Source organism: Sorex araneus, chromosome X (assembly GCF_027595985.1).
Source record: "Sorex araneus isolate mSorAra2 chromosome X, mSorAra2.pri, whole genome shotgun sequence".
Taxonomy (NCBI): domain Eukaryota; kingdom Metazoa; phylum Chordata; class Mammalia; order Eulipotyphla; family Soricidae; genus Sorex; species Sorex araneus.
Window position 1 is genome coordinate 327193734 of NC_073313.1, and position 142652 is coordinate 327336385.

The following is a 142652-nucleotide window of genomic DNA, read 5'->3' on the forward strand; positions in this document are numbered from 1 at the left end:
GTATAGTGAATAAAAGAACCCAAAATTCACTCATTCACCTAAAATCACTAGTTGGAATGATGCAGTACAGTTTCCTACAGTTATGTCTACCACCAACCTTATAAAGGAATTTTAACTACACCAGAAACAACTGAAGTCATCATCTCCTGAGGATGACATAAAAGATTTGAGATTAAAGATAGTACACAAACAAATCAGTGACGTTTCTTTTTAATTCGGAAGTGAATTTCACTTATGAATCTCATGTATCTCCCCCTTTTCACTTGAGATACTTTATTTTTTAATTTTTTTTAATTCTTTAATTAGTTGAGTCACCATGAGGGTACAGATACAGATTTACACATTTTCGAGCTTGTTTTTCCCTCATACAATGTTCGCAAACACATTCCTCCACCAGTGCCCATTCTCCACCACCAATATCCACCACCAACAGCATCCTTCCCACCCTCCAATCTCCTCCCCACTCCACCCTGCCTCTGTGAGGATATTCCCTTTTGATCTCTCTCTCCAATAGGGTGTTGTGGTTTGCAATAAGGTATTGAGTGGCCATTGTATTCAGTTCACTTGAGACACTTTAAATTTGGTTTTATCAGATTAAATGAAAAGAATTTTGGTTAGTTCATCTGAATGTTCTAAACTAAACAAGATCCTTTTATTTTTTTACTCAGATCCTAAGAGTTTTAATAAAACCATCTTATTTTTTACTAACACATGCATTCTTCAAAAGTGGGAAAAGAAGGAGCAGGCTGAAGGTGGAGCACATGAGAGAGAGTCTGGCCTCTTCTATGACAATGAGACCCAAAGACCACACCTGCCTTTCTAAGTTAGACAAGGCTCTGAGTTTTAACTCAGAACTTTAAGAATTCTACCATGAGGACTTGGGCTGATGGCTCAAAGGGTTGGAGCACATGCCCTGGGTTCAGTTGCTGGTACTGCATGGCCCCCTGAGCACTGCCAAGAGAGAGCTCTGATCTCTCCAGGCCTCGGTCACCTAGAAAAATTCATGCCTCTAGGAATTCAGGGTAGGACCCAGACAGATATTTCTTAGCCCTGATGCTGTGGTCATGACAATGCTGTACTAGGGATGTGGACTTAGAGACAGTAGCCCAGGTTTGCTGTTTGTTTTTAACCTTTTAAACACTTAGATTATTTATACAAATCCAGATGTTGTACATCTAGATTGCACATTCCAGCAGGGCATTCACGGCTCGAAGTTGAGTTGATGCTTCACCTTTGTCCAGCACTCAGCACAAAGTCATGGAGTTAATGGAATACTATGCAGCTGTTAGGAGAGATGAAGTCATAAAATTTGCTTATAAATGGATAGATAGGGAGAGTATCATGCTAAGTGAAATGAGTCAGAAAGAGAGGGACAGACATAGAAGGACTGCACTCATTTGTGGAGTATAGAATAACATAACATGAGACTGATACCCAAGGACAGTAGATACAAGGGCCAGGAAGATTTCTCCATAGTTGGAAGCCTACCTCATGAGCAGAGGGGAGAAGAAAACTGGAGTAGAGAAGGGATCACCAAGAAAATGATGGCTGGAGGAATCAGTCAGAATGGGAAATGTGTACTGAAAGTAGATAATGGACCAAACATGATGACCCCTCATTATCTGTATTGCAAACCATAATGCCCAAAAGTAGAGAGATAGTATGGGTAATATTGTTGGCCATGAAGGCAGTGGAAGGGTGGGGAAGGGGGGCATGCTGGGGATATTGGTGGTGGGGAATGTGCACTGTGGAGGGATGGGTGTTTGATCATTGTATGATCGTAACCCAAACACAGAAGCTTGTAACTATCTCACAGTGATTCAATAAAATTAAAAAGAAATTAAACAAAAACAAAAATAAAGTCAGTGAAGTTGTTAAATCTGTGAGCCAAGAGAGGAAAGTTCATAGCAGTTCTCAGCTCCTGAGTTCTCTCTCACAACCTAATGGCCACTAACTAGCTGTCTGAAGAATGTTTTTAAGGCCAGAGAGATAATTCAACAAGTGGGAGCGTATACAGATAATAAGAGGAGGGCCCAGTTCTGATCCTCAGCACTGCCAGCACTGTCTGCAGTCCCGAGCAGGAATAGCCCTGGTGCCTTCCTTTCAGATGTTGGTAGCTAAAATGTATTTTCTTTTAACGCACTCAGAAACCTGCAATAGGACCTTCACCCATCCATATTTATCAGTTCTCCACTCCCTCATCCAAATCAGGGTAGCTTAACAATCTGCCTTCCTGATCCCTCCCAGGAAGGAGGCACTGACTCAGACAAGCATCATTGTGCTGCTGGGGAATGACCTTTTAACATAGCAAAACTCAGTGTCTTACCGGACCTCTGGCCAAGGGCCATTTTGTCTCCTGGTCACCTTGACGGCCAGTTATCCTGGGCTTAATGCTCATAGCAGTAAAATAATAATAGCTAATGTTTATTGAGTGCTTACAATGTAACTGGCTGAAGTCCCAGCTCCTTGATTTACTAAGTGTGTGACCTTGGCTCACTGACAACTCCTGTTAGCCTCTGCTTCCTGATCTGAAAGCTTAGGGTAATAATTCCTTTCTCATAGGACTAAAGTAAGCCTTGCTTAAGTGTTAATGCAGGTAAAGTACCAAGCATTACCTACTATTCTCAAAATGTTCTTTTTCACCACTTATAGCCAGTTCAGATAGTAACTATTCCATAAGCCTTTCCCAGTTGCCCCTCCATACCCTCTCTTCTCCCCAGAACATGATGCTAGCCCTTATTTCTGCCCTCATGGCTCTGTGCCACATTTACATGCTCACATACCAATGACTCATAGTTGTCCATACCTTATTTATCAGTGGGTTTCTGAAGCCAGTCACTGTCACTGTCATCCCGTTGCTCATCGATTTGCTCGAGCAGGCACCAGTAATGTCTCCATTGTGAGACTTGTTGTTACTGTTTTTGGCATGGGTGGCTCGCCAGGCTCTGCCATGTGGGCGAGATACTCTTGGTAGCTTGCCGGGCTCTCTGAGAGGGGCGGAGGAATTAAACCCGGGTTGGCTGAGTGCAAGGCAAATGCCCTACCCACTGTGCTGTTGTTCTGAAGCCAGTATCACTGCCAAATACATAGCAGGAACACAACAAATCTAACTGGACTGATGAACACACTCTTTAGTCTCTCAAGAGCAGTACACAGCCACACCTTTGGTTTTACTGTCTCATTGCACATGAAGGATTTTCATCAGGCGAAACTGATGTGTTTGTAAAGCTGCTCCTCAAATGAAACCACCAATTGCTCAAGTTGTAAGTAGCAAATCCTCACAACTGTGTCAGGTCAGCCCATAAGAAACCAGCGTGGAGTGCCTGCTAACGGGTGCGGTGCAGCTGGTTTGGAAGCTGACCAAACAGACAGTAAATATGATGGTTGCCAGGTAAACACAAAACCAGCTCCTCTTCCCTCAGCCCCAGGACACTCCAGTCAAAGCATCAGGGATACCCACAAGTTGTTACTTGTCAGTTTCTGTCAAGAGTCAACTCTCTTCCAAATGCACAAATGAAGGGTAAAAGCTTAGTAACAACAGGTTTTATAAGAAACTACACAAGATACACGAAAAAGAAATATATTTCTAAAGTGGGTGTAAGACAAGGGCCTATGTTAAAAGATTCATTGGGGGCAGAGGAGAGACTATTTCTTTGGAAATGAGTACAGAGAATCCTAGACATGTATAGAGGTGTTGAGCTATGCCCCTGAAATGCTATAGTAGTGTAAACTAATGACAAGCCAAAGAAATAAGGTGGGAGAAAGGTCCTCTTCCTAGACCACATTCTTTTCTCCAGACAGAAACTGGATAGACCTAAAACAAAAAAAATTTACTCAAAGTACCCACCCAACTGAATACATAAAGGCACCCTGGGGACAGTCTGGTGCTGTTGGAGCTGGATGTAAGATGTAAATCTTTGGAGAATGGCACAAAATGCCTTTAGAATCTATAAAGAGAGCAAGAAAAAATTCTATATAAAGAGATCAGCATGTCTGGTTGGGGTGGTATGAGTAATGGAATGAAAGATTTAAAATGCAATTTTCATTCCCCTGGGCCAATTGAAATTCAGCTCCAGCCATGATGGTCTCCCATAAGACAGGATTTCAAAAAGAAAAATCTCTTATACCCCTATGCCCTTTTCATGATTTATTTCTTTCTGCTGGTTTTGGGGCTATACTTGGTAGTATTCAAAACTTACACTTGGTCTGTGCTCTGAGATTACTCTGGGTGGTGCCCAGCAGACCATGCGGGGTGCCAGGGATTGAACCTGAATTGGCCACATGCCAGACAAATACCTTCCCTGCTCTACTATCTCTTCATCTACTTTGAACATTTCTTTTTTAGATAACCTTGTGGATAACACTGCCAAAATAAATTGACAAGCAGAGGACTAGTTTTGAACAAATAGCAATAAAAACTTTGAGGGGGACTGGAAAGAGATATCTAGTTCAAATAACTTGCAGGGGATCAAAGTTTGATCCTAGGCATGACATGGTCCCCCACTGGGAGTGACTTCTGAGCACAGAGCCAACAGTGGACCCTGAACACCACCAGATGTGACTCCCTAGTCAAAATTAAATAAAATACAAAGCTTGGGGAACTGCTTAAGTGAAAAGCACTATAGAATGGGGTCAGGGATGTGGTCGAGTGGAAAATCATATTCCTTACCTGTATTAGACTCTGGGTTCAATTCCCCGCCCTATTGTGGCTCCTGAGCACCACCAAGTCAGGCCTTGACACCCCCCACCCGTACTCCACCCAACACAATAACAAAGTTACATAAAATATGTTATGTTTTCAGCTGAAGAGTCTGGTAGCAGTGTCAATGACAAACATTGTGTATATTGAGGGTCTATTGCTCGCCCAATGGTTTGTGGTGGATCAATCTCAGCTCTGCCATTTGAAGTCACTCTGCCTTACATCCACTAAGTATCTTTCAGGGGATCTTATTGAAAGGTATCCTCATGGTCTCTAGAAAAACTTTGAGATTGTGTGGGGAGGGAACAGTGCAAGCCCAAGGCCACCCTTACAAGTCTCATCACTCATGGTGGTTCTGTGAGCTTAGAAAAAAACCTGTTGGTAATGGAAGAGTGAGTGGATCAGGGTATATCTGATAGCTGTGATCATCCAAGGGTCCTGTCTTGAGCCTTCTGCCTCAATCTGATTTCCTAGTCTGAGAAGTACAGGGGAGGAACAGAGTGGAATTCCTCTCAATGTGCCTAGTCTTCTCTCTCTTCCCTCAAGACATCTGCCTACTGGTTGAACTCTGCAAAAAGAAAACATCTGACCCCATCAGAAAATGGGGCGATGAGGTGAACAGAAACTTTCTCAAAGAAGAAATCTGAATGGCCAACAGGCACATGAAAAAATGCTCTTTATCACTAATTATTAGGGAGATGCAGATCAAAACAGCAATGAGATATCACCTCACACCACAGTGACTGGCCCACATCCAAAAGAACAAAAGCAACCGGTGTTGGCATGGATGTGGGAAGAAAGGGACTCTCTTTCACTGTTGGTGGGAATACCAACTGGACCAGGCCTTTTGGAAAACAGTATGGATGCTTCTCAAAAAATTAGAAATTGAGCTCCTGGGGCTGGATCAATAGCACAGCGGGTAGGGCGTTTGCCTTGCACATGGCCGACCCAGGTTTGATTCCCAGCATCCCTGAACACTGCCAGGATTAATTCCTGTGTACAGAGCCAGGAATAACCCCTGTGCATCATCAGGTGTGACCCAAAAAGCAAAAAAAAAAAAAAAATGAGCTCCCATTTGACCCAGCCATACCACTTCTGAGAATATGTCCCAGAAAGGCAAAAAAGCATAGTAGAAATGACATCTGCACTTGTATGTTCATTGCAGCACTGTTTACAATAGCCAGAATCTGGAAAAAACCCGAGTGCCCAAGAACAGATGACTGGTTAAAGAAACTTTGATACATCTACACAACAGAATACAATGCAGCTGTTCGAAGAGATGAAGTCATGAAATTTGTATATAAGTGGATCAACATGGAAAGTATCATTTTAAGTGAAATGAGTCAGAAAGACAGGGGCAGACATAGAAAGATTGCACTCATGTGTGGAATATAAAGTAACAGAATGGAAGACTAACACCCAAGAATAGTAGAGATAAGTGCCAGGAGGATTGCTCCACTGATTGGAAGCCGGCCTCACACCTCAAAGGCAACTCAGATAGAGAAGGGACCACCAAGTAAAAGGTGCTTGGAGGACCCTCTCAGGATGGGAGATGCGTGCTGATAATAGACTATAGACTGAACATGATGGCCAGTCAATGCCTCTATTGAGAACCACAACACCCAAGAGGAAAGAGAGAGTGAAAGGGAATGCCCTGCCACAGAGGTGGGGCGGGGTGGAGGGATTGGGGTCGGGGTGGTTGGTGGCATATTGGGATCATTGGTGGTGGAGAATGGGCACTGTGGAGGGATAGATACTTGATCATTGTATGACTGAAATGTAACCACGAAAGTTTCTAAGTCTGTAACTGTACCTCACAGTGATCCATTAAAAAAATAATAATTAAAAGAAACCCACAAAACAGCGTCCTATTTCAGCTTCTGCTGTTAATTCCACGGCCCCAGAATATCTTCCTTTTCTGCCTGGGAAAAGATGCCCTCTGAAAAGCTCCCTGGAGGGGAAAGTTTGCATTCATTGGTGCGTTCTTTCTCTGCTCTTGGGCTGTCTCTGTTTACTGCACAAATAAGAGACATTGTTTAGCTTGGGGATTGTTTGTTTGTTTGTATATTTAGGCCACACCTGGTGAAATTCAGGGATTATTCCTGGTTCTGCACTCAGGAACTACTTCTGGTGGTGCTTGGGGAAACACGATGCCAGGGATTGAACCCGGGTCAGCCACATGCAAGGCAAATGTCCTACCCACTGTACTATTACTCCAGCCCCATTTGGGGATTTTTTTTAATTACTTTTTTTATACTAATGCTAATCATGTATGATGTATTGATGATTGATGATTGTTATTAGCATTTGTATATTTTTCACTTCGTTTAAAATAAAGGACTGGAATATGTTGCAGCCTATTAGGAAGTGACTTTTTAATAAGAGTAGAGGGACAGGGCAATGCACTGTTTAGGACCAAGGCACTACCAGGGAAAGGTGGAGACTCCCCCTGCTGGCTGGTTTTGCTCCTTCAGCCCTCTCTCTGATGAAGGCCATTCTCAAGTCTGGCCAGAGGAGAGTTACCATGTTCCCCAGCTTTGAAAGACACTCTGGCTTTCAAAACCAATGCTTAGTGGTCCTGGTAGATTAACCATGTTTAAAATACAGCCATATTGTGATTCAATAAAAAAAGAAATTTTAAGTTTAAAAAAAAAATACAGCCCTTCACATCAAGCACCTCTGTTTCACTAGGTCTTGTACAAATTCAGAGTCTTCATTTGTGAGTCTTTTTATAAGACCTTTATTTGTGAGACTCTTCATTCGGGGTCTTCATCTGTGGGACCTTTATTGAGGCCTAAGTCAGGCCCTTTGCTAGAAGTGGGGATATTGAAGCAAATGAGGCCACTGTATACCTTTGAGACTGCCGCATTAGCAGAGCTTCCCTCTTTCAGATAGTAAAGTCCCAGTGAGCCCAGGTTGGGAAGTCCCCAACTAAAGATATTTTTCAGACAAAGGCTCTGCCAGGAAGCTTTTGCCTCCTCAGGATTTTCTGGAAATGTGAACATTGAAGCAAGAGCAAAGTTCACTAACACTGAGTTACTTCTCTAGGCTGAGGCAGGCTTCCTGCTGCAGGTGGAACAGAAAGCGAAGGCTACCAGAGGCTCCAGCCTGGGTCGGCTTTTCTCATCTCAGAGGGCTCCTTAGCCCTGAACTAATAAAGACTCAGAGCAGGGCGTTCATAGTGCAGGACTTTGAGACTAGATACAGTAACAGCACTTGGAAGCTTGATAGAAGGGTAAATTCTCAGGATAAATTCAAGATAACTCTGGGGATGGGTCCAGCAGTCTGGACATTAGCAAACCTTCCAGGGGGTTCTGAAGCACTCCAGTCAGAGGATCTCTGGCTCCAGAGAGAGGGGCTCCTACTTGATAGCCTGACTTTAGGAGAGTTGGCACCTTCTATTCATATCAGCCTCAAAAGCTGGCACACGCAAGGCAACCGCTGCTTACCCTTCCCCACAGCAAAGGAGAACTACCAGGCTCCCGGATGAAATATCTGCCAGAACAATCCTGTCAGGTACTTCCCTCAGCCTCCCACATGACCTGAGAGAAAAAATAAGGCCAGGATAGGAAACCCACCGGGTTCCTCAGACTCACCCACTTTGGTTTCTCTCAGGTGTGGATTTGGTTCCTCTCATGTGGGTCTACCTCTCCCAGGCCTGACAGGAGTACTTTGGACCTCCAAACCCGGTAACTTGTCCCTGGGAGGGGTTGCTGCATTCTGCTTTCTCCATGGAGCATACTGGGCCTGCCTGCCACTTACTGAGGATGAACATGAAGAGCCCAGCAATGAGAAGATCACCACAGAATCTGGTTTTTCTTTTCAGTCACTCTCTGGCACTGAAGAATTCTGGTTCTTCACAGAGAGATAGGAAATCACTAGAAAGACCTGAAGTGGTCAGGGTGAAAAGCACTTCTCTCAGCTTGGTCACCAGTGTCCAAGTGTCTTTTCATCAGAGTGGCAGTCTCTTCTTGACAAGCTGGAATTGCTTCCTTTTTGGCCTTCCCCTGAGGTGGATATTTTAGGAAGGCAGGGAAAGGAGGAGGAAATCCAAGCATCATCACTAATATGAGTATCTTTGAGACTATCCTCAGAAGATAGTTTTCTCTCCAAGGCAAAAAAAAAAAAAGGTGGGGCTGGAGTAATAGTACAGCGGGTAGGGCGTTTGACTTGCACGCAACTGACCTGGTTAGATTCCTAGTATCCCATATGGTCTCCTGAGCACCTCCAGGAGTAATTTCTGAGTGCATGAGCCAGGAGTAACCCCTGTGCACTGCTGGATGTGACCCACAAACCAAAAAAAATAGGTGTCTCCTACCCCCTCCTTTTCTGAGCCCCATCCACACAGGGCCTTCAATAGCTCTCTGCTGGGTAGGGCCTTAGACCCAGGTTCAATACTCTTATTTCAAAACCATCCCATTGGCTCTTCCATCCTGTAGCCAGTGGGTGGGGGTGTGGACATGTCACACAACAGACAGAGGATCATCTTCAGTGGAGGCTTCCTTTTCAGAGCAATCTTTTGTCCAATGCCAGAGCGACCAGCATTATGTAGCCGGGAAAGCATCGTGGTGGAGGGACAGCACCTCACACAGGTGCGCGAGTACCCACACCCCAAGGCCCTCTGCTGAGGTGAGCTCTGAGCAGGCCCGTTCAGCCAGGGTGTTGCTGCTGCTGCACGGCTGAAGGGGGGAAGAAGGAAAGGGTCCTGCAGCTGACATGGAGGGGGCTTCGCCTCGCCCATTCTACACCTGCACAACCACGCACTCAAACTTTTTTCAGTTTGGTTTCTGAGTAGCCTCACCTCACCCTGCTCCTCCTCCCAGAAAGGGAAACATTCTTTAAGGTTTTTAGCCTTGGGATACTGGCTCGGTAGAAAGCTGGTGTTTCTACGAGATTCTCTTTTCCTGGCCCGAAAGGAAGTTTTATTTTTTGGAGGATATGTAGATTATTCTGGATTTGGTGGTGTTTGCAGAAGGCCTGGAGGTTAAACTGAAGGAAGATTAGTGGATTAGCCAAGGATCAGGAACCCCACTGTGCTCTCTGGTCAGGGACTCGAGGTTGGGGAACATGGGTGTGTGATGTGTCTCAGAAGTCTGGGGGTGCCCCGTTCACACAGAGATGGTAAAGTGCTTAAAGGAAAACAGCCTGCAGTTGAACCAGATTCTACCACTTGCTGGCCATGGGACATTGCAATAATTACTTTCCCTTATGTTCCTCACTTTCCTTTCCTATAAAGTGGAGATTATTTATGTTTGTCACAAGTATTTGTGTTAGGGACTTGGGAGACAGAAGCAAGATGCTTCTGTTCTGGAGTTTTACTCTATGTGGGGTACACAGGTAGAAAACACTCTCATCATGTACTACATACAGCAAAGTAGTGAGGACAAGTGTGCCAGGAAGAAAATGCAGCAGGAAAGGGACAAGGAGCTGTGGGGGGATCAGAAATCAGGTGATTAGAATAGGCCTCATTGAGAAAATAGTATCTGGGCAAAGACCTTATAAGAGACGAGGGATAATCATGTCTGATCTGGGGGGAAAAATCAAATTCACAGGAGAAAACGGGAAGCATTCTCCACAGCATTGGCCTTATTCTTTGAAGACTTGACTCCACAGTGGTAAAAGAAACAAAAGCAGAAATAAAAAAATGGAACCACATCAAACTAACAAGCTTCTGCATTGTAAAGGTAACCTGGTTTGCTTTGTTCGCTTCTGGGGGGTAGCCTAGCAAGCAATGTTGGAGGGGGCAGGGCTACTCCCAATAGTTCTCACCAATGAGGTGAGGGGTTCAATGTGCTCGGGCCACACCCTATCAGTACTGGAGTTGAGGAGGGGGGCCTCCAGGGTTGCATCTAATGCTGGTCAACACTGCTCAGGGGATCAGCATTTAATCTCTGGTCCTTGGTGCTGATGTCCCTCACCACTTTGCTATTGAAAGAAACTACCAATAAAATGAGAGGAATCCTGAAGATGAGGGATGGAAAAAATCCAGGATTTATAGTTGAGAAAGTATGAGAAGTTGGCACTGCCATGGTGGTCTAAAGACAGCAGCAGCGTGAAGCTTTTCTTAAAACTGATTGTGGTCCCAGAACAAAATAAGTTGTGTCTCTTTTGCAGGAGTAAAAAACTGCTTGGAACTCTAAATGACATCTTTCTCCAAGGATAGTTTAATAATAAAGGTCCGAAGCAGAAGGATAAACCAATAAACCAATAACCTAAGAGTAAAATCAGGTTTTTGTCTGTCCTATGTGGTATGATCTTATTAAAAATCCACTTACTGGGGCCAGAGCAATAGTATAGTGAACAGGGCACTTGCCTTGCCTTGCACATGTCCAACTTGTGTTCAATCCCTGGCACCCCATGTTGTCCCACTGAGCGCTGCCAGGAGTGATCCCTAAGCACAGAGCTAGGTGTGGTCCCCCAAAATAAATAAATAAAAATCCACTTAAATAAATGCTGAGTGTTTTCTGTGCTGTCACTGCTCAAGACACTTGAAGTTTTGTTTTTTTTTTTAAAAAAAAAGAAAAAGATGAGCAAAACAGGACTCAAAAATCCTTGCCCTCATACACTTGATTAGAGTGGGAAGAAATGGGAAGGTCAATCAGCACCTTCTTTTCAATTGTTATGTTCATTTTAATAAATAGTGTGATGGAGAGAAACAAAAGAAGGAAAGCAGAAAGAACAGAAGGTGAGCGTGGGATAGTATGCTAGTATCAGGAGTGTGAGCAGGGAAGGACAAGGATGGCTGAGCAGTTAGTGCCATCAAATTTAAGTGGATGGATAAAGAGGACACACTTGCAGGGGTCTGGAAGAGAGAGAGAAAGAGAGCACAAGGTTAAGGTCAGACCTTAGCACCACATTATCCCTGAGCACCTTCTGAACACAGAGTAGGGAGTACATCCCGAACACTGCTGGTGAGGCCTCAGACTCCCCCCAAAAATGAATTTCTATGGGCTTTGGAAATAGCTCAATGGCTGAGCACAAGCTTTGCATGAGGGTGACCCTGATTTGATCCGCAGCATCACCTCTGGCTCCCCCAGCATTACAGGGAGTGAACCCCCTGGCGCAGGGGTAGCCTTCTAGCACCTCTGGGTGTGACCCAAAAATGAGAACAAGCAAAAGAATTTAAGGGAGGAACAGTCCTGATAGAGAACCATACCTATGATGTTTAGGAGCTAGCAAAGATGTCTGTTTTCCATATTTTATTGCTGTTACTGTTTCCATTCAAAGGCAGCATCAACATCTACAAAATAAGGATATTTCACATGAAAATCATTGATACAAACCCAGAGAAAAAGCCAACAACACAGTAGATCTGTGGTGACAAAATTGCGGGGAGGAGGCAGGGAGACCTTGGAGAGTGTTGCGGGTTACTTACACTCTAATTGTGTGGATGGTGAAGCTGAACTGCAAGTATCAAAAATAACATGAAAACTGTTGTAAACCATATTACTAAATAAAATGTATTTTTAACTATTTAAAAACTGCATCTAACCTCTCTCAGAAGAGTCACATGGTTGTAATTCTATGAGGCGTTCCTGAAAGATATTACAGAGAACGAGGCTATCCAGGCAGGTGACTAATTTATCTATGCAATCTTCAGTAATTTATACATGCCACAGAGGTAGAACTTATGAGCACTGAAATCAGACACTCTCAATATAAATTATGGTTCTATAGTTGCCAAAAGTCTGACTTTGGCCAAGTTCTTCAATCTCTTTAAATCTATTTCCTCGTCTTGAAAATAATAAGAAAGTCAATGTGAAGATTAAGAGATTCAATGCGAAGATTACAAGAGATTATTCAGACACAGTGCTCTAAATAACTCTCAACAAGTCCTTAATACTTAACAAATATTCAGTGTTAGTATTTTTATTATGAGATTTTTAGAAATTTGTATTATAAAAGAATTCCAAACTCACAAGTTGTAAAAATAGCACAAAGGATAAATTACAGAATTGTTACATGATCAGTATCTGTCTTTAGTATTTAGTATTCTGTCTCTAAAAATTCACTTTTTTTTCTGAAATGTTTAACAATCAGCAACAGGGTTGGAGAGACAGTATAGGTGGTAAGATGCTTGCTTTGGATGTAGCCCACCAAAGTTTGATCCTCAGCACCCCAGATGGTGTCCTGCACACTGCCAGGAGTGATCCCTAAATGCAGAGCCAGGAGTAAGCCCTGAACACAGAGGGATGTGCTCCTCCGTGTCAAAAATGAAGAAGAATCAATTACAGACATGTGGTCCCTTTTTCTTTAAATAGTTCAGTATGTATTTTCTAAAAAACAAGAACATTTTCTTACCTAATGATAGTACAATGGCCAAAATCAAGAACTTGGCAATAAAATTGAAACAATAGTATTTCTAAGGAGAGTTTGATACAGAATTTGCCAGTGGCCCAAGTAAAGTCTTTTTTTCTGGTCCAGGATCTGATTTGGAATCATATGATATGTTTAGTTGTCATTATTTTTTTAGTCTTTTAAAATTCAAAACAGTTCTTCAGTCTCTCATGATCCTATTTTTTTTAAGAGTACAGGCTAATTTGTTCACTGCTTTTCAGTCTTTTCCTCATAATTAGATTTAGGTGCTTCCTCATGATTAGATTTAAGCCATACATTTTTGGTCAGTAATATTCTAGAGGCCATGACGAGGCTTTCTCATTGCTATACATCAAGAGGCACCTGGTGCCTGTTTGACCTTTTTTTTTCTTCTTTTTCCTTTTTGACCATTAATGTTCATACTGAGTTTTAAATTTGTGAATGTTTTAAAATGTTTTAAATGTTTTAAAAAATGGTAAATGTTCAATTTCTCCATCATAAAATTGCTAATTTTACCTTTTTGCTAAGTATATTATGGACAGTTTAAGATTGCATAAAATACTGTTTTTCACATACTTTTGCCCATTAATTTTAACTTCAATGTCTAATCTTTCCTGAAGCAATTATTACTGTGGTGGTAGTCAAATGTAAGTTTCTAATGCCATTATTCCTTCTGTATTTCCTCATTAGTTACCATTACATATCAAAGCATATTGAGTCTCCCAAAGGAATAGAACCTCTATGGAACTAGGAGTTTTGTCATTAAAGTGAAGGGCCATGATCAATGAAAAAACATAACAAATCCAGGAACTATTGAATGAGCACTAGTGATTCCATATCATTGATGATGTGATTTTGACCAGAATGAATGTAGCAACCATCACCACCCACAACATTCCTAACTGATGAATTGAGATAAAGAAATCTGATGCAAGCATATACATTTTTCAAAATTATTCTAAAAACCCTGCCTCCTCAGGTTAGTACATTTTGGGGGTTTTGTTTGCTTATTTTGAAGACTTGCCTGATGATGCCCAGGGCTTATTCCTGGATCTGTGCTCAGGGATCACTCCTAGTGGTGCTTGGGGGACTATATGTGGTACGGGGAATGGAATTGGGGTCAGCCATATGTAAAATAAGTGCCCAATCCCTTGTACTTTCTCTCTGGTCACAAGACCTAGTACATTCTTTATCACATCAAAGTAGGAGGCAGCTTTTCTGAGCTGTCCCAAAGCCCAGGCATAAATGAGAAATCAAAGATGCATGTACTTGGAGAAGAGGAAGCCTGCTTAGAGGAATGTTGGATGGTTTGAGTTTTGCAGAGCACTTATCAGATTAGGCCCGGAGGGAGAGGAGAAAGCGGGGAGAAGACAGGTTATGGAAGCCGTGGTAAGAATCTGAAGGAAGAGAGATCAAGAGTCCAAGATGTTGTCCAAACTAGATGATAGCCACTTTGGGGTTTAGTCTCGGAGCTGAAATAACTTGGGTTCTTCATATTAGAAGAACTTGGGACAGTACTATCAATATTCCTCAGCCTACAAAGCAACAGGAAACCTCCTTGGGCCTAAAACAAAAGAAAGCCACGTGCCACACTCTAGTCAGGCAGGGTTACATCCGAGCCCACCAGAACGTGCAGGACCTGCTGCCCTAGTTGTACCATTAGGGTCTAAAAGCTAATATTGCCTGGTATCCACCATAGGAAGAAAAAAAGTTTAAGGTACTGGTGTATTTGGCTGAATTTTCCTTTGAGAAAAACTGAATTTTCCTTTGAGAATCTCATTGTCCTTTTCACTCTCTGACAACTCTCTCACCTTCTTACTAAACAGCAGAATAAGGTCTTGGGTTGTGGTGCTTAAGTAATTTACTGATGACTTTTGAAAGGTTCATTTTAATTCAAAATTGTGATGGCCTGAAATAAATGAATTTCTGAAAATAGAGGTTATAAACTTTCCATATATACATTTGTTAGAGGAAACAGACACGTAGATTGGCAATCGTACAACATCATCAGTGGCACGGTGGTTTTGTTTTGCTGCTATCGGTTTTTATTTTCTCTTTCAGGACATTAAGTTATAATTTCAAGGAGTTATGTTCTCATATGAGAACAGAAAAGCAAGTATTTGAGAATGCCAAAGAGAGGGAAATAATGATCAGTGGAGGTGGAGCGGAGAATTAATGGTAAAATCAGAAATCTCAGAAAAGTTTTGGAAATGAAGTTATTATGTGGTCTCTTTGAAAACAGAATGAAGGGAAAAGCAAAGGATGGCTAATGAGGCAGACAAAACTAGGATGTAGAAAGAAGAGCAGGGAGCCTAGTAAATTAGCTGTTGCAGGGTGGGGGTGGGAGGGGTGGGCAGGGTGTCCAAAGTTCTTTGAGAAAACGGAAAAGGATTTGGAGCAGCTGCTAGAAGAATCCAAAAGAAAGTCAAGATGAATAAAAAGGCTGACGACAAAGCAGTACATGAATCTGAAAAACAAACACGCCTAATAATGCATTAGGTACAGATTCATCAGGGCCAGAAAAATCTTGACAGGACTCTGTTTATTAGGACACATTTTGGAACATTTATTTGAATATCTAAATCTTACAGATATCTTTGGCAGACTAATGAATGGCTGGGATAACTATTGGTGCACAGTTTTCAGTACTTAAAAAGAAATGAAGTTTTCCACTCACACAGAAAGGTCCTAACACCTTAATTTCCCACTTGGAGGCCTGTTTTTTTAGTCTCAGAACCTTGACTTTTTACAAAACAAGGAATGCACATATGCAGGTACATGCACGTGCACACATGCGCACGGGCACACAGACACAGACACACACACAGCACACACACACTCACACTCATCTAGCTATATCATAATCAATCTACATTTCCTCATCTGTCTGTACAGTCCTCTAAGTCACTCCCTGACACACTGACTCCTGGTAAGACCACCACATTACTGCAAGCAAAGCAAACTTTTTACCAATGCCCCTGACAGCAGCAGCTGCTTTTTGTTGGAAAAATGCATTTACATCAACCATGGAGAACATTTACTCCCACTCCACACCCTCCCATCCCACATGGTGACCAATTATGATGGAAAGGCCAGTTTCTTTCCTCCAGGGCTTTTGTATAAAGACTGAGAAAATCATTTTCTGGGGAAATGAAGGGTGAAAGACCTGGCAGGCAAGGAGATAATGCTCAAGAGAGGGGTAGGATAAGGTTGGCATGGAGAGAGATGTAAGGGACTGATGCCAGAAGCAAGGCGCTGAATGTTGACAGCACTCCTTCCAGGCCTCAGAGGGCTTATTCGTGGCTCTGACTGTCAACAAATGACAGCCTACGCTGAGCAACGGGAACCACCCTCCCCTGCTCTTGGGGAAAAGACAGAGTAGTGTAGACTACAAAAGTCCAGGTCAAACAGAAGTCTCTAAGCTTCCCAAAGGGAAACTCCTAAGAACAGAATGGTTTGAAGGAGGTTTGAGATGCAGAGCCAGGTTTTGACAGAAAGCTAACCAGCAATATGAGAAGGAAGAAAAGCGTTCATCTGCAGATAACTTTGCACAGAAGGCTGAATTGATAAAAAGACTCAAATGTACTCTACAACTGTGGTATTTGAAGTGTTTCCTTACTTGGGGGCTGGTGTTAGATTGCTGATGTGTACCATAAACAGGTGTCATTATAGAGTGTAATACTTATAATACATATAATACTTATATAGTATAATATGGACTGGAGCGATAGCACAGCAGGTAGGGCATTTGCCTTGCTCGCAGCCAACCCAGGTCCGATTCCTCCGTCCCTCTCAGATAGCCCGGCAAGCTACCGAGAGTATCCCGCCCACATGGCAGAGTCTGGCAAGCTACCTGTGGCATATTCAACATGCCAAAAACGGTAACAATAAGTCTCACAATGGAGACGTTACTGGTGCCCACTCAAACAAATCGATGAACAACAGGATGACAGTGCTACAATGTAATATATTGCAATACAATACATTTTATAAATTATCTGTTCACAGTGAGGGTTTCTTTGCAAAAAGTGGCGACTGAAGAGTGATTCTGGGGTGGGGGAGGAGAAGAAATTATAAGAGTTAGTGATTTAGACTTGGGGGCCAAGTTGTATGCTAGATGCTGCAAATGAGTTTTATAAATTCACCAAAGGTAAAAAGGAAGTGAAGGGTAGTAGGGAATTATGGGAAAATAGTAGAAAGGAAATGGAGTTTAGGGGCTGGAGCGTTAGCACAGCGGGTAGGGCATTTGCCTTGCACGCGGCCAACCTGGGTTTAATTTCCAGCATCCCATATGGTCCCCTGAGCACTGCCAGGAGTGATTCCTGAGTGTGGAGCCAGGAGGAACTCCTGAGCATCACTGGGTGTGACCCAAAAATCAAAAAAAAAAATAGAAAAAGAAAAGAAATAGAGTTGAATTAATAGATGAGGGCTATCTTTTTTAGGTAAATAAACTAAAACGCTGACCAGTAGTGTGTATATAGCACCACTAAAGGGATGTGGTGCTCTATCTGTCTCCTGCCTGCGTTCAGTAGTCTCATGCCGCTTCCCCCACCCCCGGGGAGGTCGATGGTGATGGGCAGGCGAAGGAAGGAATGAGGGTTAGGCTGGTTGGTGTCAGTTGCAGTTTATTCCATTCCCATCACCATTCTCTCCCTCCTCTGGATCCCTTTTCCCTGATCCCCTCATCCTCTCTTGGATCCTGCTCCTTCATACTTCTCCTTACTGCCTCTGCCTCCTGCTTCTTCTTCATTCTCCTTCTGGATCCCCCCCAGCCCACTCTTACAGCCTTAGTTAAATCCCAAAGCATGAGGGTTAAGGTCTTACACATAGGTGTAGTCACAATCACCAGAGGTAAAGACAGATTCTTATCCAACAGGACGACCCACCCAAGAGCCAAATACCATGAGTGTTTCTCCTCTCCTTGTCCAACAAATAGATAAATATTAATAATATTAATCATTTTGTATGGACACAGTAAGATACATTAAGCTTATAGGATTGCTCTCCTGGGCCCATCTTGCTATAGATCTCAGACTACAGTGCTCAGGCCAGATTAGTCTTTCCTAACTCTAGCAGGGTCCTAATCTCGTCATGGACAAATGACAGCATTTGTCCATGACCATGCTCTTAACTTATAGTTAAGTATTATGGCGCTTTGCGTGGCCCATTTTGATGCTAGGGTAGTTCACAGCTTGCCCTGGGTCCTTTCAGTCCCTCATCAGGACCCTGCTTTTGGGGTGCTAGGAACTAAGGGCAACTGAGGCTTAAGTCGGGAAAGCAGATGCCCGGGAGTGAATATTATTTCAGAGTTAATTAACTCCCACGTTACAAAGCATAATATTAACTGTCTTCCTGTGTACATACAAAAAGGACATTGCTTTAAAGTAAACTATACAAAAGACATAAGGAGGAGAGTAAGGCAATATTTAACTTACAATACAAGTTCAGTGTCCTAGAAGGATCTGACCTTACAACTTAACAGAGGGGAATAAGGTGATAGACCAGTTGGGGAAGAGAGCACAGAGAAGTTACAGATAAGCACAGAGGAATGGGAGTGACTCGGGAGGACTGTGATGGGTATAACCCAATAAACCTAAGCTCCCTGTGGCAAGGGAGAAAGGACAAACCAACGTTATCCTACACAGTAGGTGATAGAATATCTTGTTTTTGTGGTTTATTTATCATTTGTTTGTGAACCATCCCCAGCCCACACTTTGAATCTATAGTTGAAATAGAAAAAAGCCCCTGAGGGCTAGTAGGGCTCAGTAAGGGGAAGGTTTGGGATAAGGATAAACAGGGAGAAAAAAAAGAAAGAGTGTGAGAGAGTCCAACAGGAAAGAAACTGCTTTGAGAATGTCCTCCCAGCTGCTCTGCAGCTCAAGTTGGTCTGGATGTGAGAGTCACTTTCTAGAGGCAGTGTCTCAGCTCAGAATGTTTACTAGGGTGCCTTGGAAGAAAAAAAGTTCACTGAGTTATGGAATCATAAATTGTTAGGAATTTTATTCATTTTTGAAACCTCTGCAGAAGGGAGATAGCAGGACTAGTATTTGCTAGTGGAAGTCAGTGCATGGTCTTAAAGAAGAAAAACCCTTAAAAGGTGAAAAAGAAGAATTTTTTTATATTTTTTAATAGAAGTTCAAGTATTCGTTTCCTGGTAATTAATGGTAGTGATGGATGGTGTTCTTTTATAATTATTATATTACTTTCCATGACTGTGTCATAGAAAAGTGCCTTGTGAGTATTCGAGATGCCTCTAGCCACAAACCTACTTACTAAGCCTTTAACACAAGTCTTTCTGTCCATTCATTTGTAACAGGTTTACATTTGACATGGATAAATCCCTGTAGAAAAGCCATTTGACAACGATTGTGTTTTAATCCCTTTATAATTAATTACAAGAGAGTAATCTGTACCCCATGTGTATCAATGCACAGACAAATTTACTTGAATTTGAGACCTTTATCACTCACCAATAGTCAGCTAACAAAGGTTTTTTGCTTAGTTCAATAGGTTCTCATTTTAGCTTCCTTATCAGTAAAGAGCAGGACATTTACAAAGTGACATTGAATAAACAAAATATTTCAGATCCAAGTGATTTGTTTAATAGGCTCTATTAAGTAAAATCTGGTTTGCTTCTTCAGGGGAAAAATGCTTCTAGAGTTTTGTTTGCTTCAATGTTAAATGCAATCATTTCTGAATTACCCAAAATGTTTGCAATTGGCATGTTTTAATTTCTGACCATAAAAATTATTTTAAAAATAATTAGAGGGTCAGCAGCAGAAAAAAAAAAACAAGCTACTTCAGTCTTTATTCTCTTTATCCTCTCCCTCCCATTGCTGAGTCCTTCCAAAGAAGAATCGTGAATCCCTCCAACATGAATGATGAAACTAGTGTCATTTTTGGTGACTAGATCTGCCCAGCTGGACAGATGACAGTTGTTGGTATTCCAAGGAGATGCTAAGCCATTGTAAGAGCTTGGGGCACTTGTGAAAATAAAAATGAATTGCCTTGTGAGTGTTCCAGATGCCTCTAGCCACAACCCTACTTACTAAGTTACCATAGAAGACAGAGTGTAGAAGCATCCATCACATATGCACCAGTCAGTGTCCAAGAAAAAAAGCAGTAGGTCGGTAAGTCAGATTTAATACAGATAACCAGTTACTTCCGATTGGAACAGCTGAATAGCCCAGCAGAGGCTAGGAGACAACCCTGGGTTAACAACATCCCCTCCCGGGGCTGGAGCGATAGCACAGCGGGTGGGGTGTTTTTCTTGCACGTGGCCGACCCGGGTTCGATCCCCAGCATCCCCCGAGCACCGCCAGGAGTGATTCCTGAGTGCATGAATCAGGAGTAACCCCTGTGTATCGCCGGGTGTGACTCAAAAAGCAAACAAAACAAACATCCCCTCCCCTACAAAATTGTTGCTAGAGTCTGAAACCTGAGCTTCCTGGTAAGACGTGGCTCCAGAGAGAGGAGCCTCTTATGGGAGTTGGGCCAGCTGTCATAGGAGGAGGGAGCCCAGCAACTGCTGGATTGGCCTCTTGAAACAGATTGAGGGGCAAGGGAGAGCTATCCAGGCTTCTTCTCCCCTCTAACTTCTCACTGTTGCCTATGAACTGATGCTACCAGAGCCTGGGAAATAGGCAAGGGACAATGGAGGCACCATGTCTCTTTCTAGCCTAGCCCACTCACTGTCATTTTCCACTTGAAATGCATAGCATCTATCTAACTCACCACCAGCCTTTATGCCAGTCTCCAAACTTCTGGTTAAAACTCCTCTGTGGCATCTTAGTTCTGATCAGACCCTGCCACCACCCTCCCCTCACTTCTCCTGATTGTCAGTCCCAATTCCATGTTCCTGTCAAATTAAGTTTTCTTATAGGTTTATTTTCTTATGAAAAATTTCAAAACTACAAAAAGTGATAAAAATGAATATGAAAACCCATGTACTAACCATCAGAACTTGGACCAGAGAATACAGAACATAAGGTGCTGGGGCTGGAATGATAGCACAGCGGGTAGGGCGTTTGCCTTGCACGTGGCCGACCCGGGTTTGATTCCCAGCATCCCATATGGTCCCCTGAGCATCTCCACGAGTGATTCCGGAGTGCAGAGCCAGGAGTAACCCCTGTGCATTGCCGGTGTCACTCAAAAAGGAAAAAAAAAGAACATAAGGTGCTTGCTTTGCACATGGCTGACCTTGGTTATATCCTCAGCAGGAGGTATAATTAGCCCACAAAGAGTGATCCCTGAGCTCAGAGCCAAGAGTAAACCCTTAGGACACTGGGCATCACTCCTCAACACCCCCAAATAGAAATTTTTGCACAGGTGAACCCCTTTCCATAAGCTTGTCTTGAATACACAATTTTCTTGGATCCACAGCCAATGAAAATGATAGTCCTCAATTTGGTGGTTAGCATTCTCAGGCATGTCTTCATGCTCACAGTCACATGTAAAACAGAGTCATAAGGTTTTCAGATGAAACATATATATGTCATCTTGTATGTACTCTTTGATGACTTATTTTTTCACCGAATATAATATTTAAAAGAGAAATGCTATATATGTAGCTCTATGTAGTTCATTCTTTTTTATCTTTTCTGTACTATTTGACTGTTACCATACTCTGTCCATTCTCTTGGATGATGATATAAATGACTTTCAAATTTTTGTCATAACAACAAATATTGCCATCAACATTTCTATTTTTATTTCATTTGCTCATCCAATTCAAATCAACCTTTGTTTTATTCAATTATGAATAGACAAATACTTATGTCTATCCATATTCTGCTTATATTTGTTATCTGATAGTGCTGTTTCAGATCTTCAATGGGATGCAGAAATAAGCAATGGTAGCAGTCAGTTCCTTTTTATCTCTGGTTTTAAAAATATCACATTGTATGCAAATTTAATGTTTGTAGCAGGTTTTGCAGATGTCCTAGTTTCATGTTCTTCTTCCTCAAAGAGGAGGTCCTACATTCTCATTCCTTTCTCAATTTCCGGGGTTGACCAGACCTCAGTAATTTAACTCACACTGACCACAATTACAGAAGCCAACCAGCTACTGTATAACTGTTATGACTAGGATAACTGCCAGGTGGACGGGATTACTGGTGTTTTCTAGTTACCATGGTTGGTGGTGGTCAAGCCATTTTGAGCCATCAAATTGTCATTAGAAAATAACTTAGCATGGGGGAAGAGTGAGCAGAAATGTCTATAAGTTGTGATCATCTGATGCTCCATTCTTTCCTAGACCAATGAAGCAGTGCCTGCTGGAGGGTTCTTACTCATGGACACAGGTAAGACTATGCTTCTCTCGCTGTTCTTTATGTGTCCTTTGCTGGCCACCCCCTTTCTGAGTGACACATCCTGCTATATGTTTGTACTTTCAAGACCTTTCTGACACTTCTGAAGAGCAATCTAGTGTGTTGATTTTAAATTGGATATTCATAAGGCAATTTTGTTTCACCTTTATTTTAAGAAATGAGATTACGGAAAATGTTCTTGCAGTTCCAGTTCCAGGAAATAATAGGACAAGTCCTCTTAGGTGCATAAATAGAAATGTTGCCATGCTAGTGGTAACATTTAAACACATAGAGACATAAATATGCCTCAACAAGGAATGGGTTAAATTGATAATTTCATAATTTCATTCAATAAAACGCAACAAAGCTATAAAGAGACCAAAATATGTTTAACATATACTTACATAAATATAGGTGCCCAACATATTTCCAAAAACATATCATAAAATAGTGTGGTGAGTGGGCCTTCAGCATATAGCTTGCAGTCAAACATTCACATAAACAGGTTGAGAAAGTCATTTTACAAGAACCGGAGGACTGGGACATTTTTACAAGACAGGATGGTTTGCCAACAGGAACAGATAGATCAGCCTTCTGGTTATCTACTGTTATCTCCCCTAGTTGCCATGGGTGCCATTAGTTACTTCTAGCTTTACCTTAAGGCCATGATGCAAGTAGATTGAAGCCTAAGCATACATAAGCGGTGTGGAGTTACAATAGAGTAGCTTTTGCTCACCTCTCTCTGTATGTGTGTGTGTGTGTGTGTGTTTGTCTCCCCTTTCCCTATCACTCTCACACCCTCTCCTCGTGAACCCCATTATCCGGTTCTGCGGGTCGGGACAAAATAGTATTTGAAATATTATATAACACTTAAGGACCTATACCTTTACAACATTCCCCCCAACACATACAGCAAGAAGAGCTGTGTGCTTATCAAGCTGCGGACATTGGTTATCATTGGGGAGGGCAATTATGCAGTTGGCATAGGCAACATTTTCTCTTTCTTTTAACAAAAACAAACAAATGGAAAAGGACAAAGATGGTGATAAACTTCTACATCTCTTTTTAATAGTGAAAAGAGTCATTCCCACTGACTTCACTGTTTCCTTGTCTTAGTATTAGGTTAGATGAACATACCTTAATGTGGAAGGCAATACAGACTGGCTACTATGGATGCATTTGAGACACATGTGCTCACTGATTTAGTAAATATTTGAACATCATATTGCAGAGTACTGTTGGGAAAATAAGAGCATGTTAGTAAAATTACAAAAGCTCCTAGGGGCTGGTAACCACCAACCCCTAATTTTTCTGACACTTGGATTTTACAGGTTCTCTTTTATACCTGAGTATAACATAGGATTCATTCCCACCTTACTCCACTCATGAACACCTTTGAAAACAAAAGGACAAGGAATACCCTGACACCCTGGAATAGACAATTCAATTAGAACCTGTGCTTAGGAGTTGTGAGAAGGGCACAGGGTCAGAGATTCACTGTCCTCCTCAGAGCATGACTTGTCTATCTCAAACTCCACAAGGTCAACCGGAAAAGGGATCAAATCTATTTCCCATAGGATACAACGCCTATGAGATAACTGAAAGATCACCAGCTAATATTTGCTGTTACTTATCATGTCCCAAGCCCTGCGTTCAAAATTTCATTCTCTGTATCACACCTAGACTTCTCAAGAGCTAGCGACTATTACTGGTCTAGAGACTATTTTAGCTTCTTTCTTCTAAAATAGAAGAATGAATTATAAATCATTTATAAAAGTGCCTGTACCTGTTACCAGGCTGCAAATTCCTAAAAGAAAGGAGTATCTTATTCATATAGGTTCATATCAAGTGGTTAAATAATAAAGTAGCACTGCACTGTCATCCCATTGTTCATCGAGTGGGCACCAGTAACATCTCCATTGTGAGACTTGTTATTACTGTTTTTGGCATACTGAATATGTCAAATATTGGCATATTGAATACAAGTAGCTTGCCAGGCTCTGTTGTAAGAGCAGGATACTCTCGGTAGTTTGCCAGACTCTCCAAAAGGGATGGAAGAATCAAACCCAGGTCAGCCACATGCAAGGCAAGCACCCTACCCACTGTGCTATCTCTCCAGTCCCAAATAATAAGGTAGTAACAAAAATAAAATAAGTGGTTGGTTGTCCTAAAACCAGCTTTTGGCACTTTTGGCACAGCTTTTTCTCAGCTTTTTTTGCACTTTGCCATCATCTGTGAAACTTTGAATAGCCAATGCCCCAATGTGGAGATCTTGATACATTCAATGACTTCAGTGACTCCTAGCTTATTAGCTGGATTTTTGATCATACAATATTTCCACTCACTTTTATAGCTATTATATGACTAGAAGTTCCACCATGTATATTTATTATCACTTTACTTCTAAACTGATTTTTCTTATGTAATGCTCCTCTCAAATATTAAAGTACTCTAGGGAATACAACTAAATGGATTTTTAAACCCACGCTTTCAACATTTTTACATCAGAAAGAATAAAAGTAATCATTGGGATCACAGTGAAAATTTCTCTGGCAGTGTTCAAAGAGTTGGGAAAGAATCCATTAAGTGTATGACTATCTGTAATAGTCAAAAAGAACTTACAGTAATATTTTATAAAAACAATATTTCAAATTACTTTATTTTTATTGTCAGTTAACTTTATCAATGTTATGACAAGAATGTAAGTGGTAAAAACATATACACACTTATAAAAGGTGTCTATATTTAGGGCTGTTATAAACATACTAAATTGCTATATCCTCAATTGTATCAATTCAATTACTCATTCACCTAACAAATTTTAGAAGAGCACTGTACTAGGTACTAGAGATGCTGAGATAAAATTATAGTTTTTTTCCTTTAATGCTACAGTGAAGGAAACTAGACATTACAGTGGATACGAGAAAAGCAATATTGAAAGTACACAGAGAGCACCACAAAGGGTTAAAAAAAGCGAAAACTTGGATGTGAATCAGAAATGCAGTACAATGGTGTATTAGTTCAAGAAAGAAAGAAAGAAAGAAAGAAAGAAAGAAAGAAAGAAAGAAAGAAAGAAAGAAAGAAAGAAAGAAAGAAAGAAGGAAAGAAGGAAGAAGGAAGGAAGGAAGGAAGGAAGGAAGGAAGGAAGGAAGGAAGGAAGGAAGGAAGGAAGGAAGGAAGGAAGGAAGGAAGGAGGGAAGGAGGGAGGGAGGGAGGGAAGGAGGGAAGGAGGGAAGGAGGGAAGGAGGGAAGGAAGGAAGGAAGGAAGGAAGGAAGGAAGGAAGGAAGGAAGGAAGGAAGGAAGGAAGGAAGGAAGGAAGGAAGAGAAAAAGGAGAGAGCAAGGAAGAGAGGGAGGAATACATGGAGAAAATAGAAAGAGAGAAATAGAAAAATGTAGCAGCTCTAGAGCTAAATCAGCTTCAAATCAGCTTCAAAGATAAATCAATAAAAAATAGAAAAATTGGGAAGTTGAAAAAAAGATTTCAGTGAAGCCTTTAAGGAGTAATATCTTTTTTTTTTTTTTTTTTTTTTTTTTGCTTTTTGGGTCACACCCAGTGATGCACAGGGTTATTCCTGGTTCTACACTTCTACACTCAGGAATTACTCTTGGCGGTGCTCAGGGGACAATATGGGATGCTGGGATTCAAACCCGGGTCAGCTGAGTGCAAGGCAAACGCCCTACCTGCTGTGCAGGAGTAAATTTTGAATTATATCTTTTGGAAAAATAAGAGGCATATCTGCCAAAGTTCTTAGTCATACGGAGCAGAAATGAACATTGGATAATTAAGTAGATTGTTTTTTAAAATGCTATTAAACTTAGTTAGGTATCTCACAGAATTTCCTGGGTGACTAAAGAACCAGGTTCAAAGTCTACACAAGACAGAAACTTCTCCCAAATTTTTGCAAGAGACTGGTCCGGTAAGGATGCTTCTAAGGCTAGTTTTGTTGGTGTTATTGGCTCTTGACATTAAAGAGATACCAATCCTGCTGCATCAGCAATTCAACCTTGTTTCAACTGTCACCATCTCTATCTAAAGGTTATTTATGGTTCTTCCTTCTCCATGGCATTAGCTTCTAACTCAAAGTCTAGAGAGGTATATCATTCATCAGAGTCTAGGTTATATGCTACAACAAGCTTCAAAGAAAGCTAACAAAGTAAGCATGTGCCAAATTTTATTACCCCTGGCTGCAAAATAAACCACCCACAACCACAGTGACTTAAAATGTTAGCCATTATTATTATGTCTCAATACTCTACTGGTTGAATGGGCTCAACTGGCAATCCTTCATCTGTACACGGTATGTGTTGGGTTTCAAATCTTCAGACTCATTTGCCTGTAATGTGAGTGGCTCACTCACATGGTTGGCTATTGGCTGGGTCTCAGTTAGAATAGCCACTGCTCCCACATAGACCCTCTCCCTTAGATTGGATTTGCCACATGGTGCTCTCAAGGGAGCAGTGCACTTTCCATAGGGTCTCTTTTCCAGGAAGGAACCAAACTCTTCTCTCCAAGAACTGTTTTCCAAGCGAGAAAGTGAGAAGCTTCTAATCTCTTCATGCTCAGTCCAAAAAGTTAGACAGCACCACTTCCACCCAACCGATTGCTCAAATCAAGCTGCAGGCAAGTATGCACTCATAATGAGGAGATAAATTCCATTTCAAAATGCAAAGAGCAGGATGTGGAGATGGCTCAATGATGAAATCACAAGTGTGAGGCTGTATGCTTCACCCCCAGTACTGCACATATGTACTGAGTAACATCCTGACAACTTTACTTTGTGTAGTCCCCAGCGCTGCAAGCGATTTCTGGCCACATGGCAACTGGGTGTGTACGAATACCTCGACTCAGAAAAGGTGTTACCCCCAACTAACAGGTGTGAGCACTGCAACCAAGCTCATGTGCTACTCCCAGATATTGAAACAATTGGGACAGACACCACCTCAACAGTGGAAAGGAAAGGAAGGAAAAATGTCAAGAGTAGCAACAAATCTGCATCTGTCTTGAGTTCCCCAAACTGGCAATTTCAGCTTTTATACTGGAAATGCACCTAGACTCATAAATTGGACGTTTTTCCAAACATAGAAAAGAAGCTCAGAGGCTGCTGAAATCTCTCTCTCTCTCTCTCTCTCTCTCTCTCACACACACACATACACACACACACACACACACACACACACACACACACACACACAGGATAATTGTTTACTGTAAGAAGCCGGGAAGCTACTAATAAGAATGTGCTAAAGAACAGTAATAAAAAGTCACAAAGAACTTCAGCTAATGTTTTCAACTAAATAGTCTCATCATCATCATCATCATCATCCTGTTGATCGTTGAATTTCTCGAGCGGTCTCAGTAGTGTCTTCGTTCATCCTAGCCCTAAGATTTTAGAAGCCTCTCTTTACTCATCCTTTCTAATGGTGCTGCATTGGAGGCTCTTTCAGGGTCAGGGGAATGGGGGAATGAGACCCATTATTGTTACTGGTTTTGGCATATGAATACGCCATGGGGAATTTGTGAGGCTCTCCCATGGGGGCAGGAAACTCTCAGTAGCTTGCCAGGTTCTCCCAGGGGGTGAACTAGCTTCCAGGAGCTTGGTTTTGTAGTCTATGGATCTTGGCCATTGGTGGGATTACATGGCGCCGGGAGCAATTTCTGGGTGTGACCCCCTAGCTACTAGAAAATGGAAAATCTGGGTGGGAGAGGCCTAGTCCCGATCCTAGCAGGCTTGGAGGTCTCAGCCCTGGATCCCACACACCTGGGTTCCTCTGCTGGTTCCTTTATGCTTGAGGCTCATCTGAATGTGTGGAGAGGGGCCTTGAGCATGGCTGTGGCTAGGCTCCGAAGGTCTTCGGCCGCGGGAGCTCTGCTCGGGGCTGGGAGAGAAACTGAAGCTCACCCCCTCCAAGGGGCCCTGGGAAAGACAGCCAGGCGGGGGCAAGAGACTGCAAATAGTCTACTACTTTTGATAATGTAATTCCTATTGTTCTCTTCTTAACACTGCATTAGAACTACTCCTTGTTGAGCAGTGTTGTACTTCTACTGAATTTGTGCATATTAGAGGGTTTAAACTAATTACAATTGATTTGGAAGTTGCAGTTCTTGCTTGTTTTCTCCCTTCTGTGTCTTTAAAACCTTTTACAAGCTCTGTTTTTACAAGATCTGCTCTAGAGTCAGAAATGTATTTGACAATGAGTATTTAGAGAATGTTACGATTTTGAAATGTAAGAGAAAGCCAGACCTCATCTGTAAATCTTTGAACTATTTATTGTGAAAATACAAAATAGAAACAAGTAGAAATAAGTATACTATAAACACAGAGATATCTAGTACTTGGATTCAACTAATTAATTTCTAGCATTTGCCATATTTGCTTTATCTGTATGTACATGGGTCATTTTTTATGAATGTTCCATTTTAAAATAAATTATATTCATCCTAAATATTTCATGTATCTTCAGAAAGTAACTATATTTGCATACATAGCCATACTTTTATTAATATACTTTTAAAAAGTAAACAATAATTCCTTACAAGTATTTGATGTTAATCTGTGTTCAGATTTCTTCAATTATCCTAAAATATTTTTTAGGTAAGACTAATTCAAATAAGGCTCCTGTCAAGAGCTCTGTATTATGTTTGACTGTTATTTCTTTCAAATCATTTTAAATCTAAAATATTCTTTTCAAGGAGACAATCATCTGACTCATAGAATAATCCATGGAGACTGGAGCTGTGTGATTGTTCCTTTGTGGTCCTGCCTAACCGGTTCCTCCAGTATTTCCTGTAACCTAGGAAGGCAAGTTTAAAGGCTTATTTAGATTCAAGTTTAATATATTTGGCAAGAATAGCATATATTACTGTGATGTTTGTATTGAGTCTGTGACCTGTGTGTGCCTATGTGTCTTTCCATTTGGTAACGCAGAGGAGCAAAACAATATATACCAGATCAGAAGAAGCAAAATAGTCTAAGGGTCACCATGAGAGTAGAGGCATGGAGGATTCATCTTGCTTGTGAGTCCTGAGTTTCAGGCTCACTCCTGCCTTTAATAAAAGGAAGCCGGTGAGTTTGGCTGGGAAATGGGGATGGGTCTTTCTCTCCTCAAGGAGAACATTTGTGGCCTAGCTTCTGCAAGGTCTTCCCGACCTTATTCTCGAATGGATACAGTCTCTCCTTATTTGCTAGTAGGGAAAGCTGTTCTGCAGATGGACCTCTAGCTGTAGGAACTGAGTTTCTAATATGCTTACTGTTGCCAGTGCAGCAGTTTTATCTCTGTCAGCTCCAACACTCCATGAGAGACCCCAAAATGGTAGAAGGGAGCTCTACACTGATAATATCCAGAAATTTGGCGAGGCAGCAAGGCTCCTGGTATGAGTTTTAGATTTGGGGTAACATCAGCAACACTTGAAGCATGCAGGGTAGGGAGGTGCCCAGTGGACACACTTGGCCCAAGAAGTAGAGCATTGACTGGCAACTTTGAATGGTCCGGAGCTACTGACCTTTGGGCTTGGGTCAGTCACTGTGGAAGAAGCTATTCTTTGCATTGCAGGATGGTCAGTGATATTGCTGATTTCTTCCCTTAGATCAGCTGCACCCTTCTTCCAGTTGTGACAACCGAAAGTCTTTTGTGCCTTGCTCAATTCCCAGGGAAATAAAATTATTAATCTGGTGAACATGTCAGCTGGGTGGTAACAGGGTTTTCTCTTAAGAGACTAAAACCAAGCTTTATGTCAAATCTTACATATATCTGTCCTGAGCAGCCTGAGGTAGAGGCACCATCTAGATTCTTACAGCTGAGAAGAGTTCTCAGCAAGCTTCTCCACTCTTGCTAATTTCAGACCAGAGTCTGTCCCACTTTCTATATATTTTCTTTCTCTAGCCACATGCCAAGCTGCCTTTTTCTGACAGCTGAGAGCAGCCGCCAAAACGCTGGCAGAGAGCTCTAATGCAGCCTGGAAGGTTGAGGGCCATTCCTGAAAGAACATCACCCCAGGCAGGAAGCAGCTTCTGCCACAATGCTTGATATGGCATTTTTTTGGAGGGTTGGGAATGTGGGGGGAGGAGGCGGCAAGAAGTTTCCACTGGTTATGCTCATGGAACTATTGCCATGAGGACAGACATATAAAAGGAATAGTGACAAGAATTACAGGACCCTGGCTTTGGAGTTGGGAGTTTATGTTAAAAAAAAAAAAAGCAAAGAGAGGCTGAAGTGATAGCACAATGGGTAGGGCGTTTGCCTTGCATGTGGCTGACCCAGGTTCGATTCCCAGCATCCCATATGGTCCCGAGCACCGCCAGGAGTAATTCCTGAGTGCGGAGCCAGAAATAATCCCTGTGCATCGCCGGGTGTGACCCCCCCCCCCCCCCCGCCAAAAATAAAGGCTAAGGAAACGGAGGTCATAGGTGCCTGAGAAATAACAATGGATCATCCTTAAACCCTTTAAGTAATGTATCAGATCTTAGCCTCCAAAGAAGCCTGAGATCTAACTGAGGAGCCTGGACCAGTCAAACCTAACTCAAACAGAAGAATTGAAAGCAGCCTGTTGAACAACCTAATGAGGAAGGTCTGTTGTGTCGGAGTGGGGCCTGGGGCACTGGGCATGGAGGGGCCTCCAGAGTTCCCTTCCAGTAGAACCAACTGGATACAATGGGGTAGACTCAGTCCAAAATGACTCATTTCTTGTTTATTCCAGCACATCTGCCTCTTTTTTGCTACTTTCACTGTCAGTCTTATGCAGTTCAGCATTATTCCTTCTCTCTTCCACAGAATAAGAAATTCCAAAGTTTCAAGTATATTTTAAGTATGCGGGTCTTGTCTCCTAAACCATAAATTCTTATTTATGGACAAGAGCCAAGATCTGATTCTTTGGTTTTGTCCTGTTTTTTAGTTTTTGGACCACACCGAAGTGCTCAGAGTTTACCCCTGTCCCTGTGATCAGAGATCACTCCTGGTGGTGCTTGGTACCATATGTGGCGCTGGGGATTGAAACCAGGTCAGCCACATGCAAGACAAGAGCCTTGTCTGGCATGCTACTTCTCCAGCTGCAAAAGCCTGTTTCTTAATATTCCCTAAGCACAATGCTGAATATATAAATATATTCAGTTAATTTCTAAGTAATTTTGAAAGATAAAAAAATTGGAATAAAGGGTCACTTGTCTTGCAAGTTAGGTCCTAGGCATCACATAGGGTTCTCTGAGCCCCACCAGGAACGAATTATCCTTGAGTTCAGAGCCAGAAATAAACCCTGAGCACAGCCAGGTGTGACCCCAAACCAAACAAACAAAATTTTAAAACGTATAGGATAACAATAAAGCCACTGAAGAGCAAAGTCTTAAGAAAGCCTGTAACAAATGTTTAAAGACAATTTTTTTTCTGGATATGCTTATTTCACTGATTCAAGAAAATGTCACTTATTCAACAGATATTTGCTGCCATCACGTACATACACATTAGGCAATAGTTTTGTTTGTTTCTGGGCCACACCTGGCAGTGCTCAAGACTCACTCCTGGCTCTACATTAAGGGATAAGGGATAACTTCTTCCCCTGACCAGGCCCAAGGGACCATACACAGCGTTGGGGATAGAACGCTGATGAGTTGAATGCAGTGCCCAATCCACTATACTATCGTTCCAGCTCCAGGCAATGTTCTTAAATCTGGGAATCTTAAAGTGAATAAGACCAAAAAAAATCTCTACCCTCATGTATATGTGAGTTGTATGAGATTTTGTTCCATGTCCTGGGCTCTTATCACTACACAGAGCTGAAATCAAATCAAAGTCTTTTACAGGGCTAATATACTAGTTCCTAGCTTCTGAAACTGTGGATTGCAACCACATGGGGATCATGTTCCTGAATGTGGGGGTCATGGAGATTTTGTTTTAGGATAAATTTATGATTTGCTATCAGTAAATGTGTGATTTGTATACCATGAGTTATATAATAACCCCTCCGGTGTTTGTGATTCCAGGTACTATACGTTTTTACCTGCCACACAGCAGCCATGTGTGTGTGTGAGCACCCAACTGAAAGATGTATGAGGGACTAGGGTGGAGTTCAACAGTAAGGCATTTGCCTAACATGTATGAACCCTGTGTTTGATATCCAGCACTGCCAAAAAAATCTATTTTTCTATTTTTGGTTTGGGGGGACCATATCTGACCATGCTTGGGCCTTATTCCTCACTGTGCTCAGGGATCACTCTTGGCAGGGTTTGGGACACCATATGAGATGCCAAGGACTGAATCCCAGTTGGGCACATGCAAGGCAAGTGCCTTACCTCTCTACTATCTCTCTGACCCCTTAATTAATTTTGTTTTTAAGGAGAGGGGCAGGAAGATCTCACAGGAAGGGATAAGGTTACGTGCCTTGCATGCAACTAGCCCTGGTTCAATCCCAAGCACCAAGCACCCAGTTTAATCCTGAGCACCAGATATGGTCCCTGAACACTGCCAGGAAAGACACCCCCACTCCCGCAGCACATAGCTCAAAGTAGCTCCTGAGCACCACCTGTATGACCCCCAAACCAAAAAACATACATAAATGTAAAATAATAACAAACAAACAAATAAACAAAAAAATAAAAACACCCCTCAATCAATTGAGAAAAAAAAAGAAGTGCAAGTACCACACCACAACCTCTGCCCCAGTGAGCTTGTACGTGAGCATCATAGCAAGGCTCAAGGCTCAAAGAGCACTGTATAACCAAAATATGCATGAGCACCACCACCAAATGGTGTAATCCCCAGCAAACACTGCACTAAAGGAACAAAACACTCTATGAACACCACAGCTTCTTAGTGAGTGTGTGAGCACCACAACCTGGAGAGCATCCCAGCTAAATGTTCAAGGACCATGGCCAGGAATGTGTACTACCCCACTCATTACAACAGCAGTGAAGGGGAAGGGTAAATAAAGACAAATATACCCTTACATATAGAATGTTTAAAGTATCTATTGGTTTATAAAATACCATGACACTAAATTGTAATATTATTTATACAATACTCTTCAGACGCTAGTCCAAGAAAGACCAGTGGGAATGATTTAGAAATAAAATCTCTGTTGTTTTCACACTTTTACCAGGTGTGAAATGTTGAAGTCCCCAACAAATCAGCAATAAAAATACCAGCAACAAAAAAGAAAGTTTAATAGCATTCCTGTTAAAAAAAACAAGTTTTGTCTTAAACCTTTATCAATATGGTTAAAACTATTTATATCGAACCTGAATGTTTATCTCCAGTACATGTTATATTATGGCCACAGCCAAAAGGACATACAGAAGACATTTTGGTCCTAAATAGTTTTGGTTTCTGAAGTACTTTGGTGAAAAACAGCAAATTGTAACAAACAAGGCATATAGATTTTTTTAAAGTGTTTGCTCCTCAGAAGAAACAGTGATCAAAATTCAGAGGGAACCTACTGAATGGGAAAAATTACTTACCCGATTCCCATCAGATAAGGGGTTAATATCCGGGATATACAAGACATTAGTAGAACTGTAAAATTGAAAACCTCTAACCCCATCAAAAAATGGGGAGAAGAAAAGAATAGTAACTTTCTCAAAAAAGAAATACAAGTGGACAAAAGGCACATGAAAAAATACATCACTAAACATCAGGGAGATGCAAATCAAAACAGCAATGAGATATCATCTTACACCACAGAGACTGGCACACATCTAAAAGAACAACCAGTGCTGGCACGGATGTAGGGAGAAAGGGACTCTCTTTCATTGTTGATGGGAATGCTGACTGGTCCAGCCTTTTTGGAAAACATTATGGGCATCCTCAAAAAACTAAAAGTTGGGGCTGGAGCAATAGCACAGCGGGTAGGGCGTTTGCCTTGCACGCGGCCGACCCGGGTTCGATCCCCAGCATCCCATATGGTCCCCTGAGCACCGCCAGGAGTAACTCCTGAGTGCAAAGCCAGGAGTAACCTGTGCATTGCCGGGTGAGACCCAAAAAGCAAAAAAAAAAAAAACTTAAAAGTTGAGCTTCCATATGACCCAGCAATCACACTCCTGGGAATATATCCTGAGGGTGCAAAAAAGCATAGTAGAAATGACATCTGCACCTGTATGTTCATTGCAGCATTGTTCACAATAGCCAGAATCTGGAAGCAACCTGAGTGCTGAGAACAGACACCTGGTTAAAGAAACTATGGTACATCTATAGAGTGGAATACTATGCAGCAGTTAGGAAAGATGAAGTGCTAAAATTTGCTCATAAGTGAATGGACATGGAGAGTATCATGCTAAGTGAAATAAGCAAGAAAGAGAGGCATAGAATGACTGTACTCATTTGTGGCATATAAAGTAACATAATATGATACTAACAACCAAAGACAGTCTAGAGACAAGGGCCAGGAAAATTGCCCCACGGTTGGAAGCCTGCCTCATGAGCTAGGGGAGAAAGCATCTGGGATAGAGAAGGGATCACTAAGTCAATGATGGTTGGAAGGATCACTCAGGATAGGAGGTGTGTGCTGAAAGTAGATAAAAGATCAAACATGATAGCTTCTCAGTATCTGTATTGCAAACCATAATGCCCAAAAATAGAGGAGAGTATGGGGGAAATTGTCTGCCACAAAGGCAGGAGTGGGATGCAGTGGGGGTGGCTAGAGAGATACTGGGGACACTGGTGATAGAAAATATACGTTAGTGGAGGGATAGTATTTGATCATTGTATGACTGAAACCCAATCATGAAATCTTTGTAACTATCTCACAGTGATTCAATAACAAAAAAGAAATTTAGAAGTTTTTAAAAAAGCATTTATTTGAGCAATACATGCAATAAAATTGGCTCAATACATAGAATATTAGCATGTCTCCTGGACAGGGATGCCAAGCAACTTTGTGAAATGTTACACATTAAAAAAACAAACAAACAGTTATTCTGAGGCACACGAAACTTGGTTCCTAGCAACAAGTTTTCTATAAACCAATCAGGTAACTGAAGGCATGGTTGTCATTTAAACTCTGCACAAGATTGACTTTATCTGTAAAGTTGGAGGGATGGTGATGGGGAAGAAACAGTTTAAAAAAATTGGGGGGGGGGCGTGGGGTAGAGGGGCTCATACCCAGCTGTACTCAGGGCTTACTTTTATTTATTTATTTATTTATTTATTTATTTATTTGCTTTTTGGGTCACACCTGCAATGCACAGGGGTTACTCCTGGTTCTGCACTCAGGAATTACCCCTGGCGGTGCTCAGGGGACCATATGGGATGCTGGGATTAGAACCCGGGATGGCTGTGTGCAAGGCAAATGCCCTACCCACTGTGCTATTGCTCCAGAGAGTACTCCTTGTAGTACTTGGAGGACAATTTATTGTGCCTGGGAGCAAACCTGGGTTGACTGTGAGCAAAGCAAACACCTTGAGTTCTATTTTAAACTAAATTATTTTTAAGGTTGTTGAAACTTTTTCAATATATTTTAAATAACTTAAATCCTATATATAGAATATTTGAAATCATAGTGAATCTTGTTCTATTTATTTATTTATTTATTTTTGCTTTTTGTGTCACATCCAGTGATGCACAGGGGTTACTCCTGGCTCATGCACTCAGGAATTACTCCTGGAAGAGCTTGGGGGACCATATGGGATGCTGGGAATCGAACCCGAGTCGGCTGCATGCAAGGCAAATGCCCTACTCGCTTTTGTGCTATTGCTCCAGCCCCCTTGTTCTATTTATTTATCATGCTCATTATGAGAAGGAAATATGTGAGAAGAAAATAATTCAAATTTGAAGAAAGTGAGGATAACATATTAAATAATTAAAGGAGGCAAATAGTCCTTTCCTATGGAAAACAAAAATGGGACTACTATATTACTATTCTGTTGAGTTAGAAAATCAAATGACACAGAGGGAAAGAGTATGAATCCTAATACTAATTTTATAACAAACTTAAAAATCTTGAACAAACCCCAAAATTTACAATCACATATTCTTCCACAAAATGTCTTGACTCTAAGGGGTTTTTATGAGAGTCAGAAACAATAATATACTTAGAAGCATTTTGAAAAGTTGTACAAATCAAAGAATGATACTAAATTAGTGTAATACATCAGGAACAATCTCTAGGATGCTGTTCACAATTCACAATTTTAAACTATCTTTCCCTGGAAAAATAATTTTTAATCTTGAAAAAATTGAATGCAGAAAGTGTCATAGAATTCATAATAAATGCAACTTACCATTTAAATAAATAGGGTTTAATCAAAATCGCAAATTGTATACTATATATATACTATTTAAAAATTTCCAGTTACCTCTCAGTAAAGCTAGAAATTAAAAAGAAAACAATTCACACAACTTGTTAAATTTGCTTTAGACTTTCTTACAAATATAAAATATTGCAATTAGGTAAAACACTCTTGGAGTGTTTACTGATCTAGTCCATACCAGCCCTCATGATTTTTTTTTTTTTTTGCTTTTTGGGTCACACCTGGCAATGCACAGGAGTTCCTCCTGGCTCTGCACTCAGTAATTACCCCTGGTGGTGCTCAGGGGACCACATGGGATGCTGGGAATCGAACCCGGGTCGGCTGCGTGCAAGGCAAACGCCTACCCGCTGTGCTATTGCTCCAGCCCCCATGATTTTTGACTATATCAGTCTAGTTCATAAGTACCAACAGAACATTGATATCCTTTGACTCAGTAGTAATTATATACTAAGAAATAATTCTTAATTAGATAAAGCCACATGCACAAAATGTTCATCGAAAATTACTTGTAATAGAAAAATACACATTTTTTGAGAAATAGATTAATTATGGCATGTTCACTTCACTTAATAATATGTAAATGATAAAAATTAAGGTTTTATTAAATGTTCATTGATAAGAGAATACTGATAACAATATTAGGTGGGATAAAAATTTCATAGTCTATTCGAATTAGATGACAACTTTGCACAAAAAATTGCACAGGAGAAAAGTATTAGAAAAAGCATCAAATGATAACTGTTCATTTATTTTTTTTTCCTTGACACCAAATCTTAGATAATATAAACATGGTTATAATCTTTCAGATAAATATTAAAATACTATCACTGGAACCGAATAAACTTTAATAAGTATCTATTTTGATACAATTCATTGTCTTAGAAACATTCAGAGATAAAGACTTGCCTTTTGTAGTATAATTTTATAAGCATTGAATGCTGAGTCCAGAATTATTTGTACGATTTTAGCAATTAACAACTTGGGTTGATCGCACTCGTAAGACAATTCATGGCAAAAAGCTACTCGATTTTTGTATACAAAGTTCATTGTTGATTTGTAAATTATCCTCAAGTGAACGGAATTAACTTCTATATTTATCTGATAAAAACCAGTTTATAATCATGTTATGTATATAATCAAGATTGATCTTTTTAGAAATCAGAGGGTTTTAAAATAATGTTTTGATGTTTAAATTCATTATTTCAGTTCCAACAATCTCTTGGTTAGGGTCTGCCTTAATATTTTGTCATATATTCTATTTCTTGTGATGCTTCTATTTAGAAGAACTATCAAATTAAAGTATGCGTTTGTTTAAAATAAATGCATTTCCAATTTATTTGCATGCACACAGTATCTTTATTTCCTTCCTAGTCAACAAAAGCTTAGGGTACCATATGTGTATATATCTCTCTCTATATCTCTCTCATATATATCATTTATATCACACACATTCAAGCTTGCGCTGGAGCTAAACCAGCAGGGGGCGAAATACAATAGGAATAAATTTGACAGGCACAAATAGATTTTTCTCGCTCTAGTGATTGAGAAATAACAACAACCAAAAAAGAGCATCATAAAGCAATTGGCACTCTAGTTTCAAGTGATGCAGTCTTCGTACATCTTAGAGCGATTGAGTTTTAAAAAGTCGAATGCAGGTTTATTTTAGCTCTCCAAGTCAATTTGTCTGGAACATTGCAGAGGCGGGATAAACCGTGATGAACTGCTTTTGTCCTTATCTTTCCCCTGATTTGTGTAATTTCCCCACTCAAAGGGGTGGACACTTCTTGTGGCTGAGTGGGTGTTTTCCATCCTAGTTTCTCTGTATAGCTACTAAGCTTTGCTGTTTTGGAACTATTTTAAATTATTCATGTTACCGGAGCAGGTTTGAGAGATGTGAACAGAAAGAGCACCGGTGGGGTTCATCATTTGCAGGGCAAGATTCATTATCCCCAGGATGACAATAATCCTTCCAGCTCTGTCGTCTGATTTTCATAGTGGCTGGTGTGATATTCATGATAGGGGAGAGAGGGGAGAGTTATTAAAACGCACCTAATCAACTGCTCAGGATTTGATAAATCAATTATGAGAAATGCAGCAGTTCATTTGATTTCTTTAGTTTCGTCAAGTCTTCTTCCCACAATATCTACGAAGAACGCCCACCGTCTCCATTCGATAGTAAAACCCTCAATTATTGTTCTATTTATTTATTTATCTGGTGTTCTGGAAGACGATTTGTTAGTTCGGCGGCTGATTTCTCTCTTGCTTCCCACCTTAAGTTCGATTTCTAACGCTATCTTTGTTACTGCTGGAACATAAACTCTCGTGAGCTCAAATTAAAATGAGGAAGAGACTTAGACTGGGAACAGGAAAAGTCGTTCGTTGGGGCGAAAAGGACAAGCGCTCGCCAGTAGGTGTTTTGGTCGAAGCAGCTGAGGTCTGTATTTCAGCCTCCCCAATTTTATTTGGACAGCTAGAGAGTCTGCAGTTGGAAGTCCCCGTTAGGAGGACGACCAGCACCTGTCCCCTCGCCGGGAGCGCCAGGACGTCGTCCTCCTTCCCCCTCCCTCTCAACCCAATGACAGGCGAGGAAGTGAAAGAAAAGGGCAACTTGCCCTCACCCAACATGGCGACCGGCGCTCCGCGCGACGGCGCTTGCGCAAGGGTAAGTGTTCGGTGGCACCAATTCCCCAAGAGTGTCCTCCCCCAGCCTCCAGCACCCACCAGCGCCTGGCCCCGACCTAGCCACCTGCGCCCGGAAGTGACGTTCGGCGGCAGCGGTTCTCCCGCTGCATGATGGGAAAGTGTGTGGAGTGGGCGGGGGGTCTCCGCGGAGGAGGAGGTGGAGGCGGCGGCGGCGGCGGCGGCGGAAGAGGGCGGAGGGTAGTGGGATGGGGGTCCCGCGGCAACGCTGAAACTCCGGGTGGGCATCCATGGCGCTGCGTGGCTGACACGGCTGTGAGCCGCCTGCCTTCCGCTCCCGCCTGCTTCGCGTCGGAATAGCCGGTCCTTCCCCGGGGAGCCAGTTCCTCCCCGGGCCCCTGAGCCATGCCCATCGCGGCCGCCCCGCACGAGCCAGGTAAGCGCCACCGCTGCGCTCCCCCTGTCGCGCCCGGGGACCGGGCTGCGGGCGGCCGGTGCGGACCGCCGCTTCGGCACTCGCCGGCCCGGGGCACCTGCCTGCCGCGGAGCTGGCGATCGCGGGCACGGAGCCGCCCGTCCGGGCCTGCGGGCTCCGGGCTCGGGCTCTGCCCTCTTCCGCGGCGGTGCGGGGACGCCGGCGGCGCCCGAAGCGCGCGGCCCCCTCCTCGCCATCCCGGGAAGCGGCGGCGGCGGCGGCGGGAGCCGTCCCCACCTCCCCGGCCGCGGGAGGCTCGCCCTGCCCGCGCCTCCGCGCCGGCCGCTCCCTCCGGGTCGCTGTTGAGAAGTTTGGGGCTGGACTGGGGCTTCCTCTTTCTCCCTCCCCGTCCCTCGTGACAGGTGTAAACACCGCCCGCCTGGGCCCAGGTCACAGGCCGGCCGAGCGGAACGGACCGCTTTCGTGGGGCGCCGGAGCCAGCCGGGCTGGGATCCTCCCGCAGGCAGGGGAGACGGCCCCAGCGCTCCTGCAGCTGCTCCCGGGAGCACCTTTCTCTGCGCCCTTCTTGTCTCCAGAACTTCATCTTCCTTTGCTCCCCGAGCTCGCCTTCCGAAAAGTTGCACCTGCGTTCTTCTAAGCGCCCCGTTGCGGCAGGTGCGACGTGTGGCTTGGGCAGGGTGCAGGGTGTGGGGTGAGAGGTGCGAGGGTACTGGTCCCGGCCCACAAGGGGACGGAGGGGCCAGGCTTCCCGCTTTTGGTCAACGCCAGTTCTAGCGTAGTTTCCCACCGAATCTTCTGCTGCAGCCGAGTCAAGGACGGACACTTCTCGAATGTAGATATTTTACATGGGATTGTCGGCGGGGACCAAATGAAACAGAAGCTGGGGGTCCGTTTCCGAGTTCTCTCGCTGCAGAAGAAAAGTCAAATGTACTTTACAACTCTTCCTTATCTCCCCTTTGCCTGGTTACATTCCTGGACTCCGCGGGTTTTTTTTTTTTTTTTTTGAGGGGTTGTGGAGGGGAGAATAGTTGGATACTTGACGTTCCTTATATTTCATTGTTACTTGCAGTCAACCTTTTACACTTGGAGGAAATATCAGCCTAAGTGGAGAAAATTAATGTTTCACCGCTGTTACCTGGATATCATTTGCACAACTCTTTTGCATTTTATATGCTTTGTGGGTTTAAGTATTTTTATAGTAGTAATTTTTAATCCTTCCTATAATTAGTGTTAAAACAAAAGTTTGGTGACCTCTTAAGTTTTTTCCTTGAAGATATATGGAATAAAGAACAAATTCTGTTTGAAACATCTAACTCGGTAAATGGTATCTACTAGATGTGTAAATTTGTTATATTGGATATCAGGGCATTAGGTATATTTAAGTTCTTTTTAAAAATAGACTAGAATTTCATGGGCCAGCTTGTTTGCTGCCCAGTGTGATGGAGATGCTGTTCTTGTCCAGGGTGAGTGGAGGTCAGGCGTGTTTACTGCTGATTAGAAATGATTTGTCTTCTCTAATCTCAGGATGTTCACCAGGAAACCCAACAAGCCCGCTGAGGGTGATGGTGTTATCTCACCCAGTCGGTTAACTTTATAAGAACCAAAACTCCAAGAAAGTACATGAACACTGGTATTCTGGACAAGGGAGTGGCTGTACTTAGACCCGCTCTCTGTTCTGCCCTTGTGGTCTTGTCAGAATCCAGACATGGATTGTGCTATGTTACCTTGTGGGCTCCTGGGTATGAAACATTCAGGACTTTCGTCCCTTTTGAAGACAGACCATAGATTCTATTTAGATTCTGATATATTTGAATTGGGAAGCCAAAAATGCTTTGAGGCTGAATGGATGGTTTGAAGGCCCAGAATGCAAGTTTTGCAGGAGGTAGGTTTGAGTTTGATCCCCAGGGCCATATGGTACGCCACACACTGCCGCAAGCAACTTCTGAGCTCAGAGGAAAGGTGCTGGGTGTTGGGTGTTGCTCAGAAATAACAAAAAGCCTTTGACTTATGTCTGTTATCTATCTTCAAATAAATTATATCTATCTGTACATATTCATAAACCTCATCACTATATATTTTGGCAATAAGTTCCTACAATGCTTTTTTTACTCTCAACTCAATTTACAAAACATGTATCATTTCAAGTATTTAAAAATGGGACATAATTAGACATTAAGGTCTTATCCTTAAAGTTTAGAATACAGCTATTTTAAAAGTTTGGTTTTTTTAAAATGTTAGGGTGCACGAAACCAAGAATAACTACATGAGTTAATTTTTAATTCTCAGAAGACCCCTTTAGTTTTCTTCATGAGCCTCTTTCCCCAATATTTCTGGTAACATGCTTATCATACTGGATTCCTGAAACTTATATAAACTGCTTAATGAATTGAGAACAAAATCTTGACTCATATAAATTGTGCTATCCTGAAAAATATGTCTTGTTCCTTAGAAATCATATACTTACACAAAATTTGTTCTTGTTCCATTGAAATCATTTATTTATACAAAATGTAAATCTAAAATAATTTTGCAGCCCTGGTTTTCTGTGTCCTGGGTAATTATGATCTTTAATCAGTAATGTGGTTCTATTATCATTCCAATATATATTTGCCTCCCTACCTTCTGCTCTACTCATTGAAGTTGACCAAATTAATTTAAGTTATTTTAACCAAAAGTTTTGCTGAAAACATAATAATCAAGTCCTGCTTATATTGTCTTGTTCTAGTAAATAAAAGGAAATATGTTAAGATGCAAATATTAATTATTATCATGAAAAATGAACAGTTATGACCCAGTATAAATTATTAAGAAGCTAATCACTAAAGATTTTGCATTCAGTGTTGTCAAACTCCATTTCCTGGGAGATGTTATTCCTAATTAGTGTCATTTTTCTAAAATGAGAATTTTATTAAATAAGTGAACGAGAAAAAAAAAATAAAAAAAAAAATAAAAATAGACTAGAATTCATGTAAAACAAAACATTTAAGTTTTGGTGTCTTCTGAATTTTTTTTCCTTACAGACTATCATCCTGTATAGAAATAAAGATAATATGTTCATAAAAGCATTGATAAATTTTGCAAAATCTAATTGTTTATATTCTTATTATTTAGGTGAATTCTTTTCAAATAATTTGCTCAGCTTATAGTTACTTTAAAAGTTGTTAAGTAATGAAATTTGTGTATCAGTTTTTTTTGGTATGAAATCTAAAGTTCTGTCTACAACAGTTGAAGTCTGAGTAAAGAACCCCTTTCTCACATCCCTATCTTAGGTATTTGTACATAGTTACAAAGTAAATTTTTAAAACTCACATTCAAATTTAATGTTACCTAAAATTTGTTGGGTGAAAAGTAGACTTTTTACCCACTATAGCTAGCACTTTAAATTCTTCTTTAAGTATCCTGGTGAACCTTTCCAGTCTGAACCTCCCAAGTTTTGATAGCTATACATCATTTTGCTAATCTTTCCTCACAGTATCTATAGATATATAGTAATTTAGCAATTTTATATGATCCTAACACTGTGTACATTAGTCTATACATCAATATATGATGTTTTTCTAAATGACCTCTATATAGAATGCCAACTTTTTGTTCCTTATAATTCTATAAGATTGTAGGTGGTAATAATCTTATTTTAAAGACAGTATATGAGTCATAGAGGCGTTAGCCACTTGTCTAAGGTCAAGTAACTGGTGATAGAGCCAAGATAAAATGTTTCATTTATATAGTTTTAAAACATGTCAAACTTTGTAATGTATTTTCTGGGAGTTGTGGAATATACATTCAAGTATGAAAACTCATTGGGAAGTCTCAGTACCAAGTTAGAATAATGAAAGTCTTAAATAAATCTGAAGTAGATTAGGTAGATTTAAGATTTGACACAACTCAGTGGTGAATATTTTATCATTCATTACTCTTTTCCCCTAAACTGTATTTTAAGATTGAAATCTTAGTTAAAAGTTAAAGTGTTTGTTTGAAGGACCATATAAAGTATCATGCTATCTTTCAGCAATATATATTTATATGTTATATATATTTTGGGGGCCTCCCAAGTGATGCTTAGGAGGTCCGAGGCCCCCACTGGTGATTCTTGGCCAACTGGTCCAAGAATCAGGTTCAGTGCAAGAACTTGGCCCCAAGGATGCTGTGGTGCTCAAGCCTTGTGGACCCAAGGATACCCGGGACACCCAGGCAGTGCTGGGGGCCTTCAGGGCTACACCAGTGATCCTTGGGGAACTGTGTGGCCCCAGGAATCATAACTAGTTTGGGTGCATACCTAGCATGCTCTACTTATTTCCCAGTCCCTCAGCTTTATACACATACATATATATGCATATGTACACACATATTTAATTATAATATATAAATTGATAAATTTATACATATATAAAAGTGTATATTTAAGTATATGTGGAAGAGGCGGACTAGAGCAATAGCACAACGGGTAGGGCGTTTGCCTTGCATACGACTGACGAGGGTTCAATTCCTCCATTCCTCTTGGAGAGCCCGGCAAGCTACAGAGAGTATCCCGCCCGCACGGCAGAGCCTGGCAAGCTACCCATGGCGTATTCAATATGCCAAAAACAGTAACAACAAGTCTCACAATGGAGACATTACTAGTGCCCACTCGATAAACAAATCAATAAACAATGGTGCTACAGTGCTACAATGGAGGGGGCATACCCAGTAATGCTTAGGGGCTATTCCTGTCGTGCTCAGGTTATGACCCCTGGTAGTGCTCTGGGGACCATATGTGGTGCTAGAAATTTGAACCAAGGTGTGCAAGATGCAAGGCAAGCACCTTAACCCCTCTACTATTTCTCCATCCCAGTATTGTATGTTTTAAAAGAGGGCAGGGAGGGAGCTGGTATTATTTTATGTTGACCTCCTTTTAAAATACAGGGAGGATTTGGACATACAGCTTAGTGATAGAGCACATGCGTTGTGTCTTCTTGAGACTTTGAAGCTCTGGATTCTGTGTCTAACATCTAGTGCACCCTCTTTCCCCCTCAGAATATACTAGGTGCTTCTAATTTGCAAGTATTTGCATTAAGAATTGTTGCTCTCTCTAGGTTCCTCTATAGTAATTTCCCTTGCCTGGACTCTTCACTGATTTGCTACCAGCCATCTCAATACCGCTGTATAACACTCCTATTATCTATTTCTGGTGTTACCTTGGGGTAGGGACTCAGAGGTATGTATTGAATCAGGGCTTCTTAAGCTTTTTCCACTCAAGACTCCTTCTCACTTGAAAACATTTTATGTAGCCCTTGGCATAGAGGCATATAAAGTAAGCATACCAGTTAAACATTTACTGATAATCATAAACATTTTTATTTTAAAACAAAAATTGGAAAACTCCTATGACTCCCTTGTGGAATTCTAACCTGAAGTTTAAGAAGCTAGATATTAAGCTTATTCCCTGGCAAAGAGAAAATATTAGAAACTGTAGTGGAAGGAATTGAATAGGTGGGAGGTCATTGCTCGCTAGTGATTTAAGATTTTATCCATCAATCCTAGGTCATTACAAAGTCTGTTCTAAATAACTTAAGTAAACTTATTGTAAATATAAATTGCTAATAAGTTAGAGGTTTGCTTGTGTGCTCCAAGCTGACTTTATAAGCACTATTTTGGTTAATAATAGTTCTCAGTAGAAATCTAAGTAGTAAATGAGAATAAATTCACTATAAGGTTCTATTTATGTAAATATCTACATTATACCACAAATTGTTTCAGCTAAATATTTACTAACACTATGCTATTTTTTCCCTTCTTTTCATACAATAAATAAGTTTTGAGCTGAGCACTTGCTCTATATTAGGCCCTTTTTCAGATGCTGGAGATATTGAAGTGAAAGACTAGAAACTAAATTAATCTTCATCAAAACTTCAGTTTCTTACAAATATATATGTATGAGAACTGGGGTCAACAAGTAAAATATGAGAGTGACAGATAATGTAAAGTGTAAAAATTGGAGTCCATATTTGTTGTGTTTAGTTTTGGTTTTTGTTTTGTTGGGTCACTCTCAGTGATGCTTAGTGGTCACTCCTGGCTTTGCACTTAGGGATCACTGCTGGCAGGATTCCTGACAGGATCTAACCTAGATTGGCTGCGTGCAAGACAATATCTTAGCCCACTGTTGTACCTCTCTGGCCCCATGGTGGAGTCCATTTTTGTGAAATGGGGAAGTACATATCATCTACCTGACCTAGCAGTAGGACGTTGATGTTTTATATAGAGTGGGATCAAGGAAGACTCAAGACTTGAAGCGGAAAAGAGTGATAGGAACCGAAGTGTACCTGGAATAATCAATGAAATGCAAACAGGAGAGTAGTAGATATGATCAGGAAAAAAAGAGTAGTAAGACAGTGAGAAGAGAGTTATGGAGAGGTTTGTAGAAATTTTAGTGCCTTTGGTTTTTTACTTTGGGATGGCACATAATTGCAGGGGTTGACATAAAGGGGTTTTTGGGCGGCACGGGAGGTGGGGGGCACACATCCAGCAGTGTTCAGGGCTTACTCCTGGCTTCACACTCAGGGAATTATTCCTGGTGGTTCTTGGGGGCCCATATAGGATGCTAGAGATCAAACCCAGGTTGGCACGTGCAAGGCAGACATCCTACCTGTCTTTCTATCACTTCAGCCCCTAAAGTATATATTTTAAAGATCTGCCTAGCTATTGGATATAACATAAACTGCAGGCGTGTTAAACTGGATGCCAGGAGGTTGTTACAGCTCAAACGCGGTAGTGAGTTAAACCACAGTGCTAGCAATAGAGATGATGAGAAATGGAAAGATAGTTTTGAATGGGAACTTCTAACAACTTCCCCATTCTTAAAAGAACAGCAAACCTTGGTGCTCTCATTGAAAATTTAAAGCCCTCAGAGCCTACTTTTCTAGCTTGCCCACTTCCCTCACATATCCTACAGACTAGGAAATCTAGACTGTTCCCTGACTTACTATTCCTTGACAGTTACCACTTGCTTTGTCTGCCGGTTTCTCTACTGGCTAGATCTTTCCCATTCAACTTCTTTCTCTATGAACTTTTTCTCTTATTGACCATTTTTTCCCAATGGAGTAACATTTTTTTTCTTAGTATCCTTGTAGTCACTTTTTACTTCATTTAATGTTTATATTTTGCCTTATATTATCTGCTTTTACTTACATTGTTCTAATTGTAGATTTCCTTACGATATGACTTCTCTTTAGTTAGTTAAATCCTTTATAGAACATAGTAGTTTTATGTGAAATAGATGATGCTCAGAAATTGTAGGTATATCTATTACAAATTTTATTATTCATTTTGGTTTTGGGGTCACACCTGGCTCTGCTCAGGCTTTACTCCTGGCTCTGTACTCTGTGAACTATATGGGCTAGGTGCTAAGGATCGGACTACCACATTCAAAGCAAGCACCTTACCCACTGTCCTATCTCTCTGGCCCCTTATTTATTTATTTATTTATTTATTTATTTATTTATTTATTTATTTATTTTAAATTAAACCACCATGAGATATATAGTTACAAAGTTGTTCATGACTGGGTTTCAGTCATACAATATTCCAACACCTGTCCCTTCAGTGTACATTTCTATGTCCCCCATTTCCCTACTCCCACCCCCCAACCCGTAGTCTCATTTCTGGGGATTTTCATATAAACTAATATTAAAGGCCACATTTAACTCTTCCTCAGTTCCCCCAAAATTATACCTTATTTGCCTGGACTGGAGCGATAGCACAGCAGATAGGGTGTTTGCCTTGCACGTCGCCAACCTGGATTCGATTCCTCTGTTCCTCTCGGAGAGCCTGGCAACAAGCTACCAAGACTATGCTGCCCGCTCAGCAGAGCCTGGCAAGCTACCTGTGGCGTATTTGATACGCCAAAAACAGTAACAACAAGTCTCACAATGGAGACATTACTGGTGCCTGCCCAAGCAAATTGATGAACAACCGGACGACAGTGCTACGGTGCTACCTTATTTGCCTAAATTAGTGTCATCATCATCATACCGTTGATCGTTGATTTTCTCAAGCGGTCTCAGTAACATCTCCGTTCGTCCTAGCCCTGAGATTTTAGAAGTCTCTTGTTACTCGTCCTTCCCAATGGTGCCACTTTGTTTATTTTTTTCTAGTTATTAAAATTATTAAAGTTGCTATAGTAAATTTGAAAACTGTTAGGGGCTCCAAGAGATGGCATAACAGGCAGAGCTTTTGCCTTGATCTGGGTTTAGCCCCCCAGCATTTCATATGGCCCCCCGAGCCCCACCATGTGTGACCCAAAAATAGAATTTGTGGTTCAGAGAGATAGTACAGCAAGTAGGACGCTTGCCTTACTCATGGCCGACCCAGGTTAGGGTCCATATGGTCTCCTAAGCCTTCCAGGAGTGACTCTTGAGTGGAGACAGCAGAACCCCTGAGCACCATCGGATGTGGCCCCCAAACCAAAAAATAAATAAGTAACGCAAGCAAACAAATATTTGAAACTGATATGTTCCTTGAGGTCAGAGGCCCATCAGTTTTAGTGCCCAGCGCAGAGTAGCACTCAATAAACACGTATTAAAAGAAACAGTAGAAGAAATACATCACTAGTCATTTCACTACCGAGAGATCATTTGTAAACAGTTTTCTTCCTATGAGTACATGAGTCATTTTGCATAGCTTTTTACTTTGCTTACTTTTGTGAGCCTTTCCTTATGTTATTCAGTATTCTTTAAAATGATTTTTAATTGTTGTGCAGGATGCCATCCAGTGAATTTTAAGTTATCTTTGCTGTATCGCACAGTTTTGGGGGTTGTTTACAGTTTTTACTATCATAGAAAAGCATCTCTGAACAAATTTGTACATTGTTATTTGTCTTCAGTTATTTTCAAAGGATTGGGCCTTTCCAGTGGAATTTACTAAATCGAAGGAAAAGCTATTTGTTTCACAAGAGGTAAACAAAATTCCACTTACTAGCAGTGGTTGAGAGCACCCATCTTCCTGTAATATGCTCAGTAAATAGAAAGCTTTAAAATAGTTTACCTGAATGTTTATTTTGGATTTAGACTTGTTTCAGCAATGTGAAATGTTTGCATAATGTAAAACCATGCTCAGCATGTGGGAACCCTGGTTCCATTGCATGCCACGGAGGGTGGCTCCCAAGTACTGTGAGCATTGCCAGATGTGCCTCCTGCAAAAGACCCCCAAAAGAAATTGTCTTCTGAAACTTGTGTCCTTACAGTCGCTGCTAGTTGCATATGGCTACTGCAAATCCAAGATAAGTACTTTAAGTGTTAAACACACCAGATTTCAAAAACAAATGTAAGTTATATAAAGTTTTTACATTGATGCTTGTTAAACTAAGGTTTTGGATACTTTGGGCTATGATGTATTTTAATTAATTTACCCATTTTTTAAAAAAAAATAGTTACTTGAAAACATGCAGCTTGTATGGTACTTAAGTGAATAGTGCTGCTCTAGAACATTATTTTTATCTGTGAAGAAGAAATATTAGGTTAATATCACCCCAGGTTTTTAAAAATTATTTACTACTTTTAAACCTATCATTTTGTTTTTTTTATAGTATGTGGTAGTAATAAGGACTACTACAGTGGGTAGGACGGGTAGGGCGTTTGCCTTGCACATGGTCAACCCGGGTTCGATTCCTCCATTCCTCTTAGAGAGCCCAGCAAGCTACTGAGAGTACCCTGCCTGCACCCCAGAGTCTGGCAAGCTACCTGTGGAGTATTCGATATGCCAAAAACAGTAATAAGTCTCACAATGGAGACGTTACTGGTACCCACTCGAGCAAATCGATGAACAATGGGACGACAGTGCTTATAGTGCTTATAGTATGTAGTTCTCATAGTCACTTTCAAAATATGTTTGATTACAAACTATATTATGGTTCTTTTGCTTAGAAACACATTAGGGTAGATGTTAATAAATTAACCTGAGGTAGGGCTGGAGTGACAGTGCAGCATTTGGGTTTGATCCTCAGCATCCCATATGCCTCCTGGACACAGCCAGGAGTACGCCCTGAACACTGCCAGGTCTGGCTCAAAACCAAATAAACAACTGAAAAAATAACACATCTTGAGGGGAGATGTGAGTAACTCCATTGTAGAATACTTAGGATGCTTTTTTTGTTTGGGGACCACATCCTACTGTGCTCCTGGGTTCTTTCTAGTGGTGCTTGAGGGACCATGAAGTGCCAGAGATCTGGCCAGCTTTGTATATTCAAAGGCTGTGCTCAGCCCTTTGTGTTCTATCTCCACTCAGGAATGCAGAAATGTTAACCTGAGGTATCTGCAGATAAAATACTTCTGCTACAATGACACTCTAAAACTTAAACATTTGGGAGCTTGGTTCCTAGTTTTTTCTTTCCCAACTGAAAAAAAGACCCCACAAATCTAAAACACAGTTTTTGTTTTTAGTAAGTATTTATAAAAAGCTGTGAACCTGTCATTAAGAGATAACTGAAGGAACTCTGAACGTTTTAAAACGTCTTAATACCTCCAAAAGAAAAATTCATACCAAGAGTTTCAGGCATCACGTTCAGATTTTCTCTTACCTTAAGCCCAAACAGAATGTGTCTTAATTAATTTTTTTCTTTTTTAGCCACCATTTCCTCTTAACTCCTTTTCAAATTTCAGATATAGCCCTCCTACTATATTGAGCCTGTTGTTGGTGAAATTGTTATCTCATTAGATTGTAGAAACAATGCAAGTGTTATACTTCAGTAAAAAGTTCAGGTTTTAATCAGATTAGCAGTGACCTGGGTTTCTGAAAGTGGAAAAAAGTTTCCATTGTCACAGCTGTTTACATATTCACATTTTAATGTTAAAATTAAGTGAATGGGGCTGGCGTGATAGCACAGCGGGTAGGGCATTTGCCTTGCACTCGGCAGATCTGGGTTCAATTCCCAGCATCCCATATGGTCCCCTGAGCATGGCCAGGGGTAATTCCTGAATGCAGAGCCAGGAGTGACCCCTGAGCATCGCTGGGTGTGACCCAAAAAGAAAAAAAATTACAGTGAAAATGATAATTTATTTTAGACTTGTTTTATTTTTTCTGAAGAATTCTGTAACAAGGTTATATTCATGATTATAAATGAAACTTCAGAAAGGTATACTGAAAGTTATTTCCCTGAGATTTTTATTTTTTGGTTAGGAAGTAGTAATTAAATTTTTCTGACAGTTTCAGAAATAACTCTTATTAATCTGTTTTGAAGATTCTACAGTAATATAAATTTAGTCCTTCAAGAAAATTTTTTAAGTTTATGTTTAAGAAAAATATTGAAGGTTCATTGTCAGATTCTTGATTTTGAAATCATGAGTGTTAAGTTACTTGTGATATTCTCAGATAAACGTATATAAAAAATATTTGTCCAATCTGTTGTAAGGAAAATTTTTAATAAGAAAAAGTATTGTTTGATTTACCCTTATCAGTATGTTCAAAAAAGAAGTCTAGAGCCATTTTTGTCATCTGCACAGACATAATATTCTTATGCAATAATAATTTTATCCTCTGAAAGCTTAACACTGGTTTTCAACCTTCAAGTTATCTGAAAAAAAAATTTTTTTAATGCAGATATTTAGGTTCATCTGTTTAGAGGAAAAAAACAGCATAAAACCCAGATTAAGAAACAATTGGTTTATATTCTACTTGAAGAGAAAAATTTGGAAGCGAATTTGGTTCACTTTGGGGGCTGGAGCAATAGTACAGCAGATAGGGTGTTTGCTTGCATGCGGCTGACCCGGGTTCAATCTCTGGCATCCCATGTGGTTCCCCAAGCACCCCCGGGAATAACTCCTGAGCACAGAGCCAGGAGTAACACCTGAGCATCTCTGGGTGTGACCCAAAAAGAAAAAAAAAACAAAAACAATTTGATTCACTTTGTTAAGTGTAATAAAAGATATAGGTACAGAGGAAAGTTAACTTAGGAAACCTAGTTAAAGGAGAGTTTGAATTTGGGAAATAGACTATTGTTAAAACTTATATGCATAATGATCAACAAGAAAGGAAATACTAATTTTATCCAATTACTTGGTTGATTCAAATAATTTATTGCATTTTGTTTTTATAAAGTGTTTTTTGCTATTTTAAAAAAAGTTCTGTTCCTGGGGCCATAGCAATAATACAGCAGGTAGGACATTTGCCTAGCGTGTAGCCCACCTGGCTTCGATACCCAGCATCCCACATGACCCCTTGAGCACCACCAAGAGTGATTCCTGAGCTGATTGTGATTCCTGATTGCTGGGTGTGATTCTGTTCCCTCCTTTTATGCTGAAAGTAGTAATTGGCATATAGAGGAATGAAAACTGGTGTTGTAAAGTGAATTAAATGTTGAACAAATATGATGTATGCGAACACTTCTTGTCATAATTGTACGTATCATGACATTACCAACACAAATTCGGTGCTAAGATTTTGTACAAAGGGCTGGAGCACAGTGGGTAGGGCGTTTGCCTTGCACGCAGCAGACCCAGGTTTGAGTCCCAGTATCCCATATGATCCCCTCAGCACCACCGGGAGTAATTCCTGAGTGCCTGAGCCAGGAATAACCCCTGTGCATCACTGGGTGACCCAAAAAGAAAAAAAAGATTTTGAACAGAAAACGTTTCTCTATTTATACCAAACCTTGAGCAGCAGTTCCAAGATTATGAGTTACTCCTATAACTTATAGGACACATTTCACAGCTTCTTTTGTTTGTTCTTTTCATTATGGGACCTTGTTCATAGCATCTACATGGAAGGACCCAATGCCTGTACCTTTGGTTGATACTATGTAGGGAGAAATCGTTGGCTTCATTCATTCTCTTTTGAGCCTCCCTAGCAGTGCTTGGAGTGTGGTGGTGCTTCCGTCCTGTGGTGCTTGGGGTTGGGCATAAGCATTTGCGTATACCAGGCATGCACATCATGCCGTGGAGCTATCTGTCTGGCTTTGTCAGACTTTTTCTTTTTTTTAAATCATAACCTATTTTTAGTTTATAAATTTAATTTTATAAGACCAGTCTTTAGAGATCATGACCAACTTTTAGAAAAAATTGAAATAAAATTTAGAATGTTATCAAGAGAGTATATAGTAAGGGTAAATACCATTTGGAGAAATGTCTGTGTGTATGCCATCATCCAAATTGCCTTTTTTCTATGAATTACTGGGAAAATCTACTTTAAATGCAGACTACTTCTCAGATAATTTCTAAAAATACATTTCATGCATGCAAATAATACATGTTTTTTTTTTCTTTTCACCATTAGCCTTTCTACCTTCCAGGAGGAAGTAAAATTTTTAACCAAACAACAACACCATTAAAAGGTCAGCCACCTATAAATGTTTGCTGTGGCAATTCCTCCCATAGTTTTCAAGGAGTTATCAGTACAGGTAGACCCACTTACGACATTACTTGTATTTATCACACACCCATAAACTCTTGAGCACTGTTTTGGAATGTGCTTCTATTTGATTTTTCAGATATACAAAGCTTTATTTTATGAAAACTACTCCCCAAGAATGTCATTATTAACAGAATAATTTGTCCCTTTAAAGGGGGGGGGGGACGGGTCTGTTTTATTTATTTATTTTTTTTGGCGGTTGGTTTTGTTTCTGTGGCCACACCCAGAACACCCAGTTGTTGATGGTGGTTTTTCTTTCTTTTTTTCTTTTTTTGGATTAAAATTTTTGTTTGGTTTAGGGCTGCACCAGGCAATGCTCAGGGCTTCCTCTTGGTTCTGCACTCAAGGATCACTTCTGCTGGGCTCCAGGGATCATATGGAATGCCAGGACGGAACCCAGATCGGCTGTGTGAAAGGCAAACACCCTACCTCTGTACCATCAGCCCAGCCCCTCTGTTTCGTTGTTATTTCGTTTCTAGGGGCATACTCCTGTACTCAGGGATCATTCTTAGGAGGGTTTGGAGAACCGTACGTGGTGCCAGGGATCAAGCTCAAGGTAGCTGTTTGCAAAGTAAGTGCCCTACCCACTGTTCTCTCTCCAGTCCTGCAAAATAGATAATAGCTTTCATTGAAAGAAATTTAGAGGGAGAAATGTAAGGAAAGGAAAAAAGAGGAATATGTTTTCGGGAAAAAACTTGGACTTCTTCAGAGTCTACTGGTTTTTTATAAATCTTGATTTCTGTTTTCTGTCTCTACATTTCACATGTCTCTAGGTCACCTTTTTTCTCTGTTAATGGGCAGTCAGAGAATAAATTAAAGTCAGACTAATAGCACTGGGCAACAGTAGTCAGTGAGGTAAATCTTTTTTATACAAGTTACATTTTAAGGCCAAATTTGTGAGTTTTAGATCATCTCTAGGATGCTATTTTATTTTTAATTATCTCATAATTTTAACTGCATTTAATCTTTACTAGATCCTTTGTTCTAAAAGGTGGGTTGCTCTCATAGTAAGCATTTATAAGAGACCAACTGTCAGGGGCTACCAGTATTCTTGTCTAGTTACGGGATAGTGTTGTCTTTAGTTTTTAAAATGTACAAAAGTGGAGGGGCTTTGCTTTTCATGGTTTTTAATTTTAGCTTAGTTAACATAGTGCAATAGTGTTGGCATTCATTTGCTATACTAGGTTACTGTATCCACCTCTTCCGAGTGCCCAAGACCCTCCCATCACTGTCCCTTTGTCACCGCTAATCAAATGTTCATTGCGCGCGCGTGCCCCTGTGGGTATTTTTGTTTTCATTTTGGGGTGTATGTATTCAGGCTATGTATATGTGTGTTTGGTATGTGTGTACAGAATTTCATAAGCTCTTGAGGTTTGACTCCTTGATTTTAACCAGAATGTTAATTTAACACTTAACAGTGCAAATTTCCTTTCAAAATTTGTCAGTTATTTGTGTCTGTTGAATGCAAAATCTGTAGGAAAATTTACAGAAATACTAAAGAATGTTGCTGAGAATAGAAAACAGGAACCAGGGAGTTAGTTGTACTGCCCAGTAGCATCACACGCTGGTTATACCAGTTTACATAACTGCTGAGGAACTGCCTTAGGGCCTCAAATCAATGCAGATAATTGTGTTAGTTGGCCTGTTTCAAACATGCCAAAATTTTGTCCTTCTGTTAGTTTTTAGTACTATTTTTTTCAAGTACTATTACTCTAAATATGTGCTTAAGGCAGGTTGCAGAACAAATAATTGGACTTTTTCCTCTCTACATGTCACAGTTTCAGGCTAACCTCTCAGATCACACATCTTATCTTGGCTGGACATAGATATTTCCTGAGGCCTTTGCTTAAGCAACTCTCCTGTCTTTTAAACTCAAGCAGCTCCTGCAAGAACAGTCTCAGTAGAATAGTGGGATGGAAACCAGATTGCGCTGTGTTGAGGAGTGTGTGGGAGTTTAGGAAGTAGAGTTAGTGCACATGCAAGGCCCTTTCAAGAAACTTGGTGAGGAGGAGGAGGAGAGCTAGAAGGGCACAGGGAGAGGTTCTGTTTTGCCCTGATTTCTTTGAGGGAGGAAGACTTGAACATTTCAGACTCCCGAGATAGCATCTGCAGTGGTGGAGATTCAGAGTGCCCTCTGAGAGAGCAATTGAGAAAGAAAACAGAAGGCATAGTTATCTCTAGACAATATTGTGGAGGGGAAGAAGTCATGCTAGTTTCTACTTTTTATATTATATTTTCTTTACAAAGTGTCAAGAAAGGGCTGGAGAGATAGTACTGTGGTTAGGGCACTGACCTTGCACTTGGCTGCTCTGGGTTGGGTCCCTGCCACTACAGATGGTTCCACAGCCCCACCAGGTGTGGCTCAGAAAACTAAAAACATGTATCTATAAAAACAAAGTTTTAAGGATATTAGAGCAAAAAATTAGAATATCTAATTTATCCTGCATCCATGTGATAATGACAGTTCTAGGGAGAAAATTGTTTACCAGTGGTTAATGCATTTATCCTCTTTGCAACTTCTGTTTTGTTGCCTTTGTTATCAATAGATTGCTTAATCAACTTCAGCTGAAGTATCTTTTGGGGGAAAATAGCTAGTCAGTGTTCTTTGTAAGTTGCTCTAAAGGGTCAGAAATAAAATAATTTCTCTTCTGAGGGTTTGGGCCACACCTTGCACCTGCAGTGTCCAGGAGTATTCCTGGCTTTGCACTCAGGGAACTGTATGTGGTGCCAGGGATTTGAAACCGGGGTTGGCAGAACAAAAGGCAAGTGCTTTAACTAAACCCTGTTCTCTCAGGCCTCCGAAAGTACAGTAATTTCTAATATTTTTATGTAACTTTAAAAAATTTTACTGTAAACCTACACAAACTCCAGTAAAATACCTGTAGATTTTCATAAATCAAAAAGCATAAGAAAAAAATGCACAAGAAATGATAACTCTTCTACATGAATATTTGAAAACCAGCTTCTATAAAGCAATACTTTAATTTAGCAGTGCCCGCTGAAGAGTGGATGCATGTTGCTTATCACGTTGTGACTTACATTATACATATGATTTTTGTACTTCCATGAATCCTTAAAATTCATCATTTTTGGTGAGTTTTTGCCTTTTTCATAAAGATAATACAACTTAGGGATGCAGAAATAGTACAGCAGTTATGGTACATGCCTAGCATATAACCAGCCTGGGTTCGATTCCTGACACCACATGGATCCCCAGCATCACCAGGTACCACCCTGGAGGCCCTCAGAACTGTGACGGTGGGCCCAGAGTTGCCAGCATCACAAATCAGTCCTTGCACCGAACCACTGGCTCTGTAGGCCAAGAATCGCCCGTAGTGCCTGGAACCTTCTGAGCACTATATGGAGCACGGGGGGAGGGGTTCTCCTCCACCCTCACCCCCCAAAAAAGATATACAACTGATCTATGAAGATACCTTGGTGCTTATTTTCATTGTATACCGTATTTACCACTATGCATATAAATACTGAAATAAGATTCACTCCTTGACATTTTTGTCAGTTACACTTTCTTGGGATTGAACTAAGAAAAAAAAAAAAGGAAATAAAAAGAAAAAACTTTTGTAGACTTTGAATTTTAGAGTTATAAAAACTTTTATGACATTATCCTTTAATCTCTAGATGTGTTAAAAAACAAAATTTAACCAAAATCCAAATCTTCATGGCACAGGACTCTTTCTTCTGTTTCTTTATGACAGGTGACTCTCAGGCAGGAATATAGACCAGGCCTATTCATTGACAGTACATTTTGATTTTATATGAAAGTTCCCATGACAATATTACAGTAAAGATTTGAATAATTTGATGTACTGTAATACCAGACATCAATTATAATGCAAATTGATGGTAATTACTTACATAAAGTTTTCATTCATATTTCCAAAGAAAATACAGATTTTTTTCTTTACTCAAATGATTTAGTAAGCTACTAATTATTAAGGAAAAACACAACCTCAGATATACTTTGTTAAAAGGTAGCAGGATTTTTTGGTTTTGTTTTTGTGATCTACCAAGTGGATCACAAACTTGCTAGTACAGTTAGTACTATTTAAGTCAGTATCCCAACGTCAAGTCATTTTGTCCATTCCTCTTCCTTCCTGCTTCTATTCCTGCCACCTTCCTGCTTGTGTTCTCCATTCGCATCACAGCCCCTATAAAAAGTTTATAGTGAGGGATCCTGGGTAAAGCTGGATTGTAAAATCTAGTGTGTTTTTCTGACTTCGAACAAAAAAAGTTGGACTCATTGAAGTTGATTGGTTGATGCCCTGTACAGGATGGGAGTTTCTTTTTGGCGAGTTTTTAGCATTTCTGGAAGGAACTCAATGTTTGATTTTGGGAAATATCTCTGAGACGTCTGAGAGACGCCACCAACACCACCGGTGTGATCCCAAGGACTTTTTAAGATAGGTAATACGTTGTGAGCTGAGGAAGGGTAGATGGGTGGTCAAAGATTAATGATTTCTTAGAGCAGAGGTTCCCAAATTTATTTTGCTTACAGCCCCCCTTTACGGGGGGAAATATTACTCATCCGTCACCCCCATCTTCTTTCTCTAAACAAACAGAAAGCATTCTCAGTTGCTCCCCAGGCTACTACCCACCCAGCTGACTAGTTCTTAAGCCATTCTTCCTACCCCTCTCCCCCACCCTGGGGCAGTGTCACCCACTTTAAGATGCCGTGTCTTAGAGGGCTATGTGGAATCTTCCATCCAGGCCAAACACACTGTTTTAGAAGCCTTTCTTCTTGCTGCCTTTTCTGTAACCATAGAATATACAGCCAGTTTATTTCAGAGTAGTGAGAACTTCTGGGTTACATTTCCTTATTCTACTTTAAAGCTTCCAACTTTCACAGGCCAGAAACTGGGCCCTTGAGTTTGTTCAGAGTTCTCTGTCCTTCAGCCTTTGGCATTCACATTTTCTAGGAAATACGGAAATTATCAACAAAGCTAACTTCTTTTTTTTTTTTTTTTTGGTGTGGATTAGTCATTTTTATTAGCTAACTTATCATTTAGTGACCTTTCAAAGATGTTGAGTCTGCTGAGTCTTGAGAATGTTTGTACCAATTAAGGAACTTGTGTTAAGAGCCACAGACTTGTAAGAGTTAAAAAAAATGTTGATGTTAGTTGATAAGAGTGTGCCAGGTATTAAATGTTTTCTGGAATCTAACAACAGCCTTCAGAGTTAGGGACTGCTGACCTCTTTCGATAAAGCAGAAACTGAAACTCTAAGAGGGAAAACTCACTAGTAGGGAAATGGGAGCCCTGGAATTTGAAACTGGAATCTCTCAGCTCCAAGTTCAAGATATTTTCCCCATGCCATACTATTTTTGCAGAGCTGAGGATCAGATATAGGTCTACTGCCTGCAAAGCCTGCACTTTATCACCAAGCCACCCTGACCGTAGTAACTCTTGAGACATATGGTTTTAAATCCCAAATTTAGTCAGTCTCTTTATTTTTTTCTTCAAAATTTATTAAATCACTGTGAATTACAAAGTTACTCATAATTGAGTTTTGACATACAGAGGTTCCATCACCAATTCCACCACCAGGGTCAACTTCCCTCCGCCAGCTTTCCCAGATTCCCTCTCCTACTCACTCACCCCAGCCCCAGCCTGCCATCTTGACAGACACCTTTTTAAATTTGGTTTAGTCAGTTGCTTTCTTTTTTTTTTTTTCTTTCTTTTTTTTTTTTTTTTTTGGTTTTTGGGTCACACCCGGCATTGCACAGGGGTTACTCCTGGCTCATGCACTCAGGAATTACTCCTGGCGGTGCTCAGGGGACCATATGGGATGCTGGGAATCGAACCCGGGTCGGCCGTGTGCAAGGCAAACACCCTACCCACTGTCCTATTGCTCCAGCCCCCAGTCAGTTGCTTTAAATCCCAAGTTTAGTCCCACATTTGCTTGTCAAGCAAAAATAAATTTAATAGAGTTGTATTATTAAATTCATGACCATATTTTCATTCGCTTTTAATGTAGTTGCTGTTTGAGTATGAGAAACATTTTTAATTAAACAAATTAATTGTACGTACAACGTACATACAGTAAAATCTGCAGATCACAAGTATTAGCAACATGTGTCTGTATAACTGCTACCCAGAACATAACAACATTTGGACTGGGAGATAGCACGGGGGATAGAGACACATACTTGGCATGTGCGAAGCCCCATTTTCGTTTCTGGCATTGCATGTGCCCCCTCCCCTGCACCTCTAGGTGTAGTCATGGTGACCCCTGAGCATGCCAAGGAGACTGGTATTCCCTTGCACCACAAGGTCCAATCAACATTTTGTGCCTTGGGCTCAAGTATTGAACCCTTCTGGCCCAGTTGGCCCAGTATTGCTATTAGATGCCCTGGGCTCCCTCAACTCTTCTTGAAAGGCTTCCCTTCAATTTTGCCCCCCTCTCAAAAAAATACTATTAGTGGTGGTATTCAGCAGTCCTTATTTATACCCCCTTTGGACAACACTGGGCATCCTGTGGGTAACCATTATTTTAAATTATACCGTGGATGGGTTTTGCCAGTTTACACTTCAGTCTTTGAAGTTTGAGATTAACAGTTGCTCCACATTTTGGCTATTAATGACTATAGTTTAAATTGTTTTAATTTCAGCCTTTTTGGTGGATGTGAAGTAGTATCATTGTGGTTTTCATGTGCATTTCTCCGATGACTTTTCATATTTATAGGTTATTTAGATATACCTTTTGTAAAATAATTTTAAATATATTTATGTGTATATAATTTAATTGTTGGGGTAACATGTTTGTAATTTTAATCTTTTTATTCTTATACAAGGTTTCTGCACTTTTACCTATACTAGCATGCCAAAACTCTGCCACCACTGTCTTAGTGTCACTTCCAGTCTTCCTCCTGTAGCATTCCCCCTGAAATATTGGTTAAAACATTCAGACTATTTTCAGTTGGGTTATCTTGCATTGCACAGTGGGTAGGGCGTTTGCCTTGCACGCAGCCGACCCGGGTTTGATTCCTCCGTCCCTCTCGGAGAGCCCTGCAAGCTATCAGAGTATCCCACCCACACAACAGAGCCTGGCAAGCTACCCGTGGCATATTTGATATACCAAAAACAGTAACAAGTCTTCACAATGGAGATGTTACTGGTGCCCGCTCAAGCAAATCGATGAACAATGGGATGACAGTGCTACAGTGCTATCTTGCATTTTTTTTAGCAGTTATTTACATATGTAGGATTCTTAATTATTTGACAAGTTGCATGCAGGACAGCAACCATCTCTTAGGTGATGACTGGCCTTTTCACCTTCATTAGGGTGTTCTTTTGATGATCAAGACTTTTTCACCTTAATATGTAGAATTTACCAGTTTTTTTCCTTTGGTAGTAATTGTGTCTAGTTAAAACATTTTACCTTCTCTAAGGCTATTAAAAGTCTCTTGAATGTCAACAGTTTTACCTTTCATATTTAGGCTTGCTCTCTGTCTACAGTTGTTCTGTTGTTGTTGGGGAGAATCAAAAATTGTATTTTCCTTCTGTATGGATTTCATTTGATCTAATTGCCATTTACTGAAAAGACCACTTTCTCCACTCACATTGCATTGGTTGAAAAGACCATTTCCTCCACTACATTTCATTGGTATCATTGTTACCACCTAACTATATATTTTAAATTAAATTTTGACATCTGATTTCAGCTTAGAAATGAGATGTCAAGATTTGGTTTTATCACTCCGGGGCCTCAGTGTATCATGGGTTGGGTGCTTGCCTTGCCCATGGCTGACCTAGGTTTGATTTCTGGCACCACGTATAGTTTCCTGAGCACTGTCAGGAGCGTATCCTGAATACAGAAAGAGCCTGGAAGGAGTAAGTTCTGGGCACCTCTAAGTGTGGCTCAAAAGTCTAAGTAGAGTTAGAGATTCATACTAAATGATCTATGATCTACATTCTTTATATGCCATGTCACCCTGGTTACTGGACTAAGGATTCTGCTACTGATTATTGTTGTATTTTTAGATTGTTCTCCTGATCCCTCTATAAAGGACTTTTAAAATCAGAATTCTCAAATCCAAGACTTTGATTTTCATGGCCCTGAAGGTGATCTGTATTGACTCTGCGTGATATCCTCCAGTTCCATCCAATAAGTAGCAAATTATGGGATTTTTGTCCTTTCTTCTCTATTTTTTTTTGTCTTTTTTTACATAGTATTCTATTGTGTGGAATACTATGATCTGCCACTTGTAGTTGGACATTTGGGTTGTTTTCGTATCTTGACTAAGTACTCTGGTGAATATGGATGTGCATCTGTCGTTTCAAATTAATGTTTTTGTGTTTAGGAATAGATACCAAGAAGTAGTATCACTATTTCATATATATGTGTGCTGGATCAGCACCTCAAGGAACTCCCCTTGTCATGCTCAGAGGGCCTTATGGGGTGCCAGGGATTAAACTGAGTTCAGCTGCATGTAAGGAAAGCAAATGACCTACGCTACCCACAGTACGATCTTTCCAACTCCTCCATACAGATTTTTAAGGCAAGCCTTGAGTCCCCAGTGAACTTGAAACAAACTTTAAAAGAACAAAAGTGCTCTCGTGCTCTCAGATTTATTTTCTGGAACTCCTCAATTTGATTGAATACTACCAAAGGCTTTATAAACACACTAGAAGAGACTTCTCTTCCTTCCTTTTTTCAATTGGTTTTCATTAGTTTACAATATAATGGGGTTTGGAGGATGTAACTGAGCACCTCTGTTCATTCAGGATTCATCTCTCCCACCACCAGAGATCCAGCACCTTCTCACCACCAAAAAGACCGTTCTCTCTAATCCTCTAGCCCATCCCCTTTCTGTTCCATAACCACTGTAGTTTTTATAAAGTTTGGGTTACTTTTGTTGTTTGTTGCCAGTTCATTTGCTTTGGTTCACATAAGAGTGAAGCCATCTGGTTGTCTTTTCACTTCCTTATTTCGAGCAGTGCACTCAGCTGCATTCATTTTATCCCAAATGGCACAGTTTAATCTTTTTTATGGTTAAATAGTATTCCACTGAGTATATATGTGTATATCTGTATATGTATATATGTGTGTGTATCTCAGCTTCTTTACAGTCATCCCCCAAGGGGCATTTATGTCATTTCTTCTTCTAGCAACTGTGAATATTGCTTCATGAACTTGAGGGACCAACAGTCTTTCCAAATTAGTGTATTTGTTTTTGGGATGTAGGTCTTGAAGTGGTCTTACCCTAATATACAGTATTTTGATTTTTATTTTTTAAAAACCTCTTCATGTAGTTTTCCGTAAAGGTTGCCCCGATTTATATTCCCACTAACAGTGTAACAATAGATCTTTTCTCCATATCCTCACCGACACTTGCTTTTTAATAAGCCGTTCTTACCAGTGTGAAATGATAGCTAGAAGAAAAATAGATGTTACTGATTTGTTATGTATGTAAAGTAATCTTTACATGGCAGAAAAGTGATTTATAAGATATAAAACAGCACTGTAAATTTGCATTGCTTTTAAATGGCTCTGGAAATTTTTACCTTATATTTTGTGTCCTTCAAAAAAATGTTTTTGTTTTCTTTTTCACAGATATAAATTAATTATCTGACAGCAACTAAACAATGGAGCCAGACATTATTCGAATGTACTCTTCATCCCCACCACCACTGGACAATGGAGCTGAGGATGATGATGACGATGAATTTGGGGAATTTGGTGGGTTTTCCGAAGTTAGCCCTGCTGGTGTAGGGTTTGTTGATTTTGATACACCAGATTATACTCGTCCCAAGGAAGAGTTTGTACCTTCAAACCATTTTATGCCAATTCATGATTTTTCAGAAAATGTAGATAGCCTTACAAGCTTGAAATCCATTCAAAATGGTAATGACAAGGACATCACTGCTGAACTTTCTTCTCCTGTGAAAGAAGAGTCTGATGTTTTACTTTCTACCACCAGCAAAGAAATAATTTCATCCGGTACTTTAGAATCCTCCACTGATGGCAAAGAAAGTCCAGGAGATTTAAGTAAAGTCGTGGAGCAGAGACTGAATGTTGGAACACCTGAAAGTTTCTCTCCAGGAGATTTTAGAACTGATATAAATGCCGTTAATCACAGCAAGCAGTTAGAAAGCTGCAATAGTGAAAAACCTCCTTGTCTGGAGATTCTGACAAATGGGTTTGCAGCATTGGACACTGTAAATCCTCAGGGAAAAGATGATCTGGACACTGAAGCCGATTCAGAAGGACAAAAGCCTCATATCACGTGTAGTGCTGAATATAAAGACTGTGCACCTAGCCCTGCTGCTGAGGAATTTGCAGATTTTGCCACATTTTCCAAAAATGAGAGGACACAAATAGAAGAAGTAGAATGTGCAGTTTTAAATGATAAAGTTGCACTAACCATTCAGGAAAATAATAAGATTAACAGAGTCAGCGAACTAAATTCTGTAAAAGAAGTGTCTTTGGGTAGAAGTCTTGACGGTAAAGGAGACACTGATGGCGAAGAGCAGGTTTGTGTTTCAGAAACAAGCATAATGAGTGACAGAGGTTTCAGTACTGAAAAGCAAGGCCTTCCCACATCTCAGCAGGACGAAATTTTAAACTCAACTGTTCAGTCAAAGACTTGGAGTTTGGTAGATTCGGCTGATAACTTAGAAGCCAGTAGGAGTGAACAATGTAAAACCGAGAAAAAACTTGATTTGTTTACTTCTAAATGTTCTGACCTATGCATAGATTCTGTTCAAACTTCTGATGCTGCTTATGAAGTCAGTTCTTCCAAAGATGACAGTAGAAAGTTTACGAATTCCCAAAACCCCAATGTTGATCTCACAGAAGATGTTCTGGGTAATTCTGTAAGTGTAAAAAATGGTGATAGAAGTAACAACCTTGTCGTTTGCAGTGATACCACCGAGGATGATTTTGGTGACTTTGGCACAGCCAGTGGTACAAGTCCATCTTTTGTTACTGGTACTCAAGATTCAATGTGTGGTGTCAGTTTTGAAAAGTCCTCAGAGCACTTTCCACATTCTCATGATCCAGGAGATGACTTTGGAGAATTTGGGGATACAAATGCTGTTTCTTGCCAAGAGGGAGTTGTCTTTACTGAGTCAGACCCAAATCAGGCTTCTGATAGCTTTTCAGAGGGGTGTAAATTGGCAAGAAAGTCTACTGAAACAGACACTGAACCTGTTTCAAAACAGAAAACTGTTCAAGAAGGTGAGTTTGGAGATTTTGATTCTGTGCCAAATATTCATGATGACTGTAGTGCTTTTCAAGACTCTGATGATTTTGCGGACTTCAGTTCAGCTGGTCCAAGCCAAGTTGTAGATTGGAATGCTTTTGAGGATGGACAGAAAGATAATTGCTCTTGGGCTGCTTTTGGAGACCAGCAGACTACTGAATCTCATCATCGTAAGGAAGCCTGGCAGTCACATAGGACAGATGAAAAGATTGATTCTCCATTAACCCCTAAAACTCACAGTGTACCTCTTGCAACTTCCAAAGGAGCAGTTGCTGGTGGCCATTTACAGGAATCAGCCACTTCAGTTCAGGTATTTACCAACTTTCTCTCTTTTGAATAATACATTATTTACTATAGGTTTTTCTAATTCAGCTTTCCAAAAAATATTTGTAAGCTGGGTGTTTTTTAATGAGTCACTTTATGTACTTTCTGATTTGTCATTTTTCACAACTCTAATAAATTTGACAGGCAATTCTGTTGTAATTATTAGCAATTTTTTCTCTATCATTAAGTTTTATAGTTGCAAAATATCCACCAACTTGATTATTTATGAAGATAAATACAACTTATGTAAAAAGTCATTAATTTCCTAGCTAATCCAGTGAACTTAGTTTTTACCTTTACAGTTTTTGTTTTGTTATGGGGGACTGTACTCTCAGTGTTCCAGGATTGCTCCCAGCAGATAGAATCCAGGCCTCCCACATACAGTGCATGTGCTCTCAGCCCATTAAGCTATATCCCAAGCCCTACAGTGACTTTTAACATATTCACGGCATGTGTGCCCCAGTGGCTTACAGTTAAATGTGGTTTAGCACAAATTGCATCACTGGTGTCAACATGTTAAAATTTAGTAGAATTTGAAACCTCAAATTATGCCCAATGCTGTGTAGGAGATTAAGGATAGAAAGTGAAATAAAAAAAAATAGAATTGTTATTTAGTGAACACAGAACCCCAGATCACAATAAAAAATTCTGAGTTTTGGGGCTAGAGTGATAGCACAGCGGGTAGGGTGTTTGCCTTGCACGCGGCCAACCCGGGTTCAAATCCCAGCATCCCATATGGTCCCCTGAGCACTGCCAGGGGTAATTCCTGAGTGCATGAGCCAGAAATGACCCCTGTGCATTGCTGGGTGTGACCCAAAAAGCAAAAAAAAAAAAAAAAAAAATTCTGAGTTTTTAGGACATCCACCCCCACCCCCCAAAAAAAACCCCACAACAAATTTGAACCCTTAATTTTACAGCTACTAAAGGACCTAGTGTGGGTGTGTGAGGTAGATTAAGGTTTAGAACTACAAAAAGATTCAGTGAGATTGATTTACTTGAGATTTGTTTATTTGCTTATAACTTCTTACAAATGAATATTTATGCTTTTCTTGGGAATAGGTGTGTCAGGGAGAATATTCTTACCTGCACTTCCTATGCTTTGCCTTTTCTGATTGAGACTTTTCCTGAAAAGAGTAGATATTTTTTGAGGAGTGGGCCACACACAGCAGTGCCCAGAGCTTACTCCTGGCTCTGCACTTATAGATCATATGTATCAGAAATCAACCGAAGCTATTAAGGGACCATATGGGTTGCCAGAGATTGAGCCCAGGTTAGCCATCTGCAAGGCAAGTACCCTACCTGCTGTACTATCACTCTAGCCCTATTCATTTAGATTTATTTAGCCCCCAAAGATATACAGCTTAATGTTCCTTTTGCTGAATTTAACCTTTTCTCGGCCAAGAGTTAGTAGGAGAGAGCTCTCCCTCTTTTGAAAATCAGTTTTATACTGATAACTAGTAATTTGTATTAGTAACACTTGGTCCACTTTTTTGATTTAAAAATTAAATTAAATTAAAAATTAAATTAAAAATTAAATCAGAATCTGTAAATTCTTTTACTTCAGTGTTCTAAGCAAACCATTTGCAACTGAAATTATTTCCAAAGTCTTTTAGTTGACAAGGTTATCTGTCATTTCTTTGATGCCTTTGATACATACATTAAAATATTAATGAAAGTATGGTGTTAGTCAGTATGCACAGCTTTTCATTAGACTTTGAGCATATGAAGATTTTAGTTTATTAAATCAGTTATTATATGGGTAGGCTAATGTGTGTTATCCTGATCCTGTAGTTTGTTATTCAGGACGAAGCTTGCAATTTCTTTGTTTTGACCTTGGGACCACACCCAATGGTGCACAGGGACAACTCTTGGCTCCGTACTTTGGTCATTGCTCTCAGAAGTGTCCAGGGGACCATAAGGTGCAGGAAATCAAACACTGGCCTCCAGTGTACAAAGTATGCACACAAACCCTTGACTTATTTTCCTGGCCCAGATTTGAAATTTTAAGCAAAAATTATTTTATTTGGGGGGAGGGGGTTTGTGGGTGTGGTTTAGGGCCACACTTGTCAGTGCTTAGGGTTTACTCCTGACTCTGCACTTGGGGATTACTTCTGGTATGGTGGCCTCAGGACCATATGTGGTACCAGGGACCAAACCCGAATTGGCTGCTGATAAGGCAATGCTTTACCCACTGTATTGTTTTTCTGGCCCCAGCAAAATGGTTTAAACCATTATAAACTAATGCATAATCCAAAGTGAAAACTTTTTTCGTTGTTGTTTTTGGGTCATACCCGGCAATGCTCAGGGGTTATTCCTGGCTCTGCACTCAGGAATTACTCCTGTTCATGCTCAGGGTGCCGTATGGGATGCAGGGGATCGACTTCAGGTCAGCCACGCATGAGGCAAATGCCCTACCCACTCTACTATCACTCCAGCCCCAAAGTGAAGACTTTCAATTTTGACCTAATTCTTTCCATATTTATTTTTATCTTATTAGATTGCAGGGTGACACTAGTATTGAATAATTTTTAATTTATAGCTTTTAGCACTAATAGGTAACTTTTTAAAAGTGTAACCACTTGATGGGGCCGGAGCGATAGCACAACGGGGAGGGCATTTGCCTTGCACGTGGTCGACCCGGGTTCGATCCCCGGCATTCCATATGGTCCCCCAAGCACTGCCAGGAGTAATTCCTGAGTGCAAAGCCAGGAGTAATCCCTGAGCATCGCTGGGTGTGACCCAAAAAGCAAAAAAAAAAAAAAAAAAGTGTAACCACTTGAGAAAGTAATATTTTGCACTAATATTGTGAAGTAATAATCTTAAGATATTTGTGTATAATATTGACAGCTGTATAGAGAAGGTAATAAAGCCTATAGGTTTTGTGGAATTTTCCAGATCTAAGTTTTATTTAGTTTTGACTCAGTCTCTTAAGCTGTATGATTTGTTTCTGTTTGACGGGGGCACATCCGACTGTGCTCAGAGCTTATTCCTGGCTCTGTGCTCAGGGATAACCTTTGGCAGTGATTGGGAACCATGTGCAGTGCCAGTGATCAGTAGAATTGGCTGTGGACAGAGCTAGTGCCTTTACTATTGATCTCTCTCTGACCCGAAGCTTTAGGATTCTGTACAAGTTGCTTCTGAACTCAGTTCAGTTGTGTATGTAAAACAGATATGATCTGTACTTCAAAGGACCCTAAAGGTAAAATGACAATACAGTTTTTAATGAGTTTTTGAAAAAAACTAAAAAATAAGAATTTTATCATAAATTCTATTTTGAAAAAGTTTTAAAACTGTGCCATTGTTTCAAGATTTCCTATTTGTTTGACTCAGCCTCAGCCTTTTTATTTTGTGAAATGCATTGTGCAGAGTGAGGAGAATTTACTAGAATGGGCTGGAAGGAAAGAGTTCACATAGGGAAATAGAAAAGTTCTGCTGACTAAGTAACTGAATTGAAAATAACTCTCATGATTTTGCTGCTATTGTGAAGAAGTCTTGGGGCCTGAAGCTTCTTCCTTTTCCATATTCTACTGGAAAAGTATATAACCTATTCCTCTTTAGATTATGAATACTTTTCTTAAAATATTTCTCCTAGTTGCTACCATATTGGAAAACAGCACAGAAACCCTCACTAGTAAGACAGAAGGCATTTTTAATAGCAAAATTTTAGTGATTAATTATTGTTTAATACACCTGGATACAATAATTCTTACCTGAATCTTGGCCTTAGGGATTTTCTATCCAAATTTTGTTTTGAAAGAATATTGTGAGAGTTATTAGAATTCAGAGCTCAATTTATTAAGTTAAATAAGCATGGCTAAGAATTTCTGTTATGTTAAGTCAGACCAATAATGTAATTGTGCTTTCAAATTGGTTCTACTCCGGGAGCCAGAGATAGTACAGTAGGCAGGGCACAGCTGACCCCCATCCTGTCATACTGTCCTCCAGCAGCGTGGTCCTTGATCAGAGCCAGAAGTCCTATACACCACCCGGTTTCGCCCCCAAGCCAAAACTAAACCAAAACAAATTTCTTCTACTTTTTACTAGATCCATAACTTTTTAGAATTTTTCCTTTTCCCATACTATCAAAACGACATTTTAACATTTTAATAAATAATCTTCACTGGGTCAAGAAGCAGTTATCTCAGCTTTTTTCTTTCATAATCTGTTACTTAGGTAGAGGAAAGTCAAGTAAGAAGAAATCTTTCAAATTTACAAAATCCTATTTCTCAGATGCGAGTTCAAGTCTCAGTGTAAAAGCCACACACAAATACTTATTGGCAGATACTTTCTTTTTTCTTTTTTCTAATATCCTAGGGTTTAGCATTTTTCATTTTCTTTTTACTATTTTTTTTTGGGGGGGTCACACCTGTCAATGCTCAGGGGTCACTCCTGGCTCTGCACTTAGGAATTACTCCTGGCGGTGCTCGGGCGACCATATGGGATGCTGGGAATCGAACCCAGGTTGGCCGAGTGCAAGGCAGACGCCCTACCCGCTGTGCTATTGCTCCAGCCCCTTCTTTTTACTATTCTTAAGCCTGCTAATTTTCCAGAAAGGGACCTTGATTGAATATCCCATTTTTGTACTGGAGATGTCTTTTTTAGTATGCAAAAAGGAAATAATGTTAAGCTTTGAGCTTTCATAAAATTTTACTGCTCTCTATGTTGCTTTAAAAGTTAGATAGTGGGGCTGGAGCGATTAGCACAGCGGGTAGGGCGTTTGCCTTGCACGCAGCCGACCCGGGTTCGAATCCCAGCATCCCATATGGTCCCCTGAGCACCGCCAGGAGTAATTCCTGAGTGTAGAACCAGGAGTAACCCCTGTGCATCGCCGGATGTGACCCAAAGAAAAAAAGCAAAAAAATAAATAAATAAAAGTTAGATAGCTGCGGGGCTGGAGCAATAGCACAGCGGGTAGGGCGTTTGCCTCGCACGTGGCCGACCTGGGTTCAATTCCCAGCATCCCATAAGGTCCCCTGAGCATGGCCAGGAGTAATTCCTGAGTACAGAGCCAGAAGTAACCCCTCTGCATCGCCAGATGTGACCCAAAAAGCAAAAAAGTAAAAATAAAAATAAAAGATAGCTGAAAAGGAAGTTATATGACACTTTTTTATTTGAACATTTTCTAATTAACTGTATTACCTCTCTACATTTGACCATTGATAATGCTGCTTGGAAAATATTACTGGATGGAGATTTGTATCACAAAATGGGAAAAGTCTAATGCTTTGGCTTATGTTATGAGGTATTTATTGATTTGCTCAAAAAAGTTGGCATTTACAAACTGAAAGTTAACTAATAATATATTTTTCACTTTGTTTGAGTACAATTTGTGTATACTTTTACTAAAAGCAGAAATAAGCCACAAAAAATAAAATTAAGTAGTTCAAAGATAGACTTCCAATTAAAATATAAAAGCTGTGCCAGAAAAAGAACTGAGTGTTAAAACTAAAGGCATATACATGATAACCTTTCAGTATCTATATTGAAAACCACAATGCCCAAGATGGGGAGCGGGAGCTGGGGCGGGAGCAGAGACAGAGACACAGAGAGAAGTACCTATGCCATAGAGGCGGTCGGTGGGGTGGAGGGAGGAGAGATGGGAGGGAAACTAGGGACACTGGTACTGGTGGAGGCATGGGTGTTGGAACACTGTATGACTGAAACCTAATCACGAACAGCTTTGTAAATCTCACAGTGACTCAGTTAAAAAATCTTTAACAAGTAAAAAGAAATTAATTAAAATAAAGGTATGCCAGAGCATTTGGATAGCAGATAGGTGCTTGCCTTGCATACAGTCAACCCAGTTTCAACCCCTGGCACCCCATATGATCTCCTGAGCACCACCAGAAGTAATTCCTGAGTAGAGTCATGAGTAACCCTTGAGCATTACTGGGTATGGTCCCCAAACAAAAGTACATAAAATGCTTGGGGATGTAATACACAATTTGGTGATCATAGTTAATATATACAATATTGTATATGTATGGTGATAGATGTTACTTAGACTTTAGGTGATTGTTTTGTGATATACATTTGATCATTGAACAAAAAAGGAGCTACTGGCATTCTTTCTCTGTCTCTCTCTCTGTATCTCTGTCTCTTTCTCTCTCTCCCCCATCTTTTCTCTCTCTCTTTCTCTCCCTCTCTCCCCATTGGAAACTGGGAATATGATTTTTGACTCCTAATAGCTATTCAGTCATTCCCTAATACTCCTTGGCAGAGAATTGGTTTCAGGACCCCCAGCCAGTAAATCCAAATGTAATTGGTTGAATTAATGAATGCAAATGAGCCTAGGATATTCCTTCATGGTATGGTTAATTTTATATGCTAGCTTTACGAGGTCATGAAGTAACCAGGCCTTTATTTGGCTAAGCATTATTCTGGTGCCTGTCAGGGTGTTTCTAGATGGTATCAACATTTGAATCGGTTGAATTGCGTAAAGTAGCTTGCCTTCCCTAATATAAGTGAACATCATCAAAATAATTTGAGGGAGCTCGTGAATTATAGCTCTAGTGACTTATCCTCTATAATCAAGTAAGCTAATTCCTTTTTAAGGTTCGGAGAGATAGTACAGGAGATAAGGCATTTGTCCTGCTTGCAGGCAACTTAGTTCATTCCCTGGTACCACATATAAGCCGACAGGGATCACTTCTGAGCACAGAGACAGAAATAGCCCCTGAGCACTGTTTCTTTTGTGGCTCCTAAACAAAAAACAAAATCAGACACAGCCTCCCCCACCCCAGAATCTATCCACCCATGCTCATGTTGGTTTTGTTTCTTTGATGAATCCTACAATTTAATAAAGTATAAAAAATAAAGTGTGTTGAAAATCTTAATTTAGTTTCCCAAAAGGGTATATTAAACAAGCGCCTTATATCTTGGGTCTTGGTTTTTATCAACTGCATTAAGTTTCTTTTATGGGGGCCACGGGGTAGTTGAGTGGTAAAGAACCTGCAGGTCTGCGGTCGAGGGTCGAGAGCGCTGTCATCAGCCCAACCCAACAGCACTGCTCTTTGGGATCCCTGGAGCAGCAACCAAAGTGCGTGACCTCAGGTATTTATACCCAAGTGTGTTGTGAGCATCACAACTAAACTCCAACCCTGTCATTACAAAGTCAACAAAAAGGAAGGGAAGGAGAGAATATTTTTTAAAATCTTATTTAGAAGTCTCTAAAATTCCTTTAACATATTTTTAGTTTTTCTTCCTTAGGAACAGAAGTTTATTAATGGCAGTAGTTTTAATATTTATAGCACTAGGTCTTGCTCTTAAGTGGAAGTTTAGAAGAAACATAAAATCCACTGGGCAATTTAATCTTCCATTTAAGAAGATACCTTATACCTCACCATCATTAAATATTAAGCAAGATATCAAATACAATCTACAGTTGTATACTTCTCAATCCCAATTTCAAGCTATTTAAGAAGAGTAAACATTTATAATATCATACTATAAAAAGATGGGCAGTTTGACTCCTTCTGCACAATTTCTGAATAAATCCAATGCAGTATTTTATTTTAGAATTAAAGATCAGACTTTCAGAATTTGCAGGAAAAAGTAACAAAAGGAACTGCTTTCCAGATACTTTTATAAAGAGCTATGAAGATAGAATTTTATGTTTTATACAGTGCTAATTTCCTTTTTAAAAAATTTAGCATCAGGCTGGAGCGATAGCACAGCGGGTAGGGTGTTTGCCTTGCACGCGGCCAACCCGGGTTCGAGTCCCAGCATCCCATAAGGTCCCCTGAGCACCGCCAGGAGTAATTCCTGAGTACAGAGCCAGAAGTAACCCCTCTGCATCGCCAGGTATGTCCCAAAAAGCAAAAAAAAAAAAAAAAAATTCAGCATCACGTTGCTAATCCCATGCACTAAACTGTCTAAGACACTACTTGGGACAGATTGGGGTTCATAACATGATTTGGTACACGATTGCAGTTACCCTTCAACACCGTGGATTTGAACTCCCCAGGTCAATTTACTTATCCGTCTCATCCCCTGTGAATACAAGTGTCCTGTCTGTACCTCTTGTTGCTAGATTCAGATCCGGATTTAATCAGTAACTTGGATTAGCCATTTCCCTGAACCTCATAGGGAACAAAATTAGAGAACTGCTGGTACTTGCATCAAAACTTGCGGTATGAAGATAAAATGAAATTGTGTGTGTGTGTGTGTGTGTGAGGTGTCTTGTACATGGTAGGTGCGAAACAGCTATTAGCTATTATTGAATGATACAAAAAAATGAACACTGTTTTGCACCAAGAAATAGTGTTGTGAACTGGAATGTTTGGTGAACAGTAGAAAGTAAATAGGTAAATAAGAAATCCCATGGGAGTACATTCTGACTTCGTCCTCTCTTAAACTTTTGAGAACAAAGCTGCTGCTTGCCTTGATTTCTGTTCTTAGGAGAGTTGTGACAGGTAGAGACTCTTCGGCACAAGTACACAACAGTAAGTAGCATGCCGTGAAAATAAAGGAGGACCTAGCACCTGCTTTGAGTAGCATTTAATTCTCAAGTCTGCGTTGGTCAGCGCCTCCGGTTTTTAAAAGCTTTGCCCAGTATATCTCTGTTTGCAAGGCTTAAAAATTGGTACAGGTATTGGAGCAGAATTACTGAGTTGTAGAAACTGATGTTTAGCTAGTTGCCTGTTTCCTGACTCCAAATTCATGGGAGAACTAATGACTAATTTTCTTCAGCTTTGAAGTTGAAAACATTTAAATTTCAAGCAGTTGGTGTGTGACTGTTAGTTTTCTATTTAGCTACTATTGTAACCTCAGCTTAGTATTTAGTATAGTGTGTATTCTTATTTGTTGCTCTCACATTAACTTTAAGTGTTGCCCTCACTCTTCAGTAAAAACTTACAATTTGCCTTGTTGAAAACTATAAATTGTAGTGTTGGGTGAAATCATTTTATTAAGTATAGTCATCATCACCTCAGCAGTCACAGTTGAATCCTTTATCTGAAAACTAGAAACTAGCAATATTTGAAAGGCCATAAAAAAAAAAAGTGGAGAGAGGCTGGAGCAATAGCACAGCAGGTAGGGCGTTTGCCTTGTACGCGACCGACCCGGGTTTGATTCCCAGCATCCCATATGGTCCCCTGAGCACCGCCAGGAGTAATTCCTGAGTGCATGAGCCAGGAGTAACCCCTGTACAATGCTGGATGTGACCCAAAAAGCAAAAAAAAAAAAAAAGTGGAGAAAAGCATGATTTGGTTAAAAGTAAGCTTGGAGTTGGACTTTCGATCAAATCCTGCTCTAAGTTTGTGGTTAATTGTCTTAATTTCCCTGAACTTTAGTTTCTTCATCTGTCAGGTGGCTGTAATATTTCAGCTTGTAAGGTTTCTTTTAGACAGTTCACCAATTCATACATGTAGAGCAGCAGTCTTCTGTCCTTGTGACTGTCACCCTTCCTGCAGAAAGACCGTCTAACCAGCAGTTAGAACAAAGACAGCAGTTTTCAACCTTTCAATACTTGGAGCAGACCACACTAGTCCATGAACCAGTGGTTGAAGACCACTGATGTACAGTGGTCCACAATGGTCCATAATCACACAGACAAAGATACTCAACTATTTTTACTTAAACGTGTTAAAATGACATAAAGTGTCCAGCCTATATATAGAAATTATTTAATGACTTATAAGAAAATATATTTTCATATGCAGAACAAATACGCCCCCTGCAGTCTTAAAATGAGTGGATTTTAGGATTTTTTTTTAACTTAGTCCACAGTTAGTTAGCATTATTTTATTTATTTATTTATTTATTTATTTTGCTTTTGGGGTCACACCCAGCAGTGCTCAGGGGTTACTCCTGGCTCTGCGCTCAGGAATCACTCGTGGCGGTGCTTGGGGGACCATATGGGATGCTGGGGATTGAACCACAACCTGGGTCGGCTGTGTTCAAGACAAACCCCTCAGCGCTGTGCTACCATTCTGGCCCCCTAGTTAACATTCTTGTACCAATTATGTGCAGGAACCCTAGATACTGGAGATTCTAGATAAGACACAGTCTTTGCCTTCCAAACTCCTACACTTTTAGGAATTGAATTTAGAATTGCTCATGGAACAGACTCTTGGGCTATACCTCCTAGGTTAAGGTTTGGCCTCCTTATGTAATATTCATGTGATTACAAACTGACTATCGTCTCTGTGGTCTATTTTTCTCATCTGACAATGGGGATAATATTACTGCTACTTCTCTTAAAAGGTTCTTAAGCAACCTAAATGAGCTATAGTTGTAAAGCATTTAGAACAATGTCTGGTGCGTGGTGAGCAATATGTAAAAGTTTAAAAAAGAATTAAGGGTCAAGAGGGACTGGAACACATACTTTGCATTTAGGATTTTCAGGTTCAATCCCAAGCACCTAGTGTTCCCCCAGCACTACTAGTAGCAATATTAGAACACCAACCAGGAGTAGACCCCAAGCACCATTAGGTGTGGCCTATAAACAGAAGCATGACAATCAGACATTGTGACAAACGCATGAAGCACAGGGGCGGGTCACAGATGAGCTCCTCCCTTGCATGTGTGATATCTTGGGTTTAATTGCTGGCAGCATGCAAAATGAAACATAATTCACTATGTTGGGCTGTGCAGCTTCTGTATGTTCAGAGAGGTTTTTTTAGATACTTTGCTAAATTTGGCCCTTCACTATTTACTGAACTAGTTGTACTGATTGTGCTTTACATATATGCTGCCTTTTCTCTAGAGAAACTTAAAAGTTCCTCCAGTCTGACTTTACCATTACTTCCAATTAATGAAATTTAATCATTGGAATTTTACATATTAATACAAGTCTACATACACTGTAACAGGGCCAGAGCAATAGTACAATGGGTAGGGTGTTAGTCTTGCACATGTCTGACCTGGGTTGATCCCCGAAATCCGTTATGGTCCCCCAAGCACTGCCAGGATTAATTCCTGAGTGTACAGCCAGGAGTAACCCCTGAGCATCACTGGGTATCACTTGTCATCCCATTGATCTGTGATTTGCTCGAGCGGGCACCAGTAACGTCTCCATCATGTGCTAGTGTAGCCCAGTGGTATCTGCTCACTCCAGGAACAATTAGAGCCTCAAACCATTCATTCAGCGTTTTGACGAAGAAGTCTGACCATCTCATAGGTGGGCGGCCACTCGGTCTTTTGACGTCCCATGGAATCCAGTCGGTAACAGATCATCACTGGGTATGACCCAAAAAAACAAAGTACATTGTAACATACTAATAAACATGATGGTTCACATCTTTTTCTGTTATACAGGAATTTTTTAAAATTCATAAATTTAGTGTTTACTAGATGAATGCTTAATAAATTTTACATTTAAACTTAATAAAAGCAAAGAGTTGAACCTTCTGTTACTGCTAAATATACTCTACATAGAAGTAAGAATTCCATATAATCTGGGTAATGTCAAAAATGTTTCTTTTATTCATATTGACTCATTTTGTTATATTAACTTTGTTCCTGACTTTAAGTCCTCTAACTGGTAATGTTGAGGCTTTGAACCACACCAGTGATGCTCAACAGTTCTGCTGATTCTGCACTCAGAAAATACTCCTGGAGGTGCATAGGGAACCATATGGGATACTGGGAATCAAATTGGGGTCAGCCACAGGCAAGGCAAGCATCCTACCTGCTGTTATGCTTTTTTTTTTTCCTTTTTGGGTCACACCCAGTGATGCTCAGGGGTTACTCCTGGCTCTGCACTCTGGAATTACTCCGGGTGGTGTTTGGGATGCCGGGGATTGAACTCTGGTCAGCCGCGTGCAAGGCAAACACCCTACCCACTGTACTATCTTCCCGGCTCCCTATCTGCTGTATTATCTCTCCAACCCCTATTTTAAACCAGTTTAAAATAATTTATAATTTTTTTATAGCTTTAACCTGGAGACTGGAGGGATAGCATAGCGGGTAGGGTGTTTGCCTTGCATGCAGCCGACCCAGGTCCGATTTCCATATGGTCCCCCAAGCACTGCCAGGAGTAATTCCTGAGTGCAGAACCAGGAGTAACCCCTGTGCATCATGGGGTATAACCCAAAAAGCACCAAAACGTAAAATAAGGCTTTAACCTGGAGGCTGGAGTGTTAATACAGGGTTAAATAACTTGCCTCACATGTGATTCAGGTTAGGTCCTCCGCAACAAAATACGGTTTCCAGCACCTCCAAGAGTAACCCCTGAGTTTTAATCATACCGTCAGCCATAGCCCCATATCCTTTCTCAAAAAAATGCTTTGCCCTTATCACAAATTCACCTTTCATTTCATTTCACGTTTTTATATCATGTTTTTCTTGCATGTTTTCATTTCATGTTTTATTTCGTTTCATGTTCAACATAATGAGTTTTTTTTTTTAATTTAGTATGTGTAATCTGATTGGGAAAATCTGTTTCTTGAAACATTAGTAACTAATCTTGTGATAGGTTAATTGGTCTTCTGAGCATTGGTTTTATTATATTTTTGAATTTGTTCTTGGGCTACTTTTGCGGTGGGAATGAGGGGTTGGGCCACGGTCAGCTAATGCTCAGGTCTTACTTCTGGCTCTGTGCTGGAGCCTTGGGCAAGGCAAGTATCTCAGAACCAGTACTATCTCCCTGACCCTATGAACTACATTTTTGTGCCAAGTTATTTGGACTATGTTCCATCACATTTTTGAACTTTAAACTTCATTTTTCTGCTTACAGAGCAAAGCACTCTTAAAACTAATTGCCATTTATACACTTTGGAAAGTCTTGAGGTGAAAGTAAATTGTAGAAATACTTAATTTCTTTTTATAATATGGTAGAAACTGACATTGAAACAACTACTTTCATAATAACTTAATTAGTTAAATTGTGCTATAGAAATATCCTTAGTGAACTTAGAGCCTAGTTTTAACATTTATTTTATTCTCTAGCAGGTCACTGGGCATGTATGATAGTATGGGGATTAAAACTACTGCATCTTGAGCACACTTTGGGTGTCAAGTATTTATATCCAATTTGCCATTCACTCCATGAGATAAGCACAGATAGCTCCAGTTTATAAATCGAGCAAATGAGTCTCAGCCCTGGGATCACAGTCCTCTGTTTGAAAGTGTTAAAAATGATATCAGCCATTAACTTCAGGAATTAGGCAGTATCCACTGAAAGTTGACATTCATTACCATGAACATAATAGTAGTAAGAAGCTCTTTTTAGAGGATCTTCTCTTACCATCAAACGTGCCTTATGGGTAGCGGGGAATGAGTTTGTTTGACAGTGTGACGGCACACCTGGCAGTGCTCCGGGGCTTACCCCAGCCCCCCTTGCAAAGCATGTGCTACAGTGCTTTGAGCCCACCCCTGCCTTTGATTCATTTTTTTAAAAAGTCAAATTCAGAGGAAATTCAATTTTAATAAGTATGTTTGTTAATAATATTCTCTGATTTCTTATTGAACTTTTAGGAGCTTTTCCTTGTATTGGACAGTGGTCTTCAGTTAGGGTATTTCTGGAATCTTCATTTGTTATTTATTTATTGCTCCACTTTTGAGGTTAATAAACTAAGGTTACTAGACAAATCTGCCCTGCCATCCGTTTTGGTAAACACACACACACATACACACCCTTCCTTGTTTTGGATGTCCAGAAAGTCAAAAATATTTACTTTCTGACCCTAAATTAGAAAAAAATTGCCCACATTGCTCTACTTCAACAAAAGATTTTAGGCAATTAAATTTAATACTTCATTCTAAAGATACGTGGGACTTTCTTTTTTGCAACTTATGAAAGATGGGGAAGTAAAAAATTGAGGTGATTAGGTTAATTCTGTTTCCTAACATACTTTCCATTAATTTGAGAATTTGCTCACCTTTGTACCTAAGGTTTGTTATATAACATTGCCCAAATGATTAGATGTATTGTGGGATTTTTTTTTTTCTTCCTTGAAATAATTTTTTTTTCTCTCCCATTAAAAAGTAACTGGGAGAATACAAGGAAGATTCTCTTAATATACACAGAAACAAAACTTGTTCTTACTGAGTTTTTGTTTACCTTCTTTGCCCAGAAGGATCCAGCGCTCATCAAGTTTCCAATTAGATGGTTATTTGATCCTCTTTAAAGTAAAGTCTGTCCATTCCCTCTGTTGAAACAAGTAAGTGCAGGTCCCCCTGATGCACTCATATTTCACAAGCCTTGGGATCCTGAGTCTACTCTCCACTGTAGATTCTATAATTGATACCAAGAGCCTTTTCCCATATCGCATGCATGAATATAATGAAGGTGTTAGAGTAACTTTTCTTTAGCAAGAGTGGCACGGTGCCCTGAGATTAATTATACACTCATAAGCTTTTTGCTCTAATACAGCTTCCAAAAGAGATTTTGTTTGGGAATTTCATTAATTTTTTTTCTTTGTCTTTCCTGGTTGCTCACAATACTAAACAACAGATATCAAGCATTAACTTGTTTTTGTTAGTTGGCAGGAAGTAACCACCATGATGTAGCACTTTTTTTTTAACATAGATATTCTTTATTTGGACATTTAATCTTCCAGTAAGCCTTAACTTATTAACAGTTTATAATCCTTGTCATTGTTTTAGTAGTAAATTGGGATAAATTTTTTAAAATTTACACATAGTGAAATGCAGTTAGAAAAAAGGAAATAGCTGCTGTTACTGGTTACACAGATAGAACAAATCTAGTAGGCCCCAAAGTCCACCTAGCTTTAATTAATGAAAATATGCCAAAATGTCAGTGTTGTTGGTGAAAATACTATAGTGAACTACACGCTTTGCTTGAGAAAAGACAGTGAGTGTTCTGCTTTAAAATTTACACAGCATGCCATAAAGCAGTAGAGAGATATAATTTCTATGAATTAACACATCAGAATGATAAAGTAGCTCTCGAATTTCTTGGTAAAAGTCAAGACATTCTTTAATATTTGTTTTTAGCAGCAGAGCTATTTCTAAAGTTTGACTTTCAAAAATTCATGTTTTTTTAAGTTCTCTCCCCAAAAAAGTTTTGTTCAACTATAGCTGCATAGTACTTTTCACAAGCATCCAATCCTGTTACTCCCAAAACTAAAGTATGTGAGTGGTGAGAAAGCTATGAATGTTAACTTGGCATTTTGTTTTTGCTTTGAGACTATTGAGACTTTAGGATGACTTTCCTTGCCTGGAATGTGGCTTAGTAGTAGAGTGCCTGCTTTGCATGTGTGAAGACCTGAATTTGATCCCCTCTACTACCAAAAAATATCTGCTTTCCCACTGCACCTGGGTTATTCTTTCTTCCGTGCAGAATTTTATAACTAAATGTTTGTGAAGTGCCAGCTATGGTGCTGGCATGTAACTATGTTTGCCACCTACTGTTTTCACCACGATTATATATATTTTTGAGGGGAGGTTGGATCACACCTGATGGTGCTCTGGGCTTTGTACTCAGAAGTCATTTCTGGTCATGCTCAGGGGACCGTATGTGGTGCCAGCAATAGAATTTGGGTCAGTTGCATGCAAGGCAAGTAAGTGCCTTACCTGCCATACTGTCTGCACTGGCCCCTATCATAATTGCGGAAAGCATTGTTTTTAATCTTTGACGCCTGTAGTAGAAAACTACTGATTTAAACTGAGTAAGGTAAGCCAGTGGGCTGTTTTGGGTTTCGCTTTTTTAGAGGGCAGCACTTAGTGGTACCAGGCTGATAGGTTCAGCTTAACAGTGCTCTGGCACCATGTTATGCTGGGGTACAACTCAGGGCCTCATACATACCTCACATGTGCATTACCAACTTGAGTATTTCCCTGATCCCCAGATCTACATTTGTCCATCTTTTCACCCCTGTGGGCTGGCATCAGTCCATAGACAGGAGATTGAAAACTACCGATTCAAAGTGATTCTTAAGAACAGTTGGTGTCTCTCTGCTATACTCATAGATTCTGGGTGTGTGTGTTTAATAGTAAAGCTTTGGTGTTATTAAAATTAGAAAAATGAAAATAAACCTTTGATGGGGGGGGGGTGTGTTTTGATGCAGACAGCTTTACTAAACCGCCTGGAACGAATTTTCGAAGCATGTTTTCCTTCGGTATTTGTCCCTGAAAGCGAAGAGGAAGTTACTTCCCTAAAGCACTTGTTGGAAACAAGCACCTTGCCAATAAAAACAAGAGAGGCCTTAGCTGAAAGTGGGTAAGTATTAGACAGTTTTAAGAGAGTGTGTATATATTTTTTTTAGTTTCAACTGTTCTAATTTATAAAAATCATCTTAGAATATTAAGGTTCTAAAACATTGTGTTACAGTTTTTTAAATTATATGTGCTAAAAATTAGGAGAAACTGGTACCATTTTTAAGCTATTTTATTTGAGGAAGGTGCCTCCCAAACCCCGTGCCCTTCCCCCCAACACCACCAACTCCCACCCCCCTGACTCCTGGATGTTAATTTGTCAGTGGTTCAGGGCGAGGACTCAGAGGTGTGGTGGTGCTCTTTGGCTCTCAGGGCTGCCCAGCAGTGCTCAGGGGCCTCCAGAGCATGGCACTGAGGCCCTGTTTCACCAGGGATCAACCCAGACCAGGTGCATGCCTGGCCTGTGCCTAGCCTAATTGTCTCTTGTCCCCCTAAGCTATTCTTTTGCTATTTCTAAATCAGTATCCTAGTCAGTTAGTTTTATATACTATCATTTGACTTCCAAGTATCAGGTGAGTGTATCTTACATCTCCATTCTCCCTTCATCTTCTTTCGTTGTGGTTCTTAGTTTAATTTTTGTCATTTTTATTAGTATAACCATGTAAATGGTGTTTGCTGCTAAACCGCTATTCCCTTTCGGGTACACCTTTTCCCCGGACTAATTGTCTCCTTTTTATTTAACTTTTTTTAAACACTGTAATAGTATGTTAGTACTTTTGTGACCGACCTCGCCTGCCTGATTGGCTCTTCCTCATATTGCCCTCCGTCTTCTAATCCAGCCTGCAGTGGATTCACTCCTGGGACTTCCCTGCAGTTAGACCCATTTTGGTGGAGCACATTCTCTAATAGTTTCTTAGAGGAAAAAGGTACAAAGCAGGTCAAACTTTATTTTACTTTACCCTCACATTATAATTTAGAATCTTTGTTGCTGATGTTACGGGATTCCAATGAATAAAATATCTTAGTGGGTAATACTTTTTTGTCATTGGATTGAGCACAACCTTTTTATTTATAGCCTTCCATTCTTTTTCTACTTATGGGAGGCTTCCATTCTTAAACACTGGGCATTTTTGGTAATTACTTTCCCTCCTTTATCCATTTTCTCTTTCTGCAACCTCTACTAATCATTGAGTGTTAGAAGTTCTCCAGAACTTTTTTTCTAATTTTAAATTCAGAGATTTTCTTGTTCTAGAACTTTCTTAAATTTCCCTCTTCTCTATCTCCACAGGCATTCTTTTTCTTCAGAAGATCTTTTCCCATTCAGCTAAATTCGGTCCTGTCCTTTATCCTTCTTTATGACCTCAGTATTTATGGTGTAGGATTTAAGTGTTTATTTTATTGAGGACATAAATTAGTTTTGCATCCCGATTTTTGTTTTGGGGTAATTTCTAAGAAGGAATTCAACCCAAAAGGTTTATATTTTATTATCTTAAAACTTTTCTTTTTGAATATGGTGCTTGAGCCCGAGAGGTATACAGAGTTTAAGGTGCTTGCCTTGCGTATAGCCAGCCCAGTTTGATTTGTGGCACAGCCAGGTGTGTCTCCCCCTTCCCCCAGAAGACAGATACAATGAATGTGGAGCAAGAGACATAGGACAAGGTGTTAAGGCATTTGCTTTGAATCATTACAAATTATTAACTACAAATTTTAATTATCCACTACTGACTCTTTTGAACCCCTGGTACCACATATTGTCCTCAAGCACCACTAGGGGTCACTCCTGAGCTCAGAGCATGTACCTGAGCACCATTTGTGTGGCTCAGAAATCTAAAAAGGGAAAAAATACAGTGTTTGTATAAGAAGATATTCATTGCTTTACTAACAATAGGTACCAAATAGTATACACAGCTTATTTAAGCTGTAGAATTGTCTCTAAATAAGGTCATTTGATAGAGTACATCTCTTGAAAAGGATATATATGTTGATGAGGAAATGTTTAAAATATGAAAAATGGCACAAAATTACTATAGGTATCCATATATATACTCTGCCATTGTTTGGATCAAGACTCAAGGAAAAAACAAAAATATTAACAAGTTGTCTTGAGATAGTAGAATGCTGAGTGATTTCTTTTTAAAAATGTTTTTATACTACAATTAAAAGAATAATATGTAGGCAAAATTTATGCTTGATTACTAGAATATTGTTTCAGATTAGTTTGACTTTCAAATTTGTTTCAAATTATCTGTGTTGACTGTTGATTTCATTCAATGTTGTGTTCTTACATAAAGACAAAATTAACTGGAGTGCAGTGGAGGATCCACTCAAGATAGGAGAGGCGGGTTGAAAGCAGACTATAGATTGAACAGGAAAGCTACCCAGTATCTCCATTCAAACCATAACACCCAAAAGGAGAGAGAACACTAAGGAATTCCCTGTCTTGGGGGCTGAGGGGGTGGCAGATAGCACGGGGCGGAGGGGGGGCACCCTGGGGCCATCGATGGAGGAGAATGGGCACTGGTTGAGGAATGGGTACTCGAGTATTATGTGACTGTAACACAGGCACGAAACTCTGTAACTGCACTCTCACGATGACTCATTAATAAAAAAAAATTAAATTAAAAGAAATTAACTGGAATATGCATTGTTTCATATTTAAATTTAAAGTAGATTTTTATCGTGAAAGCTGTTGAGTGACCCATTGTTGGTGAATTTATCCTGGCCTTTGCAGGGAACTGCTGAATGTGTGGACCGAGCTGCAGGATATCCACGATGCACATGGCTTAAGATATCAGTGGGGCGGCTCCCATAGCAACAAGAAGCTTTTGTGCTCCTTGGGAATAGACACCCGAAATATTGTGAGTTAATAGTACCTTGGAAAATTCTTTAATCAATATCTGGATGTTTTAAAATTCTGTTACTCTTCTCTTAAAGCTGTGATAAGCTAGTTTCTCAGATACATACTAGTTGGTTTTAATGTTTGTGCTTTGAACATAAAACATTTCAACACAAATCTAAATTTTCCTCTAATCTTTATTTTTAGAAAGAGTTGTTTCAGTGCTTTGAATTGTTTTGTTTTAGTATTTGAAATAGATGAACAATTGGACTAGGAGATAAAAGCTTAAATTCATTTGGGAAGTTTAACAATTTCTTCTACTTATCGTTTGCCACACATGTAATATAGTATTACGAGAAGATTCTGAAAATTATTTTATTGTGCAGCAGACCATTCTCTAAGCATCTGTTCTTTCTCTCTAACATGTGTATAGCTCTTCACGGGCAATAAGAAGCAGCCTGTTATAGTGCCCATGTACGCAGCAGGATTGGTAAGTACAAAAGTTTCTCTGTCAATTTATCATTGCAGAATTTTTTTTCTGTAAACTGATTTTACACAGTATGACATGGAAAGTGGGATTCTATTGTTGTTGTTGTTTAGTCTTTAAACCACACCCAGCTGTACTCAAGGAGTGCCATTCATGGCTCCGTGCTCAGAGCCACCCCTGACAGTGCTTGGGGATTGTATGTAGTGCTGGATAGTTTATCAAAGGCTAGCCACATGCAAGGCAAGTGCCTTGTTTGTTTGTTTGTTTGTTTGGGGGTCACACCTGGGAGTGTTCAGTGTTACTCCTGCCTCTGCACTCAGGAATCACTCCTGGAGTGGTCAGGGAACTATATGGGATGCCAGGGATCAAACCCAGGTCGGCTGCGTGCAAAGCAAGCACAATACTCTCGCTACTATCGCTTGGCCCTTAACCCTATGTTACCTCTGCGCCTCTTAGAGACAGGACAATAAATATGGAAGCATTTAAAGAATAAGCATAATACCCATTTTGCTGTCAAAAATTCATTCAAGTCTTGATATGAGGATGTTTTTGTATAGTCAGTTTCTGTATAGACACTTGTTTTAGATTGAAACTTCATTTACCTTAATAGTGCTCATATTCTTTGTAAAATGCATCTAAGGCAATATTGAGGTTGTAAAAGCTTAGAAATACCAAATTATATTAATTGAAAATGAACGAGGATCTTTAATTGATCCTTAGTTTTTGCATTAATGATTTAAATATGCTGAATTAGGGTTGGAGCAATATTACAGCAGTTAGGGTACTTGGCCTTACACACTTGGCCAACCCGGGTTTGATCTCCATCATCCCAGACTGCCAGGAGTGATCCCTGAATGCAGAGCCAGGAGTAAGCCCTGAGCACAGCTGAGTGTGGCACAAAATCAAAAAGTAAGTGTGTTGATTTTTGTTTTCCCAACTATGCCAGGTAATCTAGGATAACTGAGGAATTTTCACTGTGTACCTTACCAAGATTTAATCATATTTTTTGACATGTTTGACATGTTTGTGCTTTTTGGTGTTTCTTCAAGTTATTGGAATAAAATACCCGATTTAATTAAAAAATTTTTTAAAAATCTGTCATCAACAGCTTGAAAATGAGGGGAATAATTGTGCTTTTGAAAAAGACAAAAAAGGAAAAATTTGACATGGAATTTAGTTTATAAAACCCTTCACATGCATGTCAAAATGAGTTTGCTATGAAACTTGATTTTTTTTTAATCTCCAACTATTCATGAGTAAGCACTAATTGTTGATACCAGGATTTTTTTCTTGGTAGTTTTGTGGAATTGGACAAAAACATTTCTGTGCTTAAGCCTTTTTATCCAATTTCTACTCCTTTATAAATGATATATTTATTGAAAAATCATTCTTACACTTGTTTTTGTTACAAGTAAAAATAATCCAGAATGCTTTTGGGGTAGGGGTGACTCCTACCTAGCAATGATCAGGGGTTAGTCCTGGTTTTCCACTAAGGAGTCACGCCTGGTGGCATATTGGATGCCAGGGATCAAACCTGGCTTGGTCACATGCAAAGCAAACACCTTCTATATTATCTCTTTGGCCCCTTTTTATTACTTTTTTAAAACTTGGATTTATTTTTTCTTCAAGTAGTATTCTAGAAGCTGTAGATAGTGTTATCACCATCTAAATACAAAGTCGGAATTAAATTTGTAGGAAGTTTCATTCACAAGGTTGAGAGCAGTAGCTCTCTTAGTGCTTCTATGTATGCTGGCACTTAGCCAGTTCTTTCTTTAAATTTTATAAAGTGTTAGACTTTTTTTTTAATCTTAATAACAATTGTTATTCACGATAATCTTAGCATCTTTAAGCTTTGAAAACAATGTTAATTATGTAAATATTTCTTCTCTATCTTTGTGATATCTTATCCTTAAAACAGACTTTTCAAATCTGATTTCAATTTTTAATTAAACCTGAATTTTTTGTATTGATGCTCTATATAAAAGATATGTAATACCTCTGAATATTGTCTAAAGGGATAAATAGTACCTAACATTTAAGTAACTGACTCTTACACTTTCTTGTGCTTCAGAAATACTTGGCTAATCCCCTAAAATGTAGAGTGCTGGGCACTACCCCTTGAGTTATTTAGTTGGACTGGGTTGGCACTTGAGAATTTGTGCATCTCACAAATTTCTAGGTGATGCAGAAGCATCTGATTGGGGATCAGACTTTGAGAACCTCTGGTTTAAGTGCTAGTTCATATTTAAAAAGTAGGTGAAAAACTGGAGAGAGACTACAGGAGGTAGGAAGCTTGGCTTTCATGTGGCCGACCCCAGTTCAGTCCCCAGCTCTGGCTGAGTCACTTGAGCATTGCCAGGAGTCACTTCTGAGCACAGAACCAGGAATAGCCGTGAACACTGCTGGATGTGGTCCAAAAGCAAAAAAGAAAAAAAGAAAAGTAGACTTAGATTACTAATTGCCAAATGCATAGACTTCTTTCATTAGAGAACCAATTATAATATATGAGTTAGACTATGAATTTTGTCTGATTAATAATTAAGATCTTATCAAGTATAACTTTAAAATGCATTAAAGCTTCACATTTTTTAAACCATTAACTGGATTATTATCTAGGTTTGAGGGTAATATTATTACCCAGTAAATCCTATTAGTGTTTTTAGTGTGCTGATGCAAAAAGCTTTTCTTCTTTGTTTTTGTACCATTCTGGTTTTTCTTTTTCAGTCAGTGTATTTGTTAGATTTGTAACATACCTAGTGGAACATTGTGTTTTCCTTTCTGAAATGACTGTCTCCTCTTTGCCCATTCAAGGAACGACTAATAGTGGAGATAGGATGAAAACTAAATTCACAGCAAAATATGTAGCTATCATCACATCATATTGTTTTGTTTTAGAATAGTCTCTTCCCTGAGCACTTTACTGGTATAATCTGTTTGAAAAGTGCTCTTCCCTGAATTTGCAGTAATGAGGCATCATAAAAGCCTTGGCTTCTTAGGAATAGCTGTTTTGCTTGCCTCTTCCCTCGCCCTCCTATTCTCGGCCTCCCTCCCAAAATTGTGCATATGCTTTTAAATGACATTAATAGACAAATTGATCAAAAATACAAAGTTTGGAAGCTGGAGATGTAGCTCAGTGGCAGAGTGCTTGCGTGGTCGTGTGTATAAGGCCCGGAGTTTGAGCATCCCCAAACAAGTAACAAAATACAAAATTTTGTTTCTGTTTGTTTGGTTTTGGCCCGGGGGCATCCCCAGCAGTGCTCAGGGCTTACTCCTGGCTTTGCACTCAGAGATCTCTCCTGGCAGCGCTCGGGGGACCATATGGAATGCCGGGATTCAAACCCAGGTCAGCCACATGCAAGGCAAGCACCCTACCCACTCTACTGTCTCTTCACTTGCAAAGTCTTGTTTCAGAAAGTTTTGGATCCAGAGTTATGTGAAACATTTTCCATTACACTGCGTAAGATTTTTTCTAAACAAAGTTTAGACTTTTCCCTTTTGGGGATGGAACAATAATACAGCGGATAAGAGGCTTGCCTCACAGCTGACCCACGTTCAGACCCCAGCACCCCCATATGGTCCCCAGTCCCTCCAAGAGTGATTCCTGAGCTTGCCAGGAGTGTCAGATCTGGCCCAAGAACATTTTTTTTTCCAAAACCCTTTTTTTTTTTAATATTCCCTGGGCTGGAGCGATAGCACAGCGGGTAGGGCATTTGCCTTGCACGACGAGGCCAACCCGGGTTCGATTCCCAGCATCCCATACAGTCCCCTGAGCACCGCCAGGAGATAATAGAGTTAATTCCTGAGTGTATGAGCCAGGAGTAACCCGTGTGCATCGCCAGGTGTGACCCAAAAATAAAAAAAAAAAAAAATACTCCCTTTTGTCTTTAGTACATTCCAAATAATTTTTTTTTCTTTCTGCTCTCTTTGGATTCACTTTCCTATAAAATTTATGTGTTTATCTCCCCAAACTTAGCATAATGGCTGTGGTACATTGTTTTTCAGGGTATGTTAGAACCTACCAAGGAACCATTGAAACCACTATCTGCTGCAGAAAAAATTGCTTCCATTGGTCAGGCAGCCACCATGTCATCAGAAATGAATACATGTTCTTCTGACCAATTCCAGGTAAAAATATCCTTGGATTTATGCATGAACTTACACATTTTTATACATGCATTTGTTTTCCTTAATACATAACTTTTAGCATTTGTAATTTTTGAAAAACTTGATTTCATGATGAACACGATGTGGGTGTACTGTTTGATATCTCTTAGAATACAGTTAACAAATTGTCTCTGTTATGGGAAACACTGCATTTATATAAAATCAAGCTTGAAGTCTGCTAGTAGGTCTTTCTGGAAGCCTATAAAATATTTCACAAAATAATAAAGTTTGGGTGTCTTTATTCATCCAAAACTGTTTGAAAGTTTAAGACTTAATATTTGACTTGAAAATGAGATGCCCTTAATAAAACATCCTGTGGATTAGAAAAAAAGACATTTAGCTTAGGTGTTTTTATTCATCCTAAATTGTTTGAAAGTTTGACTGACATTTGACTTGAAATTAAGTTTGCCTTTAAGAAAACATTATTTTAAAAAGAAGCCTTTTTTACCTTTTATAAATTTTTTTTTCAATTTTATGCCAAATCAAAATAACTCCAGCAGTGCTCAGGAATTATTCCCTGTCATGTTATTTGGAGAACTATGTGTGCCAGGGATCGAACCCAGGGCTCCCACATGCAAAGCATCTGTTCCAGCCCGTTGTGCTTTCTCCCCAATCCCTCTCTTATGATTCTTATCCTCTGCCTCCTTGTTTAAGCACAAATTTTTATTTCAGTCTAATAAGTTTCATATGAATGCTTCCCTTTTACTATTTATCTGGGAGTAAATAACCATTTAGTTAGCTTACCCTTCCCACATCAAATTTAAAACTGAGTGGTTGTGTCCTTAGAAGATTACTTTTTCTTTTTTTTAGTGACCATTACCATTTCTAAAATCTCTTTTAGTTGTGTTTGTCATTTCTTAACTTTATGTTAAATGATAAATGTTAAATGATAGCTAACACAAAAATGTATGTTTGGCCAACCGTTCTCAAAGTGTGTGTCCACACTAATCCCTAGAGATGCTACATACTGAAGAAGGGCTCCAGGGTGGCATAAGTGGTAAATACTTCCTAAGATTCCCCAAAACTATCTTAGAGATCTATAGCACACACATTTAAGGACTCTGAGAAATTCTACAGTGAATAATCCTATTAATTTGGTTTTGAATTTAACTCATCTATAGGACACTATTGTGTAGGAACTAGCAGGAAAGAGTAAGAATACCTGTAAAACTAGTATTTCAAAGAACATACCTTTTTAGTTTTTAATTTTTTTTATTAAAGCAAAATAGTTTTTATTTAAAGAAATTTGCTTAGAAGAACTGTGAGAGGACAGAAGAGAAGAATATTCAAGAGAGAACACAGGCTAGGGAAAAATGTTTCAAAGAACGTACTTTAGAAATTGCATTGTTAGAAATTACAGTTGTTATAGGGAAGAACCTATCCACTTGGAAGCATTTCAAGAAATAGCTAATGTTATTGCCTATACCATTTTGGTTTCTATTTGAGCATATGTCTGGAGCCAGTCTGTTGTTGACATTGAATTTGCGGACTGGGGGACCTAATGCATATATCTGGCTTTGTTGGTGGTTGGGCGCAGCTAAGGTGGCTTGGACAAAAGGTCTCAATAGGTGGAATATGCCCTTGGTTTAGTGCTAACTATTGGGAAAGCAATTTGAGCAGCTAGTTGGTACCTCTAACTGAAAACAGTGCTGATTTGATTTGAGACTACTTATTGCTAATTTTGCTTGTGCCTTTGCTCTTCCTCCACTCTCCAACCACTTCCATATGTCCCACATGAATGTTTTTATCAGTTAACTATCACCTGTCACTTACTCCTAGCTGATTTGATCATCTTAGGTTTTTCATTCTAGTCACAACTCATACTTGATCTTTTTTATATAATTTAGTTTTAGTCTAAAATCATTTATTTAATGAAAGTGAAAAGTGGTATGTACTTCCTTGTGAAGTTAGTTGCACCTCCACTATGGGTGTTCAGCTCTGCCATCTCTGTAAACATACAGAATTGTTCTTTCCCTATTGACAAGTACAAGTTTTCAGCAACATATAAGCATATTTTACTGTTTTGCTAGTAGATGAAGCTTGTGTCCTTGCTACTCAAATCAAAAGCTTTCTCTTTAATCAAACAGAACCATTAATTATGTGGGTTTTTTTTAATACATAAATTGTTTTAAAAAATTTAACTTGTTCTTGGTAGTTTGTGAACCTTGGTAACTTTAGCTTTAGGTCTTTGAAGGAACCACAGAAGTTATTTCTTAGTGGAAGTTATTCAAACTCACATCTGAATTTACTTGACCTATGTAGCTCTTCTAACATACATATTCAAGCTCAAAATTTCAGTATATATCTCAGTTTTACATTGAAAACACTTCATCAGTTCAGACATCTAAAATACATTGTAAAGATTTTCCTTGTCTAAGGTGATATTTCTTACCACTATTCTTTGGCCGGCAACACAAAATAACCTTACATATGCTAAATCTTACTATTTATTATTTAATGTGCTTCTGACTTTCAAACAGCATAGTTGTATGATTCTCATTATCATTGAATCATGTCTATCTTAATTATGGTATCCATTGTATGTTTTTTCTTTCAGGTTAGCTTATACTCATTAATGTTACCATCATTATTATTACCATCTTCGCATCTCTTATTTAGGATGTAATAATCGCATCTCTTATTTAGAAATTTAATAATTTACTCACAAATGTTAATGGTGTTTTCACTTTTTTTAACCTGAGTATGAGTGAAAAGCAGAAGTGTTCTAACTTCCTCTACTAAATTTCAGTCATGTCATTTATGATGTCATTACAGATTTTCCTCTTATCAGTTATGTTTTGTTTTGTTTTGTTTTGGGGCCACAGCCAGCAGTGCTCAGGGTTTACTCCTGATTCTTCCCTCCGGGATCACTCCTGGCACACACAGGGATCCATATAGAACCTAGGTGGGCCACATAGACGGAAAATGTCCTAACCTCTGTATTATCACTCCAGCCTAGTAGTATCAGTATCTTAACTTTATTCACTACTGAGTGTCTCTGGTTAGCAATTAGTTATTCATTGAGTTGTCACTAGCAAAACTACTCTTTCAGGTGATTTGATATGACTATTTTAGTTGTAAATCAGAATTTCAGAGTTAAAAGAAAGAAAAAACAATCAAACTAACACTATGTTCTCTTTATAAAAAGACATTTGGAAATACTACATAATCCACCCAAAGTCATATACCATTGATACAAATAGTACTAGAACCCTCAAAAAAATTTTTTTTCTTTTTGGGTCACACCTGGCAATGCACAGGGGTTACTCCTGGCTCTGCACTCAGGAATTACCCCTGGCCGTGCTCAGGGGACCATATGGGATGCTGGGATTTGAACCCGGGTAGGCCGCATGCAAGGCAAACGCCCTACCCGCTGTGCTATCTCTCCAGCCTCCTCAAAAATATTTTTATTCTGACCTTATCCATGCTTTTGTGAGTACAGTATTCAGACCATATTGTTTCGAGTTGCTTTTAAATGCCTTAAGTGTTTTCTCTTTGAGTTACCTTGTCAGTGTCATTTGCTTAGGTATTTTTCTTTTCATCTGTCTTACTTTCATTAAATTCATGCTTAAAGCACCTTGTTATTGTAATGTAGACTGTGTCTTCAAAATGTCATATACCTGTATAAAAACTAAAGTTTTAGAATATGACATATATTTTTAAAATATTTTTAAATATCCAGGTATCTGACTTTTTTTTTTTTTGGCTTTTTGGGTCACACCCAGAGGTGTACAGGGGTTACTCCTGGCTCATGCACTCAGAAATTAATCCTGGCGGTGCTCGGGGGACCATATGGGATGCTGGGAATCAAACCCGGGCAGTCAGCCTCGTGTAAGGCAAAAGCCCTACCCGCTGTGCTATCACTCCAGCCCCAGCAGCTACCTGATCTTTAGATAAAACATATTAATGAAAGAGCTTTTCTCCGTGTATTTGGATATTTTTTGTCTTTCATAATCCTGAGTGTTGTCTGTTCAGTCTATGTTGAATGTGACTAAAAATATTGCCAGTTTGAAAGTAGAATAATGTAGATTGAATCTGTTGAAATGCCTAAAGCTTTTTGTTTTTTTACATTAGCTGAAGAGCTTCTCTAAATATGGTTTTCAGCCTTGCTAATAGGTTATAGAATTTTATCAGCATTGTTTTTTCAGTTTGAAATAATTACAGATTCTCAAAAAGTCGCAAAGATGGTACAGAAGAGGTACTTTGTATTCTTTACCACTGCCTCTCATGATTTTACCTTTTACTCCCACCCACCTCTTACCTAGTTCTGGTACAGGAATATGACATTTGTGTAGTATGTGTATCTGTCGTTTTGTCAAGTTTAGATAAGTGTAACTACCATCGCAATCAAGGTACAAAACTCTTCCATCGCCATAATTTCCTTAATAGTTACTCCTTTACTCTAACTCTTGGTCCCTCTGTAGCCATCCCTAATCCTTGTTATCTGTTAATTAGCATTTTACTTTATTTGATGTCTCCCCTAAACTCCCTCTCTGACCTGATGTTTAGAAGACTAAATATTTGTAATAACGTGCTGATTATTGGTATCCTAGTTATCAAGACAGCTCTATGACAATATATCAAATTTACCTTTCAAAAATAACAGATTTGTTTCCTATAGGAAAAGTATCTTTTTGTACACAAAGTTCTCATGATGCCTGCCTTGTAGCAAAAGCATAATGGCGAGCAATTTGAGGGGGGAGAGATGAGTGGGAAATGAGAGCTGTGAGATGGGTCAAAGGGCTAGAGCACACATGTGCTTTGCATGCGACAGGCCCAAATTCTGTCTCTGCTACTGCATGTTCCTCAGCACCACTTGCACTGCACTAGGGGTGGAGCCTCTGAGCATCTCTGGGTGTAGCTGGGCACGTGACAGAGCAAGGGAAGATGGCTCAGCCATGTAATACATGCCTTCCATGCCTGAGACCCTAACCTCTGTCTCCAGTATCACTGCGTGTCAGCAGCACCCCGTCAGTGGGGCCCAGCACCAACTACCAGGCTAAGCAAGTATCCCCAGGAATGGTCTTGGAGCATTAATAAGGAGCTGTTCTTGCCCCCTCCGCAAAATAAAATGGCCTTTTGATTGTTTGGAAATAGGTTGTTTCCAAAGTGTTGTCAACATGAACTCAAAAACAAAACCAAAAAACCCAGTGTTTTTCTTACCTAAAATAATTTTAGAGTAAAACATTACTCACCTTTCAATATCAAGAGGACTGGGGATATGATTCATGTCTCAAACGTGTGAGACCCTGAATTTGATTCTCTGCACTGCAATAAAAGAGCAGCAAATTAAATGCTTCATACTACCTCCCATTTTACATGTATACCGTTTGCTCATTTTATCATTGTTGATGGAAGTTTAAAAGTCTAGAATATTCAAATGAGTTTTGAGTATGCATTTTATTATATTTTTAAAACTAAATTCTGGGGCTGGAGTGATAGTATGGCGGGTATGGCGTTTGCCTTGCATGCAGCCAACCCGGCTTCGATTCCCAGCATCCCATATGGTCCCCTGAGTAATTCCTGAGTGCAGAGCCAGGAGTAACCCCTGTACATCGCCAGGTGTGACCCAAAAAGCAAAAAAGTAAAAAAACAAAACTAAATTCTTCTACTGATGAAAAGTAATTTTAAAATTAATGAATTTGACCAGAATTTTAAATAATATATAGTTCCATTTACTCTCCTTGACATTCTTTATAATTTAGAAAGTTGTATAGAAGGGCCAGAGTTATAGTACCGAAGATAACATGCTTGCCTTGCATGCAGCCAACCCAGGTTTGATCTCCAGCACCCCATGTGGTTCCCCCAGCCCACTAGGAGTTATTCCTGATTGCAGAGCCAGGAGTAACCATGGAACATTACCAAGTGTGATCTAAAAAGGAAAAAAAAATAAAAAACTATAAAGAGAACTTTGGACAATTCTCATTTTCAGTAAAAGGAGCTCAACTAATCTTTTTTTTTCCAACTGAATCAATTTTACAAAGGCATAAAATTAGTTAATAGTTAATCTTGAATAAATAGCCCACATATTTCACTTTTTAGTGTTACCGTTTCAATTGCTATCTTATTTATTAAGAAATTTTAAGTGGTTGGGGGCTGGAGTGATAGCACAGCGGGTAGGGCATTTGCCTTGCACGCGGCTGACCTGGGTTCGATTCCCAGCATCCCATATGGTCCCCTGAGCACCGCCAGGAGTAATTCCTGAGTGGAGAGCCAGGAGTAACCCCTGAGCATCGCTGGGTGTGACCCAAAAAGCAAAAAAAAAAAAAAAAAAAAGAAAGAAATTTTAAGTGGTTGTTTAAAATAGATTAAACCACTCTTTAATGAAGAAAACTTTTTTAATGTATTAATGATCTAAATCATAGTTTGAGAACAAATAAAAATCTGAACATATAGTCAAGTCTGTGTTCTATATAGACAATAAGTCTATATATTTCTTTTGGATATTGTAAAGATAATTTCATTTTTCAGATACAAGTTTTTCAAGTTAGTATGCTAGACTTTATAATTTTAGTTTATGTTAATATTTGCAGATCTTTCTGAAAATTTAAGTTATCCCAATTTTGTCCATAGGTACTTTAGGTGTTTTATTGCCTAATGATCTTGCTTTAATAGTTTTTTTGGGGGGGAGGGGGGTGTTGTTTTTAAGAATTTTTGATATTGCTACAAACGATGCCAATTAATTTGTGATTTTTTGGTTTTCAACTCTAGGAGTCTCTACCACCCGTCCAGTTTGACTGGAGTAGCAGTGGCCTTACTAACCCCTTAGATGGTACGTCTCTCCGTAGAGCCTCTAGCACCAGAGCTAGAGTTAAGAAAGCTACAAAGTTCAGACAAACTTCTCTCTGCTGATTTCCTTTTTTGTTTGAACATAACTTCTTATTCTTATCTTTGGAAATTCAGGCTTTCTTTCTAAACAGTATATTGCTCAAGAAACCAGCGTTACTACTATTAGCAGTATTAATGTTGAAATATAGGCAATAGTAGCCAGGTAAAATTTTAGTTTATCTTTAGTCAAAATAAGCTTCTTTATTTTTTATGAATTTCTAGGTAGCTTGAATTATATTTTAGGCAAGATCAATTTACTTGAATTTTTGTTCTATAGTTTTAATTGTGGACTTCCTTGGATGCAAAGTGTTATGGCTAGAGGCTGCTTTAAAACACAAAGCACAATTATTTAACCAAAAACAATGTGCAAATACATCATATTTATTGACTCAAAGTAGTTTTCAGATTTAATAATATTTTATAAAGCACTTATATGCAAATGAAAATGAACAATTTTCATGATCCTTTTTCTAAAGCTTATTTCAAAATGCTAGTAGGTAGTTCCAGAAATAATTGCTTTCACTTATGGCTTTAAAAGAAAATCCTAATGAGGAATAACTTATTCCAATAATATGGGGTCTTTAGAATAAATAATACAAAATGCTAGTTTTCCAGTAAGTTGACACCACAAGTTTTAATTGGCCCCTCAGATAACAAATATTCCTTCTAATTCACCAGTTTGAGCCATTGTCTAAAACATGTCATCCTATCAACTTTGCGTTATAGTGGGAGTTCTAGAGTATCTGGAAAGCATCCAATTGAATAACAGTGCTGAAGGAAAGCCTGGATGCACCTTTTGCTGTTGTCTGGTGTCTTTAATTCAGTCAAATCATTATGCTTTTTTATTAACAAACAAACAACTTCTATAAAATGTATACTATTTCTGATTACTGTTTCAGAGTTAAAGGGGAACAGTACAGCTTGAGGTTGCACATCAGGGTAGGGCAGTTATGACATTCCTTATTATGTCACTTTAATCTAAGCTAATGTACTGGTGCATGTCCTGAAACTGACAAAGTTGTCACTTTTTAAAAGTCATCAATTAGAAACCAGCATCACTAATATTAAAGAATGATTTGGGCATGTACAGTGATTTAATGTTGGGTTGAGATTAAAGTATTGTTTCCCTTTAACGGGTACACTTTCCCCTTGGTCTTTCTGGTATGGCTCAACTTTTAATTGAAAGAACTGAACCGCTACTAAAACCTTACTAAGTGTTAAGTTATTTACATTGTACATGAGAAAATGTACATTGAATTAAAATGTTATTTTAGAAATGTCCTTAGTAATGAAATACTAATACTGTACACATTGTTTTAATGTTGATTTTAAAATGTGTAATGACTACTAATTATAACCTGCATGTTCAAGTGTGTGTCTTACCCCTTTTTACACATAACCCCTCCTCCCTTGGCTTACCTTCTGTGTGGCTGCCTACCAACACGGTCACTGAATTTCAAGCTAGTGGAGGTTCCACTCTTCTGAACCTTGATTTCTTTGGGCCCGTGGATGACAGTAGCTCTAGCAGCAGCACCACAATCCCAGGTCAGCAGAGTGTTAAAACCACAATTCTAGTTGATTTACTAAAAGCATGACCACATCACTTGACTTTCCTATAAACAAGGAAACAAGTTAGATTGTATTCTCTATGATGTCTTCTAATACTTTACTTTCGTGTATCTATTGTTATTTTCTAGTATCGGACTATGACAAAAGACTTAATGTAAAATGTGTTTCAAGGAAAACTTTCACAAAGTGTAATATTCAGAGCTGAGCGTAGTCTCTTGGAATAAACTATTCCTAATGTTCTTATACAGTTAAAGGCAGGGCTTGTTTCCTTTTTTTTTTTTTTCCTGAAGGTGGAAATTTTTATATGCTTATTTTTAAGGGCATATTCTGTAAAGCCATTTGAGAAAATACAAGTTTAGAGATATGAGAATATTTTAGTACACAAAGATCACTTTACATTGTAATACCTGTGATAATAGCACCTTTATAAATTCTAGAATTCAATTAGTTCTTTATTAGTGTTGCTAAATGTATAGGTTCCAAAATACTTGAGTCTAGCTCTTAGTTATATAGTCCATATAGAACTATTACTGTTTTATATAGCTCTTAAATAGAAAGTATACTGTTTTCCATGGAGAAAAAAAAATGTTACAAAGTTAATAATAGAAAATAATTGCTCTGCGATACTAAAAGCTAGAAATTAAAACTTACTGGAGTGCCTGTTAAATTAATGTTTAGCCCTGCGAAAGTTCAGTTCATTGACCAAAGGACTAATGTACTTTGTTATTTTCTAACTGAATAAAAAGATTAAAATATAATGGCATTTTTATGTTTATATTTTGTTTAATATGATTTTAATGAATTCCTGTCATCCCAACTTGTGACTTGGTAATCACACCCATCGATCACCAAACAGTTGTTGAGATGCTCTTGCTGCTAATCGCAGGTGGCGTAGCAAGTGTCCCTCTCTCCTCCCCGAGAGCCACTTACACGGCTGGCCTGGCTCTTTCTCTCCAGAACCCTTTCTCCCACTCTCAGCAGCTCAGGAGTCATGTGGGAAGTGGTGGGGAGACCACAAGAGTCAGCTAAGGGTGGGCTTGAAACCCAGATTGCCCTCCAAGATCTGGTCATGGAAACGGGAGCCCACTGTAAGGAAGCCCAGAGCCATTTGAGAGAATGACTGGATTCCTTGACTCTGAGCCCTGCTAGTGGTTCAGTGTTTCCAGGGCTTCACAGACATCCTCAAAAAGCCAATCTGTGTCAACTTTTGTCTTCAGAATATTTTGCCACTTTCTTAAATTATGTTTAAATACTTGTGAGCTTTGGAATAACCTGGGTGAGCTAATTAATTTGTGTTTCTTTTTCCAGAACTTAATGGTGGGGAGGGGGTTGGAGATGACCAAAAATTTATGTATCGGTTTTTTTTTCTTGCTATATTCCCACTAATGAATTACAAAGCTCCTATTTTCAATTTGCTCTCAGCTTTCTTTTTGTCATGAACTGTATTATAGCTTAAATGAGGTCACTGTATTTGAATGCCTATAATATGGTTTAAATATAAATTTTTTTGGTCACATTTCAAACTCAGTTAAACTATTCATAGGAGCACAAATTATCTGACCATATTAAGCAGTACAGAAATGACCTGATAATCAGGCTCAGTATATACAACTTCTACAAGTGTAGCTGTTTTAGAAGCTTAGAAGTAATGGAAGTGAAATCAGCATGCTTAAATGCCGTCCTCATTATTTGGAACCTTTTGAATATTTTTGTTCCATATTTTTATTAATAATGCTTTACCTGCTATATAAACTTGATCACTATAAATTTGCTTTGGCTTCTTTTTATTGCTATTGGGTTTTGTTAAAACTTAACATCAAGCTACAGGTATCAACATCTTCCTTAGTATTTCATTTCAACACTTGCTTGCACTTTTTCTGACTTGTTTCTGGGAAAGTCATTTTGTCTTAGCTTGCGGTTATTTAATTATTTTGTGTGAGATCTGTGAGGTTGGCATAGAACTTGGTTGACTAGCTTTAGTTATGTAACTAAATTGTCTCATTAAGGTTTTGTTAAGACAAAAACTCTTCTACTTAAAAATACGCACACATACGCTTATAAGTTAGAATAAGTAGTAAGTTTGAAAAATACTGCTTTTTGATTTATTACTGATTTGGCTTAAGGGGGGTGGAATTTTGTCTCCCCCTGCCCTTACTGTTTAACGACCAAGTAGCCAGTATTTTACGAATCCAACTCAGTTTTTACTAATACTCTCCTGTTGCCAGTCAGGATGCAGTTGTTTATTATACAGAAGCATCAATTAAAATATTGCGGTTACTTGGAATCTAAACTGTTCACTGTGGAGAAAGGGAAGGTACTTTGGTTCATTGGTTCCTTTACAGACATCTGCATTTTTTTTAATTCTGTAATCACAACCTATATGCTACTATAGAAATACAAAGTAAAGGCCATTTAAAATATTTTGAAATGCTACCTTAATGAAATATTAAGAGCTCAGGAGAGTCAACAAACATTTTCTATAGCCTTCCTCCCTTGTTGGACATGTTAACTGTGCAAGCTGCTTTTGCTTGTTTAATTTCTGTAAACATCTGAGATCTGTGTTTGCTCTACTAGTTATCTACATTGTTGGTTAATCATCTTATAAGTCTGCTGGTCTTCAGAGCTGTTCTAGAAATAATAAGTAAAAATTGATAAACCACTCTTTATTATCCTAAAATTACCCTTTTTATCTCAAGTAATTTACTAGTACCAAAGAGAATATCGAATTGTTTTTTTGATGATCTTTGTTTTCTAAAGTTTACCTAGAGTTTAAAATATTGTTATTTTCCAATTTCTAGTCAATTATTTAATATAAATCTGCATTTAGCAGGAATGTAAAATAAGATTATATTTTAGTGAAGTCAAATGAAGGATTCTGGTCAATGTTTACAATAAATCTAACTTGGCTTTATTATTAACTCTTCTAATGAGATATCTGAGCTGTTAACTCAGATTAGATATGATACACTAGAAATGTAATCCTTCAGACAAAATTTATTTTATCCAATAATAGGGGTTTTTTTGTTGTTCTTCCTTTTTTCTTTGTAGGGAGGGAGCTCCCAAGCGGTGCTCACGGGGCCTGCAACTAGGTCCAGCAAGTGTGTTACTTAGGCCTAGTCCTGCTGGAGGCCCCAGGGTGTTGCTGTTGGTCCTCTTGGAACCCCTAGGCCCAAGGATCTGTGTCGGGGCCTCTGCATGCCAGATCTGCACTCCAGCCTTTACACTATCTCCCCAGTCCTGCTCTTAGATACCTTTTCTATTTTGCTGTTCCCATTCGTAAGAACAGTGTGGCATATAATTTGATGCTTTAATATTTTCTGCCCTCGAGTGGTTGGAATATAAACAAAAACAAATTATTTACCATAGTTGAAACTTGATATGAGATTGTAAATCTTAATATGGCAGAAAAATTGGTCAACAAGGTGGGTGGAAAGGGAGATTAAAAAAATGAGATTAACCTGTCAGTTTTGAAAAATGATACATGATCTTGTATAATGAATCATGTGCCTTTTATTTATAAAGTAAGACGTTCATATTATAAGAGTCTAGTGGAGGGTTATTTTTAATTAAAGATTTAAATTTCAGAAGTATTTGGAGGGTAAAATATGAAAGTTGGTTTTTATAAAAGTAAAAATTAAGATCATATTTTATACCAGGTGGAATTTTGGGTTCAACCCCCAATTTGTAAGAATTCTGAAAAGTGGAATTTAAATTTAAAAAATAAATATGACCCAAAGATGTATATTGTGATTGTAAGAGACTCAGATGTTTACGGAATAAATTGCCTTTTGCATCTTGGATTATGGCTAATTGGGTAACCCATTGCAGCTTGCCATCACTGACTATCATTTTATACTATAAGGTGTGGATCCAGAGTTATATGAGTTAACAACTTCTAAGCTGGAAATCTCCACCTCAAGCCTCAAAGTGACTGACGCATTTGCGAGACTCATGTCCACAGTAGAGAAGACAAGCACATCTACCAGGTAAAGAGCTAGTGATCATTACACCCTAATTTCGAATTTTATTACACTAAACAGCCCAGATCGGAAAGCACATGTGAAACTCACTTTATATTTGTATAAAAAAATAAATAAAGCAGTTGGACCTAATTCTAGAAAACAGATTTAAATTATTTTTAATTATGAAGTTCGCTAGAGCAAAGCTTTTTCATAAGAGACTAGAAAGAGCAGCTGAATGCTACTTCTCCCCTCCTTGTCCAGCTTTTATTTTTTTCTTTTTGGCTCACACCCGGCGATGCTCAGGGGTCACTCCTGACTCTGCACTCAGGAATTACCCCTCAGAGGACCATATGGGATGCTGGGAATCGAACCTGGGTCTGCCATGTGCAAGGCAAACGCCCTACCCACTATGCTATAGCTCTAGCCCCTCCTTGTCCAACTTTGTAGGAAAGAATCCTGATTCTCCTAAAACCACTGTTAAGGGAACCCCCGCCCCCTGCCCTGCCTTTACCTTCATAACTGATGAGATGATCTTCCTTGAGAAACAGTTGGCGCTTCCAGAGTCACTGAGGCCCATCTTTTCACTTCTGGCTAAGTTAGCATGGGAGAGGTCCAATATTATATTTCCAGACTTTCACTTCTGTGCAGCATCTCTGATTTGGGATATAGAAACTTGTTTTTATCAAACTTCCTGATAGCCTCTTCAGGAAATGGCCTTCAGGGAAAGTTATGTCATTCTCAGACCATATCCAAGAACAGTCACGAGGACTGTATGCTTAAAATTCAGGAAACCTTTAGCTTTGCATAATTAGGCACTGGATGAAGCTATAGCTTTGACATCATTAGCCACTGGGAAAAAAAGGCAGAGAGGGTGCACCTAATAATGTAATCATTATGAATTAGGAAACCACTACCACAAAAGTAAACTCTAGTTGACTGGCAAACCAACAACTCTGTTCTTATTTCCATTTTCAAATTTACCTGTTGCACATGTTGGCAGAAGTATTAAACTTCTGTCTCTAACATTCCACTTATATGTCCAAATCAGTTTTATCTTTAAATTCTTCTGTGGAAAATCATGCTGCCTTTTTATCTTGTGAAGAATAATGCCTGCCTGGTTGACCATCAGGGCTTGAATTGCTTTTTAAGCTATTGTGTTTTTGTTTTCATTCGACAGATATTAATATTAATAGTTATAGTTATGAAAAACCTTTCTTTGGTTCCCCCCCTTTTGTTTCTTAAGTATAGAAATCCTTAGCTTCTCCTGGGAATGAATTTGTAGTTTGTGCTTTTTTTTAAATCATACCTACCCAGCAGTGCTCAAGGCTTACAGCTGGCTCTGTGCTCAGGGATCATTCCTGACAATGTTGGGAGACCATATGTGGTGCTAGATATTAAAACCAAGGTTGGCAGGGTACAAGGCAAGTGCCCTTTGAACCGTACTATTTCTTCAGCCCAAGTTGCATATTCTTGTTGTCCATGCATTCTCTTTGTTGGTCTAATTTGCCTTTTTCTTTGTACAAAACTACCTGAAACTTTTAAAAACGTATTAGGCAAACCTAGTTGTAAATGAGGCCACTATGAATTTTTTGCTTGTCCTCTAATTTTTTTTCCAAATGAATCATTTTTAAACTGGAATTCTTCTCATATACATATCTCATGCATTTTTATATTTGCTAAAAGCTTAATATATATTTAAGTTTGTTTTTTAAAAAAGGATGTTTTTATTCTTTGGGGTTTCCCTTAGTAGTTTCCTTCTAATCTTTCCTGCTCTTTCAGCTTTTTACCTCTACAAGCTCATTGAATGAATATTAATAGTTTGTAAAGCCCACTGATGAGAATTTATTTTTTATGCCATTAGGAGGAGCTCTAAACCACACTTGTTAAGTTACTTTCTTTCCTAACTGTGTAATTCATCCTTGAAATGTGCTACACACTAGGGAACTTTACCATCTCCTGTTCACTTCAAACGGTTTTCAGTTTTTTCCTTTTTTTCTGTTTGAGTGTGGAGGGAACTAAAACTGCAGTGTGTATCCCCGAGTGAGTGTCATTAGCTACATTGAATTACTCTCTAGTACCAATCCAGCTTTGTATTTTCTGTTTTAAGGAAATAGGTACTTGAAAATGGTGAGAAACACAAGCATCTGCAAGTCTTAAAACTAGAAGGTAATATTGTAAAATACCCCAATGATATTCTCAGTTGTACAGGAAAGAAAAGGGAGAATGACCCTAGTTTCAGAAAATGTCACTATCCTTGCTATTTCTAGGTTTGTGCTTACTTTTAAATAAATTAAGTAAGCTACAAAAGGTAGAGTCAGGAGTAACCTATAAGCCCATGAGCACCAACCACTGGGTGTGCCATCCCACGCCTCCAAAAAACAAAAGAAAAAAATTACTTTCTGATTTTAATCATTTGATTTCCAGCAATTAGTAGTCACTGACTCCTCACTGAAGTTCATACCAGCCAAATAAAGAGGTCCCAGATGTGATACATCTTTTTTTTGTGGGAAGGTGGGGGGAGCATGGGAGCCCACAGCTGATGGTGCTCATGTTTTACTCCTGGAGGGGCTCGGGGGATCAGATGGGGTATCTGGGATCAAATTGGAGTTGGCTACCTGCAAAGCAAGTGCCCTACCCACTGTACTACCTCTCCTGCTCCACATCTTTTTAAAACTTTTTACTTGGGACAAAAATTCTCACACTATAAAATTTACTCCTCAGATGAGTGATTTTCAATATATTCACAAGATTGCACAACCTAACCACTACCTAAACCCAGAACATATTTATTAACCCAAAAAGAAATTTCATGCTCTCTAGTAGTTACTCAACAGCCACTTTGCCCAGCCCCCAGCAACCACTGATCTGTCTTTTTCTTGCTATACATTGAACCCAAAGTTGTCTATTTGGGTTATTTTATAAATGGAATCACGGTTTTTCAGCCTTTTGTAAATAGATTCTTTTACTTAACATAATATTATCAAATTCAACCATGTTATCATGAACCAGTCATTTATTTTGACTTCATTTTTTTCTACAATATGTATATTTCACAGTTTGCTTATTAATATGTGAAAAAATATTTGAACTGTTTTCACTTCTCTGTTCAGATGATTAGGTGCGTCCTCTCTGTCTCACACACACACCCCACACACACCCACTTGTGCTTGCTGAGAATCATTCCCCGTTGATTGCGGTGCTTGCACATGTCTCACTAGGAGCCACACTTCTTTAGAGCCGCTGCTTGCATATCTTTTTTAGTTGCTGTGTTTGCCAGGGGTCACACATTTTAGTTGAGGTGCTTGCACACAATGGCTTGTGGTGCAGCCAGAAATTGATTGCAGTACCCGAATCAGAGCCAGCAAAGCTGCCAGGCACAATCAGCAGAGCTACCAACATCACACCAGCAAGTGCACTGGAATTTTAGTGAGACTCAGAGCACTGAACTATCCTCCCCGGCCCGTTTTCATTTGGGGCGAGTATGAGTAATGCTGCTAAGAACATTCATATACAAATGTTTGTACAGTCAGATGCATTCACTTTTCTTGGTAGTGAAACCACTGGGCCATATGGTAGTTCTGTGTTTAACTTTATAATGAGCTGAGGGTTCTAATTTCTCTTTCTTCCCATGGCTTGTACTGCCTAACTGTTTAGTTACAGGCTTTCCAAACAGTTATGAAATATATGTGAATGTCATTTTGTTTGTGTTCCCTGTGGCTGCTTACAATAAGCATCTTTTCAGATGCTTATTAGCCCATCTAGATATCTTAGTTTTTAGGGATGCACTGGCTGGTCAGCACTGAAGAAACCGTGTAGTGTGGGGATCAAACCTTAGGACTCTCATATGTAAAACCTGCACTCCTGCCCTTTCACCAGTCTCTGTCTGTCTTCTTTAAAGAAATGTCTCAATGTCCTTTGCCTGTTTTTTTGGGGGGGCGTGGGGGGCGAGAGAGGGGGAACTGGGTGGGTTACACCTGGTAGCGCTCAGTTCCTGGCTCTGTTTAGGGGACCAGATAGAGTGCCAGAGATTAAACTAGATAGTGTCACTTGCATACAAGGCAAGCCCCTTATCCCCTGTACTATCTCTCCAGCCCCATGCCTGTTTCTTAATTATATTTTTATTATTAAAAAATTACATATATTGGATCCTAGACCTTTATCAATTAAATGATTTGCAAATATTTAATCTTCTGCTGTTTTTACCTATTTTTTGTGTAGTGGGGAACAAATGCCTCCCTAGAAGCAGCTGGAGGGCCCAGGCCACACCCAACAATACTTAGCTTGGCTGTGCTGGTCCTACACAGCAGTGACCGGACTCTGGCACTGCTCTGGGGTCATCAGAGCCATTCCCATGGTGCTGGGGAGCACATGGGCCCCCCAAACCAGGCCTCCTCTCCAGCACTTTGACCTGTATCCATGGCCTCTTTTTTTCACTTTCTTGATAATGTCCTGTGAAATCCAATAATTTAATTTTTATAAGATACAGTTTATATATATTTTGTTGCCTATGCATTAAACTGTCATATCTAAGAGATGATTGCCTATTTCAAGGTCAAGCTTAGGACCTTGGTTCTCTCTTTCTCTCTCTCCCTCTCTCTGCCCCCTCCCTCTCTCTGTCTGTCTCTGTCTCTGTCTCTCTATCACCACCTCCCCTCTCAGACTCTCATACTCCTCTTTTGAGTTATCATTGGTTTGCAGTATTACGGACTTTGAAAGGGTTAGCTTCATACCTCTACCTGTATGTATATGTTTGATCCATAGTATCACCACCACTTTACCCACTAAAATTCCAGTGCCAGCCCACCACCAAAAAGATCCCTCTATTCATTTATTACTTTCTTCCTCCCCTTTTCTTAGGTAACTACTATAGTTTCCACTGAATCAAAGAGTTAAATTTGTTGTTTTTCCACAATTCAGTAGCTTTAAATTTGAGTGGAGCCATCTGATGTCTTCCACTCTCTTACAAAATATCCAGGAGTGATATTGCTGGATCATTTGTGCTTTTTTTTTTTCCAAGGAATCTCAGTACCATTTTCTATTTTGGCCTCACCAATTTATATTTCAACCAATTGTGTATGAGAGTTTCTTTTCCCCCATATCTTCTTACAAGCTCTGTAGTTTCCCATCTTTTTGATATATGCCCTTTTCATGGGTGTGAAGTAATATCTTGTTTTGATTTGAACTTCCCTAGTAACAAGTAACGTTGAGTAATTTTACTGGTGTCTGTCTACATCTGTATTTCTTGTTTGGATAAGTATCTGTTTGTGTCTTTTGTCTAATTTATGATTGCTTTGCTTGATCTTGTTGCCAAGTTCTGTGAGTTTTCTTAACTTACATATTAACCTCTTGTCAAGTGTACAAAATAATCTTTTCCCAATTGGTAGGTTATTTTGGAGTACTTTGTGATAGCTTTTCCTTTGTTTCTGGTTTTGGGGGTTTGGATTTCTGTGTTTTTTGGTGTTTTGCTGTGTTTTGATTTGACATACTCCCATTTACTCTGGGTTTTGGGTTTTTGATTTGTAGGGGGCCACAGCCAGCAGTACTCGGGACTATTCCTGCCTTTGTGCTCAAAAGTGTCCCCTAGCAATGTTCAGGGGAACATATGTGGTACCAAGGATTCAGACTGGGTTCAGCAGGGTGTAAGGCAAATGCCTTAACCCCTGTGTTATCTCTCCAGCCCCCGTTAGTGTAGTCTTAATGTGTGTTTACCCTGCCATTGGAGTTGAGTCTCCAGATACATCTTTGATGTTGAGGCCCTAGAGCCTGTCACCTATATTTTTTGTTTGTGGTATCTAAGTCTTTATTCCATTTTGAGTTAAATATTTATACTAGGTATAAAATAGGTGATCATATTTTTGTATGTGGCACGCTGATTATCCCAGCACCATTTGTTGAAAAGGCTTTCTCTTCTCCATTTTGTGGACTCAGCTCCTTTATCATAAATATTATATGTGAGAATTTTTTTTTTGAACTCTCTGTTCTAGTCGTGCTCTGTGTTTCTTCTCATTACAGTACCGTACTGTCTTAATTACCATTGCTTTATAATATAGTTGAAAGTGAGGAAGCATGATACCTCCCTTTCTCTTCTTAGAATTGATTTGACTGTTCAAGGTCTGGTTTGGTTTGTTTTGTTTGTTTGGGGACACACCCAAGCGCTTAGGACTTACTCCTGACTTGACGCTCAGGGATCACTCCTGGCGAGTGATCTAATGGCTCAGGGAACTACATGGGGTGCTGGGGGTCTAACTGCACAAAGGCAAGTGCCCTATATGCTATAGTATCTCTCAGATCCTTATCTTTTTTGGATTCTATTCTATTTATTTCTGCTCTGATTTTTATTATTTTCTTCCTTTTGCTGACTTCCAGTTGGTGGCTCCTCCTTTTCTGGTTCCTTAAAGTTTGAAATTAGATCATTTATTTGGGACTTTTCTTTTTTATTGTTGCGGAATTGTATAGAAATGCACTCCTTTTTTGTTTGTTTATTTTTGGTTTGGAGGATCACATCCAGCAGTGTTCAGAGACTACTCCTGGCAGTGCTCGGTGACCTCTATATGGGATACCAGGGATTAAACCCAATTTGGCCGCATGCAAGGCAAGTGGCCTAATTGCTATACTCTCTCTCCAGCCCCTGAACTCCCTTCTTCTTTTTTTTTTTTTTTTTTTTGCTTTTTGGGGTCACATCTGGCAATGCACAGGGGTTACTCCTGGCTCTGCACTCAGGAATTACCCCTGGCCATGCTCAGGGGACCATATGGGATGCTGGGATTTGAACCGGGTCGGCCGCGTGCAAGGCAAACACCCTACCCGCTGTGCTATCTCTCCAGCCCCTGAACTCGTTCTTAATACTGTTTTTGCTTCATATTATGGAGCCTGGTAACTTGTTTTCTTTGTTCTCTCGAGTTTTGTATTTCTTGATTTTTTTCCCATTGATCCAGGGGTTGTTTGGTCGCTATAATTTTTTTTCCTTGTGTTGTGGTTGTTTATTTCAACTCATACAGTTGTCACATAAGATCCTTGTATGATATTAATCTTCATCAGTTTATAAAGATTTCTTTTGTGTCCCAACATATAGTCTATCCATTTTGTTTCCTTCAGTTGTTTTGGGTGCTGCATACAATGATACTCCTGACTCTGCACCTAGGAATACCCTTGGCAGGCATTGGGGACCATATGGGATGCCAGGGATCGAACCCAGATCAGCCATGTGCAAGACAGACACCCACCCAATATACTATCTCTAGTCCCCACATTTTTCTTTCTTTTTTTTTATTTTTAAGAAATTTTATTGTATATAATCTGTCCTTGAGAAGATTTCGTGGGCACTTCAGAAGATCAGATATTTATTTCTTTGGTGGTGGAAGTTTATGTATAGATTTGTTCTGTCAACCTTTTTATTTTATTTAACATCATTATTTTCTTTTTCTTTTTCTTTTTTTTTTTTTTTTTTTTTTTGCTTTTTGGGTCACACCCAGCAATGCTAGGGGTTACTCCTGGCTTTGCACTCAGGAATTGCTCCTGGCAGTGCTTGGGGGACCATATGGGATGCCGGGGATCGAACCCGGGTCGGCCGCATGCAAGGCAAACGCCCTACCCATTGTGCTATCGCTCCGGCCCCCATCATTATTTTCTTTTTAAATTTTATTTATACTCTGAGAATATTCCATGGGCATTTAATAAGATTGTGTATTTATTTGAGGAAAAGTTTTTTGGGGAATGTTTCTGTGTAGATTTGTTAGTCCACCTCTTTGATTAATTCATTTAATGCCATTATTTTCTTATAATTTCTTGGTCTGGACAATCTGTCCATTGCTTTAAATTGTGTGTTGTGATTCTCTACAGTTAATATATTACTACCCACATGTCTCTTGAGATCTATCAATAATTGTTTTGTATATTTAGGTGCCTTTGTTGAATGCATACATATACTGGTGACATTATATTTTTCCGGACTGATCCCTTGATAAATATATAATATCCATTTCTGATTAATTACTTTTTTCAGTTGGAAGTTTTTTCTGTCAGATATGAAATAGCAGTTTCTTTCCTTCCTCCCCGCCTTTCAATCTTTCATTCTCAAAAGCTTATACTTTTTCTTTCCTTTTTTTTTTGGTTAGGGTGACAGCTGGACTGGAGCGATAGCACAGCGGGTAGGGCATTTGCCTTGCTTGCGGCTGACCCGGGGTTCAATTCCTCCGTCCCTCTCGGAGAGCCCGGCAAGCTACCGAGAGTATCCCGCCCGCACAGCAGAGCCTGGCAAGCTACCCATGGTGTATTCGATATGCCAAAAACAGTAACAACAAGTCTCACAACGGAGACGTTACTGGTGCCCGCTCGAGCAAATCAATGAACAATGGGACAACAGTGCTAGGGTCACAACTGGCAGTAAGTCAGGACTTCCTCCTGGCTCTGCACCCATGCATAATCCCTAGCATGGCTTGGGTGACCATATGTGGTGCTAGGGATCAAACCCAACTCAGCCATGTGCACGGCAAGAGTCTATCCCTATACTTTTTCTTCTCTCTAATTTGAGACTCTGTATACATAATACAGATAGATCCTACTTTTTATTCATCCATTCAGTGGTTTTTGACTAATGATTTCAGACCATTCCATTCACACTTAGGGTGATTATTGATATGATACTTATTTATACCATTCTACCTTTTAGTTACTGGCTGTTGTATGTTTTTATTGTCTCTCTTTCATTTGTTTCTGTCTTTTCATAAGAATTTCTTACCCTGGCTGGTGATTCTTTCCATTTTTTCATTCTTTCTTCTAGGTGTCCATTCTCTGACTTTCAATGCCAGCCATGGGTTTGTTTCTAACCACGAGAGTCTTTTGTTGGGCCAGAGAGATAGCTCAAGCAAGAGTGAATATGGCTGTTCTGTGCAAGGCCCTGAATGTGATCCCTAACACTGCTCCATCTTCCTGTCCCCCAGCACAGACCACAGGGAGCCCAGCCTCCTGTCTGAGTGCTGGGCATAGTCCCTCTTTATGAAACACATGGCCCTACTTCAATCAGCTACTATACCATCAGTAACAGCAAAACTGACTTTATGTTTTTCTTCCTCATTTATGTTTTTGTTGTCACATCTTACTGTTTTTGCTCACTATCGCTGTCTTCTTGCACAAATTTTTGTGTTGTCTCTATTTTTTCATGTAGAAGAGTTTGTGTTAACATTTCTTGTTGAGCAAGTCTTGCGGCAAACTCTGTTAGCTTTTGTTTGTCCGGGACACTCTTATCTATATCTGAATGATAATTTTGCCAGGCAGAGTATATTTGGCTGGCAGTTTTCATCTTTTAGTAGTGTGACTTTATCATTCCACTCTCTTGCCTGTAGGAATTTTGCTGAAATTTGATCAAAGCCCAATAGAGGTGCTTTTGTATATGATTTATTCCTTTACCTTTGTAGCCCAGTATTTTTTTTGTATCGCTGATGTTTGATAATTTAACAATGATGTGTTTTGGTGTGGGGTTTTTGGTTAGAAATAATGATGTTCTCTCAGCTTCCTGGACAGCTAAGTAAGTTCTTTCCTTAGGGTTGGAAAATTCTCAGCTTAGTTCTCTGAGCTGTGTTCTTTAGGCTTTCTTCTAAGAGTTTTATTGAGTTTTATTTCTTCAAAGAGTTAAAGGGCTGGAGCAATAGCACAGCGGTAGGGCGTTTGCCTTGCACACGGCCGACCCGGGTTCGATTCCCAGCATCCCATATGGTCCCCTGAGCACTGCCAGGAGTGATTCCTGAGTGGATGAGCCAGGAGTAACCCCTGTGCAATGCCAAGTGTGACCCAAAAAGCAAAAAAAAAAAAAAAAAGTTAAATTTAAAAAGACCTTAAATTTAGGTCTTTGATTTATTTTGAATACGTTGTGAAGTATAGAAATCACACTTCAGTTCTTTGCTTGTGGAATTACAGTTGTAGTGGCATTTTCTGTTGAAAGTCTGTTCTTTCTCCCCATTAAATGGTCTTGACACTCTTAAGGGCCAGTGAAATAGTACAGATGTTAAGGTTCTTACCATGCATCCTGCCAACCTCAGTTCAAATTCTCAGCACAATGTATGGTTCCCTGAGCACCTCCAAGGATCACTATTGAGCACAGAGCCAGGAATAGCCCCTGAAATTCAAAATTATTTATTTAATTTTTTATTGTATTTCACAAAAGAAATAAATCTTGGATTAAAAAATACAAATAAAGGGGCTGGAGCAATAGCACAGCGGGTAGGGCATTTGCCTTGCACGCGGCCGACCCAGGTTCGATTCCCAGCATCCCATATGGTCCCCCAGCACTGCCAGGAGTAATTCCTGAGTGCAGAGCCAGGAGTAACCCCTGTGTGTGACCCAAAAAGCAAAAAAAATAAAAAATAAAAATTATGTGATTTTTCTAGGGCCAGAGAGAGAGAGTACATCAAGTACGGCAATTGCCTTGCATGCAGCCAACTCTGGTTCAATCCCTGGTATTCCATATGGCCCCCCAGACACCACCAGGAGTGATTCCTGAATGCAGAGCCGGGTGTGGCCCATTAAAAAAAAAGAAGAAAGTTTGGTTATTTTCTGATTTTAAGATCATTATGATAAAACTTTAAAAAATAATAATCCTCAAGATGTTCTTCTTGATCACTATCACATCAATGCATGGATAAATGCACATACTATGTAAGCCTTTTTGAAAAATACACCTCATATGAATTCCAAGTAGTGCCCCTGAAACAGACTATTGAAAGAAACCTCAGAATAGTCTTTACTTAGGTGAAAGCATCTTTACTCTTCTCCTTTTCCCACACCCCAACTGCACTCCACAAAGGAATTTTATTGGTTGCAATTTTATTTGCAGCTATTTTCAGTAAATTTTTGTCATTACAAAAGCAGTAAGCTCTGTTATAGAAAGTTAGAAAACACAGACCAAAATGAAAATTAAGGTATGGCTATAGCTCTCTGTCAGAGCACATGTCTCTCAGTGTGGTGATGTTACCAGCACAAAACAAAACATGCTAACTCCACCCTCAGCCCCTGGTAACAGACAAAGAAGAATATCGCATTCTTGACACTCAGTTGCTCTGATTTTTTGTGCTGTTCTTTTAGGTTCCTTGCTATGCTTATATATACATGTGCTTGCTGTTTAAGCCAAAAATAAGTGTTCGGCCCATGCCCAGCTGTATTCGGGGCTTGCTCCTTGCTCGCTGAGGGATCACTCCCAGCTGGGGTTGGAGGGACCATATGTAGCGCCAGAGACCGAGCCCAGGAAAGCACCCTGCCTCTTGGACTATTGCTCCAGTCCCCAAAACTATATTTTATAGTTCACGTTAAATTGAATCTACTCATCAGTCAGTGATTTCGATCTGCTAGTTTCAACACGTTTTCATTTTCTCTAATTCCCAGATAATTTTCAAATTTCTCCAACACTGTTTTTTCTCTCTGCTTTGGAAACCAATATTTAATCTGTTGACCATTATACTGAATGTTAAGGCACTTAAGTCTTCTTTAGCTAGGTTGCCCTCATCTCTTTGTTTTTTTGATGGGTGAGGCCTGGTTTGAGCCACACCAGGTGAGGCTCAGAAGCTTTATGCTTTGTGCTGAGGATTGACCTGGCTTAGGTGGTGCCAGGGACCATGTGCAGTGCCAGAGTCGGCTGTGTGGTAATAAGCAAGTGCCTGTTTTGGGGAGGGGGGGGCAGGTGATTTGGGTCACACCCAGTGATACTCAGGGTTTACTCCTGGCTCTGCACTCAGGAATTACTCCTGGCAGTGCTTCAGGGATGGGATGTTGGGGATCAAACCTGGGTCAGCCACGTGCAAGGCAAACACCTCCCCATTGTACTATCACTCTGGCCTTAGGAAAGCACCTTAACTCCTGGTCTCTCCTGGGCGCCCATCCCTTTGGAGGTTTTTGTTTGTTTTCAGTTTAATATTAGCTAGATTAAAAGGGGCCAGAGAGATAGTACAGCAGGTAAGACATTTGCATTGCATACTGCCTGCCTGGGTTTGTCCCCGGAGTCCCTGTAGTACACCGAGCACTGCCAGCAGTGGTTCCTGAGTACAGAGCCAGGAGTAACCCCTGAGCATAGCCACATGTGCCCCACCCACCCATACAAAACGGACTTTTAAAAGCTGTTTTAAATTTTTTAAAGTTTTGGAAACCAGTTGTCCCAGAACATTCCAGCATTCTGACCTCTGGACTTGTCTCTCTGTTTCCTTTAAGTGGTATTTAATGTGCTTCTCTGTGCCCCTTGTTTCCTATCAACTGGAATCATATCTTAAGGTTTGTTGATTAGGTACAACATGTCACCTAGAATATGTCATCTTAGAAGACCAATGGCATCTGGTTAATTCTGTCAGTGGTGGTGCTAATTTTGACCATTGGTGAGAGACTGACTTATTATTCCATTATCTACTGAAAGTTTTGCACTGGGGAACTGGAGCAGTGATACATCAGGTAGCACGCTTGCCGTGGACAGCCAGCCTGTCTTGATCCCAGCGTCTTCTTTGGTTCCCAGAAAACACCAGGACTAATTCCTGAGTGCAGAGCCAGGAGTAACTCCTGAACATCACTGGATTTACCCCTGTGTCCCCCCCCAAATATTTTTCACTAAAACTAAAAAGTAAAATAGGTGTTTTTCTTTGTAATGATGCAACTATCCAATTTCTCAGCAAATGCACCCAAATTTTTGCCACCTTTTAAGAATGATTAAAAATGTAGATTTTAATGTATTTTTATTTATTGCTGCTCAATTCTTCTGAGAACCAAGTTCATTACTGATTAGCCTCTAACCATTAGTGATTTGGTCTAAAAGTAATATCTCTATCACTGTAACTTTCCTTTATATATATTTTTTTCATTGAATCACTGTGAGGTACACAGTTGCAAAGTTGTTCATGATTGGGTTTCAGTCATATAATATTCCAACACCTATTCCTAAACCAGTGTACATATCTCACTACCACTCTACCAGTGTCCCCAGTTTCCCTCTCCTACCTGCCTCTATGCCAGGCAGTTTCTTTCTTTCCCCCCCTCTCTCCCTCTCTCCCCGCCCCCCCTTGGGAGGCATTATGGCTTGCAATACAGATACTGAAAGGTTATCATGTATATCCCTTTATCTACTTTCAACACTCAGTTCTTGTCCAGAGTGATCATTTCCAACTATTACTATAATAATGGTTCTTTCTCTATCCTAACTGTCCCACCCCATCCCACCCCCCTTTTTTTTGGGGGGAGGGGCTTTTTTGGCTTTTTGGGTCACACCCGGTGATGCTCAGGGAGTGTTACTCCTGGCTCTGCACTCAGAAATCACTCACTCTTGGTGGTGCTTTGGGAAACCTTATGGGATGCTGGGGATTGAACCTGGGTCGACCACTTGCAAAGCAAATGCCCTACCCGCTATACTATTGCTCCGGCCCCCCTAACTGCCCTTTGCCCCAGCACACACTTGTGGCAAACTTCTAGCCATTGATTGATCCTCCTGGCCCCTGTTTTACCTGGCCTTGGATACTAATCTCGTACTTAGCTTTGTGTGTGTGTGTGTGTTTGTGTCTGTGTGTGTGTGTGTCTGTGTCTGTGTCTGTGTCTGTGTCTTTGTGTGTGTGTCCTTCTGATTTTATTCAATATATTTAACATTTTGGGAAAATAGCAAAGTTTAGATTACAGTTTTGTGTTTGTTTTTGTTTTGAGTTTTGTGTTTGTGGTTTTTCGTGTGTGTGTTTGTTTTGAGTTACATTTGAGGCTCAGTTGTCATTTCCTGCAGCTCACCTGCCAGGAAGACCTAGGTCACTAGGAATTCTCCCACTCCCACTCTGTGCTAAGCACCGAACTGCTTCCTTCTACATCAGAAGCCAGTGTAGCAACTTGGTACTTACAGGACACCTGCAGGACCTCTAGGTGTCTCATAGTCCCTTTCTCTGAGCCCTTGCTGCTGCCTACATCCTGTTTCAGCAGCTCATCCCACTGCCGCTGCCCTGGGCCTGGGGCTGGGCAATGTGCGACCCACGGGCCTGAGACAGACGCTCCTGAATTGAAGGTTTTCTTGCCTGGAATTCCCCCTCAAGGGGCAGGAAGACCTGAAGTCACATGACGTACAAGGTCTAGTGCCAGCTCCACCTTGTTCTTTGTTAAAATAATTTTGGTAGTTTCATATGCAATAAGGGGAACTTTACTCAGTGGTGTTGTTAAGATTTTGATATTAAATTGCTGCTTAGTAACATTTTAAAAGTATGCCCAGGTTGATGCTTCTGGCCTTAATTAAAGCCCTGAGCTGTGCACTCATACCTGAGAATCTGTATTGCACACCTAGTCCTGTGGACACGCTTAAATCAGGCTGCGTCTGCAGAAGAAATTGGGTGTCTGGGCCTGGAGCAATAGCACAGCGGGTAGGGCATTTGCCTTGCACACGGCCGACCCAGGTTTGATTCCCAGCATCCCATATGGTCCCCCGAGCACCAGCAGGAGTAATTCCTGAGTGCAGAGCAAGGAATAACCCCTGTGCATCTCCGATGTGACCCCCAAAAAAAGAAAGAGAGAGAGAGAGAGAGATTGGGTGTCTGCCACAGGTGGCACATGACAGGCAGTGCCCCCAGTATGCTAGTAACTGGCATCTTGAGAGTGGACTTCCCCCCATTTCCTACAGTAAAGTCATAATGACTACTTTTCTTTTTTCTTTTTTTGGTCAATAGGAAACCGAAAAGAGAAGAACACCTGAGTGAAGAAGCCATCAAGGTGATCGCTAGCCTTCCTGACTTAACATTCATGCATGCCAAGGTGTTGATGTTCCCAGCCACGCTAACGCCTGCTACCAACTCCCAAGAGAAAGCTGACTGATAACTGATATGAACTGGACAGTTTCCATCGCTTTTCCTTCCCTCTGTACCTTCCCTTTCACCAAAAGCATACCTGCTCTAATTAAAAAACAAAATCCAAATTCAGCTGATTTGTTGGTAAGCCTCACTAGAGTGGTATACATAGTAATGTATATTTATTTACATACGGAAGTCCTAAATTTATATTAGAAAAAAATGTAAATAATTGGGGGTGAACATTTTTGAAGATTTATTCTTTTTGTGTTGCTGGGGTGTATACATTTATGTCTTTGTGAAATACACTGGTGGTGTCCTTCTTACAAAACTTTTGAAATAAAAAAAAAAGAAAATTAAAAATTTAAATCTCCACTGTCTATGAAATCCCCCTTCAGTCTTTTCAGAGTACGATAAATGTACAATTAATTTTTCATGTCGTATGTAGAAATATTTTTGCTGTCACAAACAAATAAGCTTCAGAGTCCCCATAGAAACTCCTTTTTAATTTGATGTGTGGTGGGTTTGTTTCAGATCTGGCTTTTGTTAACATTTTTGTGCTCCTTTTTAATCTTTTCAATCTGGCTTATTGCTGTTTGACCTTTTGCAAGGTACTTCATCAGTTGCTCTTCTGTTCTAGGATATGGATCACTGTCAAACTTGATTGGAGGGGTTTAAAGGGATGTGTTTTATTTTCAATCAGTTTGGTTTGGAGAAGGACCAAATTACATGGATGTCTTACAATAAAATTTACTTGTTACTGATTTTTTTGTTTTCTTGTACCACTATTTTTTGAGGATTTTGCACAGTGTAAAATGACATAATCATAGATTGCTATGGTTTAGGCTGTATATACAGTAAAAACTATGGGTTTTAAATGTTTGGGGAAATTCCTATGGAAAAAAAAGAGACATGTAGAAGAACCTCTAACAAGGTTAATGTGCATGCCTAAGGTCTTTGGAGATTTCAGTGTGTAAATTTCCTTTTAGCTTACACAAAAATAAAATAATTTAAAAGAAATTTAGCCCAGTGTCTCTCCATACTTTGATATCTGAGAAAATATGTAATGAGTGGGTGAAAGTTTTATTTTGTTTTAATGTATTTCAGTCCAAAGGAAATCATTTGGTAGGCCTCTACTTTGTTGAAATCAGGGAGAATTAGAATCCAGCCCATAAGAATTGGATCAGTACTTCTAGTGCTACCAAGAGAAATTCCTTAGTATAGAGCCAAGAGTAACCCCTAAATATTGCTGGGTGTGGCCCCCAAACAAGAAGCAAGTAAAGCTGGGAGAGAACTCAATTGGTAAGCACATGCCTAGCACATGTGAGACTCTGCGTTCAATCCCCAGCACCACGTGGTACCCTGAGCATCACCATGTGTAACCCCCCACTCATTCCAGAAAAAAATGGTTTTGGAGGGTGCCACATTCAATAGTGTCCAGGGGCTACTTCTAAGGTTTGGTGCTCAGGGTTCCCAGCAGTGCTAGGAAGCAAATCAGGATCAGCCACAAGCCAGGCAAGGCTATCTCTAACCCTCACAAAGAAATGTTTTTAAAAGTAGACCTTTCAGCACCAGAGGGTTTTTACAGAGTTGAAAGCCTTTGTCTTGCATGCAACTGGCCCAAATTTTATCTCCAGAACTGCCAGGAGTGACCTTCAAGCACCATTGAGTGTATCCCCTCCACTGTGCCCACTCTTCCCCCAAAATAGACCTTCTTACTAAATGTGACTGCTCTTCTGATACAGAGCAGATTATTTTTTATCTTGCAAGCAATTTTAGATCAGCGTTTCCTTTTATATTGGACTTTGATGTTTTCTTTTATATTGAACTTTAATATACACCAGGTACATTCATGTTGAACTGTCATAGGTTGAAGTTAGGACTTTAGCCTAGAAGCTCAAAGTACTCAGCTTTGCACTAGCCCAAGACTGCACCTTAAAGCAATGGCAGTAGCTGGTCTGGGAAGCACCTGTCACAGGAGCCAAAGGTAGTTTTAGTCATCACTGCTTCTGGCAGAAGCTGCCCTGTTGTCTTCAAACCGGGAGAACATGAGGAGCAGAAAAAAGGACAGAGACATTCACCGTCAAATCTCACACATGGGAGAGTGAGTTGGCCATCAGCTGTGTGTCCTTGTCTTCACATCAGCCCTCCACCCCTCAGAGTTTCACCTCACTTGATGTCCCAATCCAAGTAGCCATACCTAATTCCCCCACTAATCCAGACCAGTACAGGAAGTTTAGAAGAAACTTCTCTACACTGAGTCATGTGTCACTACTGTTTTTATGAATCACTTTTTAACAGAGAGATTTGTAATCTTCCCTCTACACAGTAATCGTGTTCTTTATTTGGAACGTGTCATCCTTTTATTCCCTCATGTTTCTTGAATTGGTTAGGATTAGGCTTGGCTGTGAGTAACAAAAACCCAAAATACTGCATTGCATGGAATAAGACTCATACTTTTGTCACATTTGATCTTCTCTGAAATTGCAATGTGTCATACAATTGCATGATATCTGTCAGTGGTTTCTTTTTTCCTGGTGCTATAGAAAATAATGCTGCCTTATACTCAGTGACAGAATCAATGAAAATGGTCACGGTGGTTTAAACAATAGAAGTTTGTTTCTCTCACCTATAAAAGTTAAGAAGTAGTCTGGGCCTAATTGCGAGACTTCTTAAGATCTTCAAATACAAACACTTATTACATCCAAGACAGCCATTTGCCACCTCCATGGCCTCAGCAAGGCATCATGCCACCATGGGAGGAAGGGTGAAGGAGGGCAATTCTCCCTGCGATAGCACTTTCAGGGAGAAAGACACAGTGTGTTTAACTGCAACCTGCTACTGGCCAGAATTTAGTTGTAGTATCATCTCTAACTGCACCAGAGATTGAGGGATCCTTAGCAATCATCCAAAAGGAGCTTTAGTAGGAAGGAAGAACAGATAATGTAGGATAACCAAAAGCCTGGGCCATGTTGATTTTTCACTTATAGAGTGTGTCATTATGCAAGTAGTGATACAAAAGGGAAATGAGATTCAGGGTCATTGTCTTAGGCTGCAACGATTCCTTCAACTGGCTCTGTTGCCCTCTTGGTATTTTTCCAAGTATTTCAAGGGGGAAAGAATTTATGGAGGATAGGACAGAGTTATTGGCACCGTGGGGGAATAAATGCTAAAGCCCATCTGGTGAGAGTAGGGAGCAGTCTGGTGGTCCACGGGGCACAGGAGTTGTGTGTTACAGCACACAACTTAGCAGTAAGAGCTTGTATAAGTACTTTACCTAAGTCTTACTTCCTTCACAAAGTTAGGATAGAAGAAATCTTTAGGCCCAGGTTCTCCCTTGAACACATACTATGTCCCTTGCTTGTCTCTATTTCTTTGCTTATTTTTACCCTATCTTTTCTTGAATACATACTTCTTGTCTTTCTCCTCTCACATCTTTCTAGTTTCTAAGTTCTAATCAATAGAAACTACGTTGCTTCTCTGAAGAAGAAAAGGGTTAGAATCTCAAAACGGAAAAACTAAGGAGGAACCTAGAGAACCCTAGAATATCAGTACTGGACGATGGGCTAGTTGGCCCAGTGTTAGGCAAACCTCACTCCCACGAGTCCCCCTGCAGCCTTCTGAGGCAGCCTGGCCCCTGGATGGTGGTGGGTGTGTCCATTAGTGACGCTCTGGGCTTGCAGCCTCCAGGGGTAGGCAGGGATTGCGCCCGGTGCAATCCATTTGTAGAAGGAGTTCAACTCAAGAAGGTGAAGCCTAGAAAAGGAACTTGGCTGACACCACAGTGCACAGCTAGATCTAGAGGCAGGGCCTGAGCCCATGTGCCTAACTCCGAGCCTTTTCACCTACATCCTCTTGGATCCCTTGCTCTGACTACTGACCAGTCCAGCCTTTGCCTGAACATTTGCAAAGACCACCTATGGACTCAGACTCTCATAAGACAGCCCGGGGGCATGTGCTTTGTTGGTCAACGTGGGTAGAGACTTCTATTGAGTAAAAAATGATTACCAGGAATCTCTTGTTGATTAAGTTTTTCTGATGCCTTTCCAATAAATGTCTGAAGTCCCGGTCATATTCCCTGCTCCCTCACTCCTTGGCATGGTTTCCAGACTTACCATCTATATCATTCTCTGGACATGGTGTCAGCTTACCACAATTCTTCAAAAATATACTCTTTAGACCGGATACTCTTTACTCTTTAGGCCTCATCACAAGCCTAGAAAGCATAAGGCCCCAAATTTGATCCCTGGCCAATCCCCTATACCTAGTGAGATCCCAACAGCTCCACCATTTTGGATCTCTGGTGCCACAACAAAGCACACACCACAACCAAGTGTGTGCAAGCAGCGTAGTTTAAAACAGGAAGTCTGAGGCAAGAGAGACAGGGATTAAGGTTCTTATCTTGCACACAGTCAACTTCAGTTCAATCCCTGGCGTTGCATAGGATCCCTCAAACACCACCAGGAGTTGGGACTGGAACGATAGCACAGTGGGTAGGATGTTTGCCTTGCACGCGGCCAACCTGGGTTCGATTCCTAGCATCTCATATGGTCCCCTGAGCAGCGCCAGGAGTAATTCCTGAGTGCAGAGCCAGGAGTAACCTTTGTGCATTGCCGGGTGTGACCCCCCCCAAAAAAAAAAACACCACCAGGAGTGAGCAAAAGCCAGGAGGAACCCTGAGTACCTCCAGGTGTGGCCCAACCCCCGACAGGCAATAAAGAAGCGGCAAGTGGCACAGTTAAGTGCAACCCAACCACTGCAAAAGCAATAAGAGAAGGGAGATAATTTACCACAAAAAATAAAACAAATGTGACCTGAAATGGAATTGCTGTATATGGCAACAACATCCTTTATCTTACTGTGTGAACAGCCTTTTCTCTATAACTTCCAGAACATTTGTTTTGCTCTATTAGCTGCTTGTGTCATTGAATTTTTAAATCTAAAAACAGTTTTATATCTATACTTCTGCAAGTTTTTTTTTTCGGTTTGAAGAACCATGATTTATAGTAGTGTTAATGATAGCGTTTCATGCACTCGCACTTCCAACACCAAACCCTCCACCAGTGTTCTCTCCTGTTGTCTCAGGCTCTCTAGCAAGATCACTCAGAGGCTAGAGAGCCATGCCTGGCATATGCAAGGACCTGTGTTTGATCCCAGGCACCACATGATCCCCTGAAAACAGCCAGGTATAGTCCGGGTATCCTGAGCGGCGCCAGAGTGGGCCTGGTGGTCCCTAGTACTGCAGCAGACCCTTCCAGAATCCATTTTACCCGTAAGCACTGAGAACCCCATCTGAATTTTCCCCGAGCAGCCTATTCTATCAGTTAACAGTTCCATTCTCCAAGGCCCTGGAGTAGCCCCCAACACAGTATCCACCCCACGAGGTTTCCTCCAAACTGAAGTACTCGACCAGCTCCAGGAAGAAGCCTGCCCAGGTCTCATTCATCTGCTGGGGTCCTGCTCTCTTACTCAAAGCTGGATTTGCGGCTGCAGGTGGTACACGGTGAAGCAAGGGGTTGCTCCTTGTTTTGTGGTTCTGGGCCCAGATTCCCCCATCATGGCCCCAGGCCATGTTCACCCCCAGCGCCAAGGACACCCAAAGTTCCCCTGTCATCAAAAATCCAAGCCCAGGGGCTGGAGCGATAGCACAGTGGGTAGAGTGTTTGCCTTGCACAAGGCCAACCTGGGTTCGATTCCCAGCATCCCATATGGTCCCCCGAGGACTGCCAGGAGTAATTCCTGAGTGCATGAGCCAGGAGTAACCCCTGTGCATCACTGGGTGCGACCTAAAAAGAAAAAAAAAATCCAAGCCCGGCTAAAGTGGGAACAGCTTACTGAAACCAGCACTTCCCAGAAGTAAGCACCCCACTGCCGTGTCCTTTCATACACCACCCCCCACCCACCCACCCACTCCTCAGGCTGATGACCTTCTGGCCTGAAGCTTCGGTCACAGGAGCAGTGGCCTGAGTGGGAATCACACACTGGTTCCCTCTTGTTTGCTGTGGCATCTTGAGATCCTGAACTCTGCTCAGGGGGATGATTAGTTCAGAGAACAGCACACAGCGTGTTAGCCTCCTGCTCTCCAGCGCCCCGAGAAGCGGTCTGAAGTCTCTCAGGAACCTAATATTTGTCATAGCAGCCCCCCATCACACACACACACACACACACCATTTTATCACCTCTCAGCGGCCTCTATTCTGTCAGGAGGCAACAGCTCTGCCCTGGAAAGAGGGGCGTAGTTTCCCCTCAGCCCCTATCTGGTAACTCTCTCTTCATTTACAATCTGTTTGCTGTTTCAGATGTTTGGAAAGAAAACCCCTTAGTCAGCAGCCCAGGAAAGTTTTATTTTCAGTGGAATCTGGAAGCTTCTTGCCCAGCCTGGGGTGTCTGATGTGCGTGTGTATGTGTGTGTGTGTGTGTGTGTGTGTGTGTGATTGTGTGTGTCTTTGTATGTGCGTGTGTGTGTCTGTGTGTGCATGTGTGTGTTTTGTGACTAGAACCTAACATCTGTGAGGCAGGCGGGACCTTGGCCTCTATGTCACCAGACACCTGGTGAAAGGGGGCATTCAGGGGGAGAAAATCTGGGCAGAGCCCACGGGTGACAACCGGTATTTATCTCATAGGTTTCCAAGGCAGGGAGACGGATGAGCCGAAACCCAACACCCGAAGGAAAGCTAAGACAGGAAAGGTGTCACCCGGGGCCTGCGCAGTGCTGGTGAGATGGGCAGTTCTCTCCCCTCAGGATTGACAGCAGCAGCTGGAGGGGAGGGCCAGCCATCATGGGAGGCCTGCATGGCCGCCCAGGGCCTGGGCTGGGGTCCTCCCTTCCACAAAGGTGGCCCTTGTCTGTCTGCTCGAGTTTTAATGATCTTGTTGTCCTACCTCTGAAGGGTGGTGGAAAAAGTGGTGCGAGCATCACTTTTTAGAATCATTTCATTGCGGAGCCTAATAGCAAACAAAAACCACAACCAGAGTTGCATCTGGTATGCCAGGAGCCTGGGCCCTGGCGGCCAGCCGCTTTCCCAGGTAAAGGTCCACCAGCATCTGCCCAGGTCAGAGGGTTCCTCAGCCTCCACAGGCCCCTGCTGTTATGGTCTGGGCATCGCTCCTGGAAGGGACGTAGGAACAAGGCCTCCAGGATCTGAACCTGGCCCTAACTCTTCTGGATTCATGGGATCGCGAACCAGCCTGTAAAAGAGGGAGAAGAATGAAAGGTGGCCCTGGAGAAAGGGCTCTAAGGGCCAGAGTGAATGCTTTGCCTGAGGGAGGCACCTCCCAAGTACTGCCTAGAATGACCCCCCTGCTGGAGAGATAGTGCAAGAGACATTTGCCTTGCATGTGACCTACCTGGGTTCTATCTCCAACATCTCACGGTTCACTGAGCACCACCAGGAGGAATATCTGAGCCCAGAGTTAGGAGTGACCCCTGAGTACAGTCAGGTGGGCCCCCCTCAAATAAAGAATGACCCCCCGCCAAGCAACAAAAGGCCAGAGAAATAGTACAGCAGGTAGGGCACTTGTTTTACACCCAGCCAACCAGGGTTCAATCCCCGGCATCCCACAATGTCCCCCAAGCCTTCCATGAGTGATTCCTGAGCACAGAGCCGGGAGTAAGCCCAGTGCACAGATGGGTTTGCCGCCCCTCTAAAAAAATTAAGAATGACCACAAACAGTGGGTCAGGAATAGCCCCTGAGGATTACCAGGTATGACCCAAAATCTAACAGGAAAAAAAGGGTGAAAACTAGACTTCTGAGAAAAATGAAAGAGAGTTCATGTTATACACTTAACAGAACACCTGGGAATACTGTATCACTGTATCACTGTCATCCCATTGTTCAGCGATTTACTTGAGCCGGTGCCAGTAACATCTCCATTCATCCCAGCCCTGAGATTTTAGCAGCCTCTCCTTACTCGTTTTTCCCAACGATTGGAGGTTCTTTTCAGGGTCAGGGGAATGAGACCTGTTATTGTTGCTGTATTTGGCATATCGAATATGCCAGGAAGAGCTCTTCTCACCTGGGAATACTATGCCCAATAAATGTTATTTTTTTAACATATAATGTAATATATTTTCAGTAGCTTGGCAGCCACACTCACAAACTGCCCCCAGCGCTGTGTAATCCCACCAACGGCCAACATCCAGAGACTATAAGACCAAGCTCCTGGAAGAGAGCGACAAAGAGTCTTTTGCTCCCCACACCTGGCTATTTTCACCGAGGGCCCCTCGGAGGGGACGGGTTACCTTTCCCTCTCTGCCCCAAGCAGAGCCTTGACAATTGAAAACCTCCATAACCCAGCCACAGCCATGCTCAAGGCCACTCTCCACACTTTCGGACGAGCCTCACGCATGAAGGGGCTGGCAGAGGAACCCAGGTGTGCGGGACCCGGGACTGAGATCTCCAAGCCTGCTCAGATCAGGATTGAGCCTTCTCTACCCAGACCCCCCATTTTCCAGTAGCTTGGCAGCCACACCCACAAACTACCCTGGCACCATGTAATCCCACCAACTGCCAACATCCAGAGACTATAAAACCAAGCTCCCGGAATATAATAGCCTTGTTCTCCCTCTTAGGGAACCTGACAAGCTACGAAGAAAGAGTCTATTGCCCGCATGGGAGAGCCTTACAAGCTCCCCATGGTATATTCATATCCCCAATACAGTAAAATATATATATATTATGTATATATGTATATAATATATATACATATATATTATATATACATATACATATATATATAGGAGAGCCTGGCAAGCTACTGAGAGCATCCCGCCCACACAGCAGAACCTGGTGAGCTACCCATGGCGTATTCAATATGCCAAAAACAGTAACAATAGGTCTCATTCCCCTGTCCCTGAAAGGGCCTCCAATCGTTGGGAAAGACAAGTAAGGAGAGGTTGCTAAAATTTCAGGGCTGAGTGTAATAGAGACGTTACTGGTGCCCACTCGAGTAAACCGACAAACAACGGGATGACAGTGATACAGTGATACATAATGTAATAAATGTTATATTACTACTACTACTATTATTCCCAGCGTTGAAGAAGTGGTTAAGAGAATGAAGGATTTCTGGCTCCGGGCACATCTTTTCAATTCCATTGTTCTTCCTGCACTAACGTACGCCTCAGAAACCTGGGCCCTACGCAAACAGGATGAGAACGATATTCAGGTATCCCAAAGAGGAATTGAAAAAGCTATGCTAGGAGTATCATGTCTCACTCAAGTGAGAGAAGGAATCCAGAGTTCCGACCTCCGTTGACGGTCAAGAATCAGGGACACTGTCTTGTTTGCCAAGATATCAAAAATTAGATGGGCTGGACATGTAATGTGATTCAGAGACAACCGCTGGACTAGAGCTGCTACCGACTGGATTCCACAGGACGTCAAAAGACCGCGTCGCCACCCACCAAAGAGATGGTCAGACTTCTTCGTCAAAACCCTGAATGAACAGTTTGAGGCACTTCCTGACCCTGGAGCAAGCAGATATCATTGGGCTACACTAGCACACGACAGGGACAAATGGAGACGTTACTGGCGCCTGCTCAAGCAAATCGAAAATCAACGGGAAAACAAGTGTTACTATTATTCCTAATTATTCCTACTACTACTATTGACATCAGTTCTCACTGGGTACCCACAGTGTCATATACTTAGTTTTCTAGGCTACAGAGTTCAAATTTAAGGATTCAGGATGGGTTCAGTGGAGTAATAATTAGACAGGTGTTCATGATGGAGGATTAGGTGGTGTGTGTGTGTGTGTGTGTGTGTGTGTGTGTGTGTGTGTGTGTGTGTGTGTGTGTAAGGGTTTCACATCTGGGAGTAGGCGGTCTATCACAGCGCCATCTCTCACCCGTGAGTGAGCCACTCTTGCCCTGGTCAGTGAAAACTCAGGCTCCAGGGGCCACAGACAGACTCCTAGGCACCTTTCTAATTCTTGAGTCAGCTCGTACTTTCAATTGTCATGGTGGGTTTGAAGGCCTGTGGGACATGAGCCTGTTGTGGGTGGGGAGAGGGACTCCTCAGTAAGCCCACCATTGGAGGGAGGGACCCTAACACTGACATGCTCTGGGTCTACCCACATCCCACCCAGGAGCACAATAAGGTTTGGAAGCACATTGGAAGGATGAAGGTTGGTCTCAACTTAATTTTTTCAGAGCCTCTTTTGAGAAGGTTTTTATATTGGCTTAGTGCCAGGCTAGGATTTGCAAGGATAGTAGTAATAATATGTAATAGTAGTAATTGTAGTGATAATAATAACAGTAGTGGTAGCTGCCTAGTTCCACACTGTCTGGAGCACTTCCTGTTCTGTAGCTTATTTAAGTCCCACACTCCTTTGTGCCAGGTGCTACCACTGTCATCTCACCGCACAGGCCCAGAGAAGCTAAGTAACTTGCCCCCAAGCCCACAGCCAACTGGATTTAAGCCCTGGAGGACCAGGCTGCTGTCCTGCAGTCCGTGTGCTTCAGCAACCTCTCAGCTTGCTCTTATTTGAGCCTTACACCCGTTCTCCCAGAACCCTGAGCTGATCTCAGCTCTGCAGATGATATACACCCTCCCGAACAGTATAAGAGTCGGGACCAGAGGGGCAGCCACATAGGACAAGACAGACCAGAGGAGAACTGAGTGTGGGGACCTGCAAGGCCCACCCATCTTAGTAGTAGGTGTCCTGGGGATAGGCTGGTGGCTAGGAAGCTGGGGTCCTGGCACCATGGGGGCTATCTGTGGATGTGGGAATGGAATGAGCCCTGAATCCCGCTTAATTTCTGTTCTGCATCAGCCATGGGGGGCATCTGAGTGATGCCTCTATGGGTAGCAAAGATGAATAAGGGAGTCCCCCACCAAAACCCGCCCCAGCCTCCTCCTTTCAGCCACCAAGGCCAACCTAACCTTCTCCCTCTCTCAAGGAGCTGGGGCACAAGCCTAGTGTCTCACTGGGGATCACACCCTGGGAAATCATAAGACAGACCAGGCCTACAGCTACGCACTCAGGTGGCACCATAGTGCCCACAATCCTGCAAAAGAGGCAGCGAAGGAAGTCTGATTCCACCCGTACAGATGGGCAACTGACTCTAAAAGGCTCTGTGAGGCTGACATGGGGGCCCTCCCAAAGCTGTCTCCCTAGAACCTATGACTAGGAACTTACTGGCTTGCAGATATAAGTCAAGGATCTCAAAATGTGGTCCTCCTGGATTAGGGCAGCCCTAAAGCCAAGTATTTGCCTTGTATGTGGTCAATCTGACCCCCAGTTTGATCCCACCGCCACATAGGATCTCCAGAGTACCATCAGGAGCAACCCCTGAGCACTGAGCATGGAGTTAGCCTCTCAGCTCCACTGAGTGTGTTTCCAAAACAGAAAGAAGTAAATGTCATCTTTGGGCTCACTAAGCAAGTCTACAGGAAAAGGAACCTACATTAAAAATAACATTTCCAGTCTTGAAAGAGCTTTTGTGAGGCCTGGAAGCTAAAAGGCAGGAGCTTTACTGTTCAGACACTCAGCCCAGGGGAGCCACACCCTGAGCATGGGTTCTGGATCGGGTCGGGCAGGCCAGGCTGTGAGTCAGGGGAAGGGCTGCGGCCTTGGGTTCAGCAGGGCTGGCTCCCGAACCGGCCCAGCTGGAATTTCCAGTCCAGCCTGTGCCTACCTTCCTGCTTCTCCCCTCGGCCTCTGGCAAACAGACTACTGCAGAGCAAGCACCGAGAGTGAGGAATTCCCGTGGGGGCTTCCCCTGGGGTCACTTCGAGGCCAAGACTAAATGCAGCACAAGGCATCTGTAATGGTATACAGTCTGGGGTCTCTGGGGCCTTGGAAGTCAGGCACCCCCTGGTAAGTGAAGCAGAGTGACCCTAAACCTGAACCCTGAACTGTAGGTATGGGCAAGAGGCCTACCATGACAGAGGGGATCTCATTGGACGCACAAGTGACTCAGAACCTAGACCAGGCCTGGTGTCTAGGTTGGAGACAGTGGAGAATCTGTGTGGCCAGGGGAGGCTCAGTCTGGCTCCCCTCCATCCCACTATCACCCCCGACACACACACACACACACACACACACACACACACACACACACACACACAGAGCTAACTAGCCCTGCACCCACACACTGCCTATCGTAGCCATTTGGGAAAGTGTAATCAAATAGTCTGAACTTCGTGCAATTAGATGCTCGCTTTCCTTAGGGACGCTCTAGAACCAAGGAAACCAACCAAACACCGGCCACGGCTTGTGGTTTGGATCCTGCGCCCTCCTCTCCCTGGGAGACGTTCTTTCGGCTTTGGTGAAGGACTAGCTTTGTACGAAGACGCCCAGGACTGTTCCATGGAGACTGCTCGGTGCAGCCCTCCTGACCCACAGGCCCCTCGTTTCTCATCACTCACTCAGCAGCTCACCCCGGGCTGCTTCCCTCCCTGCCCCCAGACAAGAGCTGGCAATTCCGCTCCCCTCATGCTCCTCACCTGCACTGGCCCACTGGCCCCTCACAGGGACACAGGATTCTTCTGGAAAATCCTCACTGTGGGCAGACATGAGCCTCACTTCCTGGCATGTCTTCGCTTCCTCATTGTCCAGCTTTCTCAGCACTTTATGCAAACCAGACTAGCGTCCAATCTATCTCCTCACCAATAAAGCCCTTCCCCACCCGGTCCTCCACTGCCCAGAAAAAGGCAGGCCCAATGAGGACAGAGCATTCCTGAAAATAAACCACAGCTATCAAGGGCAGTCGGGGTAGAAGTAGGGGTGGGGGGGTCCCTGTAAATAAAATCCCACTTCTATCCTCCTAACATGGAACCATATTAGGGAAATCAGGTGCTGGAAAAAGACTCCCTGGAGGGTGAGGGTCCAGGAAGGCTCAGCCAGGCCCTGCTTGCCCAACACAGGCCAGGGAACCAGTCCTAAAACCAAAATCGTGGCCTCAGCAGCTTTTGTGGGCGGAGCTAAGGCTATTTGACTGAGTCATTTCGGTCCTCTTTAGCCAGGCTGTCCTACCATGCTCATGTCCTACCAGGCTCTCCCGAACCCCTGAACCTCTGAAATCAGCAGCCACTATGGAAGGTCCAGGGCTGCCCTGATAAAGTGGGTTCCTTTCCTTTGGGCAGCAAACGGGGAGCCAATGGGGACAGGACACAGCTTGAGAAGGCTCTGCCCAGCCCCTGCTGTCCACTGTTAGGCTGTCAGTAAACAGGCACAGGAACGAGCAAGAGGCAAAGGCAGCCCAGGGTGGGAAACAAGCATCCACTGGGATTGAGGTCTGGGAGACAGTCTGCTCAAAAGGTCAGGACATGGTGACAAGCGCTCAGGCTTGGTGGGTCCAAAGCTCCTTCCAAACGTCTCATGACTTTGGGGCATTAAAGTTATGTTGAGCTCCTGTGACTTCCCTCATCTGTAAAATGGGATCATAGAAAGATTTCTTTGATCAATAAGTAAGATGCTAAAGCAATGATATAATAATAAACATAAATAAGTAAAATATGATACAGTAATAAAATAAAATAAATAACCAATACAATAAAATAACAAGTAAAGGACAAAAACATGCTCCTGGTACAAAGCAAGTTCTCAGTAAAAATATTGCAGTAAAAACTGATAAAGTTAAGTGTGGGCAGGAAAGCTCAAGGTATATGGAAAACTAATGGGGGGGATGTAGACTTCCTGTGGAGAGGGTGGAAGGTGAGGCAGGGGGGCTGGATGTGACCTGGGAGGCACTGGGGGCTCAGGTGGAGGGATGCAACTGTGGTCATGCAAGGCAAGCAACCTTCCACCTGTACTATCTGTTGCCCCTCAATCCTCTGAGTTCTAAGGGGGCTGGAGGATTTGTTTGGAGAGAATTGGAGGTGCTGGAGGCTTCTAGTGGTGCTCAGAGGTCACTCCTCATAGTATTTGGGGGACCATATGTGATGCCAGGGGTTGAACCTTCCAGGTTGGCCTCACACAAGCAAGTGGCCCTGTCCACTACACTATTTCTCCAGCCCCCATGAAAGATTCTTTTTCAACAGCGAAAGGACAGGAGGGAGAAGGGAAAGGCTCCATCCTAGAGTGTGATTAGTGAAGCCTGAGCATTAGTCTTTCAAGAGTCCTTGGGCATCAGATTTGCAGCCATGGTTGAGAAGCCTCATTGTAAATTAAGAAATTAAGATCTTTCCCACAGGGGTTAGAGCGATAGCACAATGGGTAGGGTGGTTGCCTTGCACACAGCCGACCCAGGTTCGATCCCCAGCATCCCATATGGTCCCCTGAGCACTGCTAGGAGTAATTCCTGAGTGCAGAGCCAGGAGTATTTCTGTGTATTGCCAGGTGTGACGCAAAAAGAAAAAAAAAGATCTTTGCCACAGTCTGGCTCCAAATGTGGCTCCAAATGCTGAAATAGTTGCAGAATCTCTCTTTTTTTTTTTTTGCTTGCTTTTTTGGGTCACACCCGGCATTGCAAAGGGGTTACTCTTGGCTTTGCACTCAAGAATTACTCCTTGAGTAATTGCTCGGGGGACCATATGGGATGCTGAAAATCGAATCCAGGTCAGCCGCGTGCAAGGCAAATGCCCTACCCGCTGTGCTATCACTCCAACCCCTTTTTTTTTTCTTTCTTTCTTTTTCTTTTTTTTGCTTTTTGGGTCACACCGGCAATGCACAGGGGTTACTCCTGGCTCTACACCCAGGAATTACTCCTGGCGGTGCTCGGGGGACTATATAGGATGCTGGGAATCAAACCCGGGTCGACCACATGCAAGGCAAACACCCTACCCGCTGTACTATCACTCCAGTCCTTCTTTTTAGTTCTTTGACACTCAGTTTCCACCTATGAAAACTGGGCAGTGGAACTGGAAAGCAATACAACAGCTCACCCAAAGTTCTATCAGTCCCCTTGCAGAAGGCTAGTTTGAGGAAGTCAAGGGAGACGCTATGGAAAAAAAACACACACACACAGGCCTGGCAGTGAAACACTCCCTGCAGGTAGGTGGCCTGAACTCCAAATGCCTGCGGGAAAGCTGGGATTTCGCCGGACAGTTGCTTTCCCACTGCCCCATCTCTAGAGAGATGTGGGGCAGTTCTGCCCTCTCTGGGGCATCGGGGTCTGGAAATGCAGCCTTGTTTCATTGCATCGCTTTCTGACACTGTTAGAGAGGTGTTTGAGTTCAAGGCACTGGACCTCTGGGAGGGAAGCAGACTCTGGACCAAGTCTGGCCCCAAAGCAGACAAACAAAAATCTTCCAATTGCAGAGAGACAGTACAGTGGTCATGGCATTTGCAGACAGCCAACCTGGTAGGAATCCACATACATACCTACCTAATGCTAGGCCCCCTGAGCATTACTAGAAATGACCCCTGAGCTGGAAGTAGACCCCAGACGTGGCAGGGTATGACTCAATCCCTGCAAGCCCTGCACCCATCACTGTATCACTGCCATCCCGTTGTTCATTGATTTGCTTTAGTAGGCGCCAGTAACGTCTCTATTCGTCCCTGTCACATGCTAGTGCAGCCCAATGGTGTACTAGGGGCTCTTTCAGTGTCAGGGAAATGAGAACTGTTGTTGTTACTGTTTTTGGCATATCAAGTATGGTACGGGTAGCTTGCCAGGCTCTGCTGTACTCATAGTCCTATAAAGAAAAAAGTCTTGTCCCTGGAGGGGGTGGGTCAGCCCAGTGCCCTCCCAAACAGAGCTCCGCAGCCACTTGCTCCCACATTCCAAAATCACTGCCATGCCCCAGGCTAGCTTCTATCTTCTCAGGACTAACCTCACAGAGAAAGTAACCAGCCTGAAACTCAGGAATGCAAGTTTTGTGACTGAAATCTCCAGGCTTTCTCAGAGTCAGGCTGGGTTACCTCCCGCCACCTCCCTGTGCTTCCAGAAGCCCCGGCAGTCATGCCCAGGAACCACCTCAGAGTGCCACATAAGCTCATCGACAGGCCTTGCTCCAGAGATTCATGAATAAATATTGAGATTTAAAAAAAAAACAAAAAGCAGTCTATAGGTGATTCTCATAGACCAGAACTGAGAATATCCCTCCTAAATACAAAAGAATTACTCAGTAGGAAAATACAAAAAGGAGAGCCCAGAGAGATAGTATAGCAGCAGGTAGGACTCTTGCTTTGCATGAGTTAGATCCCTTGCACCCCATATTGTCCCCCAGTCCCTGCCAGGAGTGATCCCTGAGCACAGTGTCCTGAGCACAGCTGGGGGGTGGCCCAAAACAAATGAACAAATAAAAAATGTACAAAGGATATAAATGATGAATTCACAAAAAAGAAACAAAATTGACTCTTGATTCACTCTCCAGTACCATAAACTGTTGATCCCAGTTAATAATTAAAGACATGCTAAATAAAACAGCGATGAGATAGCATTCCATGTATCAAATTGCCAACCTTTTTCAGGGTAGGGGCATACCTGGTGGTTTGCAGGGCTACTCCCAGCTCAGTGCTCAAAGGACCATGTGGTACTGGAGGGGATCAAACCCAGGACTCCTGAATCACAGCAAGCACTTTAGCCTATTAACCCCTCACCCCCTTCTCTTTTCAATGAACTAATATTCCCAAGAGTAGATACATGGTGTTGGTATGTGTGCTGCAGTGGAGGGAGTAGTAGGGAAGGGGCCCTCGAACTGTTTATGAGAATAAATGTCTGTAACCTTCCTGAGGGCACTTGAGCAACAAGTACACACCTTTGGACCCAGCTATTCACCTCAACATTCTAGATAAGAATGTGCTGAGATGTTCACCAGAGTTGTTAATCAGACTATGACCCAAACCCCTGGAAATTACTAGACACTTAACATTAAATTATTGCAATCAATGACAGTTCTGATGCTGAGTGGAATGTCACACCAGCATTGAATACTACATATTATATCAAGAAGATGTTCGGACAAATTATTGAGTGGAAAAGTGTTTCCATATAAATATGATAATTTTTGTTGTTGTTAGAAACAAAAAGCTCAGGAAAAGTGCAGTGTGGATGTGTCTGCACTTAGAAAGGAACTTGGAGAACCTGCATAGGGTTGGAGCCGGCCTTGCCTCTGAAAAACACAAGAGCGCTTATGTTTTCATTTTTGATTATCTATATTTTCTCACTCTGCCCTACATGAAACATATCTGGTGTTGCCAAAAGAAAAATAATTTTTTTTTCTTTTTGGGTCACACCTGGTGATGCACAGGATTTACTCCTGACTCTGCACTCAGGAATTACTCCTGGCCATGCTCAGGGAACCATATGGGATGCTGGGAATCGAACCTGGGTCAGCTACGTGCAAGGCAAACACCCTACCCACTGTGCTATTGCTCCAGTCCCAAGAAAAAAAAATTTTATAACTTAAAAAATGTACTACCCTGGGGCTGGAGTGGTAGTACAGAGGGTAGGGCGTTTGCCTTGCACACAGCTGACCTGGGTTCAATCCCTGGCATCCCATATGGTCCCCCAAGCACTGCCAGGAGTAACTCCTGAGTGCAGAGCCAGGAGTTACTCCTCAGTTACTCCAGAACATTGCTGGGTATGACCCAAAAAGCAAAAAAAAAAAAAAAAAATTGCTAACCTGAAGGGACAGATGTTGGAACATTATATGACTGAACCCCAATCATAAATCATTGTAACTGTGTAAATTGTGTATCTCACTGTGGTTCGATAAAATAAATAACTAAATAATAAAATTTAATGTCACTGTCACTGTCATCCCATTGCTCATCGATTTGCTCGAGTGGGCACCAGTAACGTGTCCATTGTGAAACTTGTTACTGTTTATGGCATATCGAATATGCCACGGGTAGCTTGCCAGGCTCTGCTGTGTGGGCGAGATACTCTCGGTAGCTTGCCGGGCTCTCCAAGAGGGGCAGAGGAATTGAACCTGGGCTGGCCTCATGCAAGGCAAATGCCCTACCCGCTGCACTATCGGACTGAACAAAATTTTCTAATCTGTTTTCTTCTGGAAGGGAAAGGTGTGACCAATTAGAGCAGTGAGATTCCCAGGCAATTCCTGAGGACCTCCCATCCTCTCTTCATCTCACCTTTGAGCACTTAACAGAGTCACTATTTTTTTCTCTCTTTCATTTTTTTGCTGGGCCAAGCAGTGCTCAGGAGGTCCTGAGCCTCACCAGGAATTCTCAGTCATCTGGGTCATGGATTCAGTGCAAAGATGGAGGACGCCTGAGCCTTGAGGTGTTCGGGATTCCTGACCCACCAAAGGGATTAAGCCAGGTACTAACAGTCATGTGGACTGGAGCGATAGCACAGTGGGTAGGGCGTTTGCCTTGCATGCGGCCAACCTGGGTTCTATTCCTTTGTCCCTCTAGGAGAGCCCAGCAAGCTACCGAGAGTATCCCGCCCGCACGGCAGAGCCTGGCAAGCTACCTATGGCGTATTCAATATGCCAAAAACAGTAACAACAAGTCTCACAATGGAGACGTTATTGGTGCCCACTCGAGCAAATCGATGAACAATGCGACGACAGTGCTACACTTCTGTACACGGATGCACTTCTGACCGTTCCTGACTTGGGAATCCAGACCTTGCCTTTTGGGCCTGAGCAGAACTCCAGGGAACCTCTGCTGGGCTGAATCTTCGTGGTGGCTCTTATGGCCACACTGGCTGAGAACCTGGAATGAAAAGCCAAGCCCAGAGCCCCAGAGAACAGAGGGGCCTTCTAGATGATGTGCCACATCACCAAGGCTCCCGACTCCCGCCCCTCCCCCATCACATGCTTTCAGTGCCTCGTGAAGCCTGTGTCCCCTTGGCCCTTCCTGCTGCAGTGAGTGCTGGCGAGGGGAGAGCACCCCAGGGGCTGAGCTCACTCAGCATTGCTCATTGCCGCCTGCTACCACAGTCCTCTCCACCAGCACGGCCTTCACACCTCCAAGCCTGCCACTGTCCACCCAGCGATAAATCCCAGCAAGGTCCCCCAAGGCTTGCGGTGCAGAACTCCCCAGAAAGGGTTGTGTTTGAGCCTGTCACCCAGCCCAGAAACGACCTCTAACAAAACCACGTAGTGGCTTTAGGGTGTTCTAGAAGGTTCTGGGCGTTGGAAGACTTGTGCTCACTCCTCAGACACAGCAGTGGGCTACAATAGCTAGAGCAGAGCAGCCTCCAATTAGCTCTGGAAACAGCAACGGGAGGGGAGAATTTCGGCCGTGAAATTCCCTTTCCTAAAGACTAGGGAAGGGCGGGGAGCGTCTCCAGAGCTTTTCATACGAGGCACCTGTGGGCCAAACTTGGTGTCACTTTTGAATGAGAGGATGAACGAGCAAGTTGAATTAAAGTTACTCTTTTATTTCTAGACCGGATTACTATAAAATTAAACCATCCATTAGGGCAGAGTTTCTCAACCCAGGGCCATCTCACCCTCTCCTAGTCCCTCAGAATAATGTCAGTTAATGGCATCGGGAGGCACCACACTGTGCCTTAGTCGCCCAGTAGTGAAATCGGTGTGTGAACAGCTGTCTGATCGTGTTGAATGGGCGACCCAAGTGTCTCAGAGACGGTCCGGAAGGGGACAAAGCTCTGGAAGTGTCTCCATCTCACAGAGTTCGAACCATGCGTCCTCCTCCACTTGGGTGAGCCTTGGAGCTCAGCACCCCCAGAGGGAAAACTTGTTTACAGAGTGAAGTGGTTGGGGCCTGAACTCGATGGCAAGCAGGAAACCCTGGTTCAGTCTCTGGCATCACCTGGTCCCCTGAGCACCGTGCCAGGAGTAGCCCCGAAGCACCTCTGGTGTGGACCAAACCCCCTCTCCAAAAATTTTAAAAAGTGAAATAATGGTCTTGGGAGATGGCACAGTACCTGGAGCATAAGGGAAGCGCCTTGGCCTTGATCCTGAGTTGGGAGTAGCCCTAGAGCTGGATATGGTCCCCAATTTTTTCTCTGTTGGTGCTCAGAGCTTTCTCCTGGCTCTGCTTAGGGATCATGCCAGTGGTGCTGCGTCTCAAACCCAACCCAGGCCGGCTCTCTCTCCGCTCTTCAAAACACTGTTTGTTTGCTTGTTTGTTTTTGGACCACATTTGACAGTGCTCAGGGGTTACTCCTGCCTCTGAGGGCAGAAATTACTCCTGGCGGTGCTCAGGGGAGCACACGGGATACCAGGGATCAAACCCGGGTGGGCTGCATACCAAGTAAATGTCCTACCCGCTATATTATTGCTCCGGCCCCTAAAACACATTTTTAAAAAGGTAAAATGAACAAAGCAGGAGGAGCCAGGGCAGCCCCAACGTGTTCTGTTCACACCCCACCTGCTCTCCCTGCAGTGCAGTAACAAGACGGAGCTTCTGCTAAGCAAGTGACCCCAACAAGCCCCGCTGAGCAGCAGGGCCCACCTCCCCACCGAGCCGCCGAGTCCAGCATCTGCTACTGTGAACTGGCCTGGGCAGCTCTGGGCCCGTGTGCTTGAGAAGCTGGTTGTGTGTCCTGGAGTCTCAGGCCTGAGCTTCTCTTTGGTCTACGGGAGCCCTAGGACTCCCCAGGCCCTCTGCCTCTGGTCTCCTGTGGCCTGTGGGCTCTTCTGGGGTCTCCTGGCAGTTTCTAGTTCCTAGCCCCCCTTCTCCCCTCCCCCCTGCGCAGGAGGCTCCAGACTTGTGCCAGGACCCAGTCTCCTCTGATTTCCAACCCTCTGGATTCTGGGGACAGTGAGATGCCCTGTTAGAAGGGGCCACGCCTGGGTCCCCATAGGACCAGGAGTAGAAGGCCCAGAAGCTGATGTTTTTCTCCTGGGGAGTGGCCCCCGTTTTCTCGTGACTCAGACCTTGGGAATCTGGGAACCCTGCTAGGCGCTCATTGAAGTTTGGCTCCAGGGAGCCCTTTCCAGACTCCAGTGAATGCACTTGGGTTTCTTAGCTCCCCAGACCCCCTCCCTCTATCCTCAGTGGGTTCCTTTTGTTGTCACTAAATCCCCTCCAATCTCCCCTTCCAAAAGCCGGCAGATCCAAGTGGAATTCAACACCCAAACACTCACACAAAAGCTAGGATTAATAGCTGGCTTTGTCTGGGCACAGATGTGCGGCAGCCGGGGAGGGGGAGGGCACTTCTCCTGCCACTTGAGTCCACCCGGCGGGCGGTGGAGGGGGGGAGGAGGGCTGCAGCCGATTCCCCGATTCCCTGAGGGCGCCACGCCCCCCCAGAGCTCCTGGGGTCCCTCCAAGGAGGAGACAAAGGTCCTCTCCTGCTAAAGGCCCCTCGCTCTCTCCTTCCCCTGCCAGCAAGTCACGCATGCTCCTGCCGGCTGGCATTCCTGCCTCCCGCCTGCCCCCCTGATTCAGGACTATTCTCCTAGGCCTAAACTCTGAAGCAGTCCCCCAGCCCCCAAAAGCAGCCCTCACTGTGAACTGAGCAAACATCCCCCTGCCCCTATCCCGCTGGCATGAAGGCAGAGAGGGAAGGTCTGGAGGAGAGAGCCTTCAGCAGAGCGCCAAGGGAAGAGCAGGGCAAAGGGGGAGGGCGGGGAGGCAGCGGGGAGCAACCTGGGAAGGGGGTGTCGTGGTGGAGGAGTTATTTTCTTGGGGCAACAGGGAGCCACTCACAAGGTATTGGGGGTCGGAGTAGAAGCTGAAGGAACTCTGCGGTGTAAAGGAAACTCTTCTGTCAGATGGTGGGACAGGCTGGAGAACCAGTCAGCACCCAGCCCCCTGCCTCCTCCTTTTCTGGATCAATTCATGCTTCTCAGGGCTGGAGCGATAGCACAGCGGGTAGAGGGTTTGCCTTGCACGCGGCTGACCCAGGTTCTATTTCCAGCATTCCTTATGGTCCCCCCCCCACCCCAGCACCGCCAGGAGTAATTCCTGAGTGCATGAGCCAGGAGTAAACCCTGTGCAGTGCCTGGTGTGACCCCCCCAAAAAAATAATTCATGCTTCTCTTCAACCACAGCTCCTAGTTTGCGTCCTAAACACTTAGAGGAAATGATAAGTGCCCTGATTCTAGATTGAGTTAACTAGGCTTAATTCCCAAGTGGAGAGCCATTTGCCAACAAACAGGGATCAGTCAAGAGTGGATGTTGGGGTGAGGGGGTTGGGCTAGGATCTGTGCTCCTCCCCTCGGTGCTATCTATGGCTCCATTGCTCAAACATTTTCCCTTTTTAAGGGTACAACAAGGATCCACAGCCAGTCTGGTCTTTGAGGAGCTTGTTGATCAAACAAGAGTCGACTGCCAGGTCTGATAGCTAAGCATGGAAACAGGCAAGAAACAGGGCAGCAAATGAAGTGAGCTGATTTCCCAAAGTGATCAATGTTACAGAGAAAATCAAATGGAGAAAACTGTCTGAACAGGTATGAATGAGGTGGGCAGTCAAGAAGGGCTGTCTGAGAAGGTATCACTTTTTTTTTTCCAGATTCATGTCCCAACTTTTTTTTTTTTAATTGATTCACCGTGAGGTACAGTAACAAAGCTTTCATCATACAGTCATCAAACAGCCATCCCTTCACCAGTGCACTTTTTCCACCACCAAAATCTTCAGTATCCCCACCCCCCCACCACCACCCATTCCATACCTCCCCCTGGCTGTATGGCAGATAATTTGCACAATACTCTCTTTCTCTACTTTAGTTACCTTCAATATTTCTCTAGTTACTTTTGAGACCAGTCCCACCACCACTCATACCTGCCGAAAAGGCAATGCTAGACAATGTGTTTTGTATTGCTTGTTATGGATACAATATGTGCTCTAGGAATTCTAAAATTTTAATAATTAGGGTCTGAAGAGATCGCTGCAGCAAATTGCTTGGGTCCGAGATTTGTTTATGTGTCTCTGGATCATGGCCGTGTGGGAGCTTAAGTAGATGGTGGCCAGATGTGGCATCATCTCAGAGTCCCATTGGGGCTGGGGGAAGGAGAAAGGCCCACTCCTTTCCTGTCCCATGAGGCCTGGCATCTGCTGGGAGATATCACATTTGAGCAGACTTGGGTAAGGAGTGGAATGTACTGAGAAGACCTGTAATTACTGATAGTTATTTTTTTTTTTGTTTATGGTAATAGTTATTTCCATTTGATCCTGAGTCCCACCAGGAATAGCCCTAAGTACCACTTGGTTGACCCCAAAACAAAACAAAACAACAACAGCAACAAAACACACACACACTCATGAATCATACTGTTTCTTCAGAGAATTGCAAATTAAAACATATGAAATACCACTATATACCTATTACAATGGCTGAAATCTCAAACGCTGCCAATCTAAAGTGCTGGCTTGGATGTGGAGAAACAGACATTCATTCACTGCTATTGAGAATGCAGGAGCCAGCCATTCTGAAACACAGTTTGGCAGTTTCTTACAAAACTAAACATCCTTTTACCATATGATCCAACAATCACACTTGTAGGTATTTACCCAAAGAGTTTAAATCTTATGTCTACACAAAAACCTTAACACAAATGTTTATAGCAGCTTTTATTCTTAACTGCCAAAAATTGGAAGCAACCAAGATGTCCTTCAAGAAGTGAATAAACAAACTGTGGTACATCCAAACAGGGGTCTATTATTCAGCAATTAAAATAAATGAGATGTCAAGCCATAAAAAAAAATGCAGACAAACCATGAATGTGTATTACTGAATAAAAAGAAGTCAGTCTGTAAAGGCTATCGTGTGTGTGTGTGTGTGTGTGTGTGTGAGTTTGTGTGTGTATGATTCCAATTTCATGACATCCTAAAAAAGGCAAAACTATGGAGCAAAATGATTAGGAATAGACGGGGGCTTGGAGGGTGGAGTGACTGGTGGTACTCTGAAGGTTTGGGAGTGAGCACTATTGTGCATGTCATGTTCTGCGTTTCTCAAAACCCTTAGATCTAGCAGTCCAGTGAGGGAGTTTCCAGAGAACCTGTGAACTTCAGGTAATACCAACGGGACTGATTGGTTATCGGCTCATCATTTGAAACAAAGAAAAAAAATACCGAAGCAAAATGTTACTAGTAGGAGACACTTTGGGGGGTCAGTGAGGAGAAAGAACACATGGCAACTAATTTTTAAATAAATTTTCCCATAAATTTAAAAGAGTTTTTAAAAAGTTCCATCAGTGAAAAGTCTTCAAACTACAGAAACAACTTTGCTTTGTGATGAATGTAGGTGCTTACGCATGCAGGGTAAAATACTGTTTATTCATTACTTTATTTAGAGGCCAGGGATTGAACTCAGGATCTTGAGTTCATGAAGGACATGAAGGCATAACTTCTTCTACTTTTTTTGTTGTTGTTGTTTTGTTTTTTTGGTTTTTTTTTAGCTTTTTGGGTCACACCCGGTGATGCACAGGGGTAACTCCTGGCTCATGCACTCAGGAACTACTCCTGGCAGTGCTGGGGAGACCATATGGGATGCCAGGGATTGAACCCAGGTCAGCCGCGTGCAAGGCAAACGCACTACCCGCTGTGCTATCGCTTCAGTCCCATACTTTTTTAAATTTTGATAAAAAATGTTTCAAAGATGTCTGCTTCCCACAACTGTCTCCTTCAGAGCAGAGTCAGACAGCCCACCCCTGCCCCCTCTGCAGTGCTCACTGCCCTCAGGGCCTCTCCTCTCCCCTTTGGGACCAGAGGGGTGTGTGTGTGTGTGTGTGTGTGTGTGTGTGTGTGTGTGTGTGTGTGTGTGCGCATGTGCACTCACCTTTCTCTACTGGGAAAGCTGCAAATATCTCACCTGCTCAAAGACAAGTTGTCATGATCTCAGTGATCAGGCCTGGGAGGTGGGGGCCGGGTGGCCTGGCCCCATCACTTCCCACCCGCCTGGGTTGCTCAGGCTTCAGCACTGGGAGAGGGGGAGGAAATCAGCAGGAAGGAAGTGGGACCCTAAAGGGCTGAGGCAGGTGTGACAGGCACCTGCTGGCAGGGTCAGGCTCTCGGTCCCTGGTCCATGGCCTCCTGGGAACAAGACTGCAGTCCTGGGGTTCCAGTCTCCAGCAGGAATGAGCCCATCAGTTCCTTCTGCTCTCTAGAACCACTGCTACACAGCCCAGCCTTGACACTCAGGAAGGGAAGCACGATTGAGCCAGTCAGGCAATGCATGCTGGGAGAATGCCAATGGGGTGAAGGGAGACGAGAAGTGGCAGGGGCCAGGAAGACCGTGGCATAAATTCTGCAATATTATCATTTGGAGAGGAGGGTGCCATACAGGGATTAACCTAGGGCCTCACACATGCAAGGCATGAGCTCTGTTACATGAGTCACATCCCAGACCCAAGAATGCTTGGATCTTACTCCAAGAAAGCCAGCAATTCACTTGGAGCGCAGGAGTAACATAATCTCACCCGCAGCTTCTTCAGCTGCAGATCACAGGTTCTCCTTAAGTGAGTTATAAACGCAGATGCCAGCCCTGGGCCAGGCCTGTTGGATTTGCATGGGCCGCTCCCCAATGTCCCTAGGGGATTCCAGGCCACCTTTTGGGAGCAGGGGACATATTTCTCTTTCCAAAGGGATCACACTCTGGCTACTTTGCTGAACACATATGCTACAGACAAGTGGAGGTGCAGGGTCCACATGGGGACCCGCTGGATTAGTCCTGGTAAGAGACCGAGTGCCCCCAAGTGCCTGCGGTGACATGCCAGTAGCTTCTGCTACATCTAGAAGAAAATAAGGCCTAGTGAGGAAGGAAGAGGTATGGTGGGAGGGGAGTGCCAAGGACGACACTGGTCAGTTCAGTCAGTGGTGGCGCTACGTGTGACGACAGTGACTGAGGCACAAGTGAGCCAAGGGCTGAGGGCCTTGGGGCTGCAACCTGCTTCTGGGGGTCGCAGAGCTCCCGCTTGTGGGCGCTGGGCCCCAGGGTTCTCTTCTGCCTTTAAGATTCTTCCTTAGAGCCTAGACGAGGGCTCTGGAGATCTGGGGATACAGTCAGCTCATATATGGGGACCAGGCCCTACTCCAGGCACCTCAGTCCTCCCAGAGTCACCCAGAGCTTAAACTCCACTGTGACCTACAGGACGGGTGGGCAGCAGCAGGCTGTGTCCACGCTGGGTACAGAGAGCCCTCAGGAAACGCAACCCTGCAGCCTGCCGCACCACCTGACTTCTCGAGGTACAGCCTCCCCATTCAGATGAGTGTCCAGAGAGGATCCAGCCTAGCATCCTTCCCGGCCACTCTGTGGCCACAGACCCTCTACCCTGGTCATCAGCCTTCTGGGGTGCCCAACTCCTGCCACACTGCACCCACAACCGATGCCCCCTCTCAGGTGGCCACCTTGCCTTACTCAGGGGTGGGGTGCCCTGTGTCCCGGCACAGTCAGTCCGGGGCCTTCCTCCCCTAAACTTGGACTCTCCCTGTTGCTGCAGGACAAGCTGACTCGGTCCTGTCACAGCTGCTCAGATCAGCCTGGAAACAGCAGGCACAGCTCTGACCTGAACCCATCACTGAGGAGCTGGGCAGTTCCAGATGTGGAGGCCAGTACTCAGGGGGTAGCATTGTACTCACAGGTGAGACCCCCAAAGGGTCCCTACCCAGTTCATCCTGAGGGCCGGCAGCCTCCCAGTCCCACCAGACCTGACTGTCCAATGGAAAAACTCAAGCCTCACCTGAGGGCGAAGGCCTGAGCTAAAGCTGCCAAGGACCAGCTGATGGCCACCTACCAGCAGCCAAGTGGCTTTCAGTGGTGAAGTGGGAGACAGGCGGAGGCAGAGAAAGGAAGCAGGAGCCAGGCCCTGGTCTCCACGTCACACTTTAGGCCCCGCTGGTCTGAAGCCAAGCCTCCTGGCCCAGGATTCATTGTGGGCCTCAGTTTCTTCCCAACAACAGTCTCTAAGCTCCAAAGTTCCTCAGAAGAACTCAGGGGGGAGACCTTGACACCCTCCTCCCTTCAGCCTAGTGCTGCTGTTTCCCCTGCCTGCTCGGTCTCAAAGAGAACAGGGCTCTGGGAAATACTTCCTCCACTTCAAGCTCACCTAAACGTGGAGGATGGTTAGTTTGAGTCACACTCAGTACCACCTCAGGCTCGACACTGCCCCACCCCTCACCAGCCAGGGTTCCTGGTCACCTTTGCACCATTTCAAAGGAGCCCCATCGCCAGCTGGGAGATAAGAGGCCATGAACCCTTTCCAGAGGCAGCCAGACTCAAGGCCAGAAACCCCGCCCACTGCTGCTGCAAACAGTTACTCCCACCCAGAAAAGAAAGCCGGGACAGACCATTTGGGTGCTCAATGTGCTGGCTGCTGTGTTCCTGGGAACATGCTGGAGATGAGGCTGGGAGTGGCCCACCCCTGTCTGTGCTGTCTATCCCCAGTGCTTGGCGTCGCAGGACAGCAGGCCTGGCTAGCAACTCACAGCTTGGGGGCCCTGCCTGGGGAAGAGTACGGGGCGGAGAGGAGGCTGCTGTGAGGGTCTCCCTAGACCATGACCATGGCATGGCATGTGCCCCACCACTGCCCACCTCATACAGTCGCGCCAGCCCAGAAACCTCCAAGGCTGGCACTGAAGCCTTGAAGCAGCAGCTCAAGAGCCCACCAAGAGCTTTGGTAAAAAGCTCTCCCAGTCCCGGCC

At 41.6% G+C, this 142652-nt stretch overlaps 2 protein-coding genes and 1 non-coding gene across 5 annotated transcripts; 2 read left to right on the forward strand and 1 right to left on the reverse strand.

Annotated features, from left to right (window-relative positions):
* The first annotated feature begins 35097 nt into the window (after window positions 1–35097).
* LOC129400522 (U6 spliceosomal RNA) lies at window positions 35098–35204 on the forward strand. Its single transcript, XR_008627749.1, has one exon. It is a non-coding gene; the product is annotated as a U6 spliceosomal RNA (small nuclear RNA).
* A 4090-nt stretch (window positions 35205–39294) lies between these two features.
* LOC129399913 (collagen alpha-1(II) chain-like) lies at window positions 39295–40215 on the reverse strand. The gene has a single exon (XM_055121330.1). It carries the CDS (start codon window positions 40213–40215, stop codon window positions 39295–39297), a length of 921 nt encoding a protein of 306 aa, XP_054977305.1.
* On the forward strand, window positions 39379–116000 carry AFTPH (aftiphilin). 3 transcript variants are annotated; one of them, XM_055121632.1, is made up of 10 exons: window positions 39379–39632; window positions 62580–64540; window positions 80529–80680; window positions 83348–83474; window positions 83886–83942; window positions 87942–88064; window positions 94815–94875; window positions 96303–96476; window positions 100363–100486; window positions 115120–116000. In XM_055121632.1, the coding sequence occupies exons 2-10, from the start codon at window positions 62612–62614 to the stop codon at window positions 115262–115264; spliced, it is 2892 nt and encodes a 963-aa protein (XP_054977607.1). In that variant the 5' UTR covers window positions 39379–39632; window positions 62580–62611; the 3' UTR covers window positions 115265–116000. The 3 variants fall into 3 exon arrangements, with proteins under 3 accessions (XP_054977607.1, XP_004609236.2, XP_004609237.2); XM_004609179.2 differs by having other exon boundaries at window positions 96393–96476; XM_004609180.2 differs by lacking the exon at window positions 96303–96476.
* Window positions 116001–142652: the final 26652 nt, after the last annotated feature.

Bases quoted from the DNA above. Each gene is read 5' to 3' on its own strand.
- LOC129399913 (XM_055121330.1), bottom strand. From the start codon at position 40,215: ATGAAGTTCTGGAGACAAGAAGGGCGCAGAGAAAGGTGCTCCCGGGAG.
- AFTPH (XM_055121632.1), top strand. From the start codon at position 62,612: ATGGAGCCAGACATTATTCGAATGTACTCTTCATCCCCACCACCACTG. The intron at 64,541-80,528 runs GTATTTACCAAC...GTTTTGATGCAG, and splicing joins AATCAGCCACTTCAGTTCAG to ACAGCTTTACTAAACCGCCT. The intron at 83,943-87,941 runs GTAAGTACAAAA...ATTGTTTTTCAG, and splicing joins CCATGTACGCAGCAGGATTG to GGTATGTTAGAACCTACCAA.